This window comes from Diuraphis noxia, unplaced genomic scaffold, assembly GCF_037042655.1.
Source record: "Diuraphis noxia isolate RWA-SAM2 unplaced genomic scaffold, SU_Dnox_SAM2 contig0001, whole genome shotgun sequence".
NCBI lineage: Eukaryota > Metazoa > Arthropoda > Insecta > Hemiptera > Aphididae > Diuraphis > Diuraphis noxia.
The window spans coordinates 17969932-18114110 of record NW_028301711.1 but is presented as its reverse complement, the minus strand read 5'-3'; the positions used below and the strand labels follow the sequence as shown (position 1 = coordinate 18114110).

Here is a 144179-nt window from a genome sequence, read left to right as displayed (position 1 = left end):
GAATCTAGTTGATACTTTGGGAGATCAAAAGTAAAAAATAGAAAAAAAAAGAAATGATTAAAAATTATATATTCACTTATATGATTACGTTTTCAAATAAGCTACCTACATACAATATTATGTAATATGACCTACAATAATTAGTTTTTAACATATTTTTATGAACAATAATGGGAAATTAATTATTTGAGTACACGTAGTTATTAATATAATTTTTCAATGTAGTATTAATTATTGATTAATTGAAGCTGAAATGATATTGTTACATTAAGACATAATAATGTAATATAAAAAAATTATTAAAAATTTTGATATATAATTCGTCTCAATAATCTACGAACAATTATTATTAAAAAACAAATTTGATAATATAATAATATAGTATTAGAATGTAATACAATTTAGATCCTAGTTTTAACGACCAGACGGTTTTGGAAACATTGGCTTGACATCAAATCGCTGTGAGGGTAAGACAATTGCAGTCTGCTTAGTTTTATCAATGCTCTTATTGATCTTGTTGATCTTATAGTTCTTATCCCAATCTGACTGACATTTGTCCATCGCCATTTGAAGTCCATATAATGACGGTTTACGATTTTTCGATGATGACTGAGAAGAAGACATGACGTTTCTAGTCCTATAAAAAGCATAAGGTCGTAACAATTATATTTAGGTATTTATTTTAAGGGAGTTTACCAATTGCGCTTAAAATTACCTTTTCATATACCAATTGCGCTCTAAACATTTAAGGGTCGATAGACCAATTGCGCTCTAAAAATTTTAGGGTCGATAGACCAATTGCGCTCAACACATTTTACATTACCTTAGGAAAACTTATTATTTGATTAAATATATATATGAACATATTTTTGGTTTTTATTACATATTAACTGTTTTTTTGCGAGTATAAATGCATAATATATTGTGAGATGTATTATACAGTTTTACAAGGTTTATACAGTTTAGTCAATGAAATCTAAAATAAAATAATATTAATAATAATCAGAAAATAGGTGGTTAAATCATAAAGTAATAAGATTTTGAGTTTAAGGTAATCATGATGTTTGTATTTTGCATGCTTTAATAATAATAATATTTTTTTAAATGATAATTTGAACATGGCATTACAATTTAGAATAATATAATATGGTTAGTTTACAGAATAATATATTTGATCAATAATAAATTTTTTTACTACGAGGAAAGGAGATTATAATTATAACTATAACAGGGCAATTACATTAAATATTAAAATAATTCATTTAGTCACCACGAGGTATAATAATAACATTCTAATTTAAAAAAATATATAATACAAATATATTAATAAATATACTAACCAGTCACAAGTTTTTCGGGAGGACTAATAGGTACATTTACATAATTTACATTTAAACCTTTTTACAATAATAATAACACACAATTTTTAAAAATTCTTTTCTGCTAATTTCGCCAGATTTGTATTTCTCGATATAAGAATTGATTGTTAATTTTTTTGTTAAATATGCTCTATTTGAAATATATTTATCATGTTCTGTACTATTTATTGCAATATACGTGCTAGTCTGAATTTCAATTATTACTTTTAAAAATACAAAAATATTTGGATGGGGAGAATAAAAGTTTTTAGAAAATGAAGCGTGAAAAGCTTCACATGCATTAGTCGTACGTTCAGAACTTATTGAATTAGACGCCCATAGTATCGGGGGAAATGTAGAATTAGATGATATATAGTTTTCAACAATATAATTAGTAAATTTGGTTAGATTTGAATTAATTGGTTGAATCGTCATTATTTCTTCTACAAACACATCCTCCACTTCTTCGTGTGGAAAAAGCGACAGACCAAAAATTAAATGCAGCCATTTTCCTACTTCAGAATTAGGGTTTTTATATTCTGTCTGTAGTCCACAACTTTGAATATTCCTCCACCAAGCTTGAGATAAATGAAATCTACATCCCACTAGGAGTATTGAAGGCCAGACTTGTTTAGATGCAAAATGTATAGCTTGTTCGAAATCGGCAACGACTGTTTTTGGGTTAAAATCGAGATTGAATGTTGCACATTTACTAATCAAAGCTCGAAATAAATATTCGTATGTGGATGACAGCTTGTTTGGCAGTAAAGAAAATATAAGTGGAATATAGTGACCATTTTTCAAACCATGTATCGTAAAAAATTGATAAAAAAATTTAGAACAAAATTCAAATGTTCCGTCGACGAATATTTTGTCACAACTACATAAAAATTCTAAATTTGATATTGTAGAAAAACATATTATATTCAACATATTGTCATTTATAAGCAATAAATTCTCACCCTTGTATGTATTAGTATCCAAATTATTTAATGTTGTATGCACTTCGGTTACATTTTTCGGTAATGGTGGTAGCGTTTTTCTACGAGCACGATAAACGCTTCGTCGTATAGAATGAACATCGTTTAATGTCAAATCTAACGCAGTTGATTGCACTTCATTCCGAATTAATTTTAGCGGTCGTGTTGTAACTTGGTCTGTTGCTTTTCTTTTTAACGAATTTGCAACAATTTGTCTATTTATATTGACACTTGCTTCGTGGTTATGATCAAAGTTAGATTTTAAAAGTACCGTTTCACTTAGATCACTTAAAAAATTCGAAGTACACGATTTAATTGTACATCTCCATTTTATTCCGTTTTTTGAGATAGTACATTTTCGAAACTTAAAATCATCTAGAACTAATAATGGTTTATTTTTTTCACTCAGAGCTTTTGTAAAACGATCCATATTGTAACGTGAAACAACTCGAACTAATACCAAGAGACTAACAAGACATAAGTATTGGGTAACATCGACATGTTACTCTATATAGTATTGTATATACTATATTGTATATTGTGTGCAACGAAACAATTAGGCCGATAAAATTTATCCGATGATAATGAAAACTTGTTTTCGTACATCACTCAAATGCATACTTCCGTGATCATTGATCAAAATATGTGCGTGATAATAATAATGTTTCATAAAATTCCCGATACTGTTATAAAATATATTAAAACCAGTCACTTTAGCTAGTAATAAATTGATCAATAAATATCAGGCAAATTTTAATACAAGCGCAATTGGTATATTGACCGTAAAATATAAAGAGCGCAATTGGTACACTAACCGTAAAATATAAGAAGCGCAATTGGTACACTGACCCAAAATTATATGCAGCGCAATTGGTATATTGACCCTAAAATACAAATTTTGTTTTAGGCGCAATTGGTCCATAGCCTATTTTAATTTTCAAATTCTTTTGTTTTTGGTCAAATATTGATTAGTGATGAATAGGGCTCGGATTTTGTAGCAAATGCTTCTTTTGAGGGGAGTGTGATTTGATTCGTTCTGATATAATTGGATTAAACTTTTTTTTGCTAACCTAACGTAATCCTGATTTTAGATTCTGAACAAAGTGATGAATGTATTGATTTTACAATGATGTGTGTTTTTTTTTTGTTTTTGTGTCTGTGTACAGCATAACTAGTCGAAATAATGCTTAGATTTCAAAATTTGGGGGTGGTTTCCGATGTAAAAGTGAATATCCTTGGTGCGCAGGAAAAAATTTCAATTTCGGGGGGGGGGGGGGAGTTTGAAAAAATAAGAATAATTATCATTATTTTGAAATAATTATTTATTGTATTTTATTAACTATTACGTTTTAAATTAATCATCCATTCATTACAACAAATTTTGGATTTATACCACATGCAATTACACAAGTATAAAAAAGAGGTATTTTTTATTTTTGTTTCAAGTATTTGTTGTATTTACCTATATATAAATTTTTTTTTAGTTGAAACCTTGGAAAAATGTATAAATATTGTGTTAGAAGCAAAAACAAAAGTTAGAGGAAGCTAATTCTGAAGTAGCAAAATTGATTTTAGAAAAATGCAATCGTGTTCTTTCAAAGAATAATGGATGGGCAGAACTTCAATAAGTTAATTTGATTCATAATGATACTGCATTAAACGTAAATGTGGAACAGTATGATTCAAATTATTTAGTATATATTGTGAAATATGTACCAATTACATCGGTTGACGTGAAAAGGTATTTTTCTATGTACAAAAATATATTATTAGCACCCAAAGAATGAGTTTTAATGATAGTAACTTGACTAAGCCATATGTTTATATTGTCGTATAAATTAATATCAAATTATATTTTAGTAAAAAAGATAATCACAGTAAACGGGTGGTTACAATGTTAGATCATTATTATTGTTTTATATAATTAGATGAAAAAAATTATGGAAAGCTAAATATCTAAAGATACTATCGTAGTTCCGGAACACGTAAAATCTGATTAATATCGTAATTCATTAATCGTAAGTCACATTTTTTTTTTTATAAGCGTTTATATTTCAAATTTTTACGAAATCTGTCGAAAACGCGAAAATTTGCAAGTAATTTTGAGGTTGGAAAATCATTAAAAAGTATGTGTTTATAACTAAGAATTAAAAATACAACACTAAGTTTTCCATCAAGTAGCTATAGAGATAATTCAAACATCATTATAGGAAAAATTTTAAGTGCGTTTGAATTTTACATTTTTACGAAATAGCGTAACGATAACGATTTATCCTGAAACGATTTTAAATATTTGTTATTATTCAATAAGTATAAGTCGTAGATACTTGAAAATTTTACCAGTTATTAAGATTGGCATTTTCTTTAAATTAATTTAATTTTCAAAATATTTTGACTTTTTTTGAGATATTTATAGACGACTGAAATTTTCAATTTTTCTGAAAACATTTTTTGGCCCTATCAAAATACTTGAAAATTTAATACAAAGTCCCTTATAGGTTATTCTTATGGTGAATAAAAAATTATAAGAATACATAGGCACAATTTTTTTTTATTACCAATAAGTTAATTTTATATTAATAATTAATTTTTTCAATAAGTTAATTTGATTCATAATGGTACTGCATTAAACGTAAATGTGGAACAGTATGATTCAAATTATTTAGTATATATTGTGAAATATGTACCAATTACATCGGTTGACGTGAAAAGGTCTTTTTCTATGTACAAAAATATATTATTAGCACCCAAAGAATGAGTTTTAATGATAGTAACTTGACTAAGCCATATGTTTATATTGTCGTTTAAATTAATATCAAATTATATTTTAGTAAAAAAGATAATCACAGTAAACGGGTGGTTACAATGTTAGATCATTATTATTGTTTTATATAATTAGATGAAAAAAATTATGGAAAGCTAAATATCTAAAGATACTATCGTAGTTCCGGAACACGTAAAATCTGATTAATATCGTAATTCATTAATCGTAAGTCACATTTTTTTTTTTATAAGCGTTTATATTTCAAATTTTTACGAAATCTGTCGAAAACGCGAAAATTTGCAAGTAATTTTGAGGTTGGAAAATCATTAAAAAGTATGTGTTTATAACTAAGAATTAAAAATACAACACTAAGTTTTCCATCAAGTAGCTATAGAGATAATTCAAACATCATTATAGGAAAAATTTTAAGTGCGTTTGAATTTTACATTTTTACGAAATAGCGTAACGATAACGATTTATCCTGAAACGATTTTAAATATTTGTTATTATTCAATAAGTATAAGTCGTAGATACTTGAAAATTTTACCAGTTATTAAGATTGGCATTTTCTTTAAATTAATTTAATTTTCAAAATATTTTGACTTTTTTTGAGATATTTATAGACGACTGAAATTTTCAATTTTTCTGAAAACATTTTTTGGCCCTATCAAAATACTTGAAAATTTAATACAAAGTCCCTTATAGGTTATTCTTATGGTGAATAAAAAATTATAAGAATACATAGGCACAATTTTTTTTTATTACCAATAAGTTAATTTTATATTAATAATTAATTTTTTCAATAAGTTAATTTGATTCATAATGGTACTGCATTAAACGTAAATGTGGAACAGTATGATTCAAATTATTTAGTATATATTGTGAAATATGTACCAATTACATCGGTTGACGTGAAAAGGTCTTTTTCTATGTACAAAAATATATTATTAGCACCCAAAGAATGAGTTTTAATGATAGTAACTTGACTAAGCCATATGTTTATATTGTCGTTTAAATTAATATCAAATTATATTTTAGTAAAAAAGATAATCACAGTAAACGGGTGGTTACAATGTTAGATCATTATTATTGTTTTATATAATTAGATGAAAAAAATTATGGAAAGCTAAATATCTAAAGATACTATCGTAGTTCCGGAACACGTAAAATCTGATTAATATCGTAATTCATTAATCGTAAGTCACATTTTTTTTTTTATAAGCGTTTATATTTCAAATTTTTACGAAATCTGTCGAAAACGCGAAAATTTGCAAGTAATTTTGAGGTTGGAAAATCATTAAAAAGTATGTGTTTATAACTAAGAATTAAAAATACAACACTAAGTTTTCCATCAAGTAGCTATAGAGATAATTCAAACATCATTATAGGAAAAATTTTAAGTGCGTTTGAATTTTACATTTTTACGAAATAGCGTAACGATAACGATTTATCCTGAAACGATTTTAAATATTTGTTATTATTCAATAAGTATAAGTCGTAGATACTTGAAAATTTTACCAGTTATTAAGATTGGCATTTTCTTTAAATTAATTTAATTTTCAAAATATTTTGACTTTTTTTGAGATATTTATAGACGACTGAAATTTTCAATTTTTCTGAAAACATTTTTTGGCCCTATCAAAATACTTGAAAATTTAATACAAAGTCCCTTATAGGTTATTCTTATGGTGAATAAAAAATTATAAGAATACATAGGCACAATTTTTTTTTATTACCAATAAGTTAATTTTATATTAATAATTAATTTTTTCAATAAGTTAATTTGATTCATAATGGTACTGCATTAAACGTAAATGTGGAACAGTATGATTCAAATTATTTAGTATATATTGTGAAATATGTACCAATTACATCGGTTGACGTGAAAAGGTCTTTTTCTATGTACAAAAATATATTATTATATTTGTATTGAATACTTTGGTATTTATTTCAAACATTTTAATTTTTTACTTTTTCATTAAATTCAATACTCCGCTGCCAAGCAGTGCTTCAGTGGAGCGGGTATTTAATGTGGGTGGAGAAACCATGACCAAAAAGAGAAGCAGTATGACCGATGAACATTTTGAAAACATTATGTTCTTAAAATGTAGTAAACATTTTTTCAATAAATAATAAATAAAATAAAAATTATTATAAACTTACAATGTGTCTATATCACGATAAATCATTAGAAACCTACTTTAAAAACCAAAAGTATTTGAAAAGTATTCTTTACAGGACTGGTACTAACCTAGCACTTGTACTTAAGTGCTACAAGCAGTGCTCGAATAGGGAAAAATTAAGTAGAGGAGCTCAATCCAACGATTTTAAAATGTGCGTGCACAATTAATCTACACAGACCCGTGCTTCGCCCCCACACCTCCCCTACACAACACCCACCTTGTTATAACACCAATTATAATAATCTGCATGTTTATTCAATATACAAAACAGATAATAATAATATTAATGTTTTTGATTTAAAAAATACCATATATTTTTATAAGTATATTCTTCATCGTTTACATTTCTTTTTGGACAGTATACCTCGTCGGCTGATCTATTACCTACTGTTATAGTGTTGCGTATCCAAGATGTAACATAACGGTTCAGTAAGATTTTACTCTATGTTCGGAACACGATTTTTTTAGATAGAACTATCACACGCGGTAGTATCTGTGCACCATATCTATTCTGTGGAGTGTAGAAAAGCACGGTTAAACCGTATATCCGTATTATGATTTCTAGAACCAATACGTTACCAGAAAAATATTCACTTATATGATTACGTTTTCAAACATGCTACCTACATACAATATTATGTAATATGACCTACAATAATTAGTTTTTAACATATTTTTATGAACAATAATGGGAAATTAATTATCTGAGTACACGTAGTTATTAATATAATTTTTCAATGTAGTATTAATTATTGATTTAATTGATGCTGAAATGAAATTGTTACATTAAGACATAATAATGTAATTAAAAAAAATTATTAAAAATTTTGATATATAATTCGTCTCAATAATCTACGTAAAATTATTATTAAAAAAAAAAATTGATAATATAATAATATAGTATTAGAATGTAATACAATTTAGATCCTAGTTTTGACGACCAGACGGTTTTGGAAACATTGGCTTGACATCAAATCGCTGTGAGGGCAAGACAATTGAAGTCTGCTTAGTCTTGTCAATGCTCTTTTTGATCTTGTTGATCTTATAGTTTTTATCCCAATCCGACTGACATTTGTCCATCGACATTTGAAGTTCATGTAAAGACGGTTTACGATTTTACAAAGAAGACTCCGATGAAGAATCAGAAGAAAACTGAGAAGTCTTTGATGAAGAAGGTGAAGACTTCGATGAAGACTGTGAAGACTTCGATGAAGACTGTGAAGACTTCGATGAAGACTGTGAAGACTTCGATGAAGACTGTGAAGACTTTGATGAAGACTGGGATGAAGACATGACGTTTCTAGTCCTATACAAAGAATAAGGTCGTTACAATTATATTTAGATATTTTTTTTGATTTTCAACTTCTTTTGTTGCAGGTCAAACATTGATTAGTGATAAATAATAAGATACAAAAATATTTTTATGATTGGTATGTATTATATATGTACATCTATAAAATTGAAACTGGCACTTAGTGCTAAAATATTAAACCATACATTAATAAATTGCTACATTTTTTGATACGCATGACAGTGCTATCTTAATGTAGACCAAATACTTATGTATGTCAACTCAAAACTGATATTTACAATTTGCTTTATTTTGCTACGCTATTTAAAAAATTTTTACAGTCTGATTTTACCCGAAATCCTGGAAGCTGAAAATTTTATATTTCCATCACCGACATATTGTTCAAATACCACGGTATTAGTATCGAAATTCGAAAGTATATATTATTGCAAAGTATTATTTCATACTTTTTGTTTTAATTGATAATACATGCCTTAAGCTGTATTTTTTTTATATTTAAATATATGTTGTCATTAAGTTTATAAATATGAAGCTACAATAAATAGGTAAGTTATTTAGTTTTAGATTCTGAACGAAGTGATGAATGTATTGATTTTACAATGATGTGTGTATGTTTTTATTTTTGTGTCTGTGTACAGCATAACTAGTCGAAATATGCTTCGATTTCAAACTTTGGGGGTGGTTTCCGATGTAAAAGTGAATATCCTTGGGCAAAACCAGTTTTTGACCAAATCGATTTTTTATATGGCTGTAATTCAAAAACTAATCACTGTAAATACTTGAAACTTTCAACAAATGTTTATGTTAGTGTTAACAATATACAGTTTAATTTTTAAAATTTTTTGACTTTTTTTGAGTTATTTATAGATCACTGAAATTTTGGATTTTTTTGAGAATTTTTATTGAAGTATCGGTAAAAAAATGTTGGATGACCAAAAAAACTTGAAAATTTAATACAAGGTTCCTTAGAATTTGTTCTTATTGTAGCTAAAAAAAATTAAAAATCGTTAGTCACGATTTTTTTTTATAAGCGTTTATAGTTTAAATTTTTACGAAATCTGTCAAAAACGTGAAAATTTGCAAGTAATTTTGAAGTTGAAAAATCTTAAATTTTTTTGTGTTTTTAACTAAGGATTAAAAATATAACACTAAGTTTTGCATAAGTTTTCCTTCAAGTAGCTATAGAGACAACCCGAGGCATCATTATAGGAAAAATGTTAAGTGCGTTTGAATTTTAAATTTTTAGGAAATAGCGTAACGATAACGATTTATCCTGAAACGATTTTAAATATTTGTTATTATTCATAAAGTATAAGTCGTAGACACTTGAAATTTTATCAGTTATTTAGATTGGCATTTTCTTAACATGATTTAATTTTCAAAATCTTTTGACTTTTTTTGAGATATTTATAGACAACTGAAATTTTCAATTATTAAAAAAAAATTTTTTTGGCCCTATCAAAATACTTGAAAATTTAATACAAAGTTCCTCATAAGTTATTCTTGTGATTACATAATTATAAGAATACATAGGCACAATTTTTTTTTATAAGCGTTTAAAGTTCAAATTTTGACTAAATACGAAAAAATTACGGCAATGTTCAAATTATCTTAGATAGAAATTCATAAAAGTTTTTCTTTGTAATTTTAAGATTTGAAAATTTAATACAAGGCTCTTAAAATATTATTAACATAGCAGTTGAAAAATAAAAGAAATTTATAGTTATAATTTTTTTTATAAGCATTCAAAATTTAGTATAGATTATTGAAATACGTTAAAACGCTAATGGTCGAGCGTCGAGGCTTTCTTTTTTAATAAAAAAAAAAAAAAAAAAATGAAAGAAAAACTAATCAAAATTTTACCTTACCTTTCGAGAATAAAATCAATTATTCTTACCGTTAAAAATGTTGTTAACATAAATTTTTGTCTTTATGTTGATGCAGAAGAGAGCAAAAAAAAAACAAACTACATTATGATTTAATGTCGAACACTAAATGAACTGGGTTTTGACTGTCACATTCTGTTTTTCAGGATGGTTTTTTATCAAGCATCTTATCAACGACTAATGGCTTGGTAATATGGTAATGACATAGTAATGGCTATTTGTTCACAAAAATGTCATCAATGCGATTAATTTTGTTTTCTTAAATTTAAATAATAATCTTGTTAAGGATAAATGGATATCGATGTACTAATAATTATTATAGCTATTAAAATAATTTTAATAAACTAAATATCTATCATAATCATTATAACATATAGTTTAATCAAAGTAATTGTATCGAAATACGATAATTGTCCAGGATAACATATAAATGCCAAGGAAAAACATTTTTATTACTTTGATTATTAGTTTTTTACGATTGTTTATGCCGCTGATGTCAGCATTTCCGTCACCACATCTTATTCGATGATTGTGCGTACAATAGGCCATTCTTTTCTCCCCGTTCTTCACTTTTTCTTCCTACACATATTCGCCATAATTAATATCGACTGTTATTGAACGCTTTGTTTTGTGACAAAATAACCAAAAAACGGTTCGTATTAAATCATATTAAAGTGCGTATACATTGTTATTGTTCGTTATTAAAACAATCTTTTTCTAATATCTTTTCATTATATATTATTTATTTTCACCATTACAACAGAATATAATTGTTCATTGTATATTATCTATTCTCACCATTACGGCACAATATAATTGTGTATTATAAATTAACTGTTTTTGCCATTACGGCAAGCCTAAGTCGATGATTCATTCATCATAGACAGCTGATATACGCTCCGCGGATTAAAATCTCGTCAAGGGGGGGGGGAGTGTTTGACTTTGGTTAGCTGGATCAGACGCGCTCGGCCCGACACTACGATGAAAATCGTTAAATGTGTCGGTATACCAAAGGATCCTTCATAGGATCTGCCTAGCGGGAGCACAATGGCATGGGGTTTTCTTAATTGAAAGATCTAGACACATCCTAAGCTCAGGTACTTAGCGATGAGAATAGGTTGGCACGGAGGAGGGTAAAATACCGTTATGTACACGAAGTCCTAAAGTCTGTACCCTCTACAATGGTTCGAATCAACGAATGATACGACAAATACAAACAACAACCAAAAAACTGATATCACTAATACAATATCAATTGTTCAGACTAATTAATTTAAACAATGATAGGAAAAAGATAGATATGGATAATTAATGGCGATCGAACGGAAAGGAGAACAGAGAAAATACCGATTACCGCATGGGCCCGCGGAGCTGTGTGTACAGTCGTGTACCTTTGGTCGCGGGGACGCGGATGATAATAGATTAACGATGTGTCGTAACATTATACAATTTCGGACTTTAGCCATGAATAGAAACTATTAGGAAATGGATTATGTGTACATAACCCGGCTTAAGTAACTTTAGCCTTCTTGTTATGGCTAATGTAAATTATTAAATTTATAATAAATAAATAAAATATTATTCTGTGTGTAACGTCACAGAATTTTGAGGCGCTTTTATAAGAATATTACATAATATCATTAGTATAATCTTATAATATTTCCAAGTCCTTTCATTATAGTATTATTCATAATAACCTAACCTGGGCGAGATCGTTTTCGACCAAATTTAAAAAAGATCGATTCCCTTTTCGACCAAATTTAAAAAAGGTCGATTCCCTATTCGACCAAAATCGTACCCTTCCCTTTTCGGACGATTCAATTTTCGACAAAATTTAAAAAAGACTGATTCCCTTTTCGGCCAAACCAAAAATTTATATAATACTCGTATATGTAAAAATAATAAAATAATTGCTGCTATATAATATAGTTTTTATAAGTTGCATAAAATGTTGTAAAATAACAATATTCGTAAAAATACAATTCGCGACAAAATTATTTACAAAATGATATTAATTTTACACACACACAAAAAATTATCCCTATTATTTCATTTATTTAAATTTTAAAGGTTTTTCAAATCGAATTGAAATTTCTTGGTACTATTCAGTACCAACTTATACTTTTAATAATTTGTCACTATTACATAATTATATAACTGCCATAATTTTACAAAAAATTTTGATTTTGGTCGAAAAGGGAATCAATCTTTTTTAAATTTGGTCGAAAAGTGAATCGGCCGAAAAGGGAAGGGTACGTTTTTGGTCGAAAACGGCTATGCCCCCTAACCTAACCTAACCATAATCTGTATTATTATGCATGCGCTCATTAAATATTATAATGACAAAAACACTGTTATGTAATACTAGTCTCCCAACCTCTTCCACATGCAGTGACCATCGCGTCGATGTCGTAGCTGGCGCCCCGCCGTCGCTGTCGATCGTCGCGGTCGCGGCCGCTTGCGCATACGGACATGGCAACCCGTTCCCCACCATATACATTGCATGAAAGTTCCCGACGCGACGACACTGATCACCATTCTACCCTGCAAGAATATTAAGACACCGTAACGGCCTACGACCAGCCATTGACGTCTACGGCCGGGTTGTCTGTTTTTAACCACCATCGACGACAGATCTATTTTTCGTTCTTCTTCTCTCAACGCCATCGACTCTCGTGAAACGTCTCCCGGACTTGCGATTGTTACTATTTGTACTCACCATTGGTGGAATACCACCATGATGGGCTGAGGTGACGTCATAGGCCCGTGGAGGGCGAGTCACTTCCAACATCATCGCTCAGTACAAACAGTCTTCGTCAAGTATTATTTCCCCCCAAGGTTAGGTTAGGTTCTCCTTTCTCCCTTTTTCATTTTGATTATGTATCACTATCGTTTCTTGTTTTACATTCCGATTTTCCTAAAAGATGCCCCGGTAATCGTCCTGCGGAGCAGTGGGTCGTTTACTATATTACAAATAATATGTTATTGGTATGTCATACCGACATATAATTTCATATATGTGCTCGGTAACTGCTCGTCGGAGCCGTAGCGTTAATATTCATTTTTATTGTATTGCTCATGCACTTAATATGTGCCCAACACTATATTTATTTTTTATTATATTTATTTTGTAATTGCCATCTGCCCAACTATATTAATTTGATTATATTTCTTATGCACTTGCCATGTACCAAACTATATTAGTATATTATATTTATTTTGTAATTGCCATGCGCAAACAATAAATAAAAAAACATTTTATTTATTGCACGTTGTGCCGATGTAAAATACAACCGCGTGATTACCCAAAAACCTATATTTTATTAATATTATACATTTTTTTTTGCTTGTTTCCCCCTTTAGATAAATCTTCAACATTCTTTTGTTGATGCGTGTACTAAAACCTGCAAGTTCTACCGACTTGGCCTTCGGGTCAACACGCGGGCAAGCTTGCCGGTCACCACTCAACTGTTCCCCTTGAGTCGTGGGTGGTTTATAGGGCCTTAAAACCCCTATAATCTCATACGTGTTTCCCCCATGCCCTATATTAATGGGAAATAAATATCAAACGATTAAGATAAATGATTTCTAGATAAGTAGGTAGTGAGATATAGTGTTATGGTGTACCTATTGTTAGTTATTAGTATTCTTTATTATTATTACAGTAAGTTAAAATGCCATTGTATCTTTTTACGGTTTTCACAACATAAATACACCACCATAAGTTATTTTTTAAGTCATATTTTTCATTAATTAGGTAGTGGCTTAGTGCCGTTTAACTTGTAAAATAGTACCAGATTTTGTCTAACCAGTTACTTCATCCATCCATCAATGGCTATTGTACAAAATAGTCGGTTAATGTACGAAACAATGATTTTACATTTTGAGTGTTTACTTTATCCAACTACTATGGACAATGTGCACTTTAGCCGTAACCGCCCGTAACATACATATACACTAATAATAACTAATACATTATAAATTATAATATATATCTTTACCCAGAGGCCAGATTGCCAGAACCCAGTCATTCTTCACCAGTGAACACGTCAGTGAGATTTTTCGTTTTATTTGTATTGATTTTACCATGATGTGTGTGTGTGTGTGTGTTTTTTTTTTTGTGTATGTCATCTCGTTTTGGGGCAGTAAAAGTGCTTCGATTTTTGACTTCAGTACCTCGTTCGATCAGAAAGTGAATCTAGTTGATACTTTGGGAGATCAAAAGTAAAAAATTCTTAATATTTTTCTAAATAATCGGGATGAACAAACTAAAAATTAACGGAAAAACAGGAAATTTTACGTACAATCAGTTTTCGACAAAATCGATTTTAATTTTTGATGTAACTTTAAAACGAATGACCATTGATACATGAAATTTTCACCGAATGTTAATAAAATTGCTATCCCCAGACTACAATATTACTCATAACCTTATTCATAAATATTTATTAAACATTAATATACAGGGTGATTTTTTTATCATGAACCAGTTAATATCTCGGTAAGTATTAGGAATTTTAAAATAATTTTTTTTTTAAACTTTCTAGGTTTTACTATTTTACACTGTGTTACAATTTTCATAATTTTAACTACCTCCCTTATTAGATAAAACACTATCAACTTTAGATTTTCAAATGGTAATACCTATTTTTAATAACGAAAATCTATAAACATACTGAAAAAAAAAATTTTAACGTTTACAGAATTTTATTTGAGCAATTAGTTTGCGACTTATTAATGCTTAAATATTCGTTCAATTTGCTGCTACTGGGCAATTTTACAAACCCAACAGTAAAAACCAGAAGTCAAAATGAAATTTTATCTCAATTTAACAATACTCATAACGGTCATTATCGATAATAACAAGATAGATAAACAATACCAATAAAAAAAAAAAAAAAAAAAAAAAGGTGTCTTATCATCACTCCCACCCGAACGCCAAGTGTCGGTGAACGACTAGCCAGCAGAAGCGCAGCTGTATCAGCTATAAAGTATAAAAATAACATTTTAACATTTTACACTTTACCATCATGGTTACAAAATATATCACTGGTTACTGATTCCTGGTATACGATCTTATCACGTATTAGTAGATAGACGATAATAAATGTCGGTAAACCGTTTCTGAAAACATGTGGTTAATCGTTATTCGTTAATGTTAGTTTTCCATTATCAAGTATGGAATATTAATTATAAATTAATTACTATTCTTTGACTGTTTAACCAAAGAAAACGTTTTAAGTAAATACTATGTTATGTCGTTATGTGTATTATTTAAAATATAAATTTAAAGGTTAAGCCAATTATTCCAATGCATACCATACCACGAATAATAATACGTATCTTAATTCGTGATGCATACCTGTTATATTTTTTGATCGTGTTTTAATGTTGTATTTTGGTTAACAAATTTGAATTTAATTAAAAATATACCTCTTTCCAATCAGTAATATTATAAGGTATTTGGGAATCAGATTTCGTACTTTGCCGACACCTTATTTGTATAATTTATTGGTAAGTTCAATCCAAATTTAATATATTAGAATTTTATTTATTTTTTTATTAAATGATTTATACATATTATTGACAAATAATAACCATGGTTCAAATATTTTAATTTTATTTCAGTGGCAATTAGTAGAGTTTATATGATTAATCAAAAAATACAATGAACTATATGACTAGAAAGCTTAATTTGACCAGCAATTAATGCAAATTTACATTGCTTGCTACTGGTATCCGATGACTATAAATTAATATGGAATAAAAGAATAAAATATCCATATTTCTTTACATATTATATTTTAATCTTTAAACAATCTAAACAAATTATTATGTAAGTATGAATTTTTTTTATAAAATAAATAATTTGATATTTATCATAATTTTTGCTTATATTTTAGAAAATTAATTTTGTTTTCTTTCAAATTTCAATTGCAATTTGTAGTACTAACTTTTAATTCAAATATTTATAACAAGATTGGATGAACAAATACAATTTGTTATTGTGGTTAGTCACAGCATAGTACATCTCAACTGATAACTTAATAAGTATGGATAAACAATTTTTTTATACAATAAATCATTTCTATAAATAACTTAATGTTTTTTTTTCAGTTTCATTCAGATGAAAAAAGAAAACAGCGCAGCATCAAGACCGCAACTACTTCTATATTTGTAACATTTGTTGATTGTCACATTAATTGTTAATTTTATGTTTAAATAATTAAGTTAAGTTAAGTTATTGATTTACTATTTTCTATAATTAGGGCTATGGAGTTTTTATTAACCTAAATTGGTAAATTGAAAATTTTTTTTGAATACGGTAGTGCCAGTTTTACGTAATATTAAAAGATTTTTATATCATAAAATATTAATTAAAAATTAACATAATTTCAAAAATAAGTGTAAAATTGAATAATTTTTTAAAACATCCATAGCCCTAAAAATATGTTGCAATCTAGAGTAGATAATACATATAAAGTATGTTTAATGTTCATTTAATTTTTATTAATTTATCTAGGGTAGTGGACATGTTAAGTGTTAATATTTTTTATTAGTTATGACCTTACCCAAATCCTGCAATAACTTGCACTACGGAAATTTGTTCATACTCTAGTAAAATTATTGATAACTAATGTGTTTATTTCCTTAGATAATTTAGTAATGAATTAATATCCATTATTTGTCTATTCACACACAACTACACAAGTTATTTTTAATATGAAATGCAAATTATACACTATATAAAAAAAATATCCCTGAATATTTAATAATATATATATTTAATATATATATAATATATATTTAAATTTATATTTTAAATAATACACATAACGACATAACATAGTATTTACTTAAAACGTTTTCTTTGGTTAAACAGTCAAAGAATAGTAATTAATTTATAATTAATATTCCATACTTGATAATGGAAAACTAACATTAACGAATAACGATTAACCACATGTTTTCAGAAACGGTTTACCGACATTTATTATCGTCTATCTACTAATACGTGATAAGATCGTATACCAGGAATCAGTAACCAGTGATATATTTTGTAACCATGATGGTAAAGTGTAAAATGTTAAAATGTTATTTTTATACTTTATAGCTGATACAGCTGCGCTTCTGCTGGCTAGTCGTTCACCGACACTTGGCGTTCGGGTGGGAGTGATGATAAGACACCTTTTTTTTTTTTTTTTTTTTTTTTTTTATTGGTATTGTTTATCTATCTTGTTATTATCGATAATGGCCGTTATGGGTATTGTTAAATTGAGATAAAATTTCATTTTGACTTCTGGTTTTTACCGTTGGGTTTGTAAAATTGCCCAGTAGCAGCAAATTGAACGAATATTTAAGCATTAATAAGTCGCAAACTAATTGCTCAAATAAAATTCTGTAAACGTTAAAATTATTTTTTTCAGTATGTTTATAGATTTTCGTTATTAAAAATAGGTATTACCATTTGAAAATCTAAAGTTGATAGTGTTTTATCTAATAAGGGAGGTAGTTAAAATTATGAAAATTGTAACACAGTGTAAAATAGTAAAACCTAGAAAGTTTAAAAAAAAAATTATTTTAAAATTCCTAATACTTACCGAGATATTAACTGGTTCATGATAAAAAAATCACCCTGTATTATATCTATAATTACCACATTATTTATATTGAATTACAAATACGTATATTATATTATATCATTCAATAAATTAATATAGTTGTTAGAAAAACAAAGTTTTTATTAATAAATTATATTTTTTAAGTTTTTTACATTTTTGAATAACAACATTGAGTTTTAATTTTATATTCCAAAGCAGAATATTTTATAAACTAATTTTATGTTTGTACAAGTCTGTAAAAATTAAATTCCCGAAATAAAATATTAAGTTTTTTGTAACATTTTGACGATAATTTATACGATATAAGATTTTTAAATATTATTTAATATGATTGTTGTGTGCAGTATAGTTTGTACCTACCGATAATAATATATATATATTAGGTATAAGGTAAAAGGTTACAATTACCTATCTTATCTGTAATGGGCTCACTACCATAATTTTGATACTCTCTATCTTAAAATAAGTGGGTATAAGCTGCGCACATCGGATTTATTTATCATTTTCAAAAAGAGTGCTCAAATTTTATACGTTTGCGGTGTTCTAAATTTAGTTCTTTGAGATGTCCGAGTGTAATTAAGACTAGTTTAAATATTAATAATGAGCTAATTATAGATAACAATTAACGTTTAAAAATATATGTTCAACCATTTTCAAGAGGTTGTGAGTAATATTGCAATAATTAAATATGTATTTTAATATATGATAATATCATAATTACAATATTATGTACTTACTTACTTGTATTTCATTGTCGTTACGCGTTTGAACAGTGACGACTGACGACCGACCACCGACCACCGACAGTCAAAAACAAAATTCGTAGTACGAATTATTGTAAATCAACAAACGTTGTTATAATTATTAAAGTTTTCTATTTTTATCTGCCAATTGCTCCGACACTGCGATAAGATAATATCATGGCAATTCCAGATCAGCGCGCAGCCGGTCAACATTGAAACCCGTGTATTATATATAGATAAATATAAAATAATAATATATTGTGTACAACATTAGATAGGATAATAGATACCCACTTCTCAAATTGTTCTTATATACACTATAGTGTTGTTTTGAAATGTGATATTCATCTTTCGAATTTATTATTGATTGCCAACCAATAAAACAATTAAATACAACGAATTTTCCATCATAAAAAAATGCCGCCCCAGTTTCATTGAAAATGTTTCCGCCCTTAGGCAATGACCTAACCTGCTTATGCTCTAGCGACGGGCCTGCTTAAGACTAGTTTAAATATTAATAATGAGCTAATTATAGATAACAATTAACGTTTAAAAATATATGTTCAACCATTTTCAAGAGGTTGTGAGTAATATTGCGGTCTGGGGATTTTTTTTCCCGGGGTCGTTCGTCGGGGGATTTTTTTTCCGAAATTCGTACACGACGCTCGTGGTACACTGGTTACTGAGTGACCAGAGTTCACTTCGAAATTTTGAACTCTCGAGTCTCTACAACTAGATCCCCTATGGTCAATTACTTTCTCCTAGTCATTTTGATACCCCGACTACTAGATACCCTAGTGACATTTTGATCCCGGGGATTTAAGTGACGGGGATCTAGCCGGTACGTCACCGTAATAATATAGGTATTTGCTATCTTATGCTTTTTATCAATCATATTATGATAACTACCTATATATGTTAACTATATTTAAACTTGGTGGAAATTTAAAATCGACAAATGAGAATGCGTAGTAGAATACAAGTGCCGAGACCGATCCCAGAATGCCAATATGCCACCGGGGGCAAATCACGACTCGTCTAGGCGCATATTTGTGCCCCCGCAACTCGACACCGTCAGTCAAGTGTTTGTCCGGTGCAACACGCGCCGCTTCAACCACGAATCACGATACGAAGGGCCGTGTACCGTGTTAGAACTGCAAGGACTATAAACTTCAGCCATCACCAACATAAAAATCTCATACCTTTATGATTAGGTTTTTTAAATTAAAATAAAATAAAAATATTATTTGACTCTAATTTAAACTTTTATACATAAAATAAATAATATTTATAACACGATAATATGTGTCACATAACGCTGATAATTTTTTTTTTATCCTTTACTCCGCATTTGAAAGCACACCCCCCCCCCCCCATCATAACAAACCAAAATACACACTAGAGGATGGTAAAGTCAATGTTAAGAAACACTGTTCTACCTGTAGTCAACCGTCCTGCATAAGCTCCTCTATTCGATTTGTTTCATGCCCAATAATGCAGTAAAATTTTTGCAGGACAATTGTATCAATTTAATATAAACCACTAATTGTATATAACAGCGATGGCAAACATGAATACGTCTACGAGCCACGTGGATAAATACAAAGGTATCAAGAGCCAACATTTTTGCATAAATACATTTTATAATTTTTTAATTAGCTATACTATAAAACGAGTTATAGTTATTATTATTTACAATCATTTTTAAAATTGTAAATATAATATATATTAAAATGATCAAAAAAGAAATGATTAAAAATTATATATTCACTTATATGATTACGTTTTTAAATAAGCTACCTACATACAATATTATGTAATATGACTTACAATAATTAGTTTTTAACATATTTTTATGGACAATAATGGGAAATTAACTATTTGAGTACACGTAGTTATTAATATAATTTTTCAATGCAGTATTAATTATTGATTAATTGATGCTGAAATGAAATTGTTACATTAAGACATAATAATGTAATTGAAAAAATTATTAAAAATTTTGATATATAATTCGTCTCAATAATCTACGAACAATTATTATTAAAAAACAAATTTGATAATATAATAATATAGTATTATAATGTAATACAATTTAGATCCTAGTTTTGACGACCAGATGGTTTTGAAAACATTGGCTTGACATCAAATCGCTGTGAGGGCAAGACAATTGAAGTCTGCTTAGTCTTGTCAATGCTCTTTTTGATCTTGTTGATCTTATAGTTTTTATCCCAATCCGACTGGCATTTGTCCATCGCCATTTGAAGTTCATGTAATGACGGTTTACGATTTTTCGATGATGACTGTGAAGAAGACATGACGTTTCTAGTCCTATAAAAAGCATAAGGTCGTAACAATTATATTTAGGTATTTATTTTAATTTTCAAATTCTTTTTTGTTTGGTCAAATATTGATTAGTAATGAATAGGGCTCGGATTTTGTAGCGAATGCTTCTTTTGAGGGGAGTGTGATTAATTCGTTCTGATATTAATGGATTAAATTTTTTTTTGCTAACCTAACCTAAACCTGATTTTAGATTCTGAACGCAGTGATGAATGTATTGATTTTACAATGATGTGTGTGTTTTTTTTTTGTTTTTGCATCTGTGTACAGCATAACTAGTCGAAATAATGCTTCGATTTCAAACTTTCCGATGTAAAAGTGAATATCCTTGGTGCATTATACAGGTCGAAAGTAAACATTTTCCAACAGTTTTCAAAAAAATCGAGAAAAACAATAAAAAAATGACAGAAAAACGGGAATTTTTACGCAAAACCAGTTTTCGACCAAATCGATTTTTTTATATAGTTGTAATTCAAAAACTAATAACTGTAAATACTTGAAATTCATGGTGGTGAAATCTAAATACAGTATAATTTTCATAAATTTTGACTTTTTTTGAGTTATTTTTAGACCACACAATTTTTTTTTATTAGCATTTGAAGTTCAAATATTGACAAAAATTCGTCAAAACAATGAATTTTTTTTTTGTGTTTGTCATTGTGAAAATGTGCTTATGACTGACGAAAATATTATATTAAGAGCTTATCAGGGCGGACGCAGGAAAAAATTATTTATTGTATTTTATTAACTATTACGTTGAAACCTTGGGAAAATGTATAAATATTGTGGTAGAAGCAAAACAAAAGTTAGAGGAAGCTAATTCTGAAGTAGCAAAATTGATTTTAGAAAAATGCAATCGTGTTCTTTCAAAGAATAATGGATGGGCAGAACTTCAATAAGTTAATTTGATTCATAATGGTACTGCATTAAACGTAAATGTGGAACAGTATGATTCAATTTATTTAGTATATATTGGGAAATATGTACCAATTACATCGGTTGACGTGAAAAGGTCTTTTTCTATGTACAAAAATATATAATTAACACCCAAAGAATGAGTTTTAATGATAGTAACTTGACTAAACCATATGTTTATATTGTCGTATAAATTAATATCAGTAGTAAGTGGGGCACTTATTGAGCACACTTTTCCTAAAAATATCAGTAAAAGATCACAAGATTGATTTTCATCAGAAAATCATCAGAAAATGTAAACTTTATCAGAAACGCTCGCTTTATCAGAAATAGAACACAAAATGAAATAAATCATAAAAAGATCAGTAAAATGTAATTAAACATAAAAAGATCAGTAAACTGTAATTAAACATAAAAAGATCAGTAAAATGTAATTAAACATAAAAAGATCAGTAAACTGAGTTGTTCTTATTATAGCTAAAACAAATTAAAAATCGTAAGTGACATTTTTTTTTTTTTATAAGCGTTTATATTTCAAATTTTTACAAAATCTGTCGAAAACGCGAAAATTTGCAAGTAATTTTGAAGTTGGAAAATCATTAAAATGTTTGTGTTTATAACTAAGAATTAAAAATACAACACTAGGTTTTCCTTCAAGTAGCTATAGAGATAATTCGTAACATCATTATAGGAAAAATTTTAAGTGCGTTTGAATTTTACATTTTTACGAAATAGCGTAACGATAACGATTTATCCTGAAACGATTTTAAATATTTGTTATTATTCAATAAGTATAAGTCGTAAATACTTGAAAATTTTACCAGTTATTAAGGGCTATAACAATACTTAAAATAACTCTAAAATAACTGTGTTTAGTCCACAGCTATTTTTGTGTAGATAACCATGGTTTAGTCTAAACCAGTAAGCGCATAGCTGGTCTATATACGTTTTCATAAAAGCTTGCTATTCGTGATTACATTGGATTATTATTTTATTCGCGATACTCGAAAAGTGTTAGATATTCGATCGGCTAACACGCTAGCTGATGCACTCTTATTTCCTAATAAATGGTTTGGGAATATATTATGTTATAAATGCTCTTTCACCCACCCTAATTATCGATTTGAATACAAAAAAATGTTAGAAATATATCCTTTAATTAATCACGATACATATATGTTTATAATAAATAATTGTCTTAAATAAATTAATGATTGTTAATTAATTCATTAGTATTTAATTTAATATAACCTTTATATAAAATTTATATACCTATAATTTCTATAAACCTTAATAAATCTTTTCTTAATAATTTTTCCATTATATATATTGTAATATAATGGTTTTTTCATTAAATTATTATTATTATTATTAGTATTATTCTATGTATTATAATATCTAAATATAAATATTTTATACTAAACCACTCTACACATCTATTTTACACATAGATATTAAATGTTTTACAATATGGGGGGGGGGATCTCGTGTTAAAATTTAATGTATGATAATATATCACTATTAAGATATATTAGAAGATAGAAAACAAAACAATTAAAACATCATTTCAAACTTAACTTAACCTGATACTTACTTACATATTATATGTAATATTATTCACTAACAGAGACATTACAATAGTATATCTAAATATCAGTAGCCTATTGAGAATTATAGGTAGCTTAAAACTGTTATTATTATTTATAGATCATATTTTAATTTTTATCAATTCAATAATTTAATTTATTAACCTTTACACATACAATCGTAAATAGTTCGAAAATAATAATTATATATATATAATATATACTTACATATTGTAGAGGTATTATAAACTAATTAATTTGATGTATAGTTATGTATAATATTATATAACTGATTATCACTAACGATGTAATTTCCAATAGTTTATCGTATGCGTTTACATACATCTACAACGTTATTCCTTTATTCACTATAATACAACCCTATTAGCATCATGATGATAATAGGTATGTAAGCCCATCGCGATTCTAATGAGGGAAAGTCGAATGCGTTTTAATGATAGAAACAAGTGTCATAAACCTTCCACCCATCTCATATAGGAATATATATAGTATGTCTTTGAAGTAGGGTATTTTAAATTGCTTAAATACAGTCGGTTGCGGGACATTTACTATCAGTCGTCCAGCGTTTACTAAAGAATTGAGAAGAATCAGCTACAAAGACGAGAACCATCACCAACATAGCTTTGACGACTACGAAAGCTGAATATCTATTGTTAGCAAAGGTATATTACGGGAAATCATCTGCAACTTGATAACTATTGAGTGAGTATTTATTAGATATTCATATATTATGTATTGTATATAAATTATAGATGTGTATTAATATATAGAACACATGATCACCATACATTTCACATGTAATAATTATAAAATCTGATTATAGACTATACACATCATGGACTTATTGAAGAAAAGTTTAACCGCACAGTGTAATGTGAAATTTATCTCAGTCGGAGACTTACTCCTCAACAGACCTTATCCTATCACCCGAATGCAGAACAAGGATACGCAGTATGGACGGGCAGTGTTATGTACATTATCTGGAGAAGGAGGGGAGCTGGTAGAGGTGTACCTTCCACGATCAATCGAGCTGGCTGATGAAGATATTTTAGAGTTCAACTGTAGGGATCAAAAGGATCTCAAATTATTATTCAAGGGTCGTAGAGGAAGAGCATTCGATATCACATTCGAATGAAATATTTAATTTTTTTTTCCTTTATAAAATAACTGGATATGCTTGATAAATAATAATAATAATAACATAATTTAATTGGAGAATGTTTTCTATTTAATACAACAATCTGAGTGTAACCCCATTGTCTTCTTATGAATATATAAATATATCAAATTAGCAGCGTTGGGTATTCTAGTAATTTTATCATAGGAATGATATAAGGTAATATAAAAAATTATATATATATATATTAAGATAATAGTGTTTTAGTTATTAGCATACATATTATACTGAAGTTGATAGCAGTATTCGATATATTACTTAATTGAAACGATTGAGTGTAATGAGGGTAAAACAGAGGTCAACTCAACCTTCCATAGTTCGACACTTAAATACGTGCTCAATGATTTTGATGTACGTATATGTATATGAAATAAATTAAATATTATTACTTAAAAATGTTTTCTATATTATTATTATTTTATAATAAGTATAACCCACTCAACTCACCTACTACGTTATTTAATATGATGAATACACACGAGTAGAGATAATAGACTTTTACTCACATACAATTCTCTAAACAGTTATAATATCTAGTGATAAGTATAAATCGTATGATTAAAGACTATTCGATCGAAAATGAGCTGTTGGTAGTGGTGATGACAGCGATGGTGTACGAGTACTCTAATTAGTATATCGGAGTAGCATATAATAGACTAGCTGGGTGCGGACATACAATGAAAATCTTGCTAATATTTTCATATATCTAGTTAAGATTTAAAATAATAACTTTAAAAATTAATTTAAGTATATCAGAGTCTTTAACGACATCATCAGTGACGACGGTGATCATGATGATAGTAAAATGTCTCCCCATATTGTAAAACATTTAATATCTATGTGTAAAATAGATGTGTAGAGTGGTTTGGTATAAAATACTTATATTTACATATTATAGTCATGTATATGAAAAGTAAGAATTAGCTCTAATGATGTTATTATTACTATCCATATCATAACGAATGAGGTATATATCACTATACATGTCTCCACGAGCTTTGATTTCACTCAAATATTACACACGTAGATACGAGTACTCTAATCTAATTACCGAAGCTAACGGTAAAAATATATTAATACATATCCTAGGGAAACATAGAATAATACTAATAATAATAATAATTTAATGAAAAAAATCATTATATAAGTGTTAGAGGAGTGGGAGCGGGCCGAGCATGGATGGATACGTATGTGATAGCATATCATAGACTCGTTGGGTGGGTATGCAATGAGAATCTTACTGTCATACCCCTACAAAATAGTATCATACATTTCACCTCACAATTAGGGCCGCTTTCATCAAATACTTTAAACGTCGACTACGCTTAATCAACTGATAACAGTTATTTAACCGGTCAAATTCGGGTGATTAAACCCTGGTTTAACTTAATCGTAGTTTAAAGTAGTGGTGAAACCGGCCCTTAGAGTAGAGCACTCGTATCTACGTGTGTAATATTTGAGTGAAATCAAAGCTCGTGGAGACATGTAGTGATATATACTACATTCATTATGATATAATAGATAGTAATAATATAATAACGTCATTAGAGCTAATTACTACTTTTCATATACATAACTATATGAAAATATAAGTATTTTATACCAAACAATTCCACATTTCTATACATCCATTTTACACACATAGGTATAAAATATTTCGCAATGTGAGAAAATTTTACTATTATCACGATCACCGACGTCACCGATGTCATCACCACTGGTAGCATCTCATCTCGATCGAATACTCATTAACTATACGATATAATATATACTTATCACTCGATATTATTATAACTCTTTGAGGGATTGTATTCACTAAATAGCTTATTAGTTAATCATCTTATACATATACATTTAATCATCAATGGTTTAGAATCAGGTTTAAGTTATAATGTGTGCTAAGTACTCGAAAGATTGATAAGTTGATTAATGTTTGAAAAATCACTCGTGAATACTTATAAAAAATTGAATGATTGAAATAATCGATCGGCTCAATAGGTATAGTGATACAGATAAAGGTATGTATGAATGTATGTACCTATATAGGTATATTTGTATGAATTATACTATATTATAAAATAAAAAACATACATGAAAGCGAGTAAATAGATTTGTAAGATAATATGAGTGTTATTATTTAGATGTAAATAGCATCATGTTAGTGATATGATTACCATCATTTAGATATCTATGATAAGATAACATCTTACATGTATATGATCGATATATATGAGAGTGATGGAGGGTGAGGTGAGGATACATTATAATACGATATCCTTTTCATATACCACCATTCATATCTCTAATAATATATATAATATGATACTTACATATTTTATACTTTAGCTCAATAGGTATAGTGATATAGATATAGGTATGTATGAATGTATGTATATAGGTATATTTGTATGAATTATACTATATTATAAGATAAAAAACATACATGAAAGTGAGTAAATATATTTATAAGATAATATGAGTGTTATTATTTAGATGTAAATAGCATCATGTTAGTGATATGATTACCATCATTTAGATATCTATGATAAGATAACACCTTACATGTATATGATCGATATATATGAGAGTGATGGTGGGTGAGGTGAGGATCAACATGTAAGTGATAAGCTTAGGTTTATATTATAAGATAAAAACATATATGGAAGCGAGTAAATATATTTGTAAGATAATATATCTCTAATAATATATACATGATGGTTTTATTATTTTATTATAGTATAAAATATGTAAGTATCATGTATATATATAATATACATATACATATATATTATATATGTAGAGTTTTCCATAGCATTAAGATATTTTTAAATATATATATATATATATATATATATATATATATATATATATATATCATATTATTGTAAACATATCATATCATATTAAAATAAATGTTTAAGAATTTAAGGTATGTGATTATGTATGATGGTATAAAATTTATGTAGGTATAATTATATAGTAACTTCATATTTCCAAATAATGAATTATTTCAAAAAACTTATCTGTACTATGTTTGATTATGTATTTATATATATATATGTAATCTTCATATTATGTATGATAATAAATCTATATTTAGAATCTATAGATGTATGTATGTATGTATATATATAAGTCATAGTTCGGTATAGTGGATATACTTGAAATTTAGTCACTTTTTGATATATAGCCTCTATAGTTCAGTGGTTAGAGCATTGGTCTTGTAAACCAGAGGTCGGGAGTTCAATTCTCTCTGGAGGCATGACATTTATTTTTTACTATAAGGCTGAATGAGGATTATGTGTAAATTCAGATGAGTACTGCTTACATTTAAACTTAATGATAATCTTTAAAATGGAAATAAAATGAAAGTTATATTTGATATAGTGAAATAATAAACACTTTGAAATATTGTTAAGTAAGAACATTGTAAATACAGATTTTAAAACTTAATATTATTTCAATAAATGAAAACATGTATAATATATATCATATCTTTTTTTTTTAATTTCATATAAATTGTTAATTCATTACAATTATTGAAACGAGTTTGCTCTTTTTATTCTGTGTAATGATCTTGGAAAAGTAGCGTACGTTAGCGGATGAGGTGAGTATTGTGTGTTGAAAAAATCAGGACCATCATTAGCATCAAATGATTGGAGTAGATCATGAATTGAATCGTATGACTGAAAAAGTATACAAATATAAAACAATTATAAATTTTATTATTATTATTTTATAAATTACCTCTGCTTTGAAAACATCTCCTTCCTCATTTTGTGTATCAAATGTATTGTCTATCATGATGTTTGTTGGTGAGGTTGGTGAAGTCGCATTTCCATTAAATAGCTAAAAATAATTAATTTATTATTATTTTTTATAAGGCCGGGGCTATACACAGCGTATTCCGCCGCGTTTCGAACGCGGCGTATTCCGCGGCGTTTTCCGACGGCCGAGCTATACAAGACGTATCCGTCGAGCGTATTCCGCCTCATATATTTATACAATATTTAAAAATAATGGTAAATCCCATAATTATTGTATCAATAATATAAATAATAAATATATTAATCGCAATCGAATAGCACAAATTAATAAATAGACACTCATCGATCGATCATTTGCACTAGTCAGTTCGTAGGAGTAGGTTTATCAATTATCATTATGCCAAAAATTACACCAGCTCTAATAATTGCCATAAATGAGGCATTGGAAGAAAAAGGAGAGAAATCTGTACACAGGAAGTTTGCGGTACATCCCTACGGGAAAAAAAGGGCAGAAAAGGGCCAATTCAATATAATATATGAGGACTTACGACGATTTCCTGAAAAATTTTTTAGTTATTATAAAATGTCTGTAAAAACATTTGATGAACTTTTAAATATTGTAAAAAGTGATTTGGAAAAAGAACAAAACATCAAAGGTGATACAATACCGGCAGTGGAAAGGTTATCGATTACTCTAAAGTAAGTACCAATTTTTTATTTGAATAAATACTTTATTACCTATTATTTCTAATTAAATCAAAATTGAACACTTTATATGCAACTTATAAAATCAAATTAAATAAATGAAAAATACCTAGTATTATATTTAAACAAAATAATATTAACACCTGTGCTTAACAAAATAATAAAAAATGAAAATAAATTTTGATCTAATAGTGGGGTGGCCAATTATTACTTGAGCCAGGAATTACATTCTCAGGAACCTGCAGGCCATATTCGTGAGATGTATTCAAAGTTGGCATAGATGGTGGATATTGAATTGGTTGTATGGGTAGACAATATGGTGAAGTTGATTCAGCGGGACGTTTCCTGGCATATTTCTGTATGACCTGCATCAATTCAATCCTAGCATCCATTTTACTGGCGTTATCAATTGCCTTCATTCTGGGTAATAATGACAGAAGAAAATGTTTGTCGTCATCATCATCTTCGTTCTGAGATTTATCCAAAACTTTTAAAAGTTTCTGTTGGAATAAAGAAGGCGAATCACTATTTTTTCTATTCGTGTTTTTTTTTGTTCCCGAGATGGATGTTGGCAAAGGCGTGTTCATGGTGGGTGTATCGATTTGTGCAGTTAAATCACAAGAAGGATCAGCGTCAATGTCTGGTGAATCTTCTGTTGGATTTTCATCTTCCATATTCATAGTATTTTCGAGTGAAAATAGTGAAATATTACCTGATGTTCTGAAATAAAAAAAGTGAGGACTGAGGAAGTGGGTTAGGTTGGGTGGTATCGATAGTGATCGGTCACTGAGTGTCAATTTTGAATTCAATGGTATATTATCATTGTAAACAAAATACGATTCTGAGCGTAATAAGTAATAACGATCTGTCAGCCTATTTCATAATAATATGTTTATCATATTATACTATTGTTATTCACTTTTGAGTCAATATACTACCTTGCTCTAGAACAGTGTGTATAGATTCATGGTATTTGGGCATTAGTTTAAAAGTTAAAATTAATCTAAACATTTTGAAAATGTCATTGTGTATTATAAAATACCTATACGTAAAATATATTATAATATATTTAATTTTTACAAAAATTTAAAGTTCAAATGTGTATAAAAAAAGTTGTAAAAAAACATTTTTTTTTTTTTGATTTTTAGTTTTTAGCATGTCATATGAAGATTCTACTATTAAATTTTCAGCTCCTAGATATATATAAAAAAAAAAAATTTGTTACTAAAAAATATAATTTGCAAATTTTAGGAATTTTGACGAAAATTGTAAAAATTGTGACTTCAACCACTTAAAAAAAATTCCGAAAAATTCTCATGTCTATAGAAAGTTCAAATTAAGTCAAAGCATTTAGAACATTTTATCATGTATGTATAGTATATAGCCTAAAAATTAATTCTATATAAAAAGTAGCTAATGTAGGTATATATTGTTATTTTGTAACCAAAGTAGGCTAAACTTACTGTCGAACTGTAAATGTCGGTGTTAAAAATGACAAAGCATCGTAATAACAATATTTCGGTTTTTTTGATGCTTGAGAACCAGATCTATCATACTTGGTGTGTTCTTTTCTGAAAGCATCGCGTAAACTCTTCCATTTCTTCTGAAGTTCTTTAACTAAAAAAATATGAATTTCAATTAAAATTGCAAGCATATTCTTAGATTTGAAAATAAAAGTTTTTATACATTTCTTACTCAAAATAATTTGAAAATATTCGACATTTTTACGTAATTTGTCAATATTTTAACTTTAAATGCTTATAAAAAAAAACTTAATTTGACTTTCTTATGGACATTTTTTTTTTGATAAAGGTAGTTATCTTATAAGGAATCTTGTATTACATTTTAAAATCTTAGATTTTAAAAGAAAAATTTTTACGAATTTTCAACACAAAATAATTTGCTAATTTTCGTGATTTTTCCGTATTTTGTCAATATTTGAACTTTAAATGCTTATAAATAAAAACTGTGACTAACGATTTTTAATTTTTTTCATATGCCTTTGAAACAATATACTAGGAGCCTTCTATCAAATTTTCAAGCTTTTTTAACCAACAAATAAAATTTTATTGATATTTATAGAAAAAAAAACTAAAAAAATCGAAAACTGACAATGTCCGTAAACAGTTCAAAAAGGGTCGAATTATTTTCAAAATTGTATCGTGTATAGAAACTGCAAATATAAACAACCAGTTAAAATTTCATGCATCTACGATTATTTGTTTAAGAGTTGCACCAAAAACCAAAATCGATTTTCTCGAAAACAGATTTTGCGTCAAAATTCCCGTTTTTCCTTAATTTTTCTTTTGTTTTTCCGGTCGCTTTTGAAAACTAATGAGAAATATTTGACCTCCCTAAGTACCAATTAGATTCACTTTCCTATCAGAAAAGATACTGGTGAAAAAAATCTAAGCATTTTTACTGTCCTAAAATGTAATGACAGGCACAAAAAAAATAAAAAAACACATTATTGTAATATCAATACATTCATCGCTCCACTCAGAATCCTAAATTTGTTAATAAATTAATACTCGAGGCTAGGCATTTATGAGTTTTAGATTCTGAGCGAAGCGATGAATGTATTGATTTTACAATGATGTGTGTTTTTTTTTATTTTTTTTTGTGTCTGTCATCACCTTTTAGGACAGTAAAAATGCTTCGATTTTCTTCAACAGTAACTTTTCTGATAGGAAAGTGAATCTAGTTGGTACTTTGGGGGGTCAAAAGTAAAAATTTCTCAGTAGTTTTCAAAAGCGACGTGAAAAACAAAAGAAAAATTAAGGAAAAACGGGAATTTTTACGCAAAATTGATTTTTATCAAAATCGATTTTGGTTTTTGGTGTAACTCTGAAACAAATGATCGTAGATGCATGAAATTTTAACTGGTTGTTTATATTTGCAGTTTCTATACACGATACAATTTTGAAAATAATTCGACCCTTTTTGGACTGTTTACGGACATTGTCAGTTTTCAATTTTTTTAGTTTTTTTTTCTATAAATATCAATAAAATTTTATTTGTTGGTTAAAAAAGCGTGAAAAATTAATGCAAGGCTCCTGCTATATTGTTACAATAGCAGTTGAAAAATATTAAAAATACATAGGCACAATTTTTTTTTTATAAGCATTTAAAGTTCAAATTTGGACAACATTTATCAAATTTAAAATTTAATAATTATTTTGTAGTTAATCATTTATAAAATGTTCAACTTTTATAGCTTAGGATTGAAAATTTAAAACAAGGTTCCACGTAAGTAGATAATTATGTTAAGAAAAAATCTAAAAAATACATAAACACAGTTTATTTTTATAGTCATTTTAAGTTCAAATTTGGACGAATTACAAATTAAAAAACCTAGAATATTCTTTTTAGTTATTTTGTTGTGATTGTACAATATTATTTTTGGGTACTTGAAACTTCTAAAGTAAACTATTATATATCTGTGATAGTGTCACGGTTTGTTGTTGATGTATTTGGAATTTATTATAGGTGAATTATTTTTTTAATACCATAGATAAGTATATAATATGTCTTAAACCTAGACTGACATACCGTCTCCGCTCAGAATCGTTTTTCTTATACAATGATATTATATCATTGAATTCAAATTTAATACCATCCATTATACAGTGACCCACTTGTAACCTACTGTACAGCAGAGCGACATCCACTTGCCCACCTTTTTTTTTTTAAATTTTAAGTTAAGTAAATCTTATTATTTTTACCAGGTACTTATCAACTGGAGCTACTTTCAATCAATTACATTTGGATTTCTTTGTTGGAAAAAGCACTATTCGTGTGATAATAAAGGAAACTTTATTGGTACTGTGGACAAAGTTACAACCCTTAGAGATGCCTGTACCAACAAATGAAATATGGTTGAATACTGCAGAAGGTTTTTATAAGAATGCGAACTTTCCAAACTGCTTAGGAGCAGTGGACGGAAAGCATATTCGTATAATAAGTCCACAACATAGTGGAACAGACTTTTTTAACTATAAAAAGTTCTTTTCTATCGTACTTATGGCGTTGGTTGATTCTAATTATTGTTTTCTGACAGTGGATGTAGGTGCATATGGTCGAGAAGGAGATAGTAATATATTTAAAAGATCTCCCCTAGGACAACAATTATACGACAATAAATTAAATGTACCCGGAGTTAAGAAGCTACCAAACGACGACCACGGTCAAGAACAACCCTTCGTAATTGTTGGTGATGAAGCGTTTGGTCTACACCAAAATCTATTGAGGCCGTATCCTAAAAAAAACTTGGATGTCCAGAAAAAAGTTTTTAATTTGCGACTGTCAAGAGCTAGGCGTTTTGTGGAATGCGCATTTGGGATACTATCCAATAAATGGAGGGTGTTTCATACCCCTTTACTAGTTGAACCTGATTTTGCAGAAATAATAGTTAAAGGTGCTTGTGTTTTGCATAATTTTGTGAGAAGACGTGATGGTATTAATTTTGAAGAAACACTTTGTTGTGAATTGGATTCAATAGACACTGTATTTCGAGGATCATCAGGTACAAACGCTAAAGACGTCAGAGAATATTATGCTAAATATTTTAATAGCCCAGAAGGCTTGTTGGAGTGGCAGTATTTTAAAATTTAATAATTTCTTACTAAATAATAAATATATTTTTATGTATTAGGTACATTAATATTTAATAATAATACTATTATCATGTTACAATAAGTAGCATTACGTGATTAAATTAAGGTGGAACATTATAATAATAATTTTTTTCTATTATGTTATATTATGATCACACAAATGCGTATTATTAAATAAATTTTGGTTATAAATACTATTGTTATTATTATAATGTAGATACTCACTGTAGTCATCCTTTTGTTTCGCAGTGAAATCATTAAAATTAAGATTCATAGTTTTTCCAATATCTTCCCAATCTTTTAACTTTAAATCACGGTTTCTGTACTCCATACATGATGTGTTCCAAATACTTATTTTTTGTTCAATAGATATAATGAAAAAATCAGTATCAAATGACATATTTTTCTGTAATGTAGAAAATTAAGTTAAATAATGTATACAAATAATTTATAATACATTTTATTATTTTAAACACAATTAAAAAATTAATAATTTTACTTACCTTAGTAAAGGTATAATACTGGTGCACAAAATGTGATATACCTACTTATTAATTATAATAAATGATTAGTTGACCACGAGTCCGTAGATGTCAACGTCACAGTGTCGAACACTCAAATAAAGAAAATAATATGATCACACGTTTATATTTTTCCAATAGTTATTTTAAAATAACAATTCTATTTAAATACTTTGGTAGCTTTTAATTTTATTATACATTTTCAAAACAAGACTACCTACAGCTCGAAGGTACGGCTCGAGTCACACAGCTAACCAGCACGGTGGTATGAAAAATAATGCACAATATATTAAAATAATTTATATAAATAGTTTTAATATCCCATCATATTATATAATATAATATTAGTTTAAAAATAAAACAGAAATTATTTAATTTTGTCTTATTATTAGCTGGTTTCATGTTTATGGCTTATATTTGAGTACCTATAACTTATAATTTATATGATGGACAATATTGTACTGTTCCATACTTTCATTGGGGTTTACATAGGTAAATTAGTATTTTTTTGTTTTTAACATAGGCCATTTTATTCACAAAGTTGTTTTAAGTTACAAATGCTCTTCCTAGTGTCCTCGCAACTAGCATCACTCAATTTTCAAGTTATTGTCAGGGGGGAAATAGGAGGAAGCTTCAATGCACTTTGATATACCAATAATTTCTACCAATAATTATTTCTATAATTTCTTTAATTACAACACCACCTATTGAACTTTTCTACGATTGTTCTTTACAAAACTGTTCTTAATACTTCCATAAATTAAAATTAGGTAACCAACACAAATTATAAACATCAATTACTAATTAAACTAATTAAAATATTTACTTAGATATTTTGATACTACATATCAAATATGAAATAATTTAACATTTTTCTTTACATATATTAAAATTAATATAATATAATACCTACCTATATATAAAATATACAATCTATTTATTATTTATGAGTAGGTAGTTAAATTAAATAGATAAAATATTGAATATCCTCGTCAAATTATTGTATTCATAAAATTATGGTGTAAACGCAGCGTTTTCCGTCACCAGTATAGCCCATCCTAATATAAAACAATGTAAAATTAGGAGTTTGCGTTTTTATTACTTCGGCGTTCGTCCGCCAAAACGCAAGCCGACCGGCGTTTTCCGCCGCGGATGAAAACGCGGCGTATTACATCCGTCGTGTATAGCTACTCCGATATAAACCAATGCATTTTGAATTCGACGGAAAACGCCGCGGAATACGCCGCGTTCGAAACGCGGCGGAATACGCTGTGTATAGCCCCGGCCTAAGAGGTATAAATATATTTTTTAACATACCTCTGATGACGTCATCTCCCTATTCCAACGTTGTATCGAATGTTCTGCTAATTGTGTATATCCAAACATTTTGAGTTGACTGATGAAATTAACATCATGCTTAGGACTATTTTCAATAATATGATCATCATGTATATTTTTAATAAATATAATCATTTCTTCACTCGTTCTTGGTATGGATTCCATTTTACTAAGTTCTCTATCGAGATACTCGGTAAATATTTCAAATTGATTTAAGATGATTGGTTGTATGATAGTTGATTTTCGTATAATTGTTTCAGAAATACACCATTTTAGACATTGATGTCGTATGAGTATAAGTAAATATCAATTCAAATCAATTACCTAATTGTTGTATGACTTTGTAACGCATTACAAACTCCATGGACGTTAATAACCAATCGTGTTCATACAAGTAAGTTTCATAGAATTTTTCGAGTGAAAACAATAATAATTAATAACTATTCTTATGTTATAGATTGAAGAAGATAACATCAAAACCTGCAAACAAAACTCAAATATGTACCCAAAGATTTTGAATGTTGTTTTTGTTATCATTATATTTTATTTGATAACCATGACTCTCATTATTGAGTTCAGGAATCCGATAAAGGTAAGTCACAACTGAAAATGTATTTCGTACGTCTGTAAGACAAACTTCTAGGCCCGTAAGTAGGTAGTATTATTCGGTTCTATTCCCCGTTTTTAAAATTACAAGGATATAATATCAATTAAATAACTTGTGGGCTCATGGCCTAGTGGGCTAAGGCGTTGGGTGTAGAGTTTGTTATATTTGAATTTAGGGTAGGTAAGTATGTTAATACTACAGCCAGTGTCATAGTCGACTAGATCAAATTTTGTATTTGCTTGAGACGGGCGAAGTCAATGTTTGTCAAACTAATGTAATTTATTTTCGTTTATATGCAAGGTAATTAAACTATGTTTAACATTGATTGAATATGAAAAGTTATCAGTTATTTTTACACGTCTACATTTGGTGTGCAAATTATTAATAATTGAATTGTAATTAGATTCAGACATAAGTGTGAACCATTCTTCTAAACTTCATGTAATAATTTTCTTTGAAAGTTTACATTCCAATAGCGAAATAATTGAAATCTGGTTATTTATTAATAACCCAACTATAATATTTTTCCGGGGACGACAATGCCATCGCAAGGGGAAAAGTTGTGGATAAACGTTTTTAAATCCCCCTGTAACTGTTAAAAACGAGGATAAAAAGCACCCACAAGTCTGATCACTCTAGAGGGAAAGTCGTGGACAAACGTTTTTAAATCTCCTTGTAATTTTAAAAACGGGGAATAGAACCGAATAATACTACCTACTTACGGGCCTAGAAGTTTGTCTTACAGACGTACGAAATATATTTTCAGTTGTGACTTACCTTTATCGGATTCCTGAACTCAATAACCCTTTGACGAGTATAGACGGAAATTGCCGTCATTCAATAAAGTAGCTGTATAGAGGAATGACGTATATTTCCGTCATGTTGGAGTTTCCGACTTCTTTGATTTTTAATATTTACAGGAGTGCTCTTAACAATAATATACTTATCATGAAATATTTAGCACCATATCTTGACTAAATTGATAACTAAAATCCCACTTTTTATCAGTGTTGCTTACTAAAATATAAATTATTTTAAAAAGCGTATAGAATCTTTGTTTATATGTTGCCTATACTGTACAATCTGTAATAATAATACTAATAATAATCATAATATTGTGAAGACACACACTATAAAAAAACAAAACACACGCGGTGTTGTTGTTTACTATGCATGTGATTACTGAATACTGATTTAATTTTATTATTATCGAATGCTGCATTGTGCCTACCATCATTGTTTCACTTGGGTGCTCTGTTAGACATTAGTCAGTTACAATTTAGTGATTTACAAATACATAATCTGTTATATATTATAGTTGCCTATTTTATATTATTTAATTCGTCGTCGGTTGTCTTAACTTATTAGATTTAACATGAATAAACTAACTTGCGATCGAATAGCTGAAATCATAACAAATGATGAATCAGCCGACGAACTGAGTGATTTTGATAGTAGTTCTGACGAATCGGACGTCGAAGACTTGGGAAAGAGTTTAATGGAAATTATATATTTTCTCTATAGTACCTAAGCATATTTAGTATATTAGTATATATCATTATATGATATTAAAGTCTCCTTTTATAAACCTATATAGTAAATATTATATTTGGGAATACATTTTAAATAGTGTTTTATTTCTAAATTGTACAGGTAATTAATATATTTATTAATAACTTAAAGTTTCATTACACATACACTACACGGAAATTAATGTCATTCCACTTTGAGTTATAATTTTTCTTAGGACGTCTATTTCCGTCTTTACTCTTTTGATAAAAATTAACAGGACGTATTTATCCGTCTTTACTCTTTTGCGTAACAATGATTGTGACGTAAATTTCCGTCATTACTTTGATAAAAACTACAGTATTTTGGTAAAAACAATTCACTCTCTGGATGTACAACTATGAAAAATAATTTACTCGTCAAAGGGATAATGAGAGTCATGGTTATCAAATAAAATATAATGATAACAGAAACAACATTCAAAATTTTTGGGTACATATTTGAGTTTTGTTTGCAGGTTTTGATGTTATCTTCTTCAATCTATAACATAAGAATAGTTATTAATTATTATTGTTTTCACTCGAAAAATTCTATGAAACTTACTTGTATGAACACGATTGGTTATTAACGTCCATGGAGTTTGTAATGCGTTACAAAGTCATACAACAATTAGGTAATTGATTTGAATTGATATTTACTTATATAATAATAATTCAGGTTGTCATGTTCCTAATATTTGTTGTTAGCCAGTATAAGGTTGTTTGAGCAATAATATTATTAACATATTTTTTAATGAGTGTATATTATTTTATATATATTTTTTTTTTCAATCAACATTTTCGAAGGACTTATAAGGTAAGGGTAATGAATAGGACTTGATACACAACGTTATTATTTGAATATATATACATATATATTTTATTTACAATTTAAAGCTTTAAACAAATTTTTATCTTCATGTTAATAGAAGTTAATAGAAATCGTAGCAATGTGATTTAAATTTCATACTAAGATGTTAAGAAACTGAGCATATCACTCATTCTCTAAAAGGTGTGATGAGGAGTAATATGTTATATAGTATACTATACACTCAATGTATAGCATGTTTTCATGATATTTTTAGAAATAATCAACACAAATTACGTAATATAACGCTTAAAGTTTAATATTATTACTAACGGAATAGTTAATATATATCACGTTAAGATACGAGATTTCATTTGAGGTGGTGCATATAATTATCCAACATAATCACCACATTGTATGTATGTTTAATACCTTTAACATTGTTAAAAAAAAAATATATATATATATTACGATATTTTCATGTCTAGTTAGTTTCTACATGATCTATGATATGTAATGTATATCGATTAAATTGTTTTAATTAAATGTATATATTATGTCTCGTGTATATAGTAAAATATATTTTATTTGAAATATTCCTTCTCAGTATTTATACGATACATCGGTAATAGAGGTCTAATATTATTAAGTTAAAATTATTTTATCAAATAAAAAAATAACATTGTATATTATTACTTTAGTATGAATATTCTTCCTAAGTTTAAAGTGTAATATTTAGTATTTTCTATGACTTCTAATTGAAAATATTATAATAGTGAGTAGCTCCATACAATAATTATTGTACGGTGTTATAAATTTAATATGAATATTATACATATGATACATGTTTTAAAATAATTTGTTTTACCCTATAACATATTATAACATAGTATAAAACTTAGAGAGTTAGCTTTTCAATGATTTTCGGATGTTTTTGAATATATAATAATCTCTAAGGGTTAAGCATATGTTATATTATATACTGATTTCATACATAGAAAAGCCTAAAGCGGAATAGAACGTATAGGTATTTATTATTTTCATATTTATAATGTATATCAATTTAAGATTTTACTACTGTATGTAATATATATAATTTAAAAAAGAATAATACTACTATATAACAATAAACATTTAAAAAAATTTTATTATTTACATTGATATAATAATATCATACACTTTATGTATAATCATTACATCGAAAGACGATCGAAATATCATTTAAATTAGATTTGATCGTTTATAAAATTATCAGTGGTTGTTAATTTTCCTACAGATATTAAAGGTTAATTAAAAGTGAAACACTTTCAAATTTAGTAATATCATATATACTCGTTGGTGTTTGTATGCAATATATTAAAGCGTAATAATATATATGTCTGATAATTAAATAGAATTTTACACTTAGTTAAATATTACTATCGGAGGAAGATAATCGAAGTATGATATATCAGTATAGTAGTTTGAAGTATAATTCTTAAGGTGCTAGTAATGGAGATAACAATTTACTCAGTTATAGATATATGGTCTTCATAGTTCAGTGGTTAGAGGCTAGAGCACTGGTCTTGTAAACTAGGGGTGGGGAGTTCGATTCTCTCTGGAGGCATAACATTTTTTTGTTAAAAATTCGTCATAGTGTTAATATTTATTAAATATAAGTTATACAGATAGACTTTCATATTTCACATCGATTAAAGGTTATAAGGTATCGTTAATAATTACTTATTTATATGGTATACATATTATTAATATATTATATAATATCAACGTATGGATATATAATTTAACGATTCACTAAATTAAGAAATAAGAATGTTCTTACTAAACAGACTATTAGTTAATCATTTACAATGTTTATAATAATTAATATTGTTATTATTCTATATTTTAAAACTATAATAATATAATATACATATATCATATATGTATGTGAAATGTTAAACCAACATACCTCATATAATAATGTCTTAGATAACTATAAAGTTACCTATCATTATGTTGAGAATTATATAATATATACATTTTTAGTGATAGACATTGATGGTAGGTGGTACCCCCACCCCACCCCATTGATGGTGGGGGTAAGGTGTGATATGTACTAGGTAGGTATAGTATAATATAGTGTTTATATAAATATGATATAATATATAGAAATTCTTTCCTAATATATCAATTGTACGTTTTAAATAGTATTATATTATCTAATTTACTAATTCAGTGGTATATACTAGTCATTGATTGTAGTGAAGTATGGTGTAGTATGATGTATATGGTCGCACACGTACACGATAGTAGGTACCTGGATGGGCTAGGTTGATTAAGGGCTAGTACTCTATAACCTAACCTATGGAGTGTTATGGTGTGGTATATGTTAGACATTGATTGAGGGGATGGGGGTTGGTAAGCATTAGGTATTGATGGGAGGGGAAGGGTGTGGTATGACATGATGTGTATGGTTGCGCACAGTATTGACTCTCATAGACTAGGGAGTAGGGAGTAGTGAGTGTTTGAACTAATAAACACTTTAAAAATAAATTTCGTTATAAATATTAAAGGTAAAACGATAAATGTTTGTGTACTGAAGTATACGACTGGGAACATACTGACTGGTTATTAACATTTGTAGGACTAGATACCTTTCGATTTCTAATATATTTAGGTAATGGTAACATTTTAAGCCATGGATTGGTAAAATATTATCTACTTATTTGCCATGTTAAAAGATTAATCCAGATAATATTTTCAATTATTTTAGGATACATTTAAATTGTTGAAATAATAGCTAAGCAATTAGATTTTGTACATACTAACTTTCTAAACGTTAAGTTGATGGTCTTAGGAAAACTAAAATATTTCACCATAAGTGTGAAGTATACAATGTTTTATGTATATAAACGACTCGTTAACTTTACTATGTGTGAACTGTGTTTTGATAATGTCATATTGGGTAGCGATATGTATACTACACATTTACACTCTCACTTAGATGTATGGTATTGGGAAATCATTAATAATTTTATGTTTATTATTATAAACACAGCTAACTTATCACAAACTGTGTTTATATAATGTATAAATAATGTATTAATAAACAACTAGCTAGGTTGTTAGAACAATAATAATATATTGTTTTAAATACTAGTATAATATTAAATTAAATTATTTGAATTATTTAATGTATATTATATTTTTGTGATATACCATTTGAATTATTTAATGTATATTATATTTTTGTGATATACCATTTTTAGGGGGACATTAATGGGGGGGGGGGGGGTAAGGCCAGGCACGTTTGCGATAGCACGTTACGTGTTGGAGAAAGGCATGACATGGCATGGAGGGGAATGGCAGCGCGTGGCATTGACTCGCAATGTATGTGATAGGTATAGATGGGAGGGGGAAGGGCCGGTATGGCATGTGATGAATGAGAGGGGAGGGGGCACGGCCGAGCACGGTTGCGATAGCATATAACTATAGGCTGGGCGGGGTAGCCGGATTCACCGGATTTGCGGGGGGGCCCAGAACCGACCAAAACATACTACTATTGCTTCAGCAACTCCGAACACAAGGATTTGACAAACATCGTTTTTAACAATATCCCTCGAATTGCGTAGTAGATTGATCGGTACTGTCACTGTTCGGTACTGAATGGTACATATTTTAGTTTTATATATCTATATATGTTATTAACATATATTAACACATATTTTATTACAACGATAATGCAGAGTGTGTGTCGTACGACGTTGCTACCGTGGGAACCGCTGAATAAGGGTTTTCTTTATGTGAGACGGAGCACCGTCACGACAACACACAGGGGAGTCAGACAGTCATAGAATAACCAGTGTCCGATTAACAATTTGTAGCTATACTTAAGATTTTTACTACCAATTTTAATAAAAATACATTCATTATTTTAATCTTCAATTGGTGCGTACATTTTATTTTGTGTTGTGTGTAAAATCCATAACATTTTTGGTGGCAGCGGTGGGATCCGTAGATTCCGGTGTTACGCTTAAAGTAAAAAAAAATCTTTTTAAGTGTTTAAATAGCTAAGTAGATCGTGCACTGCGTCCGTGTAACCAAATACGACTCGCAGAAAATTCAAACACTCGGATCAACCCAGACACTTCAGACCTTTAACATTCAGACATTCTACCGAAAATTCCGGAAAAATACGTAAATAATATTCTTTTTATTATTATTAATATCGACGTCAGCAAATTCTTGGGCGTGGCATTAGTGCGCCGCCCGAACCCGACATCGGTCGGACCAGTTCAAGCAATCGGTAAGACACCACAATCGAAATCGATAGTAAAAATCGAAATCGATAGTCAGAATCGAAATCGATAGTCAAAATCGACATTGTTATCAATATTGATAAGAGTTATCAAACTTGATAAGAAGATTGATAACATTGTTTACAATAACAATCAACAATAACGGAGCAATATTCGAAACCCACTACCTGTAGTGGTCCCCGCGCCAGCTGTTTCGGGGCAAGCGAACGTCCATTCCACAAGAGCTGTCGAAGAGGATTTACGTCGTTTATGATTCTTTTCACTGAGAGCCAAGCAGATTCATTTACACGCTTCCAACGGCAACACTCATGGCGGCGTCAATGCAGTTTGCGGTGTTTTGAGTAACAGAACATTTACTAACATACTAACAATTTAAATTAGTTATCGAATTTTTTTTTTTATTATTGTCATAAAAACCAGTAGTGATAACACTTAATAATCTATTTTAACTGTTTAGCAACAGTACTAGTTTTTTTTTTGGCATAGATCATTACTGCTTAATACTTAGTTGATGAGTGACACAGTAGATAATAATAGTAGGTCCCCTACCCCTGAATTGGAAGATAGTGAGGAAACTTTCGAGGACCCTGTCCCTGCTCCACGTCTCAGTCTTCCTGTTAGGTTTTCAAATCCACAATTTCCAGAATCTGAACGACCCGTTGCAGAAATTTCGGGGGATAATCTTTTTATAAACCAGAGCATTGAAGTTATAGAATCTAACGAGACGTTATTGCAAAACGTTAACCAAACAATAGCTGCCGTAGATAGCGTGCTTGTTCATACGAACCATACCTTGCAAACAAATATTCTAGATCAGACCATTGTGATGACCGACGACGAATCCATTCTACAACCATTAAATTCCGAAGCAGGAAATTCTCAACCAGCCGAAAATCTAGTAACAAATACATCAACACAGAACAACCCACAACAACTTCTATCGCAGTCAGGCAAATCCGTAGACACCATAGGGCTAGAAGCAGCCTTAAAACTATTACCAGCGACATTCAGTGGGGCGAACCAAGAGGATCTCGAGCTGTTCCTAGAACAATGTGAATTCGCAATTATGTGTGCCAATGAGAAAGCTAAGCAGCGACTACTCCAAGGCATTATTATCCGGCTTACGGGAAAGGCCCGGGCCGCCGTAAAATTCCGTTCGATTCATTCCTGGACCGAACTCAAAGATACATTAAAAACGTCATTAGAACCTCAGCGAACCACGACACATCTATATTTAGAACTCTATTCAAGTAAGCAGAAAAGTGATGAGGACGTCATGTCATATTCTTCGAGAATTGAGTCCTTACAGACCCTCATACTAGAACAGGAAACCAACGGAAAATCTGTAGAAGTCGCCACAGCATTGGAGGACAGTTTGAAAGCTCAGACCATTCAAGTTTTTATAGAAGGATTGGGAAAATTGAAAGATTTCATTAAGGCCCGAAATCCACCAACCCTTGAAAAAGCGATTCAAGCTGCACGAGAAGAGGAAAGGGTGAGAAAATCACTCGACGAGTCCAAGCGTTTTTATGAATCTTCTGTCAAACAAAACAATGGAAAAACGCACACAAAGAAACCTAGTACTCCTTGTTTCCATTGTGGGAAAATGGGACATTGGGCCAGAGACTGCAGGTCTCTCCAAGCTAAGCCCAATAATGTTCAAAAACCTCAGAATCCCCAAAAAGCGACCGTTAGTACGATTACTTGCCGTTATTGCAAGAAACCAGGTCACACCAAGGAGGAGTGTAGGAAATTAAAATACGTGACTTCAAAGCGATCCGCAGAATCTACATCGACTACCTCACAAAACTCGAAAAACTCTTCACAGTCGGGAGCCGACGGCGGGCGCTCGGCAGGAAGCATGAAAACAGCCGCAATCTCATTCGCAGGACTATCTTAAATAATACAGCTCGTCAGAAAATTGAACAAGATCATGTACAGTGTCAAAGCCCTCAGACCATTCCAACAGATCCCAAATTTTTAATTGACTCTGGCAGTGACTTAAATTTAATCAAACTCTCAGCATTGCGCGATGAAGTAATGGTATACGACCATACCGTGTACGAACTCAAGGGAATAACAGATACTTTTGTGATGACTCTAGGATCCGTCACTATCGAACTTCAAATTGGAGGTGAACGAAGACGTGTTGAATTCGAAGTGGTTAAACCCGATTTCCCAGTACCAAATGAAGGAATCTTAGGCAAACCATTTATTATCGGACAAGGAACCATAATCAACTACCAGTCAAAAGAATTAATCCTTCCTCCTCTTTGTAACTTAACAATACTACCAAGAACACAAACTCTCGTTGCCATTCCAGCTCCCAACAAAACAGAGGATTCAACTATTTTAATTTCTAGTCAAAGCATTACGAATGCCATCACCTGTGGAAATTGTGTCACCACAGTAAGAAATCATCTTATATACTTTCCACTTATTAATCCAACAGACAGTCAAGTTCAATTTCAAATTCCTGAGCTAGAGCAACTCGAGCATGAAGATTTCAACGAAGCTAATGTGCACTTATCACAAATCTCAGATAATACGGAACCTTGTGTTGATGGAAACAGAATTTCTCGCTTACACTCAGCCCTACGAACAGATCATTTAAACTCCGAAGAAAAATCTTCATTGTTTACCATTTGTGAGGAATACTCTGATGTGTTTCAATTGGAAGGGGATAAAATCACTGCGACAAACGCCGTGACTCACGAAATCAAAACTTCTGGAGCCGTTCATCCAATTCATGAAAAACCATACCGATTACCCCAGCGACATCGGCAAGAAATAACAGAACAAATGGAGATTTTAGAACGAGAAGGTGTAATTGCTCCTAGTGATTCTCCATGGAACGCGCCTCTTTTGGTTGTTCCAAAGAAACCGGATGTTAACGGTGTTGAAAAATATCGAGTATGCGTTGATTTTCGACGACTCAATCAAGTTACAGTGGGGGATGCTTTTCCACTTCCCAATATTACGGACATCCTGGACCAATTAGGAAAGTCCAAATACTATAGTACGCTCGGACCGCGAAAATACAGCCTTCTCCACGGATAAAGGCCATTTCGAATTTTTGCGGATGCCGTTTGGTCTAAAAGGTGCCCCCGGAACATTCCAGAGGATGATGAACAAAGTACTCTCAGGCCTGAATGGGTTAAAAGCATTAGTATATCTTGATGACATCATTATTTATGCTAAGGACCTCCCAGATCATTCACAAAAACTTACAGAAATTTTGGAAAGGCTTAGACAATTCAATTTAAAACTACAGCCCTTGAAATGCGAATTTCTGAGGAAAGAGGTCACTTATTTAGGACATCAAATTACTGACGAAGGCGTTATGCCTGACCCGAAATTGGTTGAGTGTGTTCAGAGTTTTCCAGTACCCCAAAACGTAAAAGGTATTAAATCGTTCTTGGGACTCTCTGGGTATTATAGACGTTTCATTCAAAATTATGGACAGATAGCTAAACCACTAACTTCGTTACTAAAGAGGGATGTGCCATTCAAGTGGAGTGATCTATGTCAACAGTCATTCGAAAAACTGAAAACCCTTCTAATAAATTATCCGATCTTTCAGTACCCAGATTTCACTAGACCGTTCAATCTTACCTGTGACGCCAGCAACTACGCAATTGGTTGTGTACTTTCTCAGGGACCCATTGGGAAGGACCTACCAATTGCTTATGCATCCAGAACATTGAATAAAGCTGAAATAAACTACAATACGACCGAAAAAGAATTAGCAAGCATAGTATGGGGAGTTAAAACTTTTCGGCCGTACCTTTTTGGCCAACAGTTCAACATTATAACAGACCATCGGGCATTGGTGTAGCTGTTCAACCTAAAGGACCCAGGTTCACGGCTAACGCGGTGGCGTTTAAAATTGGAGGAACACCAATACACCATTCATTACAAACCTGGCGCTAATAACACAAATGCAGATGCTTTAAGTCGAATAAATCAAGTCGTCACCAGATCCTCGAAAGCTGCAGAGAATTCAAAATATCCAGACAATTCAGAACCATCAGAAACTTCCGATACTCCGAATGCTCAAAACGCTCATCAAGCCAGTTCTTTGGGAGAAATACAAATTTCCGAAAATTATCAGGAATTTCTGCAAGCAGATTCCAGTCTTAAGAAACCAACTAAAAAGATTAGCGAAGTATCAGGGAATATATTCGAAATGGATCATAACATTTCCTTGGTATGTGGCGTTTCGGCGGATTTCGAGATGACACACGGAATAGCCGTACAAATGAGAAGAAAATTTGGCAACCTAGCACAGCTACGTAGACTACAGAAAAAGGTTACTGAGGTAGCATCACTAGAAATAGCAGACAGAAACATATTCTACCTCATTACTAAAGAAAAGTTCTGGCAAAAGCCGACCTGCGCAGATATTTTTCAAAGTCTTCAGAATCTCAAGAAAATTTGCCAAGAGCGGAAAGTCACGCGACTTGCTTGTCCGCGTTTAGTGATAGATCGGGACGGCATTAAATGGGAAACCGTCCGGAGCATGTTATACTACACGTTCCGAAATTCGGAAATAGAAATACAAATCGTGACACAAGAACGGTTAACGGAAGAAGACCAGTTACGAATCATTCGAGAATTCCACGAAACTCCTTTGGGGGGACATCAAGGAATAAATCGGACATATCAAAGAATATTACAACAACATCACTGGAAGGGAATGAGACAGATGATCAAAACATATATCCTTTCCTGCGAAACTTGCCAACGTCAGAAAATACCAAATCGATCAGTAAAAGAACCAATGGTTATTACCACAACCGCTTCCAGACCCTTTGAGAAAATTTTCATGGATATTGTAGGACCATTCCCTAAATCTCATAAAGGAAATATATTCATCTTAACTCTTCAAGATGACCTTTCTAAATTTGCATGGGCAGTCCCCATGATAAATCATGAAGCAAACACGGTAGCATACCATTTTGTAACCCAATTTGTGTGCTTACATGGACTTCCGAAAAGTCTTGTCACAGACTGTGGAACGGAATTTCTGAGCCACGTATTCAGAGAAGTATGTCAACTCCTAAAGATCAAACAAACTTCAACCACACCATATCATCCTCAAAGCAATGGCTCTCTAGAGCGTAGCCACAGAACATTAGGGGATTACTTACGAAGTTTTGTTTACAAAGATCCTCAAAATTGGGACACTTATGTTCCATTCGCGATGTTCTGTCATAATTCGACCGTACATACAGCAACCAAATTTCAACCATATCAATTAGTTTATGGTAATGAAATAAAAGTTCCTCATTCATTCACTCGAGACCCAGAACCTCAATACAACTATGAGGATTATCACTTTGAGATGAAGAAACAAATGCAGGAAGCTCATAAATTAGCGAGAGCAGAGCTATTGGAAAGCAAACACAAATCTAAAGAGCGTTATGATAAATCAATAGCACCTTTAAATCTTGCTGAAGGGGATAGAGTCCTAATACAAGACAAGGCCCGTAAGGGAAAACTAGCTCCAAAATGGTTAGGTTCTTACCCCATAGTAGATATCCAACCAGATTCACCAAATGTTACGATACTTAAGAGAAACAAACCTGTAAAGGTACACCGGAACCTTTTAAAACAATTTCATGAAAGAACATAACTATGTTTCAGACTCAGCCTAATTTCAATAAGCATCACAGAACCTTCTATCAATGATTTGGACCATAAAAATCATTACCAAGTATTCAATCTAACGTCATTCAAGAACCAACAAGGGATCTATTATGAGTCAAATGGAGTAGCCAGATTGGCACATGTTAATTGGGAATTGGTAATCTCCTTGGATGTACAATTATTAATTTCAAAATACCATGTCATCATGGCTCACTATGAAGCAACTACGACCATTTGTAAAAATATGAACAACAGATTTGGTAGTATGGAGATTTGGATTTGATTCAGATTTGAGGAGATTTGCTCTCTGTTTATACAACAATTTTCTAGAGCGACTTTGCCATATTTAAACGAGATCGAAGCTAATCACAGAAGTCTCATGTTAGCAATTGGTAATGATGGTAATAAAGTTCGACGGGGATTGGGGCAAACCTTCAGGCGTGTGGCCAACGTTCTGTACGATGTATGCTCAAAGATTGATGTTGAATTCATTATAAATCAAATAACAGAACTAAACAGAAGCAAAGTACTTAGCAAAAACAATATTCCAGAGAAAATCAGGTTCCTACAAGCAGAAGTAAATCACTCTACACAACAATTAGAACTTCAACAACAAAAGGTAGAACAAAACCTCCAGTACCTACAAGCACAAGCAAATACTACTATCCAAAACCTTAATAAATTGGCGTTCAGAACCAAAGTATTAGAACAATCATTACTATTTGAACTAGTATTAAATAAGTACGCTTATGAAACACAGAACCTTATCTCTATAATAAACACAGCTTTAGATGGAAAAATTCACACTAGTGTCTTTACCCCACAGCATATTATTAAAGAACTTCTTGAAATTAAGGCAGACTTGCCGATTGGAAATACTTTTCCATTGGAAGTAAATACAGAATCTCTTAATGATATTCTCCGAATCTCTGAAAAAGCTATATTCTTTAAAGACAACTATCTTATCTATGTAATAGAAATTCCACTAATTTCCAGTGAAGAATACAATATATACCACCCGATACCTTTACCTATAATCCACAGTGAACAAAATATTTTCTTAGTTGACCCTGAAATAGATTATTTAGGTGTAAGCAGTGACAATGAAAATTTTATTGTTTTAGATAACGTAAAATGGGGAGAATGTATAACATTAAATCCCTATAGAGTTTGTAGAGGTAATCAACATATCCAACATTGTGCAGAATCGGATGTATGTGTAGTTTCATTACTAGTGAATAACCAATTTAATCCAGACAATTGCAAGTTCAAATTCATTTCCTTAAAAACCCCTATATGGCATCAGTTGGTGCAAACTAATTCATGGATCTATTACACCCAACTGGAAGTAGGTACCGTCACTTGCACAAATCCAATAAGAAATTCCAAGATAGAAATTGAGGGCGTGGACAGAATAACTATACCCCCATCTTGTAAAATCAATCTCAGAAACTCTATATTATTTTCTAATAACAAACCTAGTAGGGAAGTTCATTCAGACATTATACCAGTAAATTCTAGGAATGAACTGTTACACACATTGACAGATAAAGTCAAAACAATTATTCCTCAAAATCTTACAAATAAAATCCTAATTCAAAATTTGAACCAACTAACTAATAAAGCAGTTGAGTTAAATAAACTTTCACATACATTGGCTGAACCTTCATTAATTTTTAATATTAACATTCATGTTATTTTCATTTATATTATTGTAATACTAACAATATTAACAACTAGTATATTAGGTCTTAGATTAAGAAAAAATGTCACAAAACTATACAACCCTGAAATACCAGAAGCAGAATAATCTAATGGTATTCAGGATATCCAAGTATAAATTATTTTCTTTTATTATTTTTTTTTATTATTTTTATTATTTTATTGTCAAACTGAGCTGACCCCCAAATAACAGAAAATTCGAAACTTTACAGAAACTTTTAATTTGAGTGAAACACTGTGGTCATTGGACCCCCGTGTCTCATTTAGTCTGGGGGGTGTTAAGAACCCCTGAATGGTACATATTTTAGTTTTATATATCTATATATGTTATTAACATATATTAACACATATTTTATTACAACGATAATGCAGAGTGTGTGTCGTACGACGTTGCTACCGTGGGAACCGCTGAATAAGGGTTTTCTTTATGTGAGACGGAGCACCGTCACGACAACACACAGGGGAGTCAGACAGTCGTAGAATAACCAGTGTCCGATTAACAATTTGTAGCTATACTTAAGATTTTTACTACCAATTTTAATAAAAATACATTCATTATTTTAATCTTCAATTGGTGCGTACATTTTATTTTGTGTTGTGTGTAAAATCCATAACATTAAACTGTGACGACGCGTATTTAGATAGTATACATATACAGCGACAGCAAGGTATTTGACTTATTTTATATAATGGAGGATATATTATTACTTATGCCTGGCATTTAAATTACCTACGCTTGTCTTTATGTTTTAAATTAAATTAATTTTTTTATTTTATAAATTACGATAGATATATAGTTGGCATTGTTGCCAGTACTGGAACTCAATATTAAGTTTGATTTTTTTGGTCGTATAAAAGAAAAAATTGAAAACAATGTTAATATGACGTTAAACATTGAAAAAAATTATTGAAATTTTAAATGCGACAAAAATAAATAATAAATAATTCTAGAAACCTAAATTATATTATATGTAATACCTAAATTATGAATAATAAGCATGACAGTGTATTTAGATTTTTTGGGGGTTGGGGAGGTGGCTGGGTATTTTCTCCATGGTAAATCCCCCAATTCAACCTATTAAAAATAAGAATAAGAAATTTAGTTCACATGTGAATACATTTATACATAATATACATAATACGTAATGATTATATAAAGTAAAAATTATATTAAATTTAAACATAAGTAACGTGAAATATAAGAGTACCTGTAATATGTAAAACAGTTTTTTTTTGGTCCATAAATAATATTTTTTGCGTTATTTTCTAGGTATATCTGGATTGAACAACAGTAGTAGCTCGGCGGCGTTTAATTTGCACCATCAGATAGTTGATAACGAGCGGTTCATGAAGAAATACGCCGCAGCGAATTCGGGCATCACAGACACGCAACAAAGATCGAAGTTGTCGAACGATGAATCTTCGGCAGCGCCCGTTTTTTCGGACCAAACCCGATCGAAAAAACTCAATCAGTCATCTACAATACAATCCGGTACGACACTTATAGTCAAACATGTTTCATAGTTTTATAATAATATAAATAATATTAAAGAAAATATATTAATAAATATAAAATGAACGCGTTTTGGGTAGACACTAATAATTTATAACGATTGATAACTTGTTATAAAAGACGTTTAGGTAAGTCTAAATAAGCATAAAGCTGGACTTTACACGGCGCCTTTCGCTGATTTTGAAATACTTATTTGATATGAAATATTTCATTCTTTATTTAATTTTTTTTTATGCACGATTCCCAAAGTGTTATTATTTTTACATTTTAAACTTTGTTTCCTTATTACTTATTTGTGAACGGCACAATTTTTATTTAAGTATGCAATGACTTACGATCAATAGTACATCCAGACCACTTATTTTTAGCAATATCAATATAGGCACAAAAAATAACTCCTATAGGATGTAAATTAATTATTTTATTGATTATTTGATATGTATTGGAACATTTATTCACTTATCATTTTTAGATAATTTTATTAAAAGATATTGGGAATTTCTTCACTATAGTAGTTATCAAACCAAACCTATAAGGTCCGTCACACCAGACAATTTGTGTTTAAATTCTTATGGAAATACTTCTGAATTTTCGTATAATTGTTTCAGAAATACACCATTCTAGACATTGAAGTCGTATGAGTTCTGTACGATTTAAAAGAATTCGACATCCATCATATGTCTTAGACTCTATTACTAAGGTGTTTTCCCCGCTATACATCATACTAGATAATTTGAAATTCTCTGTCTCAAGAAATATGGTTCTTTTATACTTCCCTGGCTGCTTTAAAATGAATGATAAGATATTATCCATTAGTGAAAATATCTGCTTGAGAAACTCATTTGAAATATTAACATAACGTGATGGAATTATTATTTTCACTGCTACTCTGAACATATCACTAGGATTGATTCCAATGTGTATAAACTTACGTTTCTCGAAGTTTAACGTATAGTTAGTAGAATCGATGAGCTCTGAAGGTGGTGTCGGTGAGATATATGTAAAGGTTTTCTTGTATATAGCCACATTATCCGTGATTGAACCAGCCATGTTTGGAAACACTTGTACAATTTTAATGGTATAAAAATGATTTTAATTAAATAGAATAACAACTTATCAGTAAAGCAATTGTATCACATCTGATGATATTCTCGACATCGGTATGCTTTATTTATACCTAAAATATTGTGATGAAATAGGTTTAATAGTTTTGTTTACTATATATAGATCATTAAAAAACAATTAAAAGTTGTACACTCTCACATTTTCATAATACAATTTTAAGAATTTCGAGTGATAGTTACATAATATCACTAATTATCAGGTGATATATTGACGGTATGTTATAAATAGTAGTATAATATTATTTAATTTTCTTATTCAGGTTAGTTAGAAATATATAATTTAATTAATCATGATATATATATATGTTTATCATAAATAATTATCTTAAATTAATTAATTAATCATTGTTAATTCGTTAGTATTTAACTTAATACAACCTTTATTTAAAATTGATATACTTATAATTTCTATTAACCTTAATAAATCTTCTCTTAATAATTTTTTCATTGTATATTGTATTCTCTATGATCGATATTACGTATAGTATGTAATCACTAGATTGATAGAAGATATACCGTATGATGTATATAATTTTAATTTAATTAAACGTTTATAATATTATTGATGACTGTTAACGTTTCGATAGACATTAAAGGTTAATTGAAAGTGTAATAACACCTACACATCTCATAATAACATATTTAATTTTTGATACTATAGTAAACAGTATATTAAAGTGTGATATATTTGTCTAATAGGTACCTAATTAAATATATTTAAATCTATCAACTAAATATCATAGGTTTTACTAAATTATCATTATGAACACCTATCTAAGATGATATTTTAGATAATATGTATGAGTTTTACGATGTATTCCATTGATTGAATTAGATAACTTTCAATCATTAAGTTGTTAGCTACCATCATAATTGTAATGATGTTTTGATATTAGAAAAATGTTTGATTTGATAATGGGATATTGATATTATATATAAATATAATATCTATGTATCTGATTATTAAATAGTGTTAAGTATATAAAAGATATGATTGATATAATATTTTCAATTATTTTGAGGTTGAGTTATTATTTATAATTAAAAGAGTATAGGATTATTGATTTCTAATATATTTAGCTAAATATTTAGCTAAATATTTTTAAATATATATACTATATTATTGTAAACATATCATATCATATTAAAATAAATGTTTAAGAATTTAGGTAATGGATGTAATGATTCTATATAAATTATATTGGAATAACGAGAATATTTATTGTAAATTATTATTATTAAATGGAAAAAAAAAAAAAAAAAAAATTAACCTAGTTTATAGGTATCTATCTATGTATGTGAGTATGTATGATAGTATAAAATTGATATGGATATAATTATATAATAACTTGATATTTTCAAATAATGAATTATATCAAAAAAAAAAACTTATCTACACTATGTTTGATTATGAATTTATATCCTCATCAATTTTATACTATCATACATACTCCCATACATAGATATATACCTATAAACTAGGTTAATTTTTTTTCATATAATAATAATAATTTACAATAAATATTCTCGTTATTCCTATATAATTCAGAACAAAATCACAGTTCATCGGACACACTAGGAATGTCTATCATTTTTATATCATTTTTTATGTGATATAAAAATAGTACTATAAATAATAATAATAATAACAACAACCATAAAAATAATAATCCCACATGTATCTAGTTTAAGTAATACTGTAAAATTATAAATTATTATTTAGATAACAAAAATGGTTTAATTTAATACTGCTAGAACCTAAAACTTATTATTGATATTCCATCCCATTTTAGATACATTATATGGTTTAAATTGTAAAAACAATTATTCATTTTCTATAGTAATCAATTAAACTATTGTACAATATTTATTACAGCATTTATTTCATTCATTTTAGGTTCAATATTTATCATATTTGGGAGGTAACAACATCAATTGTACTATGAAGAGAATACTGACAAAATTATTTACTGACAATTTACTCTCTCTATTTTCGTATAATGGTAAAAAAGGAAAAAGAAAATTTTGCGACCTGATTATTTGTCCCGTTATTTTTGGTAAGATTATATTAATTGAATGTTATATTTTCACATTTAAATAAGTCTATTATAGCAGTTTATATATTATTATTTTACAGACGCAGTAAAATGTCAATCAAAATTTATGAATGTTTCCCAAAATGAATTAGAAGGAAGAATTAAGTACCATTTAGCTCAGGCACCATTTAACATAAAAAAAAACGAAAAACTTGGAATAACTACTGCAGCTACAGTTTAAAATTATTAATTGCCATTTAATTAAAATTATAAAACTGACTATTATCATATAAGCTATGCATTTTACTTAAAAAAAAAATTGTCATATAGTAATTACTATTTAGGTTTTTTTTTCACTATTAATCTAATTTGTTACTAAATAATGCTTAATATTATATTATATAAATTCTTTATTAATCACACAAATAAGTTTATTATATACATATTATGTAATTGTTAATATTTTAATATATAATTTATTATATAATTAAATGTAAAGAATTAAACCAGTATTTAATCAATTCTTTATTTTGTTATAATAACAATAATAGATTATAAAAAATAAAGTTGTCCAAATTGTATTGTTTAATATGTATTATATTTGTTGTTTTTATTACCTATATATTATTATTTTTATTTTAGAAGTTACCTAATCCTAATTATTTTAAAATTGATAACATATTTCAATTATTTCTTAAGAACTATAAACAAATTCTATTTTATTTTTAACACAGCCAAATAATAATATCAGGTATAACTTTAAAACTACAGTATAATTACTTTAAATTGTAAAAAAAAAATAAATATTTAATTTCGTGTTATTAATTAAATATTGAAATTAAAGTTTAGAATCAAGTTTATTAGTCAACGTTGAATAGATATTAGAAATGGGTTCAAAAAATCAATTTTCCATATTTATTTAATATTTATAAATGAAAAATTAATGTTGATTAAATATAAGATATTTAATATCAAATGTTAAATAAAAGTTTATTTAATATATTTATGTTGTGTGGGTAGAGCTAATTCTTACTTTTCATATACATGACTAAAATATCTAAATATAAATATTTTATACCAAACCACTCTACACATCTATTTTACACATAGATATTAAATGTTTTACAATATGGGGGGAGGGGGATTTTACTATCATCGTGATCACCGGCGTCACTGATGATGTCGTCAAAGACTCTGATATACTTAAATTAATTTTTTTTTTTTTAAAGGTTTTACTGTATTATTTTAATTATAAAAAAAATGAATACTGGTATATTATTACTTTAGTATGGATATTCCTTCAAAGTTTGAAGGGGTAATACTCAATATTACATATGTATTCTGATTGGAAATATTATAATAGTAGCTATAATAATTATAAGATGATGTTATTAATTTAAATATGAATATTATAGATATAATAACGTTTAAACTGTTAACATTTCAACAGACATTAAAGATTAATTGAAAGTGTAACTAAACTCATAATAATATATTTAATTTTTGATACTCATGAACAGTATATTATTTAAATGTAATATATTTAACTGATAATTAAATATAATTTTTCCACTTAAGAACATATTACTTTCGATAGAAGATAATCGAACATCATTTAAATTAGATTCGATTGTTTTATAATATTATTACTGATTATTAAAACTTTGTTAGTTATTAAAGGATAATTATATAAGTAAAAACAATTTTTCACAGTCTGTAATAACATTTTCAAGAGTTTTATTCCAACTAGTTGTATATAATATATCAATGTGTGATACCTATAGTAACATATACCTACATAATGCTTAATCATTACATTATAGAGAGATATTTCACATATCATTAAAATTAAAAGTGTAATATATTTATATGATAGTTAAATATAATTTTTCTCCTATGTAGGTATATATTATTTTTGGGAGAAGAAAATCGAATATGATTTAAATTAGAATCCATCGTTTATAATATATTATCGATAGCTATTACCCCTCCAACAGTTATTAAAGGATAATTAAAAGTGATACACTTTCATAATAAAATATCAATATACTCAATATACTCAATATTATTTAATTAAATATGAATAATACTCGATATTATTTCTTTACACATGAACTCGATCGCGAAGTATATGATCAATCAGATAGGTATAGGTAGATTGTAGAGTATGGATATGTATAATAATATAGTATATTTTCTATAATAAACATGAATAAGAGGGGTAAGACTATTTATGGATTGGAGGAGGTAAGCGTAAGATCGTATATTGATAGGAGAATGGAAGAGGATTTTTAGGAGGAGATTGTATGTATATGATAGGAAATTAGCCCTCTTATATCTGACCTCGATACATAGTGTTAAAGTATATGGTATATCTATTTTTCATAATAGGTTTATCATAACATATTGATACCTACAGTTAAGATATTAGAAAACTTGATCTATCATCTTAATATAAATATAATAATGTAATTTTTCTAATGAGTTTTATTTGAATGTGAAATTTCTAGGCTAATAGAAAAAATATAGTAGCTAATTATATTATTGGTATTGGTAATGTTATGTATAAACACCACTCTACATAATATGTATTAAATATATATAAATATTATTTATATTGAAATACATATAATCTTATACTTAAATGTATATTACTATCGAAATAAGATAATTGAATATCATTTAAATTAGATTTGATTGTTTATAATATTATCGAAGGCTATTAACACTTCAGAATTTATTAAAGGATAATTAAAAGTGGAAGACTTTCTTAATAACATTTCCAATACTTTCATCCGCTGGTAGTTGTATACAATAACTCAATGTATTATATTTGAATATATATAATATATAATTTCTACTAAATAGAAGAGGGTGGTGAGGAAGGTATATACATAAATAGAGGGGTATGTATATGATAGGAATAGATAAGAGGGGGGGGGGGGGTAAGGCCGAGCATGGATGGTAGGGGGATGGGCAGGGTATGGTATGTGATGGATGAGAGGGGAGAGTATATTATTTAATTTACTTATCTCAAAATTATTCAAAAATAAATATATATTTTTTTTCGGGGAGGGGGGGTATGTGATAAGTATAGATGGGAGAGGGATGGGTAGGGCATGACATGGATGAGAGGGGAGGGGGCACGGCCGGGCACGGTCGCGATAGCTCGAACCATAGGGCGGGCGGGGTAATGGGATCTGCGGTCCAACAGGCAGTCCAACAAGCAATCTATTGGTTGGGGGGTTGGGGGGGGGTGGGAATGCAACTCCAACCAGTCTAGTTTGCTCGCCACCTGACCATGTGACTCTTTTTGCTATTCATTCTGTGATGTGCGTTATTAGATATCTTGTTAGTTGTAGGTAATGTAACGATGGTCGCTTTCTGAATTCAAGTACAATTTTTGATCACCGTCACCGGTTCCAACCGAGCAGAGCAAAGGTAACACCGACAATCAATCAAGTATTGTACCTAACGTAGGTGGGAGATGAACAAGTAATGCACGACGTCAAATTGAGTGACCTGATAAAATCCACCAAGAGGCTGCCCCTCACGTCGTCAGTCAAGCAGCCCTACATAACTGAGTGAGCGTTCAAGTCCCCCCTGCCCACAACTAAGACTTGATAGCCTTGATGAACACGAATCGAATCGTCAAAGTTGGTAAGCTAGTAATTTCAGTCTTGTACATCTTAGTCCGTGCTGACAGCTATGGGCCCCCAACCCCGGCCATCGCTTGACCTAACACTCTAAGTGCACAGCGTTAAAATTTAAAAATTCCTCTAAATTTTTATTCGAGTACTTCATAATTTTCAAAAAAAACTATACCTACCTAAACAGATCACAAAACAATCAGATGATTCTCAATTATAAAAAAAAAAAGGAAATCATTATAACAATTAAAATATTATTTTAACAATAATCTTATCGATTTATTGAAGTTATTTAAAAAAAAAGAGTTAAAGTTTCAATAGTTTTGACGACCAGGCGGTTTTGGAAACATTGGCTTGACATCAAATCGCTGTGAGGGCAAGACAATTGAAGTCTGCTTAGTCTTGTCAATGCTCTTTTTGATCTTGTTGATCTTATAGTTTTTATCCCAATCCGACTGACATTTGTCCATCGCCATTTGAAGTTCATGTAAAGACGGTTTACGATTTTTCAAAGAAGACTCCGATGAAGAATCAGAAGAAAACTGAGAAGTCTTTGATGAAGAAGGTGAAGACTTTGATGAAGACGGTGAAGACTTCGATGAAGACTGTGAAGACTTCGATGAAGACTGTGAAGACTTCGATGAAGACTGTGAAGACTTCGATGAAGACTGTGAAGACTTTGATGAAGACTGGGATGAAGACATGACGTTTCTAGTCCTATACAAAGAATAAGGTCGTTACAATTATATTTAGATATTTTTTTTGATTTTCAACTTCTTTTGTTGCAGGTCAAACATTGATTAGTGATAAATAATAAGATACAAAAATATTTTTATGATTGGTATGTATTATATATGTACATCTATAAAATTGAAACTGGCACTTAGTGCAAAAATATTAAACCATACATTAATAAATTGCTACATTTTTTGATACGCATGACAGTGCTATCTTAATGTAGACCAAATACTTTTGTATGTCAACTCAAAACTGGTATTTACAATTTGCTTTATTTGCTACGCTATTTAAAAAATTTTTACAGTCTGATTTTACCCGAAGTCCTGGAAGCTGAAAATTTTATATTTCCATCACCGACATATTGTTCAAATACCACGGTATTAGTATCGAAATTCGAAATTATATATTAAGTTTATATTATTGCAAAGTATTATTTCATACTTTTTGTTTTAATTGATAATACATGCCTTAAGCTGTATTTTTTTTATATTTAAATATATGTTGTCATTAAGTTTATAAATATGAAGCTACAATAAATAGGTAAGTTATTTAGTTTTAGATTCTGAACGAAGTGATGAATGTATTGATTTTACAATGATGTGTGTATGTTTTTATTTTTGTGTCTGTGTACAGCATAACTAGTCGAAGTAATGCTGCGATTTCAAACTTTGGGGGGTGGTTTCCGATGTAAAAGTGAATATCCTTGGTGCATTATACAGGTCGAAAGTAAACATTTTCCAACAGTTTTCAAAAAAATCGAGAAAAACAATTAAAAAATGACAGAAAAACGGGAATTTTTACGCAAAACCAGTTTTCGACCAAATCGATTGTTTTATATGGTTGTAATTCAAAAACTAATAACTGTAAATACTTGAAATTCATGGTAGTGATATCTATATACAGTATAATTTTCAAAAATGTTGATTTTTTGAGTTATTTATAGACCACTGAAATTTGCAATTTTTTTGAGAATTTTTGTGCCGGTAAAAAAAGATAGACGACCAAAAAAAAACTTGAAAATTTAATACAAGGTTCCTTATGAGTTGTTCTTATTATAGCTAAAAAAAATTAAAAATCGTAAGTCACCTTTTTTTTTTTATAAGCGTTTATATTTCAAATTTTTACGAAATCTGTCGAAAACGCGAAAATTTGCAAGTAATTTTGAAGTTTAAAAATCATTAAAATGTTTGTGTTTTTAACTAAGGATTAAAAATATAACACTAAGTTTTGCATAAGTTTTCCTTCAAGTAGCTATAGAGACAACCCGAAAAATCATTATAGGAAAAATTTTAAGTACGTTTGAATTTTAAATTTTTAGGAAATAGCGTAACGATAACGATTTATCCTGAAACGATTTTAAATATTTGTTATTATTCATAAAGTATAAGTTGTAGACACTTGAAATTTTATCAGTTATTTAGATTGGCATTTTCTTAACATGATTTAATTTTCAAAATCTTTTGACTTTTTTTGAGATATTTATAGACAACTGAAATTTTCAATTATTTAAAAAAATTTTTTTTGGCCCTATCAAAATACTTGAAAATTTAATACAAAGTCCCTTCTAAGTTATTCTTATGGTGAATAAAAAATTATAAGAATACATAGTCACAATTTTTTTTTATTACCATTTGAAGTTCAAATATTGACAAAAATTCGTCAAACCCATGAATATTTTTTTTTTTGTGTTTGTCATTGCGAAAATGTGCTTATGACTGACAAAAATATTATATTAAGAGCTTATAAAAGATCAATCTCTACATTTAAATCTAGTCTACATTACAACAAATTTTGGATTTATACCACATGTACACAAGTAGAAAAAAGAGGTATTTTTTATTTTTGTTTCAAGTATTTGTTGTATTTACCTATATATAAATTTTTTTTAGGTGAAACCTTGGAAAAATTTATAAATATTGTGTTAGAAGCAAAACAAAAGTTAGAGGAAGCTAATTCTGAAGTAGCAAAATTGATTTTAGAATAATGCAACCCACACAGCATTTGGGTAATGATAATATTTTGTAAATATCTTAAAATGGTTGAATCATGAATATTTTTATAAAAATATTTTTTTGATATTTAAGAAAAGTTTCCAAGAAAATATTGTTGAAACAATCATAATACAACTTTTTATAATTATTAATTCGTAAATATTTTATCAATTATGTCAAAATATATTTTTTAAATATATTCCAATGTTTGAGAACAAAATATTTTCAGGATAATTATAATACAACTTTTTATAATTATTATTTGGTAAATATTTTATCTATTATATTAAAATATATTTTTTTAATGTTCTGTAATAGTCGCAAACAAAATATTTTTTGGACAATAGTATTAGTACCTCGAATAGATATTTTTCAAAAATATTTTATAATACCTTCAAGGCCGTAACTGGAAAACAATTTAGGGGTCTAACATTTTTTAATTATAGATACTAAACACTTGCCATTTTTACATTAAAAATATAAAATTTGACTATTATTATCAAATGTATGATAAATTTTATCTTATTTTAAAATACTGCTTTAACGAAAATATACAATTATTTTTTAAAAATATATATAGTTATTAAACTATATTCACCGCTAAACTTTTCTACTTTTAAAAATTTCGGGGAAGGGGGGTCTGGACCCCTGGATCCTCCCCCAGTTACGGCCTTGAATACCTTTATATATATATATATATATATATATATATATAACCTCTAGGCTCTAAGTGAATAACACACTAGGCGATTCGAACGCGCGTCTTCGCGCGTTTTGAACGTCGCGATTAATCGCCCAAAATTAAACATATACTTGTATATAGGCGAGGTTTCGAAGCGCGTTCGAATTGCCTAGTGTGTTATCCACTTAAAAAAAATAAATTGTAATTTAGTTCTGTAAAAAATTAAGTTTGAAATAAAACTACTAAAATAATATAGAATTTTGGTAATTCGACTATAAGTATATATAGAATTGTTCCGCGAAAAGCCGAAAAACAGTTTTTACTTTTTGCAATGTTAATGTTGTACATATTTTGATGGTTGTACACAATACATGCGGGTAGCGGGTGTAGTGTCGTTTATTAAGAATTAAGATGTTACTAATATACCTACCTACGTAAAAATAAAATTTTAAAAAGTGGGGTGGAGTAGATCTGCGTTGGTGAAGTTTGTCAATCGGTCCTCGGAGAGGATAGTGAATTTTTGCAATGATTGCATTCAATAAAAAACGATTCTGAGCGGCCAAAAAAAAACTATGAATCATAAATATGTGTTAATAATTAACCATTATTAATTGTGTATTATCTTATATCTAGTTGGAATTATGTAATTTTTAAATTTTATTCGTTTCTACTGCGATAAATAAAGTGTTAGAAATTAAAATTCCGTTTTTAGCGGTTTTTCATAAATTTGTCGGTGGTTTTTCCCGTGGTGTTAAATAACTATTGAGACCTGTCTAGAGTATACCATCTATATCCTATTTACTAAAATATAAGATACTACATATTGCAATCAAAGAACTCCTTCATGTAGAAATTTTGTTTACAGGATAAAAAATTAATAACAAAAAATAAACATCATTGTAAAACCACTAGCTTCCTAGCTCCGCTCAGAATCTAATACATCAAACAACAACTAATTATCTACTAAAAAGGTGGGAAAGTGGACGATGTCACTGTGCTGTCTAATAGCACAGAACAATAATAATAGTTACAAGTGTGTCTAATATTGTTGGTAATTTGGTATTAAATTTTAATTCTATATGATAAAATGATAATAATATCATTGTACATAATATACGAAATATACGAATATACATAATATACGAAGAAAACCTACCTGATATACTCACAATATCCCCCCCCCTCCGCGCACAAGCATTACCATTGTCCATTAGCGACCGGCCAGCTCACACCCCCTCTGCTCTAAATGGAATAAAAATCAATTAAAATTAGTAGAAATTTTCACAGAAAAAATACGAACACAAAATATGTTAAGGAGTAATAAACGTTTTTTATTTAAATATAAAGTAGTTTATCTTAAAGCTGATAGTTATACTTGCTTAAAGTGTCAACAATATTTTTTATACATCTGATTGATTGACATTTGGTTGCTTCAACTGATATTATTATACGCTCAATGGGCAGTAAATCACAAACATCTCCTTTGGTCTTGATATAATCATCTTTTGCAAATGTATAGGGATGATACGAAAATGATGATGTTTTGGCTATCAAAATTAATCAATTTATCAGCATCATCATTATCTTTCATCAGATCTAAAAATACATTAAATAAAAAAACAAATGTATTTAATACACTTAAATTTTCACTTTTTTAGTAGGTTTAGCACAGCAGATCTCGTTTAATTCCGTTACTTTAAAAATTAGAGTTACCACTGACCTCTTATAAAACTTAAAGGTATGTTTATTATGTAGATGACCTCATGGGCATTTAACTAAATTTTAATTACGAACCGAGTTATAAGTGTTTGAAAACTGTACGTTGTTTGTACATCTTAAAATCAGGCCCTATTATTTGTAAAATTTCGGACTGCACACTTCATTTTATTTTCCTTACAGTCTTAGAAAAAGGAATGTATTACACACACATACATATATATATATATATATATATATATAATGTAACGCAATGCATTTCAATAAAACAACAAAATACTTATCTTTTAATAAAAATCATAAAAATTAAATAGGATATATAATAAAAAAAAAGCTTAACTAGTTAAAACGAATCTTTATTGGTAAACAATGACGGTTCATCACTCTTTAATTTGGCTTCAGGGAAGACGCCTTCATACCATTCCTGTTGTTTACCCAGTGGATGAACTTTTGAATGCCTTTTTTTACTATTTAACCATTTTAATACTGTAGGTTGTGGATCGAATTCAGTTACAACAGGCATATTTATTTTTATATACAATGCATTTTTGATGTTTTCAGTTACTCAACAAATGTAGCAAAGCATATTCGAGCATTTGAAATTGCTTCATTCCAAGCATTTAAACAATTAAGTTTCATAAAACAGTTGATTTGCTCAAATTTTTAAACTAACAAAGATACACATGATCTGGTGATATACAGAAATTTGCTATATTAAAACACATAAGACAGAAAATAAATGCTAGTAAAAAAATTATTTTCAAAATTAATATTAAATCTTAAGTCTATTCATCAATAATTTGCATGCTTTCCGCAAACTATAAGATAATTTATAAATTAATATCAATAATATCATGTATTAATAATATGTTTCGTAACTTAAATTTGTACACATAATTTAACACATTTAGGTGTTATTAGAAATTTAAATCTAAAGTGGGAAGAAAACTATTTGACTTTATATTGTTTTAGAGCCAGCCAAGTATTACATAAACTTCTTTTCAATTGACGAGGCTTGAGTCTCTTATAATTTACAGTATTTGACTTATAAGTATAAACTATTTTTAAATGATAACTAACAATGTATTTATTAAAGAAAAAAAAACAAATGATTAATTCTATAATCTATACTATTATATAAAATTGTAAGGGTTTTTCTTAGACCGCGCTAACCGAGAAAACTACTGAACCGATTTGGTTGAAATTTTTTTTGGCTGAAACCCGACACTCCGCTGAAGGTTATAGTAACACTTTTGTCAATAAAAAAAAAGTATAAAGTTCATACAAAATCAAAAACAGAATCAAAGTAGTGGCGCCCTCTTTCGGCCAAAAAATATACTAAATATTTTTAGTTGTTACGGTTCTATAGGTTGCAGATCCAAAGAGGATGAGTTGTTCTTATATAAAATGGAAACATATGGTAAACTTTTTGTATGACATATAGTTACTATTGGTTACTGATAGGACAAGGTTATTATGAAAGAATATTTTATGAAAATCCACCCGAAATGTAGGAAATCTGTATGTCAAAAATACAACATTGGCGCCATCTGTCTAGAAAAAAACAAACTAAATTATAAAAAATTTAGTTTTATTGTTGCAGATTAAAATAATAATAAGTAGTGTATTATATAGTGGTTGCTATTGGTTTATCGGGCATGTTTGTATATTATAATATTACAAGCCGACCCGGCCACGCGTTGCTGTGGCTAAAGTTTTTGTAATATTACATTATAGTAAACAATCTAAGAGAACATCAGTCACTGGCATCAGCACACTGGCATAATTTGTACTTAGTTTTTTTACCTTTTTTTCTTACCCAAATTTTGAGTAAGTGGCCAATTCATTATCATGCCGAGAGCGCAAAGAGCACGCATTAGCAGAAGAACTGCCAATGCATCTCGAATGTATAACAGAAGGCAACAAAATAACACACCAGAACGTTCTCAAACACGTGCTCAGGAGCAACGTAACGCTTTGAGTATGAAATCAGCGTTTAATTATCAATCCGAGATTGATTATTTAAATATTAAAGCGCTTCAAATTGGACGAATGACTATATTATGTCCTAAGTGCCATGCAAAAAAATGGAAAGATGAAACCCATGGACTTTGCTGCGCTGACGGTAAAGTTGTTTTACACCAATTTGAGGATCTTCCAGACCTAATTAAAAGTTTAATTGATAATTCTCACCCTCTATCAAAACATTTCTTTGATAATTCTAGACGGTATAACACTCTGTTTCAAATGACATCGTTTGGAGCAAACGAAATAAGTGAAGGGAACTTCATGCCCTCTTTTAAAATTCAGGGTCAAGTGCATCATTTAATAGGTAGTTTATTACCCGAAATTGGAAATAATGCTAAATTTTTACAAATATATTTTATGTCAGAGTCGGATCAAATATCTATTCGAACAAATATGATTCCAAATATGAAAAGAGGTCTCATTGAATCATTGCAAACAGTTTTGCGTGAAAATAATCACCTCATACAGAGCTTTAGATCTAATCTGTAGTCGAGGTCTTTTGATGAGTTGCAAAACTTTAAGTTAATTATTCATGCTGACAGAGTTCCTCAAGATGAACACAGAGGTCAATATAATGCACCTACCATCGATGAAGTAGCTGTATTATTAGTTAATGAAGATAAAGGTCCCAGAGATATAGTTCTGCACGGTCGGAGTGGACAATTGAGTCGAGTTTCCGAATTGAATAGATCTTATGATGCACTGCAATATCCATTGATGTATACTAGAGGCGAAGACGGTTATCACATTAATATATTACAGGAAAATAACCAAAATCGAACCAAAACTGTATCCTGCATGCAATTTTATTCTTATAGGTTTATGGTTAGAGAAACAAGTCTAAATCATCTACATTATTACAAAACATTATTCAGCCAATTCGCCGTAGATATGATGGCAAAATTGATTTCTGAAAGACTACACTTTATTCGTAACCATCAAAAACAACTACGTGCGGATGATTATGTTCACCTCCGAGATGCTGTTAACAATGATGCAAATATTAATGCTAATAACGTTGGGCAACAAGTAATTCTTCCTTCCTCTTTTACTGGCTCCCCACGTTACATGCATGAAAAAAATCAGGATGCCATGACTTATGTTCGTAAATTTGGCCGTCCAGATTTATTTATTACTTTTACATGCAACCCGGAATGGCCGGAAATAAAAAATGAATTATTTCAAGATCAAAAGTCGTTTGATAGACACGATATAATCTCTAGAGTTTTTCATCTCAAACTAAAAAAGTTTATGCATGTATTAAAAAATAAATATATTTTCGGAGATGTAAATTGTTATGTTTACAGTGTTGAATGGCAAAAAACGAGGTTTGCCACACTGCCACATTCTTTTGTGGTTACAAACGAAAATTCAGCCAGATGAAATTGATAAAATTATTTCTGCCGAGATACCAAACAAAGACTGAGATCCTATACTTTATGAAATAGTTTGCAAGAATATGATTCATGGCCCATGCGGCGAGTTAAATATTAGATCGCCATGTATGAATATTGGAAAATGTAGTAAGAAATACCCTCACAAATTGGTCAAGGATACTCAAACTGGAGATGATGGTTATCCGACTTACCGACGGAGATCACCAGATGATGGAGGTTATACTGCAATATTAAAAGTTCGTGGTAAAACAGAAATCGTGGTTGACAACCGTTGGGTTGTACCGTATTGTCCAGTGCTATCTAGGTGCTTTAATACGCATATTAACGTAGAATACTGTCATACGGTTAAAGCGATAAAATACATATGTAAATATATTAATAAAGGATCAGATAGAGCTACTTTTTCTGTTAATCGTGAAAACGATTAGATTACAAATTTTTTGAATGGTCGATACATATGTACTTCTGAAGCGTTTTGGAGAATTTTCAATTTTGAAATCCATGATAGAGATCCGACAGTTCAGCACTTGGCTGTTCATCTAGAAAATGGACAGCGTGTTTTCTTTAATGATAATAATCTTCATCAAGTTATTGAAAATCCAAGAAAAACGACACTAACTGCATTTTTTGAACTGTGTTCACATGATGATTTTGCGAAAACACTGTTCTATCATGAAGTTCCTTCTTATTACACCTGGGATAATAGCAGAGGCTGGTTAAAGAGAAGACGGGGAAAAGATGTTCCAGGTTGGCCAGGAATAAAAATGGACACTGCCATTGGTAGAATTTACACGATTCAACCAAATCAAAGTGAGTGCTTCCATTTAAGATTGTTACTAAATTATGTACAAGGTCCTACTTCATTTGAAAGCTTGAAGGCCTTTGATGCAGTCATTCACGCGACTTTTAAAGCTTCCTGTTTTGCTCTTGGGCTTTTACAAAATGACGAGCAATGGAAAAATACTCTAGCGGAGGCAGCTCTTTCACAAAGTCCTTCAAAATTAAGAGAATTATTCGCAATAATCATAGTTTTCTGCCAACCGTCTGAACCTCAATCTTTGTGGGAACAGTTCAGAAATGATTTTTGTGAAGATATTCTTCTTACAGAGCGCACTCGATTAAATGACTTGCAATTTACTTTTTCTGATGAAATATTTAATAAAGGTTTGATTGAAATAGAAGATAAAGTTGTTTTTCTGTCTGAAAAATATTTAACTGAATTTGGAATGAAGTCACCCGTTCGAAATTAAAATGCATCTGATCCTTTTGAATTCTCAATTTTGCGTTCTTACGATAATAACCGATTACAAGAATTTGTAGAAATCAATTTACCAAAATTAGTAAATGATCAAAAATATGCTTTTAATGTTATTACAGAAAGCGTAATGAATCATCAAGGAAGAGTTTTTTTTTAGATGCTCCGGGTGGTACAGGAAAAACATTCCTAATTAATTTGTTGTTGGCTCAAATTAGATCCTCAGGTAAAGTTGCATTAGCAGTAGCTTCATCTGGTATAGCAGCAACTCTCTTTAGTGGCGGCAAAACTGCTCACTCGACTTTCAAGTTACCGTTAAATGTATTATTTGATACAGAATACGTTTGTCCGATACGTAAAAATGGCCCTCATGGAAAAATTCTTCAAAAAACCTCATTCGTTGTGTGGGATGAGTGTACAATGAGTCACAGATCACATATCGAAGCAATTGATCGAACATTAAAAGATCTTAGGTGTAATAATAAGTTTATGGGTGGCATAACATTCGTTTTCGCTGGTGATTTCCGTCAAACCTTACCAGTAATCCCTAAAGGTACTCGAGCTGATGTCGTTAATGCTTGCTTAAAATCTTCCCATATATGGAACTATGTTGAAAAACTTTATTTGCGAACAAACATGAGAGTTTATTTATGCGGAGGGGACGATATTTTTCCAGCACAGTTGTTGAAAATTGGAAATGGAACTTTAGAAAATGAAAATGGTTACATTTCTGTCAATCACACGATTGGACGGGTGGTCAATAACGTGTTAGAGTTGATTTCTACAGTTTATCCAGACATTTTTAATCTGTCCAATAAATCAGATCAGTGGTTATGTGAAAGAGCTATAATCTCTCCAAGAAATGTAACAGCAGAAGAAATTAATGATATCATCCTTCTAAAATTCGATGGACACTCACGTGAATATCTATCTATTGATACAGTTACATCAACAGATGATGCTATTCATTATCCACAAGAATTTCTCAATTCTCTTTCTCCTTCGGGATTTCCTCCTCATAAACTAAAATTAAAAATTGGTGCTCCAATTACATTATTACGTAATCTTCAACCACCGAACTTATGTAACGGTACAAGATTACAAATAAAATCGTTGCGAAATACTATTATAGAAGCCGTAATTCTTACAGGGCCAGCGAAAGGAGTAATTGCATTTATTCCAAGAATTCCCATGATTCCCTCTGACTTGCCGTTTTCTTTCAAACGGCTTCAATTCCCGGTTAAAGTTTCTTTTGCCATTACCATAAACAAAGCACAAGGCCAAACATTCAAGTACGTTGGCGTAGATCTTCGTACAGAGTGCTTTTCACATGGGCAATTATACGTGGCATTTTCTCGAACTGGAGACCCGAATCATCTTATGATTTTAATTTCAACAGGAAATATAACAAAAAACATCATATACTCAGAAGTCTTATAAAATTCATATTTTAATTCTTTTTTTTTCTTTAATAAATTTTAATAAATCTTTAATAAATTTTCTTCAATAAATCTTTATCGACCATAAACTATTTATTTTTTATCAGTATTTATTTTTATCATTTATAACGCTAGAAACCGTTTTTTATATTTACTAGCCGATCACAATAAACAATAATATTTGAATAAAAAATTCTACATATAATGGTCCGAAGGCAAAATAAACAATTAATCACGGGCGAAGCTGTGACGGGTCGGCTAGTTATTGTATATTTGGACAAGTTTTTTGCATTACAATCAATGTTTAGATACAATTGACCTATTAGAAATCAGGAATCATATCTGTACCATAATAAAGTAAATTAATATTTGAGCGTGGGCTGCGTATCAAAAAACTGACAATCTTTACTCTTTAAATCTTTAATAGAAGATTATGTAATTAGTATATCAATCTTTTTGATATTGATATACTTAATCATGTAGAAGAATTTAGTTAGGGGTCCAAACATATTAAATAATTTTCCTGAAGCTCGTTTTTCTTGATTCATTTGTAGCACAGTTGGTATCCAACGTAAAAATAAATAAAATATGTCTATACTTTTTTGGCAAGTTTTGCATATTATCTATTATAGTATTGTAAAATACCCACATACAAACACAGATAATGTTCATACCATCAAGTCTCATAAGTTGATTCTCTTAAATTTTTCAAATTAACAGAGATACACATCATCTGGCAATATACAGAAATTTGATGTAGGTATTTAAACATATAAGCAGACAATAAATGCTAGTAAAAAAATTATTTTCAAAATTATAAATTGACATATGAGCATTTGAAATTGTTTCATTCTAAGCATTTAAACAAACCACATATTTTAGGCTTTTAAATTAAGTATTTTTTTTTACCATCCACTGATATTTTATGGACATTTTGGAAAAAAATAAGTAAATTCAGTTTGTAAAATGAAGTACAATATTACAAACTAATATTGGTAATATACGGTCCTGTAAAGTATTTGAGTAAAAGTATTCACTATTCAAATACTTTTTTAAGTACCTATTGAATAACTTTTTAAATACTTTCAGCATGAAGTATTTTGAATGGTATTTTAAATACTTTTTTAAGTATTAATGTATTAAGTACTTGTTTGTATTGAATACTTTGGTTTTTTATTTCAAACATTTTAATTTTTTACTTTTTCATTAAATTCAATACTCCGCTGCCAAGCAGTGCTTCAGTGGAGCGGGTATTTAATGTGGGTGGAGAAACCATGACCAAAAAGAGAAGCAGTATGACCGATGAACATTTTGAAAACATTATGTTCTTAGAATGTAGTAAACATTTTTTCAATAAATAATAAATAAAATAAAAATTATTATAAACTTACAATGTGTCTATATCACGATAAATCATTAGAAACCTACTTTAAAAGTCTCTTTACAGGACTGGTAATATGTAATACGTAATAGGTGAGAGTAAATATAAAGAACTATTATGTTATAATGTTATAATGTTATGCAAATGAACGCATGCGTAACAAATGCTAAATATTATCATTAGATTGAGCGGCATTTGCCCATGTATTACAAGTGCTACACTCAGTGCTCGAATTGGGAAAAATTAAATAGAGGAGCTCAATCCAACGATTTTAAAATGTGCGTGCACAATTAATCTACACAGACCCGTGCTTCGCCCCCACACCTCCCCTACACAACACCCACCTTGTTATAACACCAATTATAATAATCTGCATGTTTATTCAATATACAAAACAGATAATAATAATATTAATGTTTTTGATTTAAAAAATACCATATATTTTTATAAGTATATTCTTCATCGTTTACATTTCTTTTTGGACAGTATACCTCGTCGGCTGATCTATTACCTACTGTTATAGTGTTGCGTATCCAAGATGTAACATAACGGTTCAGTAAGATTTTACTCTATGTTTGGAACACGATTTTTTTAGATAGAACTATCACACGCGGTAGTATCTGTGCACCATATTTATTTTGTGGAGTGTAGAAAAGCACGGTTAAACCGTATATCCGTATTATGATTTCTAGAACCAATACGTTACCATAAATAGATTCACTTATATGATTACGTTTTCAAACATGCTACCTACATACAATATTATGTAATATGACCTACAATAATTAGTTTTTAACATATTTTTATGAACAATAATGGGAAATTAATTAATTATCTGAGTACACGTAGTTATTAATATAATTTTTCAATGTAGTATTAATTATTGATTAATTGATGCTGAAATGAAATTGTTACATTAAGACATAATAATGTAATTAAAAAAAATTATTAAAAATTTTGATATATAATTCGTCTCAATAATCTACGTACAATTATTATTAAAAAAAAAATTTGATAATATAATAATATAGTATTAAGGTCTATTCACACACAGCGGTGACGTGACAGTGCCGTGACCGTTCCGGGATTCCCCCGGCGAGGTTAATAATATTCTTAAAGGAAAGATAAGCATGACGTTCTCACACGTCCGGCGCGTGACCGTACCGACGCAAACAGTGTTGTCGCCGTCATCGCACCGTGCGCGTCCGATTACTTACGTCCGATATTTTTCATATTTCACGGTCATCATTTTCATCGCAGTACAAAAATGAATGACGAAAAACTGATAGAGTTAGTGCGAAGATATTCCGTATTATACGATTTATCACATCCCAAGTATATGAACACGGACTTCAAAAATATCATATGGGCTAAAATAGCAGAGGAAATGGAAACAACTGGTAAGAAATACAATAATTAAAAAAAATTAATACAATAAATTATTTCTAATTATTTTATTATTTTATTATTAATTTGAATAATCCCAGTAGTACCTTTTTACATATTTTTTCATACTAACATTATCTTATATAATATATTATAAGTATTTCATATCCAAGGAAGAGAACCAGCTTCGGAATTAAAGTATTCAGTGAATATTTCCCTTGTACGAAATGCATCTGTAGTTGCGTTTCCTCCTTGCAAATGTAAATTTTGTAGTGTATGTCCCTTACTTGTGAAATCCACTTGCTGATTTACGTAGTTATACGTACACGAATCATATTTTTTTATAAAATTATGTAGTAAGCAAGAAGCCAAAATTATGTAATCTACGTTTTTTGGACACGCCTGAATCCGCCTATTGTAAAGTCTAAACTTTTGTGTCAAAATACCGAATGTGTTTTCTGATGTCCTCCTGGCACGGCTCAAACGGTAATTGAAGTTACGTTTTCGATCATCCAAATTATCTCCTGGATAAGGTCTCATTAAGTAGTTCTTCAGAGGAAATGCCTCGTCAGCAACAATAACATATGGCACTTGAATCTCTGTGTTAGGTATGGTAGAATTTTCTGGAACATTCAATGAACCACGTTGAAGTGCTTTGCCTAAACTTGAATTAGCAAAAACTCCCCCATCACTATTCTTGCCATATGCTCCTACATGGACAGCAATAAAGTTACAGTGAGCGTCTACAAGAGCCAACAAAACAATAGAGAACGTCTTTTTGTAATTAAAGAACATCGATCCGGTATTCGGAGGGGCCTGGATAGTAACATGTTTCCCATCCATAGCTCCTATGCAGTTGGGAAAATTCCACATACGAAAAAAATCATCAGCGATGTTCTTCCACATTTCTTCTGTCGGAGTAGGCATCAATTCGTTCATAAGATTTTCAGAAATTATCTTACAGGTTTCTCGTACGATCTGGTAAACAGTACTATGCCCCATGCGATAACTAAATGAAATTGTCTTAAGCGAATCACCAGTAGCCAAATACCTGAAAGAAATTAAATTAAAATAATAAAACTTATTTATTCGTTGTAAATAGTACGTTTTGGTCTAACTGCTATTTTTCACAAAGTGATTTCATATGTATATACTCAATTTCGAAAAACAAGCCAATAGCACGTTTTGGATTATATGCGAAAGTATATTTGATGATATTAAGGTGAATAAAGTAATTTATTTACGTGGATTTATAACCTATTTACGTGGAACCTTGTTTTAAATTTTCAATCCTTAGCTATAAAAGTTGAACATTTTATAAATTTTTAACTACAAAATAATTATTAAATTTTTAATTTGATAATTTTTGTCAAAATTCGAACTTTAAATGCTTATAAAAAAAACTGTCACAAACGATTTTTGATTTTTTTCATCTGCCTTTGAAACAATATACTAGGAGCCTTCTATTAAATTTTCAAGCTTTTTTAACCAACAAATAAAATTTTATTGATATTTATAGAAAAAAAAACTAAAAAAATTGAAAACTGACAATGTCCGTAAACAGTTCAAAAAAAGTCAAATTATTTTCAAAATTCTATTGTGTATAGAAAATGCAAATATAAACAACCAGTGAAAATTATTTCGACTACTTATCGTGTACACAGACACAAAAAAAAAAACACACATCATTGTAAAATCAATACATTCATAGTTTTACTCAGAATCTAAAACAAAAGTTTACAACTAAATTATTAATTTTTTCTATTTATTGTTTTTATTTGATTAAAATATGGAAAATGTATTACTTAATACATTTTTCATGCGATATTATTTATTTCCTAAAAATTAAGAATAATTAGACATTAGTCAGGTTGACAATCAATAGAAAGAATCGGAGACTTTTATTTAAAAAAACGTAGCAAATTAATATAATATCAATAATTTTAATAATTTTTGAATTACCGCAAGACCCACTTACTTTTTTGTGGTTGCAAGTATTTAACACATGTTTTTTGTCTGTGTTACAGGACCTTCTTGTAAAACAAGGTGGGGTAATATTAGAGACAATTTTAGAAAATCTCTAAAGAAAAATAAAACTGTAAGTGGTCAAAGAGCGAAAAATACTAAGCAGTATAAATATTCGCAGCAGTTAACCTTTTTAACAAAGTTCTTCGAGGAGAGGGATACAATGACTAACATAGATTTTGAAGTACCAACTCAAGAGAATGCAGGTAATGATGTCGTTGATGAATCAGGTCAATATGAAAATGAAGAAAACTCCATAGACTGTACAAAAGACGTGGTTAATCCTGAGATTGTAGAATCTCAAAGTTGTACTTCGTCCAATTTAAAACAAGCTGAGTGTTTTACATTGCCTACACCACGAAAGAAAACAAAACAGTCGGTACCAGACACTCCTCCCTCGAAAACTGCCGCTGCTACTGTCATGGAGTATCTCGTCAAAAAAAATGAAAATATACAACCATTGGCCCCACAGCATCCAGTTGACGCTTTCCTATCAGGAATAGCTCCAGTCTTAAAAAACTTACCCCCACGCTACTGGCATTACGCCAAGTCTGATATATTTGCTACGGTTCAAAATTACGAATTCAAAATGATTATGGAGCAAGATCAATCTACGGAGCCACCTCCAAACCCAACGTATTCTACCCGAGCATACTATGAACAACCTACCAATGCAGCCTATTCTCCACCTAACCTTGCATCTATTTCAGCGACTAGTTCTTTCACCAACTCTCCAGGTGATCAAAGCCAAGACTCTAGTTTTGGTGCATTCCAAAAGTATGATTAGTAACTGTATGATTTAAAAGTATAATAAAAAAAAATAAATACTTAAATATGTTATTATAAAGATGATGTACTTAATATAAATTGTAAAACTTGTATCTAATTCTTATTTTATGTCTTAACCAGGTGCGTCATTTTTTTTCGTGATGCACCCTATATATATATATTATTTTTTTTTAAAACCGCCATGTTAAAATTGGTCCACTTTTAAATACAGTAATCCAGGAAAAAAACTGAAATTACGTCCCTGGTCTTAACTTATATTTACATCAGATTATACAACTACCTCAAACAAACGGCAAGCCGTTCTCTTGGTGTGATAGCTTTCCTCCAATGTGTGTCTTGCTTTTTCAGATGCACTTCCAACTTGCTCAACAGTAAGTTGAACGAATATTCAGATAACCTAAAATATTCAAAAAACTTTGTTCCATCATCCATCAACTCCTTATAGAGAGTGGAAAATTCTCCTTCAGTTGGTCTTTTCTTCCATGCCTTATGGACCCACATCCGTTTTTTCACTGCTTTTTCTTCCTCTTCTTCATCCAAAATCAAAGCAATCATCAATAGATCATTTTCTGAAAACATAGTCATCTTTGCCACGAGGTTTGGTCAATGACAGCGATACAGCACTTTACTCAACGATGACGGATGAAACACTGACTACTGTGAATACAAATCACGGCTGATAGAATCACGGAACGGATACGCCACGGTCACGGCACTGTCACGTCACCGCTGTGTGTGAATAGACCTTATAGTATATATATATATATATATATATATATATATACCTTATCTTATAGCTAGAAAAAATCTAATACACGAGCAATCGCTTAAAATAAAACGTGTGAACGATCCTGAGTTAAATTAGTAAATCTTTGCTGTAGCATGCTGCTTTACAGACAGATTTTTTTAACCTCCTCATAGAGGAAAAACTTTGTTCACATGTCACATAACATGCAAAGGACAGGTATGATTAATGCAACCTACATTAACTTGTATAAATTTGGAATACTCGTACTTCATTATTTAATATTTTTATGGCATCTGTTTTCTAAACATTTTATTAATCTGTATGCACTATGCAAGATAAGACTAAAAATAAAACTACAGTTTTAAAATTATAGGTATTTGAAATTACAAAGACGTGGCACTTGGTAGTGCTTAATGTAAAGTTGGGGCCGTTGAAGGTGCTTAGAATTAAGTAACAGGTGCATTTATACTTAGTAGTAGGTATATTAGTACCTACGTCGAAAACATCAGTTTGTTGATTCATTTTGTCTTTGTCGGTTGGTTGCATTACATAATTAAGAAAACGCAGATAAGCAATAAGCTGGTTGGTTAATTTAGTTAATTTTTTAATTTTTGGTGTGGTGAATTTTGTTTTGATAGACAAGTAATGTGGGTACATGGTAATTAGATAATAAGGTTTTAAATAAATTGATATTTAATAACGATCACTTAAGTAATTTGTTTAAATAATCTTAGGTATTTTTGTGAGAGGTTAGGTTAAACACATTTAACTACATAATAAATAATATGAAATTTATTGAACTCTGAGTCAGTTTCAAAAACAAGAATCATGTCTATATATTTATACCATTTATTACCATATTTATTTTTAGAACATAATACACACAACACACATAATAATCTAATTATGTTCATAATTATTTAAACATTCAGCTTTCAGCTTGAACATTTTAATTTTAAACTGCACAATTATTATTGTAAACTACTGTGAAAGAGTGATATTTTGTTGCAATTTTATTTTTGTGTGTATAACATAAATAATAGATATTTTAATATTGAATACTTTTACTATTTTTAATTTTACTAATTTTACAATTGTAAATATCTGTAGGTACTTAATCAACATATAATTATAAATATAATAATTATAAATCCAAAAAAAAAAAACACTTAATAGCAGGTATTAAAAATTCACCTTATGAAAATGTTAAAGTAATTGCAATTCAAATATACCTATACACATCTTAATATATTAGAACATTTTATTTATAAGAAACAGTATGAGTGAATTTGTCACTAAATATTTTTAATTTTAGATTTCTTGGAAAAAATATAATTTTTAAATGCCACATATATTTGAAATTGTAGGTAATTTTGTTTTAATAGATTTTGTATTAATTATGTGAAAACCATTTAAATTTAAGGAAACACGGGGGCGGGGGGTGACAATCTAGTGACACTAGATAAAATCATATACCCCTCTTTAAGGAAATTCTATGTACTCTTCTATAACTCATAAATATTATGCATAGCCAAAATGCATAACCCACAAGTGTTTAACGATAAAACATTTACAAAAACAATGGAAATATCATTGTTGAATATACAAAGTGAGAATAAAATTAACAACTGTGAAACCTACGACTTAACAAAATACTCCTTTTGTGCAAATGCGCAAAAAACAAACACCAACATTTATAAACATGAGAAAAATTCAAACAGATGACAGATTCAAAACGTCTCATAAGTTACAATCTAAATTTTATCAAGTTACATTCAACTTCTTTTTCATTTCTTTTGGGTCAAACTTAATCTTTATTCAATAGATAAACTTAAACATTTTTTAAATTTATTATCTCATATTGGTATACTTAATTTATTTTCTAGACACAGAAAGTCTTAATTTTACTCATTTCACTGCCTGGCTATCTTTCAATAACACTCTTGATCTTTACAATTACCTATGATTATTATAATATCATACATAGATGTAAAATACACAATAAATAAATCCATTTAAAATAAAAAAAATTCTTCTAAGAAAATTTAGCTTCAAATAAATGGTAAATCTTTTGAATACTATTTTGGTTCCAATGCACTTTAATGAAATGCCAATTGTGTATACATATATTTAAATTTATTTTGGGTTATTAAAATTAGGAAAAGATAGTTATAATATTTTTTTTTTTCAGAATTAACAATACTTCCTAATAAAAGTTTATTCTTGATGCTGTTAGTTTTTGTTTTATTTTATTCATTGATGATTGTACACCAAGTGAACGAACACTTTGTGAAAAAAGTTACATGATGTTAAATTTGAGTACATACGATTTTGCCCTAGAGTACATACGGATTTACCCCGAATCTGGGGTAAATCCGTATTTTTCTCAAAAAAAGTAAAACGCAAATTAAACAAATTATAAAAAAAAAATAGAAAAAAGTTTCGAATAAAAGTTATAGACCATAAGTTTTTATATATATTATACCAGTTCAAACAATTTAATTTCGTTAAAAATTGCATGATTTATAAGCCATGGAAGCTTAACCGTACGGTACTGCCCCGTCTTCCATACCTATATTATTTTAAATAATTTATTTGAATACCTATACTTTGTTTATTGGACATTTGGTTTTGCACTGTTGATTTCATTTACCTATTGTTAAAATTATTTTCGTATTATTTTTTATTTCTGTACAATAAATTATAGGAACGCTAACTTTCTTAAAGAACAGTTAAGTATACATTCGTTATCTATAATAATCTTTTACGAATCATAAATATAATTCAAATTCAAAATATATATGTCATAGACATATTCTATAAGCGTTATCTGAGGGCTAATTTTTTCTTCCAAACTTTGAACTCTCAGTTCAAATATATAGCTAATTAAAACATGGGACCATTAAACAATTATAAACGTTGTTTATTAACTGATAATTACATTTAAGGTGACCTTTCCACACTACTAAACTCGTATTGATCCATATAAATGTTGGTAAAACAAAAGTTATTCGTATAATATATAAAAGCATATTTCATCATAATAGGTTATTGTAAATTTATTATAACATCGAAACTCGAAAGTAAAACGCGCATCAACGATCGACCCACACCAGCCAAAACAAGTCTTATTTCCAGAAAGAGTTCATATACATTCAGAGGCGTATTTAGGCACAGGCCCTACAGGCCCGGGCCTAGAGCGGCAACATTGGAGAGCGGCAAATTTCAACAATTTTTTTTACAAAATTGGAAAAATTATTTTTCATTTGATGAAATCAAACTCAACTAATTTTTGTTCGTTCAAAATTAATCATATATCTACATATATCTCAATGTATCTTTTTAATATAATATTATAATATGATAAATTGTATATTTAAATACGTTTTAGAAATAATTGTAGGAAGGATGAAGGCGGCGAATTGGAAAGTGCCTAGAGGCGGAAAAACCTTAAATACGCCACTGTATACATTACCGAATTACATCTAAACCAGGTAAGAGAGTATTCATTTTTTACACTCAAGAATAATCCTAAATAAATATAAATTATAAATTATACCAGTTGACTTAGGTTGGTTACCAACTTACCGGTATTAATAATATTAAAGCCATAATCGCATATAAGCATATTTGTCTATATAATTATGTCTGCTTGCAATTGGATACACATAAAAAAAAATTAGTAATTTTAGTTATTATTAGAGGACGGATTTGAATGCTAATTGCATTTTTTCTGAATGTGCGAAAACATTGCTTTCCAAGTACTAGTGTTCATTTCATGCATCAAGGAATTAATAATGTTACGTTTATCTTGAATTTTTTTGCATGTTTGAGACTATTTCATTTTTAGAGTATTCTTTGATATTTTTATGTTTTTCAATAAAAATGTAGATCAACATTCATACTAAAAAATTAAAAATAAATAATTTTTGTGTTATTACCGATTAGATAAACCCAAACTCCAGATTTAAGGAGATTTAAGATTTCTTTATTTAAATTATAATTTTGTATTTCCCCGTGGTTGAGTTAACTTAATGTGTTTTTATAAGTTTTAATTAAGTTCAAAATTGTGTTTTAACATTTTAAAAGTTTTTAAGGCTTTTTTTGATATTAAAGCACTTTTTTTATGGCATAAAGCAGTATTTTTTTAGGACATTTTTCTTATTTTCTTTATAGAATTAAAGTCCGTTCCCTAGTTATTACTATCCATCATAAATAGATTGCATGCACACCTCGGTTTTATTTATCATCGAATAATACAGCTGGATAGCCTAGGACCTAGGCATATATATATTATATAAATCTATATTTAAAACGTAATAGCCAATAGGATTTCTTCAGGCATCTATAGGTTTCCAAGTTCTACAAAACTGATTTGAGTGATTTTTTTTCATACGCGCTGTGTTTGGTTTAAAGACGAGCCATCTATGTCTAATGAGATAAGTCCAAAAAATTATTTGTTTAAATAGTTATCACAAGAAAAGGAATAGGTACTGGCGTTTCACCATTACAGCTAGTTAATTATTATATTATGAAGCTTTGAAAATAATATATCAAATATATCAAATATAGTATATAATATAAAAAATATTGATTTCCATGAGAATGAGAAAAAACTCTAAAATGTATAACAGATTGGCAAAAAGGTGTTTAGAGACGTCTAGTCAACTTTTTGGTACCTACACGATAACGATAAGAAAACTTAGAAAACCAAATCTGCTTTATCATGGCGAGAGGATTAAGCATAAGATTATAATAATAATTTTTTTTTTTTTTTAATTAGTTTATTCAAATGATTCATTATTAAACAATAATCAGTGCATCCATGAAGTGAAACATACCTATACAAAAGACACAGTAAATTATACGACTAATTCCGGGTCGCATGAACATTTACTTTATTTAAATAAAACCATTCTGTAAAATTGATAAATAAAAACCAATAAACCGTTATCAATTCGATAAGTTATAGCATTGATTATAGAATAGACAGATAGACCATGCTATAGGGATTTTCGGCGACTACAATTTTAATTATGATAGCTGCCGGTAGGTAGCGTTGTATGAATTAATTTTATATTATTACTACTGACGGCGAATAATATAATATTATTCCTAGACCGGTTTGAGGTAGTGACAGAAAAAGCGATAAGCCTATTAATGACTTTATCATGGATAAACCTATATTTATTATTTTCTGAGCATTGCGCTATGATTGCCACAATCGCTAAATAGTATATTCACAAAATTGTTAATTTTTATGCCGAATTCTACTACAGAAAGCAACAATTAATTAATTTCATTACGAAAGATCAATTTTGTTTGGATGTTTGGAATGTTACGATTCAGTAAAATCTGCTTTGGGCGGAAATATTTAATTGAACATTACATACTATACTAGATTTACCATTTTTAAAAATAAAGCAAATCTTTAACCATATTGTAATTTTTAATTTTATTGTATTTTCATACTTTATAAAATACATTGTTTTGTATTTTTGTGTTCAAATTTTAAAATGAATAAAAACTCAATAACAACAAATAATATACATAATTAAATTATTAATATAATTTATAAATAAAATAATAGTTGTGTTTTGTTATTATAAGTACATACTGAATGTGTTAAGTTTAGAAACCAACTATAAGTCTATATAATATGATGAAAAACGATTCTAAGTGAAGATATACCAAGATTGCTAAACTGGATTAGAAATAAAATACTAGGTTTAAAGAATAAAAAAATTGTCTTTATTATTAAAAAAACACAAAATAAGGGTAAAATACATTTATACATTTATATTGAAGCATAATTATTAGAATAAAAGTAAATTGTGATGTTTGTTGGTTCTGAAAAGAACCGTTTAATAAAAATGAAACAAATAGTCTTAAAAAAGACTATTTAAAAATTTAATGCTAAGTCCTGAAAAGAACTGTTTAATATAATAAAAATCAATGCTTAATCCTGAAAAGAACTGTTTAATGTAGTTGATGTGAATTGTCCTAAAAAAGACAGTTTAATGTAATTGATGCAAATAGTCCTGAAAAGAACTATTTAAAAATCAAAGCAAAGTCCTGAAAAGAACTATTTAATGTAATTGATCCTTAGTCCTGAAAAGAACTATTTAATGTAGTTGATGTGAATTGTCCTAAAAAGGACAGTTAAGACTGCTTCTATATTGTTTTATGCAAATAGGTACAAGGTCAGAACAAGAAAAAATGTATTTAATTTATTTAAATATGGTTTAATATTTTTAATTTAGAAAGTTTTGCTAATTTTGTGGTAGTTGAAAATAATTTTGTTTTATTAAATATTTTACAAATTAAAAGTTGTTCAATTATGTACATTTTATGATCTATGCAGTTTGTCAATGATTCATCAAGCCATTTTTTAATTGTATTATTATTTTTTAAGCGCTCAATTAGTTGAAATTTTATTTTCTTTTTATGCAAATAGTTTTTATAATTGCTTTCAAAAATATTTAAAATTTTATTTACTACATTATTTAAACTATTTGATGGTGCTTTAAGTCCACTTTCATTATCAATTGAAGTATAATTTTTATTAAGAAGATGCAACTGCTTTTTATCATTTAAGTTTTTATCAACAAATAGTTCAAGTTGACATTGGTTACAATTAAATTTTTTCATACATTTATAGCCCAAATATCCTGCGAAATATGTTACAGAACAGTCTTCTAAAGTGACATCAATATTACTATCAGTATTATTTGAGTCCTCGTCAGATGAAAAAAAACAGAGAGATAAATTAGAATTACATTCTGTGTCGGAATCAGATGATAATTTTGAACTGTTAAAATTTATTTTATTTAGTGAACTAACTGGGTCAATTATAATTGGATTATCATCTTCTTGGGTTTCCTCACAATTTGTCGCTTTTGATGTACATAAAGAAAAAATACAATTACTTCTTATGGAAGTTCTGATTGTTCTAGCTGTTGGGTTTTTGTTATAACCACCATTTTGTCGAAAAATACTAAAGAGGTTTTCTAAAACATCCTGATTTAAACGATTAGTCATTAAAAATACAATATCATTAGATTTCTCTGCTTCAAAAAATTGCAATACACCTTTAATGGTCTGTGTAAGCCCTTTAAAACAGGGAGGTTGAGATAATTTTCCTTTTTTTAATTTTTGTAAATTTGTGAAGTATTGTGAAGCTTCTATTAAAAATTTTTTTACAGTACCTAGATCAGTTAATGCACAGAGGTATGGATTATGACTATATAAAGATTTACTATTTAAACAATCAAATAAGTTATTAATAAACTCAATAAAATCTGCAGTATTCGATGAAGTGTTACTTTGAAGTTGTCCTGTTTGTATACAAGTTCGGATTGCTGCGGCCATGGAATTGCTTAATAATTGTACTGCTAATTTAACACGCATTTTTTGAAAAGAATTAGGGTAAATATGTGCATCTGTTATTTTGATGAGAGACTTACTTTTATGATTTTGTTTGTCCAACTCATATGTTTTTTTTATATCATCAAATGAGATTATTTTATTATCTTTTATATAACAGGCATTAATTAAATTATTTCTAATACTTTTAAGTAAATGAGGAACTTCAAACAAAGAAAAAATTTTATTGTTGTTGATAAAAAAAAATGGATTATCTTCTGAAATATTTAATGATTTTAAAGTGCTTTGGTTGTTTGTGCCTTGATCGCAAACTATAATTTTGGGACACAACCCAACCTCAAATAACTTTTGTAAAACATCAATTATTAAATTTTTTAAAATTGTTTTGTTAACTCCAGAATGAACAAGAAAATATGCAATTGGAAATTTCCATGTAGAGTAAATACCTCGAGCCATAAATACTAAAACACAGTTAGCACTTTTATTGGTCCTCCCATAATGACCTAAATCTTCAAAACCTTCAATAAAATCAAATTCTTTGGAATATTCTATAAATTCTTTTATATACATTTCATCAAAACAAACAGTGCAAGCTTTTTCTTTATAATCAGATGACTCAAATTTTTTTTGTATATGACTGAAAAATAATTTACTAAAACCTGGTAAGAATTTTGATTGACCAATCCAACGACGAATAGTTGATGGCCCAGGTAAATTAACTTTTTGTGAACGTAAAAATTTATATGCTGTTGGTGATTTATAATATAAGTTTAAAGCTAAATTTTTTTCATTTAATGTCCACGGACGACTCCTATCTTTTAATTGCATCGTTACCATTGCCTTAGAATTAATTGATGGAAAGTTATGCATATTTATTAAATTCTTAGCATTATTATGTGTTTTAAAAGTTTTGACTCTTTTTTTTAATTTTGAAATTTGAGTTATTTTATTATGAATTAATTTGTTTTTTAGTTTTAATTTTTGTTTTAAATTGATTTTTCTAGGTGTATCTATTTCTATCAAATCAGATTTCCTTTTTAAATTTGGGCTAGGCATGTCAATTATATTTGTTATTTTAATTTTTTGAGGTGTAGAAAAAGTTGAAGGGGGGCTCGGAAAAACTAACTCTACCATGTCTGGTTTTGAGTGTGTATATGTTTTAGTTGGGGTTGACATTATATTATACTCCTGCTGAGATTCATCATTCTGGTTAATGCCTGATGATGTAGATGGCTGTGTTTTAGATTGATAATTATAGGGAATAGCAGTATCTATCAAACGATTTTGAGTAAAATTTTGTACAAAGCTTTCGGGTGGGAAATGTTCTTGACAAATGTACCTATTGTGGAGTTTATCTGGATCAACAGAAAACAAACTTGTGTTTCCTGTGTAGATATAAAAAAATATGTGTAAAAAAAATTATAAATATTCGCAATGGTACAGAAAAATTAAAATTTAAAATTAATTACTCACCTGAATGTATTATCCATACTTCTTTTCTATCATCTTTTGGAAAACGATACATTTTTAAATTTGGAAACATTTTCTTTGATTTTCCACAATTTAAATATTGGCATTTATTTCCAGACATGTTTAAGAATTTTTAATTGTAAATGCAAATGCAACTAAAAACTCAAAAAACAAGAAAATTCGGAAAGCGGTTGTTCCACAATGAACAAGATAGTAATAAATGATAATATAATAAAATTATTATTTCCAATCATTTCAGTATATCTTCAGTTTCTTATTATTACTCTATTTTTAGATCGGCACTTCGCGATAAGCCACCTCTTCCCTTCCCCGCATATCCATGGCAAACATCTATGATGGGGGTACCACCTCCTTGCATCCCAACTACACTAGCGCTCCATAGTGGTTGCATCCTACGCATGGTCACCAAATATTAACATTGCATGGGCTATCTGTCTATTCTATAATCAATGGTTATAGGTCCGAATTCTGATTTGTAAAATTTGCAGAACCGTTTAAAAGATTCCTTATCATTTAATTTAAAATGTATTATCACTTAATATTATTATTTATTTATTTTCAACAATTAATAATTTTATCAAATTTCATATTGTTTATTGTTTCAAAACATTTTAAATTTAAACAATTAATTGTAATGTATTGTAGTTCATCCTCATCTGATAATTCTGATGAAGATATTATTCTTTAAATTTTAATAAATCTTCCAAGACCAAGGCGGTTTAGGAATAGGTCAAATCCGTTGCAGGACTGTGACGACTTGGACTTCAAGTGTCGCTTTAGATTAGAATTTTTTGTAAACATTTCCAATTGTTCTTAGAGACTTCAGAAAACTTGATAGAGTAGTTAAATTCATAATATATTATCTGGCGATGGCGAACTTTACAGCTCGGTCGAATTAGTTCACGAAGTTATGGGTATAGGTTCATAAACGCCCAATTATAGTACATTAAAAATTAAAACCAAGATGTACCTATATGTATATTAGGGCTATAATTTATATTTTCCATTTTTTTTTCACGTGCAAAGTCGAGTTTATATTGCCTAAAACGAACGTTAGCATTTATTCCAAGTTACCTAATACAGTTCAAAACTACCGGACGTTTCCAATAAATTGTATATTGTAGTGATTCTTGGGACTTGGAGGGTTTATACTTTATACCTTGTTTTTCAATCCCTATATAGGATACGCGTGCATTTTTTTAATATAGTTTACGAAAAAATAATATTCAAATTTTAAATGGTTGTCATTGGTTATATATTTTATTACCACCATAAAAAATAGTAGAAAATGTAGTACATACATTTTTTTACAAAACTATATTTATAAAAGAAACATATCCTTGGTATGGGCAGCGTCGAGAGCCATAATAGCTATAGGTAGTATTATATTATACTGTACCTATACAGATATATAGGCAATAATGATTATTTATGTATTTTGTGCATGCCATTGATAAAAACGTTATCACAACAAAAAGGTCTGTGACTTATCAGTAGGGTTCGGGACTTCTTGTATTTAAAATTATCGAAATATGCATGCAAATAAGCATTAAAAATTGTCAAAATATGCTTTAAAATACCTATGCAGCTAATTTTTTTAATTTTTTTTTTAAAAACACATTAAGTATATTATTATTTATAAATTACTATTATAAAAATAAAAATCTAAAAATTAGGTAGGTACTAATGTAATAAAAATAATTTTTACACGGGTTACTCATTTGTATCGTCTTCATGTTCATGTCATCCATAGGCGGTCCTACGGGTGCAGCCACTGCACCTAACATTTCAACCGCCCTCCACGTTTTTTTTTTATCAGTTGACATAATAATATTAATTATAATTATTCATAACTGTTTATAAAAATAAATAAGATTTAAAATTCCAAGTAGAAAAATGGAATAAAATGTTTATTTGTGTGTGTGTATGTATGTATTTATATATGTGTGGTAATGATATTGGAAATTTGGGATACAAGTATACTATAATTCAATGTGCTGCATCTGATGTAAATTCCTGGGGCCGCCTATGATGTCATCAGAAATAATATAAGCGTGATGATATGATTAACGAACGAACACGTACTGATTTTCATTTCGTCGTATAATTATTCATACTCAGCTAATAACTGATTACTTGGGAGAGTTTGAATTTATATTTGTTTCATAATAAATCTGTAGGAGTATAGGATTCATTAGGTTTTACCACAACTATACAATAATTGTCGATATTGTCTATAAAAAGGTTGATTATTAAGCGATAAAGAGACTATCATCGTAAACAGACGTACGTGTTAGATATGACAAACTACGACCATCCAGTTATGATTTTTCCTGACAATTTCACGTTTATAAAAATATAAAAATGTGAAGCCCAAATATACCAAAAATTTCTCAAATATGCGCTTTTCTTAAAATATGCAAATTCAAACTTGGTTAATTTCGTCATTTCATAAAATAAATTAATAACTCGCTTAGAATAGACTACGACCACTACAAAAAAAAAAAAAAAACACGCAAATGCAAGAAGTCCCGAACCCTACTTATCAGTGATAATAATAAGTTATGATCACCTTAAGCTCTAAGATATATGACAAATTACCGACTTGCAATTTTCATCGAATGTTTATATTCATATTTTCTTTAAACAATATTATTTTTAAAATATTTTAACTCTTTTTAAGTTAAATATTTAATAGATATTTGAAATTTGATATCTTTTTTCTATAATTATTATTTAAATAAATTAAAAAATCTTGATAATTTAATAACTATTTTAAAATATTAAAGGTATAATATACAAGGTGTAACGGATAAAACTGACATTTGGACTAACTTTTTTTCCCATTAATATTTTTTATTTTTTTATTTTTTTTTTGTTCATTAACCTAGCACTACATGTATAATACATTTCAGTGATTAAATTGTTATTTGCTGTACTTGAATCTAACTCTTTGTTTATTATTTCTGTTTTAAAGATGTAATAACGCAAAAATAAAAGAAAAGAAATTATAATAATAAAAATAAAACTCTAGAATGAGTAATAAATTGACTAAAATAATTAAGTTAATATAACTATTATATAACTAAGGCTCCTGCCAATAGTTATATATTACTAGATATAAATATTAAGATTGCGCTATTACCTTCCTCCTAATCGTCGGAGGGTTCTCGAGGTCGTGATTCGAGAACGATCAAGTACACCGTAGTAATAAAATGTTAATTATTAAATTATAAAAATTTAATAAATACAATATAATATATGAAATTATATAAATATATGAATATAGATGCGCATGCACCTTACCTTATTCGCAGCTGTCTTTGATATGCAGTTGACGTAATAAAATAAATAAAGGTTTTTTATTAAACACTCAGATTAAAGAAAAACAACACTGTTAAATTTCGATTTTAAAAAAGAAACGGTCCAGCTGTCGCTCGCAATGTCTGGTGTTGAAAAGTTTTTAGGTGCTCCTGCACTCTTGAGGTTGTTTTAGTTTTGGGTGGTGCTCATGCACTCGAGAGTGGTGCTCATGCACTGATGGAAGGAGACGACGTGGTCCAGCCAGCCAGGGTTGTAGGTGGCTCCCCCAAAGGCCTCTGCGTTTCCAAAGACTTAGCATTGTCTTTGGCAACAGAGATCCTCATTGGACCATCCCCTGCTCTGGTGGCACACGAAATAGCTCACACGTGTTGTGCCAGATAGTCACAACTACGTATAAGTTCCCATGTGATTAAATAATACAAATCGTTCCTTTCATCAGTGGACAATGGTGTTTTTTTTGTTGGATTTTAACTGTTATCTGCGTGCGACAACTTGACTGTTATTTATTTTATTGAGTATTTAAACAACATACAATCATGATGTGTGAGCATATCATTACATCCACCCTACGCTTTTTTGTATTGTGCCCTCACAATACCACTCACAGGTGAGTGTCAGCGTGATACATCAAGTGTGACGTTGAGAAAGTTTTAAGTTTTAAGTTGAAAGTTGAAAGCTGAAAGTTCTAAAAGTTTGAATACAATGTAACCGGGTAATTTTTTTTTTTTTTTATACAAAATTGAAGGGTCGAGTGTAATATGATTTTGAGCTTACATATAATATAGGAATAGTATGTGTGCAGGACTGAAGCTTGAGTCTTCTTCCACTCCTATTCCATTGTTGCTCTATTTGTATTAATGTTACTATTTTATTTTTAAATTTAAGATTCCTAACTGGTGGATGATAATGATTACTTTACAATTTATTAAGTTTTAACATTTTTGTATGTAATGACATATTGTTTGCTTAGTTTCTAATTTTACATATTATTTCTTATTAACTATTAGCTAGAGTTGGTAATGTTTGACTTATAACTACTTAATTGTATTTTGTACTTAATTAATTTTTTTTTTTATCTCTATAGGGTTTGTCTTATTTGAACTTCCCCCCCTTTTTTTTTTTATATAGTATTTTATTATTTTATTTGTTGTTTATTTGTTTATTTTAGTGTTATTTATTTTTGACTGTTTTTTGAATAAATATTTTATTTATTTATTTATTTTTTATACTTATATTAACTTAACTTAGGTTAATTTTTTTTTTTTTATTATGCAATAGTACACAGAGGATTATTATAAATTAAATTATATAAACTTAACTAAGGTTATGACTATATTTCTTTTTTTTACAGTTGGTTTTTTTTTTTTTTTTGATGATGATGTAACAGCAATCATAACTTAGTTTATTGTTTTGTATACATTGGAAATGTTCTTATTTAGAGTGTGTTAGTGTTTCACATTATTTTTTTTTTTTACTTGCTTTAACATTCATATTCTTACATATAGGTTTAGATTGGGTTAATTACTCTAGATATTTTATTACTTATTCTGTGCACTTATTTGCTTTAACATTTGTTGTCTTACGTATATAATTTAATTATTTTTAACTTAAATTATTTTTACAGTATTTTTTTTGCATTGATGTACAGACATATTAACATATTAACTTGACTTTAATTATTTTTTACAGTATATATATTTTTTTTTTTGTGTACATATATATTAATATATTGACTTAACTTATATTATTTTTTACAGTATTTTTTTTTTTTTTACAGACATATTAACATATTAACTTAACTTTAACTATTTTTTTTTTACAGTATATTTTTTTTTTTTGTGTACATATATATTAACATATTGACTTAACTTAAATTATTTTTTTACAGTATTTTTTTTTTTTTATACAGACATATTAGCACATTAACTTAACTTTCTAACTTAACATTGGTTATTTATTTAGTTTTTAGTTTTATTTTTTTGTTAAGAGAAGTATAATTATCTTTGTCCTTTTTTTTTTTATATACTGAGAGTCTTCTATTGTAAATAATTATTGGTGCTTTATTATTTTTGTTTTGTTTTTCCGATTCAATTATTTTATGTTCTGAATTTTTAGATTTGTATTGTTTATTATGTTTGTTATGCATCAGGTGGTGTGTAACGTTCGAGAATAACCCAGATTTTCTTTTTATGTTGGTGGGTACTTCTTCATTTTTTAATACTTTTATTATATTGTTGCAAAATTGGTCATTTTTTTGTTGTATTTTTATGTCGTGTAAATTGGTCAATAAATCGATATTGTCGTTAAATATATTTATGCTTTTAATATTGTTAATTGCATTTCGAGAAAGTGAATCAGCGACTTTATTTTCTTTACCCTTTTTATATATTATTTCAAAATCAAAATCTAATAATTTTAATGTTAATCTGGCTATCCTAGCGGAGGGTATTTTTAAACTGTTATAATATTGTAAACTTATATTGTCACAAAATACAGTAAATTTACGTCCCCATAAATATTCTCGAAAATACTGAATACCAAAACAAAGTCCAAGTAATTCAAGAGTGGTGGAAGAATAAGTTTTTTCTGAGTCTAGGAGTTTTCTAGATGCATATCCTACAGGGTGTAGTGTATTCGTGTCGTCGGGTTGCTCAATACATGCGCCTAAACCCATTATAGACGCATCTATTGTCAAATATACGTGTTTATTATCATCAAAGTGTATTAGTAATGGTTCTGATATTAAACATTTTTTTAATTTATTAAATGATTCCTCATGTTGGTCAAGCCATGTTATTTTATTTGTTCTTGTTTTTATTAATTCACTAAGTGGGTGTGCAATTTTGGCAAAGTCTTTGACATGTTTCCTATAGTACGAACACATGCCGATAAATGATCTAACGTCTTTTATTGTTTTAGGTCGTTTAAATTCAATAATTGCTTTAGTGTTTGTGTCTAAAGGTTGTATGCCAGTGGTTGATATTTTATGGCCTAATAGTTCTATTTTATCAAAAAAGAAATTACATTTTTTTGTTTTTAGAGAAAAATTCATTTTATCAATAATTTCAAATGCCTTGCGTAAATTAATTATTGATTGTTCAAAATTATTGCCATAGGATACTAAATCATCAATGTAAATTATAATTGATTTGTATAATATATTTGAAAATGCCTTATTTAATTCTCTCTGAAATATTGCACTACTATTTTTAAAACCTTGTGGAAGTCTTGTGAAAGTTAATAATCCTAATGCGGAGGTGAACGCTAATTTAAATTGATCTTTTTCTGCAACCGAAATTTGAAAAAATCCACTGTTTAAGTCGAGAGAGCTAAAGTATTTTGATCCTTCTAAAGCTCTGAACAAGTCTGCAGTACGAGGTATTGGGTATTGATCACATTCTACTCTGTCATTAAGTTCTTTGTAAGATACTACTAAGCGATATGAGCCTATTTCTTTTTTCTTTACAAGGAATGCCGGTGCGGCAAATTTTGAACTTACTGGTTTTACTATGTTTGCTTTTATTAGTTTATTAATTTGAGTTTCTAATTCTTGTCTCTGCTGTGGTGATACTCTATGGGGTGCATTAAATTTTGGTTCTTTGTAATTTGGTTTCATTTTAATCTCGCAAGGTTTTACATTGGCAGCTTTTATATTAGAAGTATCCGTTGTGAAAATGTGTATGTATTCAGTTAACAGCTGAATAGTTTTGTTGTGTTCTATTATGCTTAATTTGTGTGAAATTGAGAAGGGTGTGCCTTCAGAATCTGTTAGAAATTGTTTTGTGACCTTGTTTATTAGATCTGTGGCTGTAATATTTTTTGTTTGGAAATCGGTTTCTTTATTATCAATGATTTCTATTGATTCAGCATGTGGTGGTACTTTAGTGTATAATAATGTATTGGGATGCGTTTGTTTGTCGTTATCGTTACCAGATGCCATGTTTAGATGCTGCAAGGAACTCGTTTTTTTAGTGGTCATTTTTATTTCATTATTCTTTTTCATATAGTTTTCGTTTTGTATTATTTGTATATTATTAATTGTGTCTATGTCACCGTTTCTCGTGTCCTTGATATTTAAATTGTGTGTTTGTAAGTTAATTTTTGGTGTTTCTCGTATGTGAATAATGTTGCTAGGGATTTTATTTGATTTTGTTGTTGTAAGTGTGCCTGGGATCCAATGAGTATTTTTGTTTACATTATATAATACTATAGGCGATCTATTGCCGTCCCCGTATGTTATACCCGTATTATTGTTATCGTTATATATGTAAGTGTCATGGTTGTAATAATGTGCTATTGCGGCTAACTCTTCGTCAGACCACCAATGGTTTGGTAATTCGTTCAACCCTAACAATTCTAATAGCTCTAAAATTGAAGTTATTTTATTTTTTTTATTGTCATTTAATGCATTACAAATGGCATAGAGCCCACAATTCCCATCGCTGAGAACGTTTTCTCCCGGTTTGTATTTAGAAAATATATTATAGGCTTGACTTTTGGTTATAATATGCTGTGTTTGTGTGTCAATTATTTTTATTTTGGTTTTATTATCATTATCATTATCATTATTGTTACAGTATGTATGGATGTTATTAATTATGTCAGTGAATTCTTTTGATTTGTGTGTTACGTTTTTTTTATCTTTATAATATATATGTATTTCAATATTGGTATTTTGAAATTCTGAATATATTAGTTGTTTTGCTATTGACCAGTTAAATTTGTGTGGTTCTGAATCAAAAGTGGGCATAGCAATTTTTAAAATATTTAATTTCATAGCTTGAAGTTTTAGGTTGTGGATAGAGGCTTTTAGATCTTCGTATTTAGGTCTATTATAATGTAATTCTTTTGTTATTAGATGAAATATAGTTTTATTATTATTATTTGTGTGTATAGTGTTTCCTACATTTATTTTTTGTAATGAAAGTTGTGGTCTAGTATTACCATACACTTTGTATATTAGGTTTGTTATGCCTTTGTTCATTTTTAGGTCTGAAGATGTATAGTGAGCTATTGCAAAGTTGTCTGGGCAGTTAAATATGCTACCTTTTATTTCCTTAATATTGTTTGTATTATTTATACAATTTAACGCGTTTGTATTATTTATTTTTAGTTGGACATTTATATTATTGTTTAAGATAATGATGTTGTCTTTAAAATCAATTAGAGCATTGTTTTTTATTAGAAAATCATTCCCGAGTATAATTGTGCTAGATAAATTTTTTACTACATGGGTGTTTATATCGAAGTAATTATTTTCAATTTGGATTTTTATTTTACTTATACCCGTTACACATAACGGTTTATTGTCCGGTCCTGATAGTTGTACTGTGGTAGGTGTTATAGTATAATTATTAGGTAATAGTTCTTGTCTAATACAGCATATGTTTGCGCCCGTGTCAATTGTTATTGGTAAGATAGTATTATTGAATTTAGCTTCAATAAAGAGTGCGTCGGGTGTAGAGTTAATTTTATTAATTTTTTGTATAGGTGATGCTGTAATGGAAGGTGAACAATTATCAGCTGTGTTTAACCTTATATTTAGTTTTTTGGCTTGTTAACGTACAAATTACAATTATTGGCCGTGTGTCCGAATTTATTACAAATTTGACAAGTGGTTAAGCTTGATTTATTTTTGAAAAAGCATTTTTCTTCTGAATGATTAGTTTTAGAGCAAATAGAGCATTTTTTTCTTTGAGTATTAGGGACTTTATTTTTATATGCGGATTGATTTGTTTGTTGCATATTATTATTTATCGGATTTTGTGGAAAATATGGTTGGTTATAATGTGTTGGACCTGCGTTCCAATTGTTATATGGTGAGTTATAAGTTTGCGGCATTTGCGTCTGCCACTGTTGGTTGTTAAAGTCATTTTGATTTAATTGTTTATTAAGTTTATAGGGATCTTTTTGTTCTATATTATTCTGACGTATATCATTATTATTATCTTTTAAGAGTTGGCTAAACATAGCTTTCATGTCTTTTATTTCATCACGTAATTTGTCAATTTCATTTTCTTTACTATTTTTATTAGTGTTTATTTGTTGAATTTTTGATTTTATTATTTCTGTTTCGAAATCAAATGAAGATTTAGGTGTTTCACCTGCGATCATGAATTCGATCATTTCATATTTACGTACATTGTTTTTTAATTCTGATAAATTTTGGTTGCCCATTATTCCTATATATCGTGCTATGGAGGGGTTTAAGCCTTTCATGATATTACGAACCATCTCTTCCTGAGACATATTATTATCAATACGCCTACATAAAGATTCAGCTTCGTTAATATATGATACTGTAGGTTCATCCGGTAATTGTTTGCGTTTTTCCAACATTAGACGGAGCATGTCCGTTTGAGCTATTGGTTCAAATTCTAATCTAAGTTTCTTTTCTAAGTCAGGCCATTTAATATCTTCTCCGCTATCTACAATATTGTCATAAAATGTAAGAGCGGAGCCTTCTAAGAATACAGGGATATATTGAACCTTTTCAGATTCAGACCAACCATTTATGATAGCTGCTCTGTTATATTTTTTTAAAAACGAATCAATATTTTCTGAAATGGAACCTGAGAAATTTGTTGGTTTGAAATAGGGTTTTTTGTTTTCAGTCATATTGTTTTTTATTGTGTTATCGACGGAATTAGTAATTGGTTCTGAAATAAATTTTATGTTATCTATTTGTTTTTCGAAATCGTCAGGGGTAGATTCTCCTTTTAGATATTTATGGAGCCTACTTTTTAAGTCTGGAACTAGACCAGATGTTAATAATTGTCTTCTTGACAATTCTGTTATTAATTTTTCTTTGTTAAGTTTGTTAATCCACCCTGTTGAGATGTTATTAAAATCTATGTCTGGGAATTTATAATTATTATCTAACTGATTTTTTTCTAAATTTTGCATGTGTCAGTTTGTTTGTTTTTTTTTTTTTTTATTATTTCTTATTTTATTATATTAATTTGTTTTCTAAGAAACAATATTTTAATAAATTTTTTTTTTTTTTTTATTTAAAAAAAAAAATTTTGTGGATATATTGTGTTCTGCAATAATATTTAATCGTGACAAACAATTATTTTTTATATTTATTATGTTTGTTTTTTAATATTATTATATATATATATATATATTTTATATGGTAAAAACAAAAACCGTAGTAAAGACAAATATGTATTACCTTAGAACTAAAGTATTTGCTGTTACTTTTATAATATATATAAATTATATCTGTATTATCAACGTAATATTCTAAATAATAATAGTATATATATATTTCTCTGATATTCAGTAATTATTTCAATTATTAAATAATTAAAAATGTGTTAGAATATTCAGTATTAATATTATGTATTCTGGTTATAAAGTATACATATATATATATATATACGCAGGCACATATAAATATCCTTGTTTTGATTTTTAATATTAATTGTGAATCTTCAAAGATTTACAAAAAAAAAATTTTCTTGTTTTATTTACGGGTTAAAATAAAGGATAAAATAAAATTTCCTTATAATTTAATTTAATTATATCCCGTTTTTAATTAGCAATATATTATTTATATATGCCTTTTTTTTTTTTTTTACTAGTGTAAAGTAATATGATGTATAAAATAATATTGTTTATTTTATATGAAGTGTACTTGATCAATTCTCAGTTTATTTATCTAAATAAACTGAACTTATGTTGGGCGCCACTTTGTAATAACGCAAAAATAAAAGAAAAGAAATTATAATAATAAAAATAAAACTCTAGAATGAGTAATAAATTGACTAAAATAATTAAGTTAATATAACTATTATATAACTAAGGCTCCTGCCAATAGTTATATATTACTAGATATAAATATTAAGATTGCGCTATTACCTTCCTCCTAATCGTCGGAGGGTTCTCGAGGTCGTGATTCGAGAACGATCAAGTACACCGTAGTAATAAAATGTTAATTATTAAATTATAAAAATTTAATAAATACAATATAATATATGAAATTATATAAATATATGAATATAGATGCGCATGCACCTTACCTTATTCGCAGCTGTCTTTGATATGCAGTTGACGTAATAAAATAAATAAAGGTTTTTTATTAAACACTCAGATTAAAGAAAAACAACACTGTTAAATTTCGATTTTAAAAAAGAAACGGTCCAGCTGTCGCTCGCAATGTCTGGTGTTGAAAAGTTTTTAGGTGCTCCTGCACTCTTGAGGTTGTTTTAGTTTTGGGTGGTGCTCATGCACTCGAGAGTGGTGCTCATGCACTGATGGAAGGAGACGACGTGGTCCAGCCAGCCAGGGTTGTAGGTGGCTCCCCCAAAGGCCTCTGCGTTTCCAAAGACTTAGCATTGTCTTTGGCAACAGAGATCCTCATTGGACCATCCCCTGCTCTGGTGGCACACGAAATAGCTCACACGTGTTGTGCCAGATAGTCACAACTACGTATAAGTTCCCATGTGATTAAATAATACAAATCGTTCCTTTCATCAGTGGACAATGGTGTTTTTTTTGTTGGATTTTAACTGTTATCTGCGTGCGACAACTTGACTGTTATTTATTTTATTGAGTATTTAAACAACATACAATCATGATGTGTGAGCATATCATTACAAAGATTTCTTTTCTTTTTAATTTCAGAATATCTAATTATATCTTTTATTTCTACCATACCTGAATTCCATTTTACTGATAGTTTATTACGTAATGTTCTATTAACATTATCTTTTTTTGCCACCTTTCTTTGAAGTTTATAAATTTGTATGCACATGTTTTTCTTCAGCTTTAATAGCTGTGATTGCTGTTTTTCTAGTTACATCAATATCCTTATTTTTTTTGTCGTTCAATTAATTTTTTGCAAACTTTTTTTTATAAGTTGCAGTTGATGTGCTAGGCATTGCTTTATCAACATCCCTAATAAGGCTGCGACTAAATCTGTTGCTGGAACTTATTTTCCTCAAATGATTGAAATATAACATAGTGCATCCAAGTTTTTAATAAAATTCCCCAAATATAAATATATATAATGCAACATTAGAAAATTATTAATATTATATGTATTCGTTCAGTTATAAGTTTTATACAATAGATAAAATAAAATAAAATTACTCATAATTTTTTCTTATTTGTTACATTATGAGCATAACAAAAAATATACATGTACATTGTACATTAAAGAAAATCCCATTATAATATGACAGTCAGTTCGTGTTTGACTCCAGGCCGAGCAACACGTGTGTATATAGTATTATCGGCTTATCGCTACCCGCATTTTTATCTTCCGATAGAAGTGACCCAACTCTACACTAAATAGTCAATGAACCAAAACAATGAACACTTCAACAAGCCAATAGACATCTCAGAACTACTTTCTGCACTTCAAAGCTGTAAAAGCAAAAGCCCGGGGGGGGGGGCTAGGGGGCTGCAGCCCCGGGCCCCGATATTATTTGGGGCCCCGGGCCCCTGTTGATATTTAATTATTAAAGTGGCATTTTGAAATAAATATATGATATTACTGGTTAGTGGTTACGTAGTTTCGTTAGTCACGTATCGTAATGGAATTTATTATTATTCTCTAATCGATAAAATAAACTATTAAGGTTTAAGATAAAATTGGTCAAAAGCACTTTATATCGTTATGATTACAATTTATCTTAACATAGGTACATTTTGATGGTCAGTTTAGCATTATTAGTACAATCGGTACACTAGTATTCCGTCGACTGTCGTGATATTAAATTATTAAATTAGTTTTTAGTCGAGTTCGTGAGTTTTGTTCGTTACTAGTGTGTGCCAAAAATTATTGAAATTTAAAAATGTCTGATAAAAAAAGGATTTATCTCAGTGGTTATGCAAAACGAAAATTAAAGAAGGAGGCCGAAGACGCAGTAAGCAAGTTACCTAAATTAACAAATTTTTTTGAAACTATCAACAGTGCAAACAGAGTAGAAACTAATAAAAATGATTTGGTTCTAAATAATAGTTATATTCATGTTGAAAATATGAATAATGATAGTAATAGTGTAATGCCTAATACAATAGTGACATCAAAATCTGATAGTGTACATTTTTCTGAAAATAATATTAACAGTTGTTCTGCAATAGAAAACTCAAAATCTGGTACTTTTAATTTTTCTGAAAATAATGTTGACAATGGTTCTACAGCAGAAAATGCAGTGATTGCAATTAATTTTAATTCGAATGTTCATACTATTGAACTTGATATCGAATTATATCAAGATCCGGGAATGTGGTCATTAGTGTTAAACAAAACTTTTATAGAATTATGCTGCTTAAAAGGACCAGCATTTTTTAAGAATATGGATCCAAAAAAATTTCAATCATCCGAAAAAAAATTTTAAAATTTTAATCGCTCATTAAATATATCATTATTCGAATTAAAATTGCCCAATGGTGAAATACACTTACGTAAATGGCTCGTGTTTTCTGAACACACTGGCAACGTTTATTGTTTTGTTTGTAAACTATTTAATAAGTCAAATAATTCAAGTTTTATTAATCCTGGTTTTAACAACTGGAAAAAATCTCACGAAAAAGTTAAAGAACACGAAAATAGTGCAATTCACCGTAAATCAATGTTAACTTGGTTATATCGTGTAAACTCTAAAAATCGTATAGACAGAACTATGGCGGAACAAATGTTGAGTGAAAAAAAGTATTGGGTTGAAGTATTGCGCCGTGTAGTATCTGTTGTTAAATTTTTGGCTGTTCGTGGGTTAGCATTTGAGGGTAATGACTCGCGGTTGGGTTCTTCGAGTAATGGAAATTTTCTCGGAATTCTCGAAGTCATTTCTGAATTTGATCCCTTTTTAAAACAACACATGAATGAACGCGCTAATAAAAGATCAGGGAATGTATCTTATATTTCGATGCGAATTTGTAACGAAATAATTGACCTAATGGGAAATGAAGTTTTATTAGAAATAATTAAGCAGTTACAAGAAACTAAATATTTTGGTCTAATATTAGATTCTACTCCAGATAGAGCACATAAAGATCAATTTGCTGTTGTTGTTAGGTACTGTTATAAAGGGTTAGTTGTTGAGCGATTTTTAACATACATACATATATTAAGTCATACAGGCATTTCGATGGCCGAAGAAGTAATACATTTTTTGGAAAATAATAATATTAATTTGCAACATTGTAGAGGTCAATCATACAACAATGCTAATAATATGACTGGTATATATGAGGGTTTACAGGCTCAAATAAAAAAAAATGCAGTGTTCCTTTATTTGCACCTTGTTTTGCTCATTCCCTAAATTTAGTAGGGACACATACAGTGAAATGCTGTTTAGAAGCAATACATTTTTTTGGTGTTGTTCAAAAAATGTATGCATTTTTTGTGGCCTCAACACAAAAATGGAATTTGCTTTTGACTGGCTTACAATCGGAAGAAAAAAATAAAATAATTGTTTTGAAAACTTTAAGTAATACTAGATGGGAGTGTCACGCGGAGTCGTGTAAAGCTATTACCTTAAATTATGACCAAATTATATGTACATTAACCGATATTTTTGAAAATGTTAACGAAAAACAAGAAAATCGTCATGCTGCTAAATCAATCAAAAATAAAATGATAAAGTTTAAAACAGCTTTTATGGCAGTTATGTGGAGTGAAATTTTATCGCAATTTAACAGTGTTAGTAAATACCTTCAAAAACCGGGGATAGATTTATTTACAGCTGTAAATTTACTAAAAGGATTAAAAACTTATGTCAGTTCATTAAGAGAGAAGTCTGTATATTTTGAAAACAAAGCAAAGGAATTATCAACTAATATTTTGCCCTGTGGAGAAAAAATTGTTAGAAAAAAAAAATTCTCGGATGGTACAATAGAAGGAAATTCAAACTTATGCGAAATAAGAAAGTTGGAGGTTGAAACTTTTTATGTTATTATTGATTGTTTAGTTACTGAACTTGATAAAAGATTAAACGCATATGATAATCTTTGTAGTATTTTTGGGTTTATTACAAAATTCAGTTCACAATTATTATCAGAGACTTCTGCCGACATATTCATTAGCACATTTAAAGATGATATTGATACAATAAATATAAGACAAGAGATTGTGCACTTTTCTAGTTATGTAATGCAGTTAAATTTACCAATAATTTCTCCTCAAAATATTTACTTATATGTATATGAAAATAATTTAAAAGAAGTCTTTCCAAATGTGTACATTTCTCTACGACTTTATTTAACTTTGCCAGTTTCGAATTGTGAAGCAGAAAGAACAAATTCAAAATTAGAGCTAATTGAAAATGCCAGAAGAACGTCCCTTCACCAAGAAAAATTAAATTCACTCGTTCGTCTATCCGCTGGAAGGGATATAACTAATACACTTGATTTTTCAGATCTAATTAAAAAATTTAGTGAACTAAAATCTAGAAAAAAACCGTTGTCTTAAATAATTTAACAAATAATTTCTTTAATTATTATTTATTTTTATTATTAACATTGATTTACATTTACTATGTTGAAAACTTCATTGCCACTTTAACTTTGTACACAATGTACATGATGTATATAAGTAAACATTTGTTTGAATTAAAAACTGTACCAACACTTCTTTATTTTTATATTTTTATTTTTTATTTCATAGTTTTATTTATATTAATTGCCATTAAATAATTACTTATAGGCTTATTATGGTATAATTGATTCATAATCTTATAAAATAAATTGAATATAAAAAATCTATATAAAATAAAGACTGCATTTATAATTTAAGTTGATAATTTAGAATTTAGATAATTATTAATTTTGAGGCCCCATTAGAAAATTTGACCCGGGCCCCAAAATTCCTAAGTTGGGCTCTGACGACACTGTATGGAAAAAAAAAGAGTATTGACAATTCTCCATTTATGGAAAATAAACGGCAACCTCCTCAAATTCATAAAAAACTTCTTAGCAGACCGAACATTTAGTGTCAAAGTCAACTATAAGACCTCATCACCACACACCATTGAAAATGGACTTCCACAAGGGTCTGTACTTAGTATCACTCCCTTCCTGGTAGCAATAAACAACATATGCAATAACCTACCTAAACCAGCCAAATTCATTCTCTTTGCCGACGACTGCACCATATATTGCAATGGATCACAAATTATAACTACTACTCTTTTCTTCCAACAAGCACTCGATTCTCTTGCCAGGTGGTCTTATGAAACTGGCTTCAGTTTCTCTTCCACCAAAACACAGTGTATCGTTTTCAATAAAAAGAAGGACCCCTACCAATATTAACTTTCATGAACACACAACTTCCTTTTGCATATAGTATTCAAATTTTGGGCCTCATCTTTGACCACAAACTCACCTGGAGACCTCGCTTAAAAAAATTAAAAACGGAATGCCAATCAAGAACTAAGACGTTAAAAATACTTGGGAATAATAACTGGGGTGCCGACAAAAACAGCCTAATCACAGTCTACAAAGCCTTCATTCTATCAAAAATAGACTATGGAGATACAATCTACAATTCGGCAAAAAAAAAAGTGCTAAGTACCCTAGAACCCATACACAATCAAGGCATACGTTTAGCCATAGGAGCCTTTAGGACGAGCCCAGTTGACAGTATACTCTACTACGTAGGAGAAGCTCCCCTCCATTTCAGACGCCAAAAACATATCTTAAAATATGTAACTAAAATTAAAAATCTGCCTGATCACATCCCCAACCATATTCTTCACAATCCATTACCCCCTAATCTATCACCCTCTAGAAGAACATTATTTGAAAACTTTAAAACTATTAGTGAAAACCTATCCTGCCAAGCACAAACACTAAATAAAATTCAACCGTCTCACCCTTCCTGGCTCTGGTCGCCAATCGTCAACACCAAACTGACTGAATACTGCAAACAAAACACTGACAATTTAATTATACGAAACCAGTTTCTGGAAATAATACACCAACAATTCCCGGAATACACCCAAATTTACACCGATGCCTCCAAAAATATAAATGGTGTGGGTTTCTCCGTCATCACAAATCAGGAAACCCATCTTTTCCAACTACCGCCTTCCACCAGTATATATACAGCCGAAACTTACGCTATTTATGAAGCATTAAAAATTGTCTTATCTTCAAACCCGGAAAATTGCAGCATTATCATCAGGACTCTCTGAGCGCCCTCTCATCAATATCAAACCCCTATTCAAAAAACGAGCTCGTCCAACATATCCAGAAACTAATATCTGAAATAAATAGACCAACAAGCTTCATGTGGGTCCCCTCTCACATTGGGATACCCGGAAATGAGAAAGCTGACTCTATAGCCTATGAAGCCACCACATCTCCTTCCTCCACAAAGATAAACACACTAACCTCATCCGAAAATTTCAACATTATACATCATAAATTAATGGAAGAATGGCAAAAATTCTGATCTAACCTACCCCTCTCTAACAAACTGAGAAACGTAAAATTATCTATTAAAGAAGAGATGAAGTAAATATTACTCGAGGCTAAAATAGGCCACTCACATTTAACTCATGCTTATCTCATAAGAAAAAGACCAGCCCCAGTATGCGATACTTGCAATGAGACACTAACACTAGAACATATCATCATAAATTGCACCAAACACACGGAAGCCCGCAAGAACCTCAAAAACCCCACCTCACTCCATCAAGCACTCATTGAAGACAATACAGACGCAATCAATGTATTCTTCCATAGTATAAATATAAGTCATAAATTGTAAACACATGTAAATACTTGTAATAATTATAATGTTCACTTATTTATATTAATTTAATGCAGGCTAAAGACCTTTGATGTCGAACCCTTAATAAATTTATATAAAAAAAAAAATATATGACAGTAGTACACCATACTAAGAAACAAATATATAAGTATAAAATATTAGCCAGTTAGCCTATTTATAATAATTTATATTGTGTTATTGATGTAAGATTTTTAAATTTTTTTATTACAGTGAAGAACACTTATGAAAAATATTGTTTTAAATTTCCAATCCTCAGCTATAAAAATTGAAATGTTTTTGAGCTGCTATTCAATTAATTTATAAAGAAATTTTCATACAAAAATTGGAACAGTTTTTCTTGATATTTATAAAAAAAAAACTGAAATACTGAATTCAAGCATCTATAAATAGTTCATAATGACCTTAGTCATAATGAAATGGTCAATTCTGTACCTCTTTTATAATGTAAGTCATTATATCCTATTGGCAACAACACTCTATCAAAATTATAAGTAGTAAACATGTTTATTGATTATTAAATGTAGAGTTGTTAAGTTAAAGTAAAGATAAGATAGTAATATATAAGCTATATTTTATCATTTACGTTAGTTATGGAATCAAAAATGTCTAACTATGTGTTTATATTGAGGTTTAAATTAATAATTATATTTAAGTTATTTTTTTGGTGAAATATTCAGAAATATGTAAAATAATATTGATTGTATCTGATATATGACATACAAAATTAATTTATTAAGTACTTACTGGATATGCGATGCACATTACTATAAAAGAAAAATATACAAAAATCATAAACATCCTAATATTACTTATAATTATTACAAATTTACTTAAAATAGTAATATTAAGGACTTGAATGTAAAATGAAATAAATAAAAATTGCATACGTCTAGCTCTCAGCTTATATTTTAATATTTCTATATGGTTAGTTTATAAACTGCATGGTATTGAGAAAAGGGAAAAATATAAAAATTGCCTTAAGATAAACAATAAAATATGATAAGACATAATAAAAATGTATTTTAAGTAATTTATATAAGCACAATGATATTATTAATGGAATCATTTTTGTGAAAATTATCAAGAAACGAACCACTAAATTGTACTCTGATGTTTAATAAAAATAAAATTCATAATTTTATTATTTTTTAATATCAAACAATTAATATACTGGAAATTAAAGAAATGTTATAAATTTCAAATTTCAAATTATAATTTCATTTTTATCATATATTTTAGTTTAAATAAATATAATTAATAATAAAATTTAAATAAATGTATATACATACTGCTCATAGCAATGTTTAACAGAAAAATATGACTGTTCTAAATGTCCAGTTTTATTTGTAACCAATTTCCAAAGTTTACCTTTATTTATTTTATTATACTCGCCACAACTTTTGACAACCTAAATAAAATTAATTATTATTAGTCAGATAAGTGGAAATAATTTACTAGTAATATATTATGATAATTTTAATAAACATATAAAAAGAGTTGACTTATTTGTTTTACAGAAATGTAAAATAAAAGAATTTTTAGTTATATATATATATATATATATATATATAGCTATTGTTTAGCATATTTGCAACTATTTATATTTCAGGATACCATGTGTAAGCAAAAAATAGTTAATGTATAAAATAGTTATATTTCAATTGGTATAAGATCTATATTAAACATATTACAGTGATGTTAAAAGTAAAAATAAAAATAAAAAATTACAATTTTGTAGATGTACCTTAAATAATTTGTATAAATCAACATCTTTCTCATTAATTGATAGTAATTGATTTAAAGGAGTTCCTTTTTCATCTATAAATTTAATCCGTTGAGCGAAAAAATGATCTTTCTCTTCGATAGATTCCCCATCAGAATTCTAAATTAATAATAAAGTATTAAATAAAATATAGATTATAAACAGTAAAATATATCATTTTTAGATGGATGATAATTTGTACAACATTTCAAAGCTTGTGGTCATTAGTTTATGGTACTCCCAACAGTTATTTTTTACATGTTTGTACTTACATTGCAGTCAAATGCTTCATTATCTGTAGTATTACACATTTTATCAATACTAAACAATAAATCTCTATCCCAATGTGGTGGAAGTTCATCTTTGTCAAGAAATAATATGACTTTTTCGACAGCTAAATAATAATAATGTTAATGAATTTCAGTAACACCATAAATACTAAATCTAATATTTACCAGTTTTAAGTGTAGGATTTTCCATTCAAGCACCAATTTCAGACGAATTTCTCTTGTAAATTCAGTTGTTTCATTTTTAGGTACTGTTATGCTAAGTTTATAAAATATGATATTAAATAGATAGTTACATTAAAACATTTGAGTAATGCTTATTATTTTCCATCCTTAAATGAACGAACAAGGTAGTTTTTTGCCAAATTGGTTTTGACTGAGAATTGTGATATGGGCGCCACTATTAAGCCAGGAAAACAATTGTCTCTTAATTTCTTTTTATCGCTAGCTTCTATACAAACTACTTATCCAACATATTTTTCATCCATTGCTGAAGTGCCTTCTTCTACACTTTCCCTTTATTGTGCAAAACCGTTAGTTTTAATTAAAATGGAAATATGGAAGTAACTAATATCATAATAATTGGCTACACATTAAAGTTGTTGTATGTATATAAGCAATTAGGTACCCAAAACTTTATTTGGATTTTTGACTTCTACCACCTTGTACTGTAGTAGTTTTTACAGGAATAACACCAATATTTTCAGGGTGTGTTAGAGGAAGTTTATCAAGAGTGGTACTAGTAGTAAAGTGTTTTCCACTTTTCAAACATAATGCTGTTCTCTTTAAACATGTAACATCTCCGTCATCAAATGCTGCAAAAAAAAAAAAAAATCATAAATAAATTCATTAATAAATATAATTATAGGAAAATATATACCAACAATGTATTACTTGGATCTTGAATTTTTTTAATTCTTACTTGAACTAATTCTTTTTTATTGCTACATTTTATAGTAACATGCAGTTGCTCCCACCTTGAGATATAAATATAATAGATATATAGAATCTATGACCTACACGTAGACAACCATTTTTGTACTTCTACTTGTCTTGAAATAATTTTCATGTATTGATTAACTGCAATGGCAGTTCAATTTTTAATGTTTTTTTAATAAAAAATGTCTGAAGAATTAATTAATATGTTTAAGAGAATATTACACACACATCTCCTATAAATATACAATATAGAAAATTAGCATTCAGCCTAATCAACCTTGTATTGTTAGCTTGAATACTCAAATAAATAATATTTATATTATATTTATTTATTCTCTCAAATATTAATGTAATAACTTTACCTTTATCTGTATAACTTTTCTATGATATTTCATTTTTATATTTCTTCTAATCTCAATTAAATTTAAAATAGTGTAAAAGTCATAGAATAAACACAAATAATATTCAAACTTTTTAATTTGATTATATATTATGTTAATCTAATATAAAAGCTAATGTCCCAAAATTGATTTTGCTGAACTCTAATTTAGTATGTTGTAAATTTAAAAAACGGAGACATCACATGCAGCTGAGTTGTCCTCTTAAGACAAAAATAAAAATTTTTACCATCTTATTTTTTACAGATTTATGTTGACTACATTTAGCATGGATCCGAATTATTGGAATATTTTAGATACAAATAAATTGTTCAATATATATAATAACTATGAAAAAATTAAAGTTATGTAAAAACGTTTTTATAAAGTTATAAATGTGTAATTTATTTCATTTTTATTCATGTGTATAAATTGTTTTTAGAAAACGATTTCATAGATATGAGGTTGCATTATCAATAATTGATACAGATGAGATGTGGGATAAATATTTAACCACTATAATCAAAATAATATCTGATGCTCATATAATAGAAATTTATAATATTGAATTCCTTAAACAATCTATATATGTCATATGATGCTCACAAGAAAAATAAATTGAAACCAAAACATTATATTCAATTGGTAAGATATTTAAATTATCTAAAACACTTAGTATTTGATAATAGGTTTATTGTGATATTGAAGTTGACAACAACAAATTGGAGATCAATATTTTGGTAAATTATGCGTTAGGTACTAAGACGAAAACAAATAGAAACACATGAGGGTACGATGTCCTTTTATTAAGAAACTTATAGGCATTGCTACTACCATTTATTTAACTTAGTTCAAATAATGTAAAAATTAATAAAAGCAGTTTTTGTATTTCTGCATCATAAAATTAAATTGTATACCTTCTTATTATCTTAATAATGTTAGGTTAAGGGAGTAGGTCACAACATTATTTTCTTTTTGTCATTTAATAATTGGGCAATGGTTTGGTTAGATTTTTTAGTTAAGATGTTAAGGCGTTCAAGGGGTGAATAATTGGAGTAATGTGTATTGGTACGATTTGATAGTGGTTAACAAAAGATCCAAGTGTAACATCTAACACCCTAATAATTACGGTATTACTAAATATTATAGCTAAGTCTTTAACATTATTCATATTACTAAAACATTTTATATACTGAAATTGTCTAAGATATTAATTGTTGAACAGATGTTCTCCTGTATATCATACAGAATACATTATCATATTATGAATCTTAAGCTAACATTGAAAATTAAACTAATTGAACTATAATAAATATGTAGGTAGATATATCAAATACTTATTCATGTTAATATGTTATGAAAATGACATCAAAAAAAAAAAAAAAAACAAAAAAATATTAACAAAACTATGTAATCGTGTATTCTCATTTTAATCGCAAAAAATATATTTTTATAGTTTACATAATTTGGCGAATCAATAATATCAATGTATAGTCAAATATAACTAAAATAATATGAACGAATAATTAATTTTAAAAAATGTTTATACAGGTAAGATATAAGGAATATAAGTAGTTAAATACATTCACATACATATGCAATTATAAATCCAGAAAATATAGGTACCTAATTATATTAAAATCATATAAACTATTATACAAAGAGCCATAAATTATAAATACATGTGGGTTTTAGATAGTATTATTATATACAATATTTAGTATTATAAAATTATAATAGTAAATTATTATAGTATAATTGTAAATTACATATATATTTGTGTACCTATGATAAATCAAACCATAACAAGTATTTCATTGTTAGAAAACATGAATAAAATTATTATATTTAATGCCCACTCATGCGTTTCAGCTAAAATTTTGGTCATTATAATATGTATGTACTTCAGGAGATTTTTATTACAGATTTGTATTTGCAATAAAGCCAAAACTACAATTTTAACCATCATGCATTTATATTATATACAATTACCTTAATAAGTAAATTATTTCTCTCTAGAAAAACACTGAGTATTTTGTATAAAATCGAATTGCAATATTTTTCAAACATTATTAAAGGACAAGTTTAAGCTAATTTTATAAACTTATATATATATATATATATATATATAAATATGAACACAATTTTATATCATTTAATAAATAGAAATTGGATGTAATAATAATTATTTCTAATATATGTAATCACGTGTAGATTGAGTTTGTAAGATTCAAACTTCTTTGTAGAATTCCAAAGTATGACCAAGTTTCAAACCCATTTTGTTTGATACAATATCAGCTCTAGTAAGTAACAGTAGAACAGGGCTGCTATTGAGATCCTAAAATTACAGAATACTTTCTAGTACAATGTTACTTATCTTCAATTCTGAATAAAATGTAGAATGTTGGATTGATTTTAAAATTGCATCAACTTTCGGTGCATTAAAAATGTTTTGACTTTTTAATTTAACATCTTTCTTAGTAGGAAAATGAATCTAGTAAGGTTAATTATTGTTAATTAAAGTCAAATTTAAAATTCCCAAAAGTGTGCAAAAGTTTCAGAAAAAATGTAATTTAAGGTTTCTCATACGTTGTAATAATAGCTGTTCAAAAATATTTAAGGTAAATGTATGGTGATAATGTGATATTGACTCAAAAGTTTATTATAATGAATACAGTATGACAAAAATATGCATTAATATAATAATTAAATATTAATTATTAATTATTATAATAGATGCAATGTTTTTGGCTAAAATTAAATCAACCTACCATAATACTAATAGAACAATAATTTTAATGGTAATGCCAAAACATAAAACATGAAATATACTTGATATAAATTATAGAATCATTTTTCATAAACAATATATGAGCAAGTTTAAATTTAATATATTAATTACAATGACTTATTTGATACTTACAGTACACAGCTGATAGGTACCCACTTGCCCACCTTTTTTATTAAAAATTAAAGATTGTACACAGAAAAACTATATGAAATTAATATTTTTTTTAAATAAATTAATAATACATTACATATTTGAACTGTAATTTTTTGAGATAAATGCTTTGTTAAATATTCAATAACCTCAGCTTTTGTCCATTTTGATATATTTCGACATTAATACTAGGATATTTATCATAATTTATAAAGTCCGATTGACTATGGGATCAACTTCTTTCTGAATCATTGTCATTTTTATTAGATGAACCATACACTATTGACGAGGTGTCTGGCTTAGGCTCAACATCATCTAAATACATATTTGATTAAATTAATGTATAGTTAATAATTACATACAATAGATGTGGACTGTCCAGTCTTACCTTCAATATTATCATATTTTGCTTCTTCTTCTTCTTCTTCTTCTTCTTCTTCTTCTGAGTTTATTTGAGTAGCCAAAGTCATGCAAGGAGTACATACATATATATCTTTTTGTAAGCATTGCATTGTTTTAATATCATAGGATTCATAACAATTGGTATGTGAACCAACATCACAAGTTATGCAGCGGCGATCAATTTTCTAATAAAATTTAATTAAGTTTTTAAGTATGAATTAATACTATTATTTTTTACTAAGCTCACCGACTGAGATTCATTGTTGAGACATATGTTACAATATTGTTTCCTGCATTCTTTACAGAACCAAGGACCATCATCGAGTTTGTATTTCCATACAGGCTCATCGACTAATAAGCAGTGTTTATGGACTATAAAAAAAAATAATTAATCAATTGTATTTCAAAACAATGAAATATATTTATCAATTACAATTATTACTACCTTTAGTAAAACATATGGGACAATCAAATTGATCGGTCATTTCTGAAACTGCTGAACAAAGATAACATGTTTCTAATGTTTCCTGAATTAATGGAGAATTTAGTGGTGAATTTATTAGTGATTTAGAATCATTGACAGATGACACACAATCCAATGGTTCAGTTACCTCAGCTACTGTATTCATCTCGACACTTTTTGGTATTGTTGAATTTCTTTTTTTTCTATAATTCTGTAATTAAAAAACCAATTGAAATTTTAAAATAATGTTACATAATTTTAAAAATCAATACCAACCGTGTTTCTATGAAGTCTCTCAGGTATAGGTTCTTCATGAGTAATTGATTTATTATTCGGCATTGTTATTGATGAAATGATACTTAAACAAATTCACAACATAATTATAACAAAGATAATTTAAATGGCAGTTGGAAAAGTAGGTATAGGTTACTTTATATGTACCTATAATTATACATTTATTATTGTTATTTATTATATTACTTTATAATTTATATACTTAATAGTAATATACTAACATTTCAATAGCTAGTATTATTACCAAATTATTTTTTGTATTCTATTTGTTCAAATCATTATAATATGCCATAATTATTTGAATGTGTTTGCGTAAGTACTACCTCTTATTTTTATTGTAAAGCATACAATGTAATTAGATAAAATACCTACCTAAATTTAATAACAAGACTTGCATGTTATTGTTTATTTTTTTTTCTAGAATAAGTTATATTTTTTTTAAGATTACAATACCTAGGTATTTAGTTACAAAACTCAACAATTTGATAAATCAACTAAATTTTGCCGATCATAATATTTCTTATAATAGATAGATAACTTAATATAATTTTCAATTACTATTTAGTAGTATACTAGTATACATCTTAGAGAAGTTGCCATATGGAGACATTCCTATAATTCTATTCATTAGATGTTTTACATAATACATTTGCAGAAAGTAACTAATAAGAAATATTGCATTATTATATATACTTAAGTATTAATAAAGTATTTATTTAACAGAGAAAACCAGGTAAAACTATAAAAGAACTATGAATAACCTTAGGTTGTGTCTTACTTATAACTGGTCTGCTTTTTAATTTCAACCGTTTTGTTATATTGATTTATTGTAATAATACATCACTGTAACAAAATCTGTTGTCACCGCACCATTCAAACCACCGGTCTTATACGACCCGTCTATTAGCAAATGGTCTATGTCTATGGTTGTAAGTCGTAAAGCGTTGAGTAATGATTGAGATACTGGGTTTTGGGACGATGGAGAATTGCTCTGGTGCGCAAACTAGCTGTAAGCGAGAGCGGCGTGATGAGCAGTCTTCTAGGAGTTAGATTACGAACGCGTTGATAACAAAATCTCAATTTAACGCGTTGAACACTTACCAGACAGTGAATAAAAACGGTTTATATCACTGGAAAAAAAAAGGTCGCACCAGACAGTAAATAAAAACGGTTTATATCACTAGAAAAAAAAAGGTCGCGCCAGACAGTAAATAAAAATGGTTTATATCACTAGAAAACAAAACGGTTAATATCAATTATCATGGATGAAAAATATCTCGTTTCGCCTTGAAATAAGCCATTGATATTAAACATATGGATACAGCATGATTCCTTTATAGAATATATATTCAAGAGGGATCAAGAGCAAAATTCAGCAAACAATCAGAAAGTAAGGATTTGTGGTGATTACGACGTGTTATCACCACTTACGCTAGCGCGTTCGTTTTATTATTGTCGTTACCATTTTGTTCCTAACATTGAATTATTTGTACTTGTTGTAAACGTTTTTATACTTGTTTTTATTACTATGTCCCTTGTATTATTCACCGTGTGAATTATAATATTATTGTAACTTATTTTACTTGTACTTTTTTCGTGACCGGTATTCGCACAAGTCCGTGCCCCTAACCGATTTGTCTACGGCTATCGCCACGATTCGCGGCTTGTTTTAAAAACACGCCGAAACGCACCGCGTGGGTTGCATTGTTCTTTAATTTACTATTGTTTAACTTTGTTAAATATATTGTTTTTGTTTTGTTTGCCGAACAATAAATTTCGGTTTTATAACCTGGTATCGCAACAAATTTGTTTTTTTATTTTTTTTTTAAAACTTCTGGTCTGTCAGAATCGTTGGTTGTTAGTGTTGAGACGGTTTTTCCTCCACCAGGCACCAATGCCGCAGATTATTATCATATTATCATATAATCATATCATATCATATAATACGTACATTACCTGCTCATTTTTTAAAATAGATATTTAAAAACAAGTAAGGATTATTAAGGATTCATATAAATTATATGAATCCTTTATTATATGATATAATACTTAAGGAATATACATTACCCGCGCATTATCATAATACCACGACACGTATAATTGTGTTTATTCGTTGCCTTTTATTTTATAAATGTTGTAAGTATAATGTCGTTTACGTCTTCACTTACGTGCAATATATGTAAAAAAGTTTTTGGGTACCATCGGAATTTAGTAGCACACAGAAAGAAGTGTGGCAGTGGAATCGTTGTAGAAAATATCAATAAAAAATCAATAAAATACCCAGACAATAAATGTGGACAATTATTCAGCGGATATGCATTGCTACGAAAACGTGTTGAAGAGTAGGTACCACAAAATCGTTTTAACAAAAGAACATATTTATTTTAAAACTCTAAATGGTAGGTAAAATAGGTAGTAATAATATTTTATTTATCAAATAGATCTTTTAGAGTCATGATTATATCACCTTTTATTTTTATTATTAAATATTTCTAACTTTAAAATATAGAAAAAATAACTAACCGATAACAAATGTTTTTCATGGTGTTGAAGAAATAGGAATACCTTTCACATCAGTGAGTTTTAACAAGTATTCTATTAGTGGTAAAATTATGCCCTTTTGTTTTTCAACATTATTATAACAGAGGTTTCTTAAAGCCTATTCCAAAAGGACTGCGTGTATTCAAAAAAATCAAACAACCGGTCTATAGTATGTATAAACTTAATAGTTTCTTCAACTAAAATTAAAAATATAGAATTTCAACATTTTAAAGATTGCATAGTTATAATCATTGCCAGATAAATTGAACCGGCGGCGGCGGCGCGAAAACGAAAAGTCCCGGTACCGCCGGCTCAATTTATCTGGCAACGACTGTAGTATAGTTAGTAATTGGTAAGTTACCCACCTATTGGTTAGCTACTACTAATTACTTGATTATACGACTCACAATTTTTAAATTCAGAAATATTAAGACAATTTAATGCTTCTAGAGCATCAGCTGTTGACGAGCTCAGTGTTTCAGCAGCTAATCTCACTTTCATAATATTTTTTCGCCAATCTACATGTGATGCACTTATTTTGTTGGCAAAATTAAGACCCATTTTTTGTTGATCTAAGAGAAATAAATAATATTAAATATAAATAAATATTTAAATATAAAAACACATTGTAATCATTTTTTAAGTAGATAATAGAGTGAATAATAGCCAATTAGTTCACAAATTACAATAAAATACTACCTATTACTTTTATGTAATTCTTCAATAAAATTCCAGCAGACAACACCATTTTCATTTTTAAATATTTTGTACGTCGCTAGGGCATTTCTTGCCAATTTTAAATTATGGCAAGCATCAGGTATGTAATGAATCTAAATAAATACATTATGATACAATATGACATACATAAATGATATTAACTCAGATCACTTGTTATTAAAAATATAAAAGATTACTTTCCATTCAATTCCTGGAATATAAAACGATTCCTTGTGTAACACAATCAGTCTTTAAGTAATACATTTAATTTTGTATTCGGAATACGTATTCGAATAATGTTCACAAAATATATTTAGAATACATTCTGGAACACTAAAAAAATCATTCGTTTTATTCCTTCTGTACAAATATAAAACTAATTTTTATAAACATTGCTTAGTCTTGGCAAGTATACTATTTTTAATTTGAATTGGGTAACTAATATACTGTATAGTAACTGTTTAGCATGTACTCGATCATTGTACTCTGTACTGGTTGGAAGATAGGAATTTCCTGAAGTCATTGCACTTTAAAATTTAATTTAATTATGCATTTTTAGATTTATCATATACTTTAAAAGTATAAACTAAATCACATTTATATTATTTCATTTTATAGGGCTCACTGTGCCAAAAATGTAAACAGCTGATATATAAAGACAATACATCACATATATATTCGAAAAGTAAGATAAAGAATTAAGATTGTGTTTTAAATTCAAAATTATCTTTTTAATTGTTATCCAATCAAGCTTTATGGAGACATTTAATGTGTTCAGGTTTTTGAATTATACTGTTGAAAGCAAATGACTGAATAATAGATTTTAAATAAATATTTTTATTTATCCTGGTTTTATCATAATAATAATAACTACTATTATTATTTAAATTTTTACCAAGTTCAAAAGAAATCACAACTAATTGATAATACCTCTTGTCCTGGTATTGAATTATTGTGATTTAAGTTTGTCAACCACTTTTTTTACAATATGTTCTAACTATCAATTAAAATTAAATAACTTGTTTTTACTTCCAGTACAACCTCAATATTCTTTCCAAAAAATACCCAAGGTCCACAATACAGCAAAAAAACTACCAGTGTCTTCAATTTCCTTGTTTTCAAATTTATTGAGGGAGATTGAAATTGAAGAACAAAACTCATCATTTGTCTCAGAAAGTAATATAATAAATGAGAATTTAGTTGAAAATGAAATTAACGACGATGAAGATTCAGAAGATTATACAAAACTGATTATTGCTGTACGTAAACGTCATCCTCTGTGGGATCAATGTCTAATAGATATGAACCCATAAAACAAAAGTTATGGGATGAGATTTACATAGAATTAAATGGTTAGTTTTTGATAAGCATGATTTGTTATTAAATATTTAATTGAAAAAATTTACTCTATTATAGGTGCATATTCAGTAGACACAATAAAAAAAAATGGAAATATTTGAAAGAGAAATATATTCGCCAAAAAAAAAAAACCAGCAAGTGGAGCTGGAGGTGGAAAAAAGAAAAATTGGTGTCACACGAATGTATTACAATTTTGGACGATGTTATAATGAACAATAATAAGTAAGATGAGATTATAATATTATCTACCTACTTGTACATTACTATAAAACTGATGTATGTATGGTACAAATTGCTGTATATTTATATTTTCTTAGAACAACTAGCAATATAAATTCTCATCCGATGAAATCATAAGTTTTCAAGAACCGAGAACTAAGGCATCTAAAAGTATTAAAAACAAAGTTTACATCTATATTTTGCACTTACATACATATTGATAATTAGTAATTACCATTATAGTGTTTTTATTTAATCTTCAGGGTCAAATAATGATGCATTTGAAGAATCCATCTTAAATTAACTACGTCAATCAAGACCATTACTACCACTGTCAACTGAAAATAAAGCAGATGAAGACCAACATTTTGTTAATTATCTAGCATTGCTTATAAAACAGATACCTAAAAACAAGAAAATGTCATTGCAAGCAGAAATAATAAACAAAGTCATTTCCCTTATGACAGAAGACTAAATTATTAATATTTTGTATTAATTTTATGTGTGTTTTGTTTTGAAAAGTTCTAAAATATTAAGTTTATAAAGCCAAAGAAGACTAGTTAAGTTATGTTATTTTCATGATTTAAAAAAGTATTTAGTTATTTTGTAATAATAATATTTTGTTTTGAGAAGTTGTAATTTTTTTTTGAATACAGTTTTATTACATCAACAATAACACAGTTATTTTTAATTAAAGCAATTTATAATATTGGAATTCAACAGAACCATTACTTGAAAAATAATCTTTTAGTTTGTTTCTTATTATCTTGGCATTAGCTGAATAAGTATTAGTATCCAGTTGATTGATAGAAGCCAAAGCATCTATTTCCTGATTATTCATATCGCTATTAGATATTTCGGTATAATAGCGAACACCTACAATATATATTATATAATGATAAAAATTAACTAATAAAATTTATAATACTTAAGAAATGATTACCTGCATTTTGTTCAGACATTTTTATGAAATTATGTAATACAACCGCGGCTTTTGTAATTGCAATAACTGTTTTTTCTCCAGCAACTATGGGTTTTCTAAAAACACGCCACTTAGAAGACATAATACCAAAAGTATTTTCAATAGTGCGTCTGCTTCTAGAAAGCCTGAAAAGGAAAATATTTTAGTTTTATCAGAATAAAATAATATTCAATTTTATTTAATTTGTGAAAATTACCTGTAATTGAAAATAGATTCATTTAATGGTAATCGTTTTTTACCTCTTCCTGGCCATCCGCATAAGGTTTTCTAAAAGTGGAAAAGCTTCATCACCTACTGCATAATATGGGATTGGTCCACTTTTATTATCTATTTCTTTTTCAATAGGGAAACTTAAAGTTTTATGCACAAAACCTTTGCCCATTTCTGAACTGGAAAAAACACCACCATCACTGCACCTTCCTGGTGCACCAATATCTACTACAGTGAAATTGTAACTAGCATCACACATTGCCAAAAGTATGATACTATGTGATCCCTTGTAGTTAAAGCTCGTAGAACCAGTGTTTGCGAATGCCTTTAAAATAAACATATATCATGATTCATGAATAATATCAAAAACATAGATAAAACCTGATGAACAATATGTTTGTCATCAATGCTGCCTAAATAGTTAGGCATTTGCCATTTGTTTTCAAATTCTTCTGCTAATTGTTCCCATTTATTAGTGTCTGGCATAAGTAATACCTGAAATTTAAAGTTATAATTCATTATTAGGACTAAACATTATACCATGGTTGAAAATATATACTTTTGGGTTTAAAGTATCTCATAGAACAGTACAACATTGTAGTATTAAATTACTAACAGTTGATTGTCCTATACGGAAAGAAAACACTTTAGATGTCATTGATTCCCCCGGATGCAAGATATCTATTAATATAAAGAAGTTAGGTTTATATGCTCATGCAAATTTTATATACAATGTGAAAATTAAAGTGATATTTAAACTATACTAGATATAATATCTTATTATTATAATTGTGTGACTACCTTAAAGTGGCACTTAGGATTTCTCCAACTGACAATACATGTGGTCGACTAGGAATACGTTTAATTTGTATACCTATTATGCATGTTAGTTCTTCAAATGTATTTGAAGACATTCTCATAAAATAAAGTGCAGAATTCGACAATTGCTGTTCATTTGTCAAACAATGACAATGGCCATGTACCCGTCCTCTTTCAAAAACGGTTTAATATACCATCTGGGTTTCGATCTGATAAAAAAACTTTTTTTATTTTTTTATTGAAACATAATATTAATAAAATTTAAAAAATATATGGGCCAGTGGGTGTTAATCTGCTATACAGTAGGTAACAAGTGAGTCACTGTAATGGATGGTGTTAAATTTGAATTCAATCATATAATATCATTGTATAAGAAAAACGATTCTGAGCGAAAACGGACAGTCAGCCTATGATCATATATTACTAAGCACAAACTACTGTGTTGTAGTTCATGTTACAAGTATACTTGATGATATTATTGTGAATAAAGTAATTTATATATTTACCTATCTACGTAGAACCTTGTTTTAAATTTTCAATCCTAAGCTATAAAAGTTGAATATTTTATACATTTCTACTACAAAATAATTATCAAATTTTAAATTCGATAAATTTGTTGTCAAAATTCGAATTTTAAATTATTATAAAAAAAAATTGAGCCTATTTATTTCTAATATTTTTCTACTGCTATTGTAACAATATATCAGGAGCCTTGCATTAAATTAAATTTACACGCTTTTTTACCCAACAAATACAATTTTATTGATATTTATAGAAAAAAAAACTAAAAATATTGAAAACTGACAATGTCCGTAAACAGCTCAAAAAGTATCAAATAAGTTTCAAAATTGTATGTTGTTATATAAAAGGTTAATATAAACATTCAGAAACAAAATACAAAAAGGTTATTTATTTATACAAACTCAAATCCAACAAATTATTTACAAAACAAATTTAGGTACCTACCTTAGTTTTTTTTTTTTTATGTAACATATACAAATAAGACTTTTCTCTTGTGTACTTCTGTATTATAATTATAATAATAATTATATACTTCCATTTCTTGACTTCTTGAAAAAACTTTTACTAAAAAAATGTAATCAGTTTTTCCCATTATCAGCTATGATACGTTTGGGAGTCGGGAGACCGTTCATATCGGACGGGCCTGGCCAATAAATGCACGTACACGCGAACGTATGTAGCCGGGTCCACACGATGATAGTAAGTTACTCTCGCGATAGTTGCTATCGTGATAGTACTATCGAATACTATCGCCGTGTGAACTACATGTCAATAGCTATCGAATATGTATATAATATATATATTATATATATATATATATAACTATCGAACCATCGTGAGAGCAGGCAGCTGCAGCAGCTCTCGCCTCTTACACTATCATGCATGCATGATAGTTGAGAGCTACTATCACGATAGCGACCAGTGGCGTCCCTAGACCCTTTCATAGGGGGGGGGGGGGCGAACTTCATACATCACTTATATATTTATATGAAAATACACCAATTACTAGGTTTTTTACCTTTTAATTAATTTTAAGAAAGAAAATAGAGGTCATGGAGGGGGCGACTGCCCCATTCGCCCCCCCTTGAGGACGCCCCTGATAGCGACTCTTGCAGTCTTGCGAGACGGCGAGAGTAACTTACTATCATCGTGTGGACCCGGCTCACTGATAGATAAGATATACTGGAGCACGGACTCGCTATTCTCACAATGATACAAAAAACGAGCCGTCCCGAATCCCGCTTTCCCCACCATCGGAGGGCAAAACATATTTTCATTTTTACATACGATGGACGTGTAGTCCTGATTATTTTCATACATAATTCTTAATTTATTTAAATTATTTTTTTAATTCTTTAACAAATTAAATGTAGTAGTAATTATAGTCATTACCTTATTGTATTACGATGATTATAATATATGATTTAATGATATGGTAAGATATGAAAAGAAAATAATAACTCACATATTTTAAAACAGTATATTTATTATTTATACATTTATTACATTAATAAACATTTTAATCTAACATACAATTTAAGACAATTTCTGTAGGGTCAACTTAATATAAATATACATATAAAGGTAATCTAAAAAGTAAAAACATACATCTAATAAATTCACAAATTTTTAAATAAAATTAATTTTGATAATTTTTTTCGGATTGAACATTTATTTTTCAACACTTGTTTCAAATGATATACTCTCTGGTAATGGCGCATTCTTATATTTATAAATGTTTTACAAATTAGTTTAAACAACTTGTGGAACTGAATACTTCCACCTTTAATGCGCCTATTAGTATATCCAAAGGCTGAACACGAGACAACCATATTGAAGATCAGTGGCGTAACTAAGAGGGATCAGAGGGTGCGGTCGCACCCGGGCCCGTTCGTATAGGGGCCCAAATAAATAAAAAAAATTTTTTTATTAATTATTAATAAAAATTTAAAACTACTTATATTTTTCTATTATAATATACTATTGAACAAATCATTTTTTTTTATTAATTCAAAATTGTTAGATACGACCTTTTTCGCTGCGGTAGGCGATATGGGTATGAACATTATTATGTCAACGTGGACAGAATAAACTCTGGACATAATTATCAAATAACTCGAACACCGTTTTAATGGTATGAACCAAGTAATAAAACGTTTTCTTCAATATTACCAATTAATATATGTTCAATGAATGAAAATGAACTTAAACATTTAACTACCTCTTTGGTAAACAATTATGAACATGATTTAACAATAGATTTGGTCAACCAAATTATTCAATTTAAACGTTCGTTTGAAAATCAAATTTCAAAATTAAATTTTGTGCATGACTTGGCAAAATTTATAATTGTTGACAATTATTTAATAGCGGCAAGTTTTCCAGATTTATGTACAGCTTGTTTTCTTTTTTTGACAATACCAGTGACGGTGGCCACCGCAGAAAGAAGTTTTTCTAAACTCAAAATAATTAAAAACTATCTTCGAAGTACGATGTCTCAAATTCGTCTGTCAAGTTTGGCAATAATATCAATAGAAAAGAAAATTGCGAAAGAAATTAATACATCAGATATTATTTCTACTTTGGCAAATAAGAAGTCCAGAAGAATGTTTTAAGTTTTGAGTTAATTGTTATTTGTTACAACTGCTATAACTGTTTACTAATTTTTTTTGTATGTATATAATATGAAATATTAAATTAATATCTTTTATTTGAAAAAAATTTTTTTAGTTATTTTAGTAAGGTGATTACGCTCCCCCGGATCTTCTTAATATATATACCTGGACGATGGGGGGCCCGTTGAAAATCTCGCTCCCGGGCCCAAATTTTGAAGTTACGCCACTGTTGAAGATACAATACAAAATTGTTACAAATTACAAACTACTAAACTAACGATGAGGCTTGAGGTTATAATTTACATATAATATAGACATTTATAGAGCAAATATCTCGGTGATTATGAACGAAAATAAATCATTATTTACGATTCCGTCGTATTTTCCTATGTAAAAATGAAATGTGTTGCCCTTCGATGGTGGGGGTAACGTCAAACGCGACGGCTCGTTTTCACGGCCGAGTCCGCGCTCCAGTATAATATCTTATCTATCTCAGTGACCCGGCTTTAAATATATTTTTATCCCAACAAAAACACTTCGTCGACTCCGTGTAAAAAATTGCTAAGTAAATATGTGATATCATAAATAAATGCTAAGTTAACTTAAATTTGAAAAAAACTAGTAATTTATAATACTTAAACATTATAAAGCTGTGATATCAAGAATAAATGCTAAGTAAATTAAATTTTAAATTAATTGATTCTATCTCAATCATTTATTTACTTGGCTAGAATTTATTTTCTTTACAAATTAATAACTAAGACTTTTTTATAAAACAAATTTAGTATCATTTGTCATGGAAATTTTTTAAATAGTCCAGTTATGAATAGACATGTTTATTTATCGAAATATATAATTCTAGCCAAGTAAATAAATGATTGAGATAGAATCAATTAATTTAAAATTTAATTTACTTAGCATTTATTCTTGATATCACAGCTTTATAATGTTTAAGTATTATAAATTACTAGTTTTTTCAAATTTAAGTTAACTTAGCATTTATTTATGATATCACATATTTATAATGCTGAAGTCTTATAGATGACTAGTTTTTTTTTACTTAGCAATTTTTTACACGGAGTCGACGAAGTGTTTTTGTTGGGATATCAGTCGTTTTTTTATAACATATTTGTATGTACTGGCATGTAATATGTCATTTTTTATGTTTTTATTAATTTATTTTATTATTATAGTTTGTTTATTTAATATACTCTAATTTTTTTTTAAAATCATATTCAATTTTTTTTAATCATTGCTAGCGCCTAAATACAATTTTTTTTTATATATATTTACAATAACTATTATATAGCTGTCTGTGCTCACACCACTTCAGCCAGCCACTTAGCCACCTCTTATTATATAGGTCAACGGCCTATATTTGTCACCGGCCGACACACACTCACACACACATACATTCACGTGCGCCGTCTGTTATTTCTGTCAATTTATGTTATGTGTTTTTAATTATTATATTTATATGTCATCCCTCTCTTATCGTCGCCGTGAATTATTATATAAGTCACCTGCCGACGCACTATCAGCCGCCGCTTAATTACCGGTCTGTATTATTATATTTTATTTTATTCACGTCGGTACGATTGTGTTAGTTGCAATAAAACCTCCGGGCAGGTCCGTTTAATAGTATCAACGCAGAAGTGCAGCAATTGTTGTAATTTATTATATCATATACGTGTGTGATGGCCGTTTTATATTATACTATAATCGTGAGGGCGCGAATCGCCACCTTTTTTATATTTTTGGTTATATGTTATAGGCGCTAATCGCCTATAGATATTATTATATTTTATTAATTGTCTGTAAACTTCGCTTACGCGAATCGTCCCGTTCGGTTCACGTATTTATTATATTGTGCAGGCGCTAAGCGCCATCTAATTATTATATTGTGAGGGCGTGAATCGCCACATTTATTTATATTCTTCACAGGCGCGAATCGCCACTTTTTATTATCTTGTTTACTGTATCGATATAGTGTGTGTCGTGTATTGTTATATATTATCATTATAGCTAGGTAGCAGCTGGCCAGCAGAGCACCGACAATAATTATTATGTGAGTTATTTTATATTATTATTTTATTTTAAGGATTATATTGGTATTATTACTATTATTATTATCAGCTGTGCGCCTGTGCCAAACTATATTTTACCTGTTGGGCTATAAAGGAGCCGTAGCTATTATCTTTTATATATTTTATTGTTGGGCCAGAAGGGCCGAAATTGTATATTATTATCTGTTGGGCCAGAAGGGCCGTAATTTGATTATTATTATATTTTATTCTCCATTACCAAAAACCGTGTTACCTTTTATTTTAATTTTAAGTATACACACCCACACACCCACCACACACTAGCACTCTCTGGTCTTGCTCGGCGACCCCGTCCACTTCCTTTGAGTTGCTACACACATATACACACATACACACGGTCGGTCGGTGTGTGAGTGCGCCGCGCGAAGTATTTGGTGACCGGGCGTCACGGCCTATTATTGTGTCGTTCCCGGCCCGTACAATCATATTCAATTTTTTTTTCCATTATTATAATATGTACATTTTTACCCCCTCGAGGCCATCGTTCAAAACGTATTGCAATGTAATTACATCGTAGCCATTTATTTATTATCTTTATTAAACATTCATCCATACACATTGTATTTGTCGTTTTTTTTTCTCAATAATTTCTCCTTTTTCGTAACTTCTGTTTATATGTTTTAGAAACCATTTTAGAAATAAAGAATCACAAATTATAATATAAATAAATAATATAGCAGTATAGCTGGTAGTACGGCCTACTACAACTACAACAAATAAAATGAGATAACAAATAAAACGTAGTTTTTCAACCGGCGCGGCGGCGGCTATACGCATCTACATCGAACGTCGTCAAAAATATGAATGTCATGACAAAAAAAAATTTAATTTAAATTTTTTATTTTGTCATGATGAATGTCGATAACAGAAATTACGAATACGATAAGCAAAGACGCGGGCAACGGCGGGAACCGCAAGTCCGCAAGTCGCAACCGCTGCCCAGTGTACGACCGCGACGAAAACGTATACGGTCTCGTGCGCTGCTGCGTGAAACGCAAGAACTAAAAACGGTCGAGCACAATATCTTTTTATTTTTGCTTCAAAAATACTTGACTTTTTTGCTAATATATTCGTTATTATTCAACCAATTTTTTCGAAAATGACAAAGGTATAATCTACTAATCATGCCCTGGCTAAAGAAAACGGGCAAATTTACACACATTCAATGGGCAAACTCTGGCTCGTGTAATATACTACGGTAGTGACCGCTTCGCTTTTTTTTTACTTAGCTTCGCGCCACCACCGTCGCGCTGGATTTGGAACATCATTTCATTTTATACCAGTTACCACTTACCAGTGAACTTATCACTTTAGATAAAGATAGACCAAAATGCGTTTTGGCGATGAACAAATTTGATATGCCATTAACTATTAACTACGACAGGTAATTACAAATATTACAGTAATTGGTGCTGCAATGTGGGTGAAACATTAAACCACAGAACAATTAAAAAGATTAAACTATCCTCTGGAAAATGTAAAGTATGCATTAACTATGTAAAATTAAACATTATCAATTTGAATAAATTAATCAATCAATAAGTTTTGAGTAATAAAAATATTTTGAATATTTAAATTTGGCGGCAAGTAATGTAATTTGTTATAGTATAAATTATAGTACTGATATAAAACGTTTTTTCTGCTTAATCCAAGGCAGACGTTTACCGTCCGGCACGGTTTAAGATAGAATGGTTAAGCCATGACAAAATATTTATTTTGTCATGGGTTAAGCGACGAGGAACCAGGGATATTTCGGCGGTAGAGTTTCTTATCAAAAATATGAAAAACTCACTGCCCCGTGGCGCAATCTCGGATCTACTACATTACCACGATACTCTTGATCACGGTCTTAAGACCGTGCTCTTGATATTCTTTAAATTTATTAAATAATAATAATTAATACTATATTATAATATTAAAAACCTAACCTCACATTAATAATGTTATGCTGTTATTTACAGCATAACATAATGATGGTGGAAAAATAAATCATGCACATGCACAGTATGAATGAGATTCATTCCTGTGTTGAGACTATGAACTAATAAATAATAACATTAATAACTAACTAATAAACAATAAAAAAATAATAATCGTGGTTTAGACGCTCCTGATATCACGATGTCTGTAATCGTGGTTATCAGATTTTATTACTTATCACTTATCAGGATCCTCATAACCAACTTTACTCTTTGGTCGAAGAGGTAAATAACTAATAACCGCTAACCGCTACCGCGTAGCCTTAGATCATATTATAATATGATCTAAGTATAATATGATCTAAGCGCGTAGCAAGTTGCAAGTATAATCTTTCCGTGATATTCGTCTGATATCATTATATAATTTTCGTATTAGTTATCTGATTATTAGGTATTGATTGTATTTTTTGTTTTAATCATTGCTTAAGTTACCCAACCTATCTATATTAGACTATACGAGTTAACAATTTTATTATTATAATATATAATAATATATTTCTCCCCATCGCTGATACTTCGCAAGTCAAAGGAGCCAACATCCGCATTTGTTTTATTTTGAATTTTTGCTAATATCAATTGTTGTAAATTCTGATAGTATTGTACCTCATTTTACATTTCTAATGCAATAAAATTTATCTTTTTGCTATTATAGTTACAGTTTATAATTGTCAATTACAATGTATCATCAAATGTAATAAAACATCTGTTATTACTCATTTATTAATAAAAACATTTTTCAAAATCTCATAATCATTACATAAAAAAAAAACTACAAGATGATTTAATTGACCATTTAACATAATAATAAAAGTAAGTGGTAAGTGGTAAATAATTTGTATTTTTAATATACATTTTAAAATGTCTTTTTTTTTGCTGTCAAATTATTGTATATCTGTATATAAATAATGAATTCATGTCACTCATAACATATTTTGACTCATATGTCACATATTACAATTGTGAGATCTTTAGATTAACCCATCACACACCACATTTTACCTCCAGATCAATTATTATCAGAATTTTTAATGTATACATTATTTTTTAAAATTTATCTTGGCTTTATACTTTAATATGCTATTTAAAGTTGTTTGTTATTGCTCAATAAATAGATTATGTATTAAAAAAAATAAAATGATGTCTATTGTATGGCTGGTAAAATTGCTTGAACATTTATACAAGGTCCCTCGTATCAATTGTTATTTAAATGCTGACACTTCTGTAGTGTAGATTTACACTCATTTTTTTTGTTTTGAATTTAAGTACCTACCTATAAATAACTGTTCTTAAATAGAACCTTATATTAAATTCAAGATTTAAGTATTATAGAAACTTATTTAACTGTTGTTTAAATTTTCTTTCATTGTACTCAATGTTTCAATGACAATTTTTTATATATATAGGCTATATTTTTTAATCTAGGTATTTATAGGCAATTAATTTTTTTTTTATATTGGTAAAAATTTAGACCTTCAAAAAGCTTGAAATTGTAATGTAAGATACCACAGCAATTATTCTTTTAGAAATTTAAGAATATTTAAAATACATTAGCATTATTTTTTTTAATAAGCCTTTTATGTTTAAATGTTGTTAAAATTGAATATTTAATCGAGAATAACAGTTTTAGTTACTTTGTTGTAATTCATAAATAGTATAAAATATTATTCCTGATAACTTTAAAATTGTGCCTATATTTATTTCGTTCTCACTATATTATATATTGGAAATTAAGCGTAAATCCTCAAACTTTTTTTATGATTATTTTAAGTTCAACCTGTCTGCAACATAAAACACATTTTTTAATATAATATTAAAATTTTTAATTATAATTAATATACAGGGTGATTCTTTTATCAAACAACACTTATTATTTAAAAAAGTATTGACTTTTTTCAAAATGTTTTTTACATAGTTTCAAGTTGTAAAAAAACCAACAATTTTATTAAAAAATTATATTTTTAAATATTTTTAATCCTTATCATTTTTTAAGTTTTTTACTTTTTTGAATGACTACATAGAGTTTTAATTTCTGTTATTGTAAATAATAAAATTTAGTTTAAGTTTATATATCTAGTTCTCAATCAAATAATTATTATATTAATAAAAACTATATAATTTTTTCCAGAAAAACTAAAAATATAATTTAACTATTTAAAATTTAAAATTACAGTATAATATCTATTATTATTTAATATATTTAGTCTAATTACCACTTTTAAACTTCAATATTGTTATATGCTTTTTTAATAAAATAACAGTTAATATTTATGCAACATATTAAAACTATTATATATAATAAATAAACAAATTAAAACAATATTTTGATACTTACTATCTCTTTAAGCTTTAGTACAACTTTATACCTAACAATTTTTGCATCTGTTCTATACCTTATATTTATTTTAATCATGTGAATTTTTTTAAGGTGTATTTCCAACAATAATAATGCCCAAGAAGAAAATAATTTATCATGATCAACCTGTATCGAAGAGACCTCATAGAAACATGGTCAGTATTAAATTACCCATTAAATTAATTACATTACTTCAATTAATTTTTTTTTTACTATAGAAACCAAAAGTAGTATTTGATCCATCTGATACTCATATACCAAAGAAGAGAAAAAAATATTCTCTTACAAATGAAAAGAATTTAAAATCTACTACTGTAAAAATAACTACAAATGATAGAAGAAAAAAACAAGATACCATAAAGTCAAATGTTTCCCCACAAGATCTACAACTAAATTCGGTAACTGAGGTAACTGAATTATTGGATTCAATGTCAACTGAAATCAATTCTGTAGATCCAATACATTCAACAGTAAAAAGTGTCACTCAGGAATCTTCAAAAATTTGTTTTATTTGTTCAAAAATTCTAGGGAAGGCGGAATTAATTGACTGTCCAATTTGTTTAATTAAAGGTGGTAATAATTTTTATACATAAATTTCATTTCTTTGTTTTTACTACATTTATTTATTTATTTTGTATAGCTCATAGACACTGTTTAATAGTTGATGAGCCCACGTGGAAATTTAAATTAAATTTTTGTCCTTGGTTCTGTAAAAAATGCAGAAAGCAAAATTGTATAAAATGTCTCAATGATGAATCTCAGTCGGTAAAATTAATAATTCCTATTAATAACTATAAAGATTTAATCATAAAATTTCATTAGAGGATACAGCGTCGCTGCATAACTTGTGAAGTTGGATTACATACCATTTGTTATAAATCATATGACATTAAACCATTACAAAAAATAGCAACTGGTATGTATGTATGTATTCCTTGCATGACTTTGGCTACTCAAATAAACCCAGAAGAAGAAGAAACAATAGTAAAAGCAGAAAAAATTAATATTGACGGTAAAACTATTCAAATAGATTATAAACTATAATATTATATCAATTTTATTAAATATAAATTTAGATGATGTTGAGTCATGCACTTCGAGTATTGCGTCTATTTCATTTGATGAAAATGATACAGATTCAAAAAGTAATAGATCTTATAGTTCAACAGACTATGAAAAAGATGATGAATTTCACAATAATAAAATCCCAAATGTATCAAAATGGACTAAAATTCAAGTGTTTGATTATTTAACAGAGGTTCTACCCCAAGAAATTATTGATAAAATAATTAAATATGTAAGATATTATTTATTTATTTATTTACACTAACATTGTTATAATTTATACAATCTATAAGTTATTATGATAAAGTTAGGCATGTGTTTACCAATCTGCTGCACATTAGGTGTTGAGTGGATCATTATAATGTATATTTTGAGTTTTAATTCAACAATATATCATTGTATATAAAAAATGATTCTGAGTGAAGATGGTCAGTCTATGATCTGTATAATCTCTATAAGTATATTTTATGGTATGTTATTTGATACAGAAATTTCTTTTACAATTTGTATCACAGTAGGTTGATAACAGTTTTGCTAAAAACATTTCATTCATTATATTATTAATTAAAATAGTGTATACACTATTTCTATTATATTATATTATTGTTATTCATTTTTGAGTCATTAAGTTCTTCATTACCACCTTACCATCGAAAAGTGTGAATGTTGTAATCCATGGTGTTAATAGGTAATAGCTTAAAATTAATCTAAATGTTTTAAAAATGTCATTGTGTATTTATTATGAATTATAACAAAATAACTGACCTTGATATTCTTTGTTAAAATTTAAACATAAAATATGTATAAAAAAAAATGTTGGGCTTGGTGAGGAGCAGTGGTTAAACGAATTCACTAATATGTGCTGCATTGTTTGACGTTATAGGGTTCTAGATAGGTTCGGATCAACTGTAACTTTCAAATAAACCCAATTGTTCTAATTGGCTAGAGTAAAAAATAAATCACATCATTGTAAAATCAATACGTTCATCACATTGTTTCACTTAAAATCTAAAATAGGTTACGTTGTACTAAGAAGTATTCTATGATTTTAGGATCTTGATGGTGCTGCTCTATTATTACTTCAACGGACCGATATTGTATCAAACATGGGTTTGAAACTTGGATATGCCTTGACATTTTACAAACAAGTGAGAATTTTACAAACGCAGAGTACAATTAGTCGCATATTTTGGGAATAGTTATTATTTCACCCAACATCTGCTTATCATTGATGATATAAAATTCTGTTATTATTTTGTTTATAGTGAATTTGATACCTATCTTTTGAAAATGTTTGAAATGTTTATGTAAATATATATATAAAAATAGTATATATATTATACAAACTACTCCTTGATTATCTATGTTAATAGTTCTTCGTAGTTTTTAGTTACTAATTTGTAAATGGGAATAATAGGATATTAATATAGATTTATTTTATAATGATGACTGATGAGTATACATATTTTTTAAATAAACTTTCTTTATAATTATTTAATAACGTTATTTACTTGAGCATTGATGGACTTTCGGTCCTTAAATTAAAGGGTTACGTGGAAGATAAGATCTACCTTTTAATACTAATCAATAAGATATTTAAATATAGTATGCAGTATTTTCTATAATCTGTAATAAAATGTCTTCCCAATTGTTAAGTTAGGTTAAAAATATATTAAACAGTATACACATTGTGTTTGAGTGTCAAATTTTTAAATATAATTAAATTTATATTCTATTGCACATTACTTTATTGTTACTCATTTATATAATTACTTTTAGTCTAATTGTGTATATATTATTATTGTTTATTATATTTTGTTTTTCATTAATCGGTAAATATTATGCCTTTGTCAAATTAGTTACAACAAGCAGAAATAATAATCCTACATGTATTCTCAGCCATTTAATGGTATTAAATTAATTTGGTTAATGATGTATTATATAAATTGACCATAAGGATTCAGAACATTTTTTATCAAATAATGCAGCAATTCAGCACGATGCTGTAAATCGTCCACCGAACCAGTTCAAAGTGCAAGTAATCAATTTTAAAACTGTTTCGACTTAGGGGAAATGACTTGTTACTGTGTTAGTAACGTGTCATTCATGTAATTTCATATACAATTATAACCGAAAATCACTTTATCGCGCTCACCAAATCGACATGTTATTTCATGTTTAAAATTTGTTGATGCTTGTTGTACAAATAATAGCGCGTGCACTTCTTTTTTCCAATTGTCAAATGAAAATACAACCACTGAGTACCTATATATTATTATAAGTGTATGAAATTGTCCAACTAAATAGTAGATAACATTAGCTAATTAGCTAGTGACTGAAAGTGTCTGGTATTCAAAAATTTCACCGTATTAAAGATACAGATATGTAAAGATGCTAATTATTTAGGTACTTTAATATGAAATAAAAATGACTAGGTATTTGTAGTAATGGCTTTACATAGAAGGATTTTTACTGATTAGGTATTTACACACAAACACCTCCCAAAATCGTACAACACTGTATCTTGTCAACGGATTAATGAAAAATTAAAATTTCAACGTGAAAATTCATAGTAAAAAATGGCCTTATTAGTTTATGAAATTTTAAGCATAGATTTTCATATGAAAATTAAAAGTTGATAATGGTTTTTTTAATAAATATAAGGGTGAAAAATATTAAAAATTATATAGTTCTAGAACAGCGTGGATCTAAAATTTTGAAAATGAAAAAATTGAAAAAAATAAACAGATTTTTAAATAATGAGTATTGTTTCATAAAAAAAATCACCCTATATTATTATCTTCATTTTTCACATGCATTGATGCTATCGTGTAATTGTGCTTGTAACATAGAATCTATTTTATTTTTATAATATTTTTATATTTAATTAAGTTCCATATTAGTGTCTTACTATGATTACAATATATTTTATAAAATAATTATAATACTCTTTAAATGTCTAACTATAATATGTGTTACTTAGATTTTCAAGATCATTGTTATTTGATAACACACAAAATACACATTATTATATTTTTAATTTCGTATATCGGAAAAATTATAACCAATCAATAAATAGTATGAAGTAGGTGAAGTAGGTTTTTTGAGTTCGGAATTAACTTCAAAACCGATTTTGTTTTTGTCAAGGCTAGGCATTAACGAGTTAAAAAGTTAAAGTTAAGTTACTTTTAACTAAGTTACTTAATTAGTTATTTTTATTTTCATAAGTAATTTCTAATTTAACGAGCTTCTTTCTTTTAAAGTCACGTTAATTAATTAATTTTTCCTTTTATAAATTTCATAGATTTAAAATTGTGTTTTAATTTTAACAATTCATCTACATTATGAATTATAATAATATAATACATAAAAATTGTACTACTTTTTGTCATTTGTCAAATGAAAATGTATATTATGCTCTAGACGACTCCATACAGTATCCAAAATACAAAGTACAGTAAACAGTTTTAAAAGTTCAAGTACCTATACAAGTTTACAAATTGTAAAAGTATAAAGAACTTTTTTTTTTTAGTAGTACAAAATTTTTTATTAGTAAGTACTTGTTAATACACATTAAAAAATAAATTATACCTATACATACAACCTACTAGTTGTGCAATTTTGTTTTTTTAATATTCATTTTGAATAGTTCCACTATGAAGGACATACGAGGCTGAATTCGACATAAAATTTGTTGAAGTCGTTGAAAATCATAAATGTATATATGACTATAATATAAAAGAATATGCATCTAGAGTTGAGCAAGATAGAGCTTGGGAAAATATTGGAAGAGAAATTGGAGCCATAGGTTAGTAAATTTGTTTAACTAAGCCATTAAAAACAATATTGAACAAGAATTATATTTTAAATTTAAATTTTGTATTTTTACGTTACGCTTTATGATTATACTTATTCGTAATTGACTAAACAATATTTCATATTACCTACATATAAAATTAAATAATAGCATAAATGTTTTGCCAAGGTAGTGATGCATATGGTTTTAAAAAATAATTACATATTATACTCGTATAGTCGTATCTCTCGATTCTATAACAGCATTATTATATGGTCTTGTTCTGCTTCTATTTTCTACTGGGTTAAGTTGAGTTTCACCACTGTATCTTGTGGTAGATTCTTGTAGATCTGCGGGAGTTGAAAAGATACCATCGCGTGTTTTGTTAATTATTGACTATGGTTTGGAACAGAAAGGACAAAGTTTGATGTGATGGGGGGAAAGGGGTTACACAAATTGCTCACTACCCTCAAAACTAATTATGTATTTGTGCCTTTGCCATTGGTTTGAAAATAGCAAATTAGCAACGTATAGAATATTTTTGATTAAGTTGGAGGAGAGGCTAACTTCATCACCATATTTTTCTACTAATTATTATGATAAGATTATAACATTTCATCGCTGTTCAATCTGTAAAAAAAAAAATAAGAAATATTGATATAAGTATAACTTTTATTGAAAATGTGTTCAATTTTATCAAACATTTTTAAAATTGCTTTAAATAGTTATACAGAATTATTTCAGAATCTGTAATGAATACAAATAATAAATTTTGAATAAAAAAATATTATGATTTATAATATATGACATAAATCTTAAAATACTTATTTAAGTTTATAATTTAAATTGTTTTAAGAGCATATTAAAAATGAAGGATAACATAATCTATATTTATAGACCTTTAAGCTATAAGTACTAAAAATAACAAAAGTTAGATACAAATGGAATAGTTGTTTTGAAATTGAGATATAGAGGGTTAACTGCATATCAATGAAAACAGTCATTACTAAAACTAAACAAAGATACCAATGTCCAATGGTAATCATTCTAAGGCCTCTCAAGTCTGATGAAATAATTAAGTATTTCAATTCATAATTCCGCAAAGAACCTACTAAACATGATATCATATTCACAATTCCTGATTTAAAAAAATATCAAATTAAATTAAGTAATCCATATTCCTTATTTCATTATACATATTACGTGTAATTAAAATTCTAAATCTGATATTGATTTCTTAGTTTTGTTACGTTTCTAGAAAAATGCCTATGCTAAATAGTAATACCACAGAATAACCATCGAGTGTAATGAGCAAGCTACTAAATAACTACTATGAAGCACTAACTTCTCCTCTTTAATAAAAAATGCCTAATCTCCTACTTCTAAAATATTACCGAATCGTGAATTAGCAGTTAATGACGATGAGCTGTACACAGTTATTTCCAATAGTCCTTTGGGGTAGGTAAGCAGTATCATCGTCAGAAACTATAACAACAAAAACAACTGTGGCATTGATACGATGAATTCAGAATAAAAATCATTGAAAAGCAGTCTTCTTCATATATCTGAAGGCGTATCTGTATACATGATTCCAAATAATATAAATTAATAAAGATGTCAAAAGATCAAATGAGAGCTGTATTCGGTGCTAATATAATATTAGTTAGTCTAAAAACATGACAGAACTAATGAATTAATTTTACTAGTAGAAGGTATTATTCATTTTCAGTGTCAATTCATTGATATATTGAAAGTTGTTAATTTTAAAAACCAGGGATAGAATTATAATAACTATACTAAATTTATAATAGTTCTAAAACTCAATATTGCTAATGCTAAATCTTGAGGTTTTACAAATTGTTCAAAGTGGTTTTTGAGTGGGAGAAATGAGGCTTATTTTCGTTGAATTATAAATTTCTAACCTTAAAGTGCAACCACTCCATCTCATCAATTACAAACTCGCCTAAATTCTCTCTCACAGTGGTTTACCAACTGGAAAATAAAAATCAATGAATCCAAGTCCTCTTTTGTGACTTTCTCGCTCAGACCTCTAAACTGCCCAGCTGTAACAATCAACAACATCATGATTCCTCATAGTAGTAAAATATTTTGGTCTTATATTTGACAGACGCCTTACCTGGTCCTCCCATCTTAAAGACAAGCGTAAGAAACTTAACTCAAGACTTCACCTGCTAAGGCCACTGCTTCGTTCGAACCTTACCTTACCAATAAAAATCTTCTTCAACCAATATGGACATACGGTATAGTAATCTGGGGTTTTGCTAAGAACTCGAACAAGAGAACTATACAAGCTTTTCAAAACATCACTCATCGGTTAATTACTGGTGCACGCTGGTTCGTTTTGAACAAGACCCTAAATTCCGACCTCAAATTACCTTCCATCGACAATACAGCTGCTATCTACTACAAACACTTCCACACCAAACTTCAAAATATTCCCAACCAACTAATCAAAGAGTTAGGTTTAGGTTAACCATCACTAACACTTCCAAGTAACCCAACCAGACGCCTCAAGAGGAAATGGTGTCGTGACTTGATAACTTAAGTGAAAACTTATAAATGTAAGAGGTGTCACAAATGTGTGATTTCCTCCTCATGTGACTATTCATTGTTTACTGTAGTAAAATGTATTATTAATATTACTTATTATACATACTGTATAGATTGTAATTTTTCAAATAAAGCCAATTATTTTCAAAAAAAAAATTTTGTTAAAGTGGTTAACGAGTGGGGACTAGTGGCTACTTCAGAAGCAATGAGAACAATATTTATTAAATTTAAAAATCTGAAAATTAATACGTTTATGAGACAGAAATAACTATTCTAACAAATTAAAGAATAGAAACGTTTTATTTTTCTCCTGAACAATCAGCATTTTTGACTTGACACGTTTCTCACAACGTCCGTTCAATTCATTATTGAGTTATTGTACGCTGTACCGCCGGTACCGATGTAACATCAACTCGCATATTAATCAGATTTTACGTGTTCCGGAACTACGATAGTATCTTTAGATATTTAGCTTTCCCTAATTTTTTTCATCTAAGTATATAAAACAATAATAATGATCTAATATTGTAACCACCCGTTTACTGTGATTATCTTTTTTATTAAAATATAATTTGATATTAATTTATACGACAATATAAACATATGGTTTAGTCAAGTTACTATCATTAAAACTCATTCTTTGGGTGCTAATAATATATTTTTGTACATAGAAAAAGACCTTTTCACGTCAACCGATGTAATTGGTACATTTTCCAATTGGTACCATTTCAGTTCAACCCCCCCCCCCCCCCCGAAATGAATGGATGATTAATTTAAAACGTAATACTTAATAAAATACAATAAATAATTATTTAAAAATAATGGTAATTATTCTTATTTTTTCAAACCCCCCCCCCCCCCCCCCTGAAATCTTTTCCTGCGTCCGCCCCTGATAAGCTCTTAATTTAATATTTTCGTCAGTCATAAGCACATTTTCACAATGACAAACACAAAAAAAAAAAATATTCATGGTTTTGAAGAATTTTTGTCAATATTTGAACTTCAAATGCTAATATAAAAAAAATGGTGTGGTCTATAAATAACTCAAAAAAAGTTAAAAATTTTGAAAATTATACTGTATATAGATATCACTACCATGAATTTCAAGTATTTACAGTTATTAGTTTTTGAATTACAACCATATAAAAAAATCGATTTGGTCGAAAACTGGTTTTGCGTAAAAATTCCCGTTTTTCTATCATTTTTTTATTGTTTTTCTCGATTTTTTTGATAACTGTTGGAAAATGTTTACTTTTGATCTCTATAATGCACCAAGGATATTCACTTTTACATCGGAAACCACCCCCAAAGTTTAAAATCGAAGCATTATTTCGACTAGTTATGCTGCACACAGACGCAAAAACAAAAAAAAAACACACATCATTGTAAAATCAATACATTCATCACTGCGTTCAGAATCTAAAATCAGGTTTAGGTTAGGTTAGCAAAAAAAAATTTAATCCATTAATATCAGAACGAATTAATCACACCCCCTCAAAAGAAGCATTTGCTACAAAATCCGAGCCCTATTCATTACTAATCAATATTTGACCAAAAACAAAAGAATTTGAAAATTAAAATAAATACCTAAATATAATTGTTACGACCTTATGCTTTTTATAGGACTAGAAACGTCATGTCTTCTTTTCAGTCATCATCGAAAAATCGTAAACCGTCATTACATGAACTTCAAATGGCGATGGACAAATGTCAGTCGGATTGGGAACTATAAGATCAACAAGATCAAAAAGAGCATTGACAAAACTAAGCAGACTTGAATTGTCTTACCCTCACAGCGATTTGATGTCAAGCCAATGTTTTCAAAACCGTCTGGTCGTCAAAACTAGGATCTAAATTGTATTACATTCTAATACTATATTATTATATTATCAAATTTGTTTTTTAATAATAATTGTTCGTAGATTATTGAGACGAATTATATATCAACATTTTTAATAATTTTTTTTAATTACATTATTATGTCTTAATTTAACAATTTCATTTCAGCATCAATTAATCAATAATTAATACTACATTGAAAAATTATATTAATAACTACGTGTACTCAAATAGTTAATTTCCCATTATTGTTCATAAAAATATGTTAAAAACTAATTATTGTAAGTCATATTACATAATATTGTATGTAGGTAGCTTATTTGAAAACGTAATCATATAAGTGAATATATAATTTTTAATCATTTTAATATATATTATATTTACAATTTTAAAAATGATTGTAAATAATAATAACTATAACTCGTTTTATAGTATAGCTAATTAAAAAATTATAAAATGTATTTATGTTAAAATGTTGGCTCTTGATACCATTGTATTTATCCACGTGGCTCGTAGACGTATTCATGTTTGCCATCGCTGTTATATACAATTAGTGGTTTATATTAAATTGATACAATTGTCCTGCAAAAATTTTACTGCATTATTGGGCATGAAACAAATCGAATAGAGGAGCTTATGCAGGACGGTTGACTACAGGTAGAACAGTGTTTCTTAACATTGACTTTACCATCCTCTAGTGTGTATTTTGGTTTGTTAGGGGGGTGGTGAGCTTTCAAATGCGGAGTAAAGGAAAAAATATAAAAATTATCAGCGTTATTTGACACATATTATCGTGTTATAAATATTATTTATTTTATGTATAAAAGTTTAAATTAGAGTCAAATAATATTTTTATTTTATTTTAATTTAAAAAACCTAATCATAAAGGTATGAGATTTTTTTGTTGGTGATGGCTGAAGTTTATAGTCCTTGCAGTTCTAACACGGCACACGGCCCTTCGTATCGTGATTCGTGGTTGAAGCGGCGCGTGTTGCACCGGACAAACACTTGACTGACGGTGTCGAGTTGCGGGGGCACAAATATGCGGCTAGACGAGTCGTGATTTGCCCCCGGTGGCATATTGGCATTCTGGGATCGGTCTCGGCACTTGTATTCTACTACGCATTCTCATTTGTCGATTTTAAATTTCCACCAAGTTTAAATATAGTTAACATATATAGGTAGTTATCATAATATGATTGATAAAAAGCATAAGATAGCAAATACCTAAATTATTACGGTGACGTACCTGTTAGAACCCCGTCACTTAAATCCCCGGGATCAAAATGTCACTAGGGTATTTAGTAGTCGGGGTATCAAAATGACTAGGAGAAAGTAATGGACCATAGGGGATCTAGTTGTAGAGACTCGCCTAACCTAACTCTGGTCACTCAGTAACCAGTGTACCACGAGCGTCGTGTACGAATTTCGGAAAAAAAATCCCCCGACGAACGACCGCGGAAAAAAAAATCCGCCACCCTAGGAAAAAAAAATCCCCAGACCGCAATATTACTCACAACCTCTTGAAAATGGTTGAACATATATTTTTAAACGTTAATTGTTATCTATAATTAGCTCATTATTAATATTTAAACTAGTCTTAAGTACACTCGGACATTTTAAAGAACTAAATTTAGAACACCGCAAACGTATACAATTTGAGCACTCTTTTTGAAAATGATAAATAAATCCGATGTGCGCAGCTTTAGGTTTTTTACCATCAGTTTAAAAAATGTCCACCGTTTCCATAGCGTTGTCGTTCTGTACTTGTGTAGTGTGTGTTGTGCCCTAAATGTGTACTGAGACCTATAATATGTGGTGCACTGAAAAACGTTGCTAATTTTTATTGTACAATAGAATGTTTCATGTTTGAACATGGTCATACCCTATACCCACTTATTTTAAGATAGAGAGTATCAAAATTATGGTAGTGAGCCCATTACAGATAAGATAGGTAATTGTAACCTTTTACCATATAATATATATATATTATTATCGGTAGGTACAAACTATACTGCACACAACAATCATATTAAATAATATTTAAAAATCTTATATCGTATAAATTATCGTCAAAATGTTACAAAAAACTTAATATTTTATTTCGGGGATTTAATTTTTACAGCTTATACAAACATAAAATTAGTTTATAAAATATTCTGCTTTGGAATATAAAATTAAAACTCAATGTTGTTATTCAAAAAAGTAAAAAACTTAAAAAATATAATTTTTTAATAAAAACTTTGTTTTTCTAACAACTATATTAATTTATTGAATGATATAATATAATATACATATTTGTAATTCAATATTGATAATGTGGTAATTATAGATATAATATATTAATGTTTAATAAATATTTGTGAATGAGGTTATGAGTAATATTGTAGTCTGGGGATTTTTTTTCCGATTACCTCGTGTACTTAGTACTTACCATAAGTCCATATTAGTCATATTAAAAAAATAGTAACTATGAATTTCTTTTATTTCTCAACTGCTATTGTAATAATATGTTAATAGCAATTTTATTAACATTCGGTGAAAATTTCATGTGTCATTCGTTTTAAAGTTACATCAAAAATTAAAATCGATTATGTCGAAAACTGATTGTACGTAAAATTTCCAGTTTTTCCGTTAATTTTTAGTTTGTTCATCCCGATTATTTAGAAAAATAGGTATTAATAATTTTTTACTTTTGATCTCCCAAAGTATCAACTAGATTCACTTTCTGATCGAACGAGGTACTGAAGTCAAAAATCGAAGCACTTTTACTGCCCCAAAACGTGATGACATACACAAAAAAAAACACACACACATCATTGTAAAATCGATACAATTAAAACGAAAAATCTCACTGACGTGTTCACTGGTGAAGAATGACTGGGTTCTGGCAATCTGGCCTCTGGGTAAAGATATATATTATAATTTATAATGTATTAGTTATTATTAGTGTATATGTATGTTACGGGCGGTTACGGCTAAAGTGCACATTATCCATAGTAGTTGGATAAAGTAAACACTCAAAATGTAAAATCATTGTTTTGTACATTAACCATATACTTTGTACAATAGCCATTGATGGATGGATGAAGTAATTGGTTAGACAAAATCTGGTACTATTTTACAAGTTAAACGGCACTAAGCCACTAATTAATGAAAAATATGACTTAAAAAATAACTTATGGTGGTGTATTTATGTTGTGAAAACCGTAAAAAGATAAAATGGCATTTTCACTTACTATAATAATAATAAAGAATAGTAATAACTAACAATAGGTACACCATAACACTATCTCTCACTACCTACTTAATATCTAGAAATCATTTATCTTAATCGTTTGATATTTATTTCCCAATAATAATTATCATTATAATATAGGGCATGGGGGAAACACGTATGAGATTATAGGGTTTTTAAGGCCCTATAAATCACCCACGACCAGGCATGTAGTCCTAAAGTTATTTGTGAGTATGCTACATAGGTATGTGGCAGCTTTTGTCATCAACCCAGGTCCGTAGCCACGGTGGGAAAGGGCGCTGCCCCCTTAAAAAATATTAGACAGACATTGTTTTATATATAACGCTCCCCCCCTAAAGTTTGCTTTGCATTTGGTATTGCTACGGCCTGCATCAACCCCTCCCCCTCCACATCCTTTCAATTATATAAATTAATAACATATAATTAGTTATTATTTTATTAAGTTGATTTTAAATTATAATAACTTTAACAATATAATTAATATTATTATAAAGTATATTTATTTACCTAATACATAATATAATAATACTTCTGCCAGCTAGTTTAAAACAATTTTTGTGAAGTAGGTATACGCATGTTTTTGAGCGAATACTTCCGGACTCAAGTTTTTTCTTTAGTATGCTCTCTTTTAAAAATTTGAAAAGTGGGTATGCCCGGCATACTCACGCATACCCTCCACTACATCACTGCCCACGACTCAAGGAGAGCAGTTTGACATACCAATAACATATTATTCGTAATATATTAAACGACCCATAGCTCCACAAGACGATTACCGGGGCATCTTTTAGGAAAATCGGAATGTAAAAAAAGAAACGATAGTGATACATAATCAAAATGAAAAAGGTGGAATGTTGGGGGAATCAAAATTTTTTATAAAATTATGGCAGTTATATAATTAAGTAATAGTGACAAATTATTAAAAGTATTAGTTGGTACTGAATAGTACCAAGAAATTTCAATTCGATTTGAAAAACCTTTAAAATTTAAATAAATGAAATAATAGGGATAATTTTTAGTGTGTGTGTAAAATTAATATCATTTTGTAAATAATTTTGTCGCGAATTGTATTTTTACGAATATTGTTATTTTACAACATTTTATGCAACTTATAAAAACTATATTATATAGCAGCAATTATTTTATTATTTTTACATATACGAGTATTATATAAATTTTTGGTTTGGCCGAAAAGGGAATCAGTCTTTTTTAAATTTTGTCGAAAAGTGAATCGTCCGAAAAGGGAAGGGTACGATTTTGGTCGAAAAGGGAATCGACCTTTTTTAAATTTGGTCGAAAAGGGAATCGATTTTTTTAAATTTGGTCGAAAACGATCTCGCCCAGGTTAGGTTATTATGAATAATACTATAATGAAAGGACTTGGAAATATTATAAGATTATACTAATGATATTATGTAATATTCTTATAAAAGCGCGTCAAAATTCTGTGACGTTACACACAGAATAATATTTTATTTATTTATTATAAATTTAATAATTTACATTAGCCATAACAAGAAGGCTAAAGTTACTTAAGCCGGGTTATGTACACATAATCCATTTCCTAATAGTTTCTATTCATGGCTAAAGTCCGAAATTGTATAATGTTACGTCACATCGTTAATCTATTATCATCCGCGTCGCCGCGGCCAAAGGTACACGACTGTACAGCTCCGCGGGCCCATGCGGTAATCGGTATTTTCTCTGTTCTCCTTTCCGTTCGATCGCCATTAATTATTCATATCTATCTTTTTCCTATCATTGTTTAAATTAATTAGTCTGAACAATTGATATTGTATTAGTGATATCAGTTTTTTGGTTGTTGTTTGTATTTGTCGTATCATTCGTTAATTCGAACCATTGTAGAGGGTACAGACTTTAGGACTTCGTGTACATAACGGTATTTTACCCTCCTCCGTGCCAACCTATTCTCATCGCTAAGTACCTGAGCTTAGGATGTGTCTAGATCTTTCAATTAAGAAAACCCCATGCCATTGTGCTCCCACTAGACAGATCCTATGAAGGATCCTTCGGTATACCGACACATTTAACGATTTTCATCGTAGTGTCGGGCCGAGCGCGTCTGATCCAGCTAATCAAAGTCAAACACTCCCCCCCCCCCCTTGACGTGATTTTAATCCGCCGAGTGTTTCTTTGGCCTTCCTACAATAGGCAAGGTCACCCAAGTAGGGCCTAACCTTATTCGGTATTTTTCCCTGGAGGAGTCTTCAAATGTTGCAAGTGACTCCTTCGGGTCAGATAGCATTGTCAGCTGCTACTTGAACCTGGGTCAGCCGTTTAAGACCACTTCCAGTTTATGCCTTTCCCTTCTCAGAAAGGTGCCCATACCCCGCATCAGATTTGTGTGATCTGACCGGTCTAATGCCACTTGAGTGGCCCGTCTCTATTCAGATTAATGGACAGAGCCATTATTATGAACTACAGGCGATAAAGCCCATAGTTGTGCCTCATTGTGGACGTGTTATGTCCGCAATGATATAACCCATCGGATTGTTCCCCACTTTATCTGTGGAAGACTTGGACCAATAACACTTCGAGCCGTTCTGAGACCGGTTTCATACCAGTCCCGCTACCGCCGTCCCCAGAGAGACAACAGACACGCAGCCACTGAACGCACACCGAAACCCCTCACCAGCCATGTCAAGATCGAGTGCTCGTGGCACATAAGGCATCCCACCTACGAGTTCGCACAACGAAGTCCAAGCCCAAGACCTAACTGAAGATGATTTCGATTTTCCGCAATGGCGTGTACAATTTTTATTGAATTTTAAATACAAACAAAATTGATAGACCCGAAACTCTTGCCCCGATCGCATCGATTCACCGATCTACTCACCGAAGACTTCCATCTACATCATAAACATCCTACAACCTTGAGCTACAACCTTGCAACCCATCATTCAACAGCAATATTGGATCATAGCGGGTCGACAAGTGATAAAATCTCGAATGTGGAACTGCATTGCTTGTTACAGACTCCGCCCTCATAGCGTTCAAGCCTTTATGGGAAACCTCCCCAAATTTAGATTACTTACAGCAAATCAAACTGTTTATCATCACATAAGTTGACTATGTAGGTCCGATCCTTTTGAAAACGCCAACAACTCGCCGAACTACACCGTGCCAAGCGTACATTTGCCTGTTTGTCTGCATGACAATAAAGGCGCTACATCTGGAACTCACTTCGAACTTGTCAACCGCAACATTCCTGATGGCCTTCTGCCGGTTCATTTTTCACCGAGGACCCATCGAACAAATCAACATTGATTGTGGCACTAACGTCGTGGGTGCAACGAATTTATTCCACATGGTTGACAAGTTCACTCGATTTACAGAGTACCAAACAAAATGCAGAGACCACTTCATTATCCATAACATCAGTTGGCATTTCAACCCGCCTTCTGCACCTCACTTTGGAGGATTGTACGAGGCTGAATTGAAGTCAGTCTAGACGTTACTTCATCGAACGCTGGGACTCCAACTACTCAAGTACGAAGAACTAACTACATTATTAAGTCGCATCGAATCAACATTAAACTCACGGCCACTGGGTGCTCTGAGTCATGACCTTCGCGACTTTGAGGCACTCACGCCCAGTCACTTCTTGACTCTTATGCCTATCACGGCCACGGTTGAACCGGACATAGATACTGTCCCAATCTCGCGCTACCAGCGCTGGAGACTCATCAAAGACTTGCACACGTATTACTGGAAACGTTGGCAACGTGACTATTTGAAGACTCTCCAATGTCGAACAAAATGGTCAAACAATGAAGAAAATCTCAAGATGTCCATCTTACCTTGTTTACCTAACCTCGTTCTAATTCGAGAACACCAACCTCGTCCCTAAGCTGGAGACTTGGCAGAATCACTCAACTTCAACCCAGTCTGGATGGTGTGGTTAGAATAGCAACGTTTCATACAGCCAACGACCTCTTCAAACGACCAACAGTCAAATTATATCCACTACCCATATGTTGAATGCGGGATGCATTCAATGCGGGCAGTATGTTACGATACTTCGTTAATCTATTATCATCTGCGTCACCGCGACCAAAGGTCCACGACTGTACACCCCGCAAGCTCCGCGTTCGATCACCATTAATTATTCATATCTATCTTTTCCCTATCATTATTTAAATTAATTAGTCTGTACAATTGCTATTGTCTTAATCATCTTCAGTTTTTATTAATTTAAGATTTCCCTTCGTTGACATTGTGTCCACCGTTTAACTCCAACGTCTTGCCACATTGAGTGTTTGTCGTCAAGGCATCCACATTCGAGCGAGTGAGAACTGATTACACATCATATGAATACACCATTTCTACCAACCTTCGTGGAGATTCCATCTTTCAACCGCGTAAATCCGCCAGCAACCCGTTGCGTTATGTGAGTGGCCGCCCAGGTCATCGGAGTGAA

The 144179-nt window shown here is 29.0% G+C and overlaps 8 protein-coding genes, 1 long non-coding RNA gene, 1 other non-coding gene and 2 pseudogenes across 21 annotated transcripts; 7 read left to right on the top strand and 5 right to left on the bottom strand.

Annotated features, from left to right (window-relative positions):
• The first annotated feature begins 28079 nt into the window (after window positions 1–28079).
• On the top strand, window positions 28080–28152 carry TRNAT-UGU (transfer RNA threonine (anticodon UGU)). Its single transcript has one exon. It is a non-coding gene; the product is annotated as a tRNA-Thr (tRNA).
• Window positions 28153–28426: 274 nt separating this feature from the next.
• LOC149060103 (uncharacterized) lies at window positions 28427–53037 on the bottom strand. Its single transcript, XM_089227750.1, has 4 exons — window positions 52608–53037; window positions 35817–36109; window positions 28638–28739; window positions 28427–28576 (listed from the first exon to the last, which is right to left on the bottom strand). Exons 1-4 carry the CDS (start codon window positions 53035–53037, stop codon window positions 28427–28429), a joined length of 975 nt encoding a protein of 324 aa, XP_089083876.1.
• Window positions 29509–35325, bottom strand: LOC149060105 (uncharacterized). The gene is made up of 3 exons (XM_089216342.1): window positions 34204–35325; window positions 30826–30979; window positions 29509–30082 (listed from the first exon to the last, which is right to left on the bottom strand). Exons 1-3 carry the CDS (start codon window positions 34376–34378, stop codon window positions 29548–29550), a joined length of 864 nt encoding a protein of 287 aa, XP_089072468.1. The 5' UTR covers window positions 34379–35325; the 3' UTR covers window positions 29509–29547.
• On the top strand, window positions 48958–50592 carry LOC149060104 (uncharacterized; annotated as a pseudogene).
• A 12738-nt stretch (window positions 53038–65775) lies between the features above and the next one.
• Window positions 65776–70938, top strand: LOC149060102 (uncharacterized). Its single transcript, XM_089227745.1, has 8 exons — window positions 65776–65905; window positions 66317–66437; window positions 66495–66691; window positions 67401–67592; window positions 67938–68513; window positions 68831–69643; window positions 69755–69896; window positions 70926–70938. Exons 1-8 carry the CDS (start codon window positions 65776–65778, stop codon window positions 70936–70938), a joined length of 2184 nt encoding a protein of 727 aa, XP_089083871.1.
• A 1527-nt stretch (window positions 70939–72465) lies between these two features.
• On the top strand, window positions 72466–75716 carry LOC149060101 (uncharacterized; annotated as a pseudogene).
• A 6384-nt stretch (window positions 75717–82100) lies between these two features.
• LOC149060100 (uncharacterized) lies at window positions 82101–85695 on the bottom strand. The gene is made up of 2 exons (XM_089216615.1): window positions 85232–85695; window positions 82101–85143 (listed from the first exon to the last, which is right to left on the bottom strand). Exons 1-2 carry the CDS (start codon window positions 85347–85349, stop codon window positions 82607–82609), a joined length of 2655 nt encoding a protein of 884 aa, XP_089072741.1. The 5' UTR covers window positions 85350–85695; the 3' UTR covers window positions 82101–82606.
• A 13515-nt stretch (window positions 85696–99210) lies between these two features.
• LOC149060099 (zinc finger MYM-type protein 1-like) lies at window positions 99211–99849 on the top strand. The gene has a single exon (XM_089227723.1). It carries the CDS (start codon window positions 99211–99213, stop codon window positions 99847–99849), a length of 639 nt encoding a protein of 212 aa, XP_089083849.1.
• A 3879-nt stretch (window positions 99850–103728) lies between these two features.
• Window positions 103729–106196, bottom strand: LOC149060098 (AT-rich interactive domain-containing protein 5A-like). The gene is made up of 5 exons (XM_089227718.1): window positions 105540–106196; window positions 105357–105478; window positions 105067–105204; window positions 104612–104730; window positions 103729–103798 (listed from the first exon to the last, which is right to left on the bottom strand). Exons 1-5 carry the CDS (start codon window positions 105562–105564, stop codon window positions 103729–103731), a joined length of 474 nt encoding a protein of 157 aa, XP_089083844.1. The 5' UTR covers window positions 105565–106196.
• A 2032-nt stretch (window positions 106197–108228) lies between these two features.
• Window positions 108229–115993, bottom strand: LOC107170429 (uncharacterized). 5 transcript variants are annotated; one of them, XM_089217027.1, is made up of 10 exons: window positions 115859–115993; window positions 115658–115788; window positions 114028–114378; window positions 113736–113900; window positions 110770–110851; window positions 110642–110704; window positions 110476–110557; window positions 110278–110402; window positions 110017–110215; window positions 108229–109943 (listed from the first exon to the last, which is right to left on the bottom strand). In XM_089217027.1, the coding sequence occupies exons 5-10, from the start codon at window positions 110830–110832 to the stop codon at window positions 109861–109863; spliced, it is 615 nt and encodes a 204-aa protein (XP_089073153.1). In that variant the 5' UTR covers window positions 110833–110851; window positions 113736–113900; window positions 114028–114378; window positions 115658–115788; window positions 115859–115993; the 3' UTR covers window positions 108229–109860. The 5 variants fall into 5 exon arrangements, 4 of the variants coding, with proteins under 4 accessions (XP_089073153.1, XP_089073151.1, XP_089073152.1 ...); XM_089217025.1 differs by having other exon boundaries at window positions 108231–109943; window positions 110476–110704; window positions 114028–114158; window positions 114243–114378; XR_016189661.1 differs by having other exon boundaries at window positions 108234–109025; window positions 109778–109943; window positions 110476–110704.
• On the top strand, window positions 112312–115219 carry LOC149060097 (uncharacterized). Its single transcript, XR_016189662.1, has 3 exons — window positions 112312–113129; window positions 114664–114730; window positions 115081–115219. It is a non-coding gene; the product is annotated as an uncharacterized LOC149060097 (long non-coding RNA).
• Window positions 115994–122372: 6379 nt separating the features above from the next.
• On the top strand, window positions 122373–136653 carry LOC107172400 (uncharacterized). 8 transcript variants are annotated; one of them, XR_016189850.1, is made up of 10 exons: window positions 122373–122839; window positions 127281–127363; window positions 127427–127778; window positions 127849–127973; window positions 128031–128220; window positions 128285–128505; window positions 129326–129421; window positions 131697–131825; window positions 131923–132081; window positions 136264–136653. XR_016189850.1 is itself a non-coding variant. In XM_089217735.1 (8 exons), exons 2-8 carry the CDS (start codon window positions 127301–127303, stop codon window positions 136267–136269), a joined length of 1053 nt encoding a protein of 350 aa, XP_089073861.1. In that variant the 5' UTR covers window positions 122374–122839; window positions 127281–127300; the 3' UTR covers window positions 136270–136652. The 8 variants fall into 8 exon arrangements, 6 of the variants coding, with proteins under 6 accessions (XP_089073861.1, XP_089073856.1, XP_089073860.1 ...); XR_016189851.1 differs by lacking the exon at window positions 136264–136653 and adding an exon at window positions 134198–134638; XM_089217735.1 differs by lacking the exons at window positions 131697–131825; window positions 131923–132081 and having other exon boundaries at window positions 122374–122839; window positions 136264–136652.
• Window positions 136654–144179: the final 7526 nt, after the last annotated feature.

Coding starts and splice junctions, on each gene's coding strand:
- LOC149060099 (XM_089227723.1), top strand. CDS start 99,211: ATGGCGGAACAAATGTTGAGTGAAAAAAAGTATTGGGTTGAAGTATTG.
- LOC149060098 (XM_089227718.1), bottom strand. CDS start 105,564: ATGGAAAATCCTACACTTAAAACTG. Junction 105,479..105,539: donor AAATCCTACACTTAAAACTG/GTAAATATTAGA, acceptor ATTATTATTTAG/CTGTCGAAAAAGTCATATTA. Junction 104,731..105,066: donor ATTTATACAAATTATTTAAG/GTACATCTACAA, acceptor AATTTTATTTAG/GTTGTCAAAAGTTGTGGCGA.
- LOC107172400 (XM_089217730.1), top strand. CDS start 127,301: ATGCCCAAGAAGAAAATAATTTATCATGATCAACCTGTATCGAAGAGA. Junction 127,364..127,426: donor AGAGACCTCATAGAAACATG/GTCAGTATTAAA, acceptor TTTTTACTATAG/AAACCAAAAGTAGTATTTGA. Junction 128,506..129,325: donor TTGATAAAATAATTAAATAT/GTAAGATATTAT, acceptor CTATGATTTTAG/GATCTTGATGGTGCTGCTCT.
- LOC149060103 (XM_089227750.1), bottom strand. CDS start 53,037: ATGGCTGGTTCAATCACGGATAATGTGGCTATATACAAGAAAACCTTT. Junction 36,110..52,607: donor CATACGACTTCAATGTCTAG/AATGGTGTATTT, acceptor ATCAATGTCTAA/AATGGTGTATTTCTGAAACA. Junction 28,740..35,816: donor GGGAGATGACGTCATCAGAG/GTATGTTAAAAA, acceptor AATTATTTTTAG/CTATTTAATGGAAATGCGAC.
- LOC149060105 (XM_089216342.1), bottom strand. CDS start 34,378: ATGTCATTTGATACTGATTTTTTCATTATATCTATTGAACAAAAAATA. Junction 30,980..34,203: donor GAAACAAAAGGATGACTACA/GTGAGTATCTAC, acceptor ATATTTTTTTAG/TTAAAGAACTTCAGAAGAAA. Junction 30,083..30,825: donor CCGACATTTACAGTTCGACA/GTAAGTTTAGCC, acceptor TTTTTATTTCAG/AACATCAGGTAATATTTCAC.
- LOC149060100 (XM_089216615.1), bottom strand. CDS start 85,349: ATGTCTGGAAATAAATGCCAATATTTAAATTGTGGAAAATCAAAGAAA. Junction 85,144..85,231: donor AGTATGGATAATACATTCAG/GTGAGTAATTAA, acceptor ATATCTACACAG/GAAACACAAGTTTGTTTTCT.
- LOC107170429 (XM_089217026.1), bottom strand. CDS start 110,832: ATGCCGAATAATAAATCAATTACTCATGAAGAACCTATACCTGAGAGA. Junction 110,403..110,475: donor TCCCATATGTTTTACTAAAG/GTAGTAATAATT, acceptor TTTTTTTTATAG/TCCATAAACACTGCTTATTA. Junction 109,944..110,016: donor AAAATATGATAATATTGAAG/GTAAGACTGGAC, acceptor ATATGTATTTAG/ATGATGTTGAGCCTAAGCCA.
- LOC149060102 (XM_089227745.1), top strand. CDS start 65,776: ATGCCGAGAGCGCAAAGAGCACGCATTAGCAGAAGAACTGCCAATGCA. Junction 65,906..66,316: donor GGAGCAACGTAACGCTTTGA/GTATGAAATCAG, acceptor ATTTTATGTCAG/AGTCGGATCAAATATCTATT. Junction 69,644..69,754: donor TAAACTAAAATTAAAAATTG/GTGCTCCAATTA, acceptor TAATTCTTACAG/GGCCAGCGAAAGGAGTAATT.